The sequence below is a fragment of the Frieseomelitta varia genome, unplaced genomic scaffold (assembly GCF_011392965.1).
Source record: "Frieseomelitta varia isolate USP_RPSP 00005682 unplaced genomic scaffold, Fvar_1.2 scaffold_428, whole genome shotgun sequence".
NCBI lineage: Eukaryota > Metazoa > Arthropoda > Insecta > Hymenoptera > Apidae > Frieseomelitta > Frieseomelitta varia.
Window position 1 is genome coordinate 59,629 of NW_025110177.1, and position 141,665 is coordinate 201,293.

A 141,665-nucleotide genomic window follows, 5' to 3' on the forward strand; every position below is an offset into this window, starting at 1 on the left:
GACGGCGGGGGCGGGCTGTTTCGGTGGGTGCGTCCGAGATTTCCTGTGTGGACTCTGGATGCTAGGAAGGATGACTTCCTACCTAGCGCACAGGGCGCGTCCATCGTGCACGCTGGCGTCATCGAGCTAGATTTATTCGATACGAAGGGGGGAACGCGTAACAGGAATCCTCGTGCTGGCCCCTCTTCTTCTTACAACGCGCGCGATCCATTCCTTCTTTTCAACATCGATCCCAGCTTCCGGAAATTGCGTACAATCGGATTAGCCTCCGAGATAGGACGAGATATATTCGTGGTCAGAAGAGATTAATAGTTTTTACGTTTGAAATGTTTATTCTGGCTAGTATGCATATTAGCTTTCATATTTCAATATTTCACGTTCGTAGAATAAGACAATGAAATTTCTACTAATTTTTGTAAAGTTCATTGCAAATTGTTTGCCTTTATGAAAAATGTGCGTGACTCGGTAAAAATATGCAGCTGTTGTATAATTGGATATCGATATAACGAATGAGACATTATCTTTGAATAATATCCTGTAGTTGTTACTATTTTTATTATTATTATTATTATTATTCTAATAGTAAATTCAATCATAACTAAGATAGATATATCTTATACCTTGTATAAAATACTATAACTTAAAGTACTACACCTTAGTATGTTATTAGTTTTAGAGAAATATTCTTCGATAACTTTTGATGCAGAATTTTATTCAATGAAGTTAATCATTCAAAATACAGTCTCAACATCTCCAGTCACAATTAACTCGAGTTAATCGAGCTCAAGCGATCAAATTTGTCGAGAAAATAGAAAAGAACAGACATCCGCGATGGTGTGATCGCGCGAGTCAGTAGAATCGGACGATCCGTGTCAGACCGCGCTGCTAATGCCTGTACACGTTCCATGACACGTGTTCGATACCATCAACATTCATAAGACACGTCTATTCTCGATGACGCCTTGCATACATGTTTCTCTCTCTTTCTCTCTCTCTCTCTCTCTCTCTCTTTTTCATTTTTCTTCGTTTTTCTATCTAAGTCCGATCGCAATATCACGATATCTAAACAACTTTATCATTAATGCAGCAGTAGCAGCGCATTACTAGGAATTTGTATATAATGGTGCTATGTACATATGTAATGCACCGGCCCACACATAATGGCGATATCATAAGATACGAACCAATAGCGGCAATTGTATGGAAATATGTATCTATGAATGAAGACACTTTCATTTATGAAACCAGATACTTATGTACCGGACACGGGCGTTGTAACATCCTGCTATTATGTGTCCTTACCTACTGCCACCCCTCTCCTCCACGCCTCTCCTCCTTCGCTTTACTATCGCCTTCCTCGTCTCCTCCCTTCGTCCAGCCACTTTTTGCTACCGTCATACGCTTTTATAAATTGGCGTTCCTTCGATGCTCGGGTTTATGCGCATTATCGATGAACTCGTTGCCTGCTTTTTTTTCCTCGAGCAACGTCGAACTTTGATCGATAAATTGGCTGCAACTGTTATTGTAAATAATTGTTTCTCAATCGATTTGGACAAAACGTCTCGACGAGGAATTCGAGAGGAATTTAAAAAATGATTTAAACGTTAGTAAACAATTAGAAAATTATGGAGGAGATACAAAAGATTTAACTTGATAAAAATTTGACAAGAATCTTGGAAAAGAAATATAGAACAAATATTTGAGGAAAGGATTTCCAAAGATAGACGATGATTAGAAAATTTCGCCAGTCAACGATTTACGAGGAATATTGTCAGAGAGATACAGGGAAAATACTTGAAGAAAGAAATTCACAGAAAGACGATTTTTCTATGCGTCAGTTCATTCATACATGATACGGTCGCGAGAGGCGAGGGATTCCGTCGGTTTGTGCAGTGACAAGCAAGAAGGGACGAACAAGCAACCCTTCATCGAAGGAGGTGGCGGAGGAGGAAGAAGGTTGAGCGAAAGAGGCGAAGCTAACAGGGGGAAGGGAAAGGAAAGAACGAGGCTGAATGCGGTGACTGTGACGCTTTCCGGTCAGGTGCCGCCCTGACGATCCTTCTCCTTCCAACTTCCATTTAGATCCACTCATTCACTTACTTTTACCCTCCTTCCTCCCGAATCGCCCTCCTCGCCGTAAGAAGGAAAACAGAGTGCACGCAGAAGAAAACAGGAAATTAATCCTTTCTAAATCGAGATCACGAGACTCGAAAAAAAAAAAAAGAAAAAAAGGAAAGAAGTGAACTGAATCGTTCAAGATGTATGATTATTCTTGAGAAGTTCTAATTTTTCGTAGAAAGATCTGAGAAAGTTATACAAAATTTTTAACTCTCCAAGTTTCTTGTAAAATGTATTTTTTCGCGTAACTTTAATACGAGTACGAATTTTTACATTCTAGTAATTTTAATATTTAATAATATTTTAATAATAATTTTTATAATAATATTTTAATAATAATTTTAATAATAATATTTTAATAGTAATTTTAATAATATTTTAATAATATTTTAATAATAATTTCAAGTGGATTTTAATATTCCTTATTACTCGAAAATCTTACAATCTTCATTTATATGTAATTAAATATCCTTCGCATTGGATTCACATATTATTTCTTCGATCTTCAGTCATCTTCAGTTAAAGTTTTAATATTTTTAAATATTTTCGTAACAATAAATTCGCGTTTTGTTGCTGGTTTTCAGTGTTTAGGAATCGTGGACGACGGACAGCAGGAAACAAACGAATTTCGCTGGTCAGTAACGTCCGACAGTTCGCATCAGAAAAGAAAATACCGAGCGTTTCTTTCTATTTACCGGGTTATTACCGGTGTAATTATCGCGCTGCCTCGGGAGGCCATTGTCACAATGGGCGTCCGGAGTTTCCCTACGATTATCGTACCGAAAATCTCTCGCTGGCCAACCAACTCTTCGTCAGCTTCCTGCCAGTGACGGACAACGATTATTTGTCGCAGCAGCAACACCGTAAATTCTGTTAGAGAGGAAGGAAAACGGAAAATTAGTTGAAAAAGAATGACAGCTTTCCATCCTTATTGTTTGTTGAATGTCCAGATTGAAATTATTTTCTTCTGGATAATGTAGAATTTTTATTGGTTTAAAATATAACTGTTAACTTGAGCTCTGTACTGATTTGATATATTATACTTTATTTTTTGGTTTTTAGAAATCTTCTTGTTGTTTCTATAGTTATTTTTTTATTTTATGTTATTTTTCCAAAGTTTATGTTAGATACTCATTGTAACATCCTGTATCAATTTCCCAGTCAATGTGTTTCTCACTCACTTGATGAAATATCTCAATTTTATATCTTTATAATTTTTAATTTTGTAGCTTCAGCATTCTTTAGTGATCTTAGTGAATTTTACGTTTAAAATATTCATTCTTTGTATTTTTTTCAATGAATTTAAATAACCTAGACTTTCCATCTACATTAATTCTCAACCTCGTGTTCCTGCCATATATTTTAGATGAAACATTTAAACACCATCTATTTTTCCAATTAATTTAAACTCGTCCTTTAACCAAGGAATTAACTTACCCAACCCTCGAACAAAACTTTGTCCACCTAAATCCCTCGGACGAGAACGGAGAATCTTTGAAACTTCGCACATTAACGTCCTTCAGTTATTCGCGAACCCTTGTCTCCAGATAAAAAACAAAAAAAAAAAAAAAAAATACTTGCACCACCCTCCATTAGTAAGGATACGTGCAAGCTTTCGTAAAAGCTACGCGCGATGATCTTGCACCTCGTGTCGTAGTTTCTCCGCGAGGTATCCTACCGAAAAATCTCGTTCTCTCGTCTGTGTGCAGAGTGGTCGCAGTCGGCGTGGACTTCCTGTGCCCGCCGGGTGGACAATGACCAGCACTTGCCGCAATGGTAACGGGGCAGACGCGCTCCTAATATCTGCTCGGCCGATCTAGTTCGCGGAAGCCGACGATACGCCGTGCATAAACGCATACGTGCTTACACGTGTGTACGTGTGTGTGTACATACGTGTATGGTGCATGCACGCGCTCCAACGTTCTCCGATGTACACATGCAACACGCGACGTATAAGCACGATGTGTATGTGTGTGCGTGTGCGTATGTGTATGTGCATGCGCTCCACTGTTCTTTCTCTTCTCTCCTTCCTGCTCCCTTCGATTCGCCCGCGTTCCGGGAATACTACGTCCTCGCTTTCCTCGCTCGAATTTCTTTTCTTCTTCAGCGCCATTCAGGAATTTCCATTCTTCGGCTATTTTTTAGGCTATCGGTGCCAAGAGCATTTCTTGAATTTATGAGTAATATACGAGGGACAATGCTGGCGAAACAGTTTATTCATACGTTGGAGTGTGAAATATTATGGCCAAGTATTACACGGATGGATCGAGTCTGCCTGCGAATATCGCGGTCTTACATAGACTGGACGTTTCTACCCACGTTCTGACGAATGTAAGCGTTAAGAGGTTGTTACGAGAAACGGTTATTACTACCGTTTCAAGTAATTTTTCATGGGACAGGGGTAGATTTATATAGAACCTTCTTTGAAGATTAAGTATTCAAACTTTCGAAGATTTGTTGTTCTCGGTTTCAAACTGAAATTTCTATTTTCTGTCTATCTGTAGATAATCTGACGAGTTTCCAAACTATCCACATTCATCGAGGCAATTTGCAAATTCAAGATTTAGTATACACTGTGACAATCAAAATCATTGCAACAATATCCAACGATCTTTGGAAAACATCGAAACCTATTCCAAAAATCACCTGTTTGATTGGTCGGAGTCTCGGCCAGGTTTGCATGCGTCTCTTCCACTTCCTAGAGCGTGCATCCCCACGCGGCTACGGACACGCGTGACGCGTACACTCGCCAGGAGGACTCGTGCTCTCTGAGGACGATCGTGGGGAGCACCGATTTCATCGTGGACGAGGGGTAGACGAGGAGGAGGCAGAGGTGGAACACCTCCGGAGAGGGTTTCTGGAAGGAGGATATGATGGCTCGTGGCGTTATGCTCCGCGAGCTGTTATGCTCCTCGAGCACCACCGGACCATAAGCGAGGCTACTTCGCTCCCGTACGCTCGGCGCAACAGCCGCCACGTTTCTTGTTATATTAGCGCATCGGCGTCGCCCGACTAAAGCCAACGAATCTCTTCGTAGATCCTTTCCCGTTTCTTGAGTCCTCTCCTCAAGTCTTTCTTCGTTCTTCTAAAATTCGTCTTCTCCTCTTCGTTTTTCTTCTGTCATTCTCTTCGAGATTGGAGACTTTTGACATCGGGGATGATTGAAAGTCTCCTGGCCTTCAAGATTACTTACTTTTACTACTTCAAGCTTGCGCTTGTTTCTCTTTCCAATTTTCGAAATTATTCTTTTCCCATCTTTCTTCGATCTTTGTCGGAGATTTTCAATTTTGGGGATGATCGGAGGGGGGACGATTAAAATTTCGAGTCCTCAAGTTTCTTTACTGTGACGATTGTTGCATAATGTTTCGCTGCTTACTCTTTGTGATGCTGTTTAGAAAACTTTTTCCGATGTTAATATATCGCGTATTGACAATTCAATGTAACGAATGGAATATTTCAGCTGACAGAATTTAGACTTTGTATAATATTAGCTTGTAACGTACGAAATGTCTGATGATCAAAGCGAAAGAAAATTCTCAACTCGATGTACATTTACAGTGTACATTTACAAAAAGAACTATATTCATTCACAATCAACACTTTATTACCTGATGATAAAATTCCAGTCATTCTAACTCGATCTCAATCAATAAATCAGACATTATATATATATCTACCTACATAATTATCTCCATACAACTTCTTAAACAATATGATATAACGTCTCAAACTGCTTGTACAAAAATATTGCTATCCAAATATATCCAAACAGGAATTCATATCCCAAGTCCATTAGAGTCGCAAGTAGAGTAAGCCACCGCACCAGCCGAAGTAGAATATTCAGTAGAGTCAGACGCCAATGGATCTAGGCACGAGCCACGAGTCTGCGTCGAATATGCCTCGCAGTCTCTGACCCGCAGTTCCTCTCTGGGGTATAGTGTTCCGGGGAGGCGGAGGTGGACGAGTAGCGCACGATGAAGAGGTGGAGGAGGACGGCGACGATGGAGGATGATGGTACGAGGTGGTGAAGCGGAGGGAGAGGAGCGTGTGTTGGTCGTTCAGCATGCGTAAGGAGCGTTGTGTGGCATTATGCACGAGCCTGTAAGGCTGGCCTGAAACGAGCGAATAAGAAAGTAGTTAAGGCCTCAACTGGCGGAGGTGGTTGCACGGATCGAGGCATTAGTTATACCGGGAGGAGGAGAGGGTCGACAGGGGGAGAGGCCTGCTGCCACGCGCTGCCTGTCTCTCCTCTCTCTTCTGATGCGTCTCTTCCCTTCTCCTCTATCTCGTCGCTTCCTCCTCTCTTCTCTATCTGAACTTCGTTTATTTTTTGTTCCACTCCTTCTATATATATATATATATATATATATATATATATATATATATATATATATATATATATATATTTTTTTTTTAATTCTTTGTCATCGAATCAGAAAACGCTGATCTTTAACTTTTTCGTTTCGTTTTGTTCGATTTTCCTTTGTGAATTTCTTCCGTGGTTGATGTTCCACTTTTATGTATATATGTATATTTATTTTTTAATTCTTTGTCGTCGAATCAGAAAACGCTGATCTTTAACTTTTTCGTTTCGTTTTGTTCGATATACTTTTCTGAATTTCTTCCGTGGTTGATGTTTTATATTTTTCTGTACCTTTCGCTTCAAACTCCACTCCAATAACGTTGATTTGAACTGTTGCGTTGTAATTAAAAAAAAAAAAAACGTGGTTTTCTCACGTGGATTTTTTTATTGTGGATGTATATAGTTATTTGTCGAAAGCGAGAAAAAAATACTGTAACAGTGTATATAATGGAAGGATTAAAAATCAACCCCTAAGTTATTATGAACATTGACTTTGGTTTACTCACGTCGTTAGTAGGACGGTGATCTCCCGTCTTATTCTACTTGCTAATGTTTTCACGACGTTTCTCTACTCGTAGTCTGTTTCTTCTTCTTCTTCCGACAAATGCTATATCTACATACAGTGGTTACAAAAAGTGTTTGCACATCGTTATATTTATGACTACTTATACAGGATGACCGGTTTTAATCTATAAATGCAAATTACTCGTAAATTAAGTGTTGTACAAAAAGTAGTTCAAATAAGAAATGAATGGGAGTTACAAATTTCGAGGGGGTAACAATACGAAACAGCATTTTGTCCACTCTAACAGTAATTTACGAAAGTGATGAATACGTAAATGATACTTTTTATAGCTGTTGTGTGTAAACATAGTATTTGTTGGAAGAAGACGAGAAGTTTCTATTATTTAATTAAGATCAGATATTTTCATATAGTACGCTTTCACTGTCTATTATCATTTATCATTATCACGTAGCTACAAAAATTATTATAAAAAAGAAATGAAGCATCTTTCGAAGGAAAGAATGTTTCATTGAAAAATAAGGTCGCGTGCAAATATTTCTCTTAGCCACTAAAAGTCTGTTACAATCCATTTAATCGTCAGTTCATTGATCATAATTGTATAGCAATCTCAAAAACCTTCTGCAAGGAGTCATTTCCAATTTCTTTCACGAAGCTTTTTCCACGTTTCTCTCTCTCTCTCTCTCTCTCTCTCTCTGTTCGGAACATCCCCTACTCCTCACGATGGCCGCTACCCTTTTTCCCCCGTTCCTCGTGCCGTTCCTTCATCTAGCTCGAGCGATCATCCTCCGTGCCATAATGTGTAACAACGAGTCGTCACACTCTGCTTGCCGGCGCACACGATAATTGCCCTCATTATAGTTATTTAAAAAGCGCTGCCGCCTCCTTCGTCGCGATATAAGGACGCGAGCACGATAGCTAGAAAAGAAGGGGCAAAGGAAGAAAAAAAGAAAAAAAAAGAAGAAGAAAGAAGGAGAGAGAACGACGAGTGTAATAAAACAAAAAAAAAAAAAAAAGAAAAAAAGAAAGAAACGAGAAAGAAGAAAACTGACCATGTACGGTGTTGCATCCACCTTAGCACAGCCTGTCACGTTACCATAGGCAGTTTCAGTTAGTTTCTTTCCTTTTTCCCTTTCCTTCCGCCATCTTCCTTCTCTCGACTACCTCCTCTGTCCTCCTCAATCGTTCTTCTTCTTCTTCTTTTTTTCTTCTTCTTCTTCTTCGTCCTCTTCTTTTATTATCCATCCAGTCAGGCCATTGTTCCGGTTTGAAGGTTTCAAAACGAATACACGCTCGGCTCTCGGTTGTCGGCCGTTCAAGAAAACCAGATAAGAACGTGATTCTTTTATTAATTTATAGCCGTACCCCCTTTTCCCCTCTCTCCTCTCCCTCCCCTCCTTCTGTCTTCTCTCTTGTCTATCGTTCTCTTCCTCGTCCGGTTCGTTGTGTAAAACGGGGATGATTCAACGGCAGCTCCGTAATAAGAGATTAATGGGGTTTAATTAGCAAGCGGGATCGCAATTATCATGTGCAATGAAAGTTTCCCGTAATTGGGGAATTAAATGCGCCGCGGTAGATAAATTGACGGAGATTGTGTACTCGGGGGGTTGAGGCTGGACGCGCGCGCGAGCGCGAGCCACACCGCTTGTTAAATCGCGCGAGTCTTCCCCTGCCTGTTTGCTCTCGTTCTTTTTTAATCGTTGTTGTTAATGGCGTTTAATCGAATCGTTGCGTCGCCGATCGGGAAACTTTTCGAATGTTCGCTCGATTTCACAGATTGAAAAGTAGAAGAACGATGACGATATCGCGAACACTGTGTTTTCTAAGTAACTGTTTGTGCCATCCTCTTGTCCCAAATTGTTAATTTATTTTCTGACCACCGAACATTAACCGTGTACTTATTATTAGTTGCTTCGGGAATGTTGTTATCAAAAATTGAACGCAAACATGTTACACTGGAAATCTACGTCAAATTCCTCTCCGTGAATCAAATCTCTTTGATTTATCTGTATATATATATACTTAAGTGTTTATATAATAATACGTTTATGATAGCTAGTAACGGAATATTAGATTTTTAATTTTGATCGAAGATTGAAGATTCGTTCGCTTATAAAAATATATTGAAAAATATCCAAATTTTCTAAAATCTCCAATTTTTCAATCTAACTTCTCTATCTCAATTTTTTCCTATTCATAAAAGTAAAGATCGGCGCGTGAAGGTACATCGTTCATTACACAGTTGTACTGTGTAAGTAAATGCAACAAATCCTTATTTTTATTGTATTGTGCCATTAAGTGGCAAGCAAATTGGCACGAGAGCTGACTCGATTAGACAAGATATGAATTTTAAGAGGCCGCCAGAGGCGTTGGAGTGTCGCGTGGTGGACATTGCTTGTTAATCCAGCCGAGGATGGATTGAGGGAAACGCGGCTGACCCGAGACGATATACGGCGTTTAATTATCGTCCACCTTAGGATTTGCTCGGCCGTTTACCGTTAGAGGCAGCCGTTCCATGCACACATATACACACAAATATAGCACGACTCGTGATTCGCGGCAAACCGTTAATAACGCGCAAAGTGTCTAAAAGCTCCAACATTCGCAACGCTGTGGCAACCGTCGCGTTCCAACCGAACCATAAAATCAGGAGCATCTCGCGAGCAGGTTCTACCTGTCTCTGATACGAGCCACGTAGATGTTGAAAACGATGGCAGACATCGGTTTCGTTCTGGATTAGCGTCTAATATTTTATCCATGGATGATTTCGCACCAGTCGCATGCTATTTAGTCGAACCACTCTGGTATTTTCATTTCGATTGAAACGTGGATCCGATAGTTTAGAAACGTAAACACTGAAGAAGTATTTGTTGGAATATTTGCGTTCCAAAATGCAAAAGTGTTTGTGCAAGTTTATAATTTTTTAAGAAATATCTAACTTAAAGAAAATTACTTTGCCTTTACGTCTGTTTTTCGTTATGATACGCTTATGCTTATTAGATTCGCCCAAGAGTCTTTCTTGTTTGATTTTAATCCTACGGGACTGTTCGTAAATGGCATAGTACACCAACATAGATCACAGGTCATAATAATGTTAAAACTCTTTTACCGATAATTCTTAAAGTAAAACACACGAAGTATCACGCGTAAACTGCTATATTCAATCTACTAACTTTCCAAACATGGAAGGTTAAAGCTTACTAAATAAACCGAAGAGATTCTTCGATTTTCAATCTCTATGTTAATCTTTCATTTTAACACGTCCTTCTCTACAACGTTGCATTCAACGGAATTGTATGATATTTTTGAAACGGTAGATAGGTGTAAATTGAACGCTCGATGAATGTCAATTGAACACACAGGCATGGAACACGAGTTGGCTGCAATAATCCAAGAGGAGGTTCCACGAGGATCTTCGATATGTCGATGTTTTCAACGTTACTCAATACTCTATCCACCAACATACGCCTCGCATAAATTATTCACGAAGTTTGTGAAGCGAATCTTCCATTCGACTCTAATTTATAATATAACCGCTGGCTGGTTGTACCGTTGCTCCGTCGAATATTAGCAAGCTTTGCCTCGCCTTTGGCAAGCGTTTCTTTCCACTCTCTCTCTCTCTTTCTCTCTCTTTCTCTCCTTGTCTCGACTTTGAGAACGAATTCTGGTCGGTAATAACGAAAATTTCTCTCATCAGCCACTTTACACAGTTTCGTTTAGTACGCGATGAACGGATATATGCGAATATTTGTGGAAATTTACATCTTCATTTAATTAATTTATTTATCTATATCTTTGTGTACTTATATTAAAAAAAATTTATATTTTTATGTAGTTAAAAGTATAGAACTTGTCTTGTAGATTGAATAAGGCAAGTTCATTTGTTATTGGTGGCCTTATAAACAGTGAAATATACATGATACTTAACAACTCGATGATTATAATTTTTGTCGAGATAATGATATTATGATCATAAATTATAATGATAAATTCTTATATTAATAGATTTGATTATTTTGTACAAAGTTCAGGACTTGACTTTTCAAAATTCGAAGCTTTCGCGACTCAAACAATCCTACCTTACTTTGAATATTTTATTGAACATTCTTCTGTACGGTTTTTGAATGTTTTTTGTCATACTCAAATTTTCTGTAAGCCTACAAACATTCGCAATCTGACAACAAGTTCAGAGTTTCGCAATATTCATTAACATACAACAACAGGACGAATTCTTTTTCAACTCATTAGCCTGAACTAAACTTTTTCTACAATATCACAGATCTGAATTGCCTCAGGATAGATCTCGTCGAGATTCACTTTGAATATCTGTCAGATGCAAATAATTTTCAATTGAAGAGAATTGATTCGAGCAACCGATTTCCTATTATTTCCGTAATACTCGATCGAGAACATTCGTACGCCAAAAATTCGTGACCCTTTCTTTCTGACAGATAATCGTAATTTCGAGCGTCCCCAGTCGCTGCCTTCTCAAAAGAAACCGTAAAAATGCATCGCGTCGCGTCCGTCGGAATCGTGAGGACGATGTCGACCAGATAAGACCCTCCTTTTATAGCCAGAGACGCGGAAGTCGTGAACGCGGAAATATTCCCTTTGATAGCACGCGGGTGATCTGGATCCAGAATATTCGTTTTACCCTTATCTTCGTGAGAAACCTCTCTCTTGAACGATCTTAATTAAGACTAATACCCCAGATAAGTTTTAAGCATCGCTCACCGCGGAACATCCCTGGTGATGCACGAATTGTAACAGTTGTTTTGAAATTGTATCGTTATCAGTGAGAGAGAAAAAAAAAAAAATATATATATATATATATATATATACAGTGAGCAACGAAAGTATTCGAACGACATGATAGAAAATAATTGATTATACAAAAATTGTATAATAAAATTGCAATTTATTGAAACAAATTTTTCTCCAACTTTGCATATATTTAGCAATTGTTTTATAGAATAGTATAAAAACAATTTGGTTTAATAAATTGCAATTTTATTATACAATTTTTGTATAATCAATTATTTTCTATCATGCCATTCGGATACTTTCGTTGCTCGCTGTATAATATTATACACAGTTTCTGATGACGAAGGCAATTAATGTCTAATCTTTCGTTTGAAAAGTGACAAAATTGTGACATCTCTCATGTTTCAAAGAAATTGTCTTTCCGTCAGATTTTTTATAGTTCATTCTCGAAGTCTAGAAAAATCTACTAGTAAAACTAAAATGTTTAAAATTACCTTGGAAACGTATGTGCGTGCGATAAATTGATAAATGCGTTCGTCTTTATCCGCCTTTATCTAAACCTTTTCTATTCTCTTGTCATGAACATTATCTCTGTTACCGATTGCAAGATTATCCGCACAATTCTCTGGCACCTCGATGTAATCCCAATTCCATCCCCATAATTCCCACGACGAGCTTTTTTTCCACCAAGTAGAAGTCGACGCGAGGTTCACGATGTGTGTGTGTGTGTCGTTCCTCTCGAAACCCAGAGCACGTTCGCGTGCAGCAGTTCTCCAGGAAAGGAAGAAGAGCGTTCTATGCGCCGCTTTACAAATAATTCGAAACTGGCCGGCTCTGGAGTAGGACTGGGAGGAGGAGGAGAAGGATTCCTTCGGGACGGGGGATTTTTCCGGTAGGGCAGGCGGCTCTGCTCGATTGTTCGCCGCGTTGTTCACGGCGCAATGAAAGCTCTGGCCGATGGTACGAACAAAAAGCCGTGAGGTAGACATAAATAAATAGGTGGTGGGTGTGGTTGGTAGGCCGCACACATGGCGTCGTGACCCGTCTCTTCTCTTCGTGAGCTCAGGGCTCGCTTAAGTTATGCCCTGCGGAATGCCGCTGCTCCCGCTTCTTTCGGTGTCGTGGCTAAACGCAGTTTCACCGTGCGCCGGGCTTAGTTTCACCTCCTTTTTGCTCCGATTGGTGCACAACCGCCTCGTTTCTCTAACGAACAAATTCATCCTATCGATGTTGATTGGAGATCTTTATTTGGAACTTGTCGAAGCGATTGTTTGTTTACTCAACTTTTAGTTTTTCAGTGGCTTGACGGAGGATTCGGGAAATGAAAAGCTGCAGAATGTAAACGGTGTCACGTGCAACATTCAGGGTATCGGGATTTCTTATATCGTAAATAATTTTCGATCGCGAGAAACACAAAATTTTCGTAATTGATCACCGTTTACATTGAATCCAAGAATATACGAATGTTGTCAAGTTACTATATCTATTAACGCTGGGATTGGAAAAAGATTGCGTTGTAAAAATTAATCTTACAACATGAAGATGAAAATTACCCTCGAAATCGTCGTCGTCGTCCCGTTCAACGTGATCGTGAGTAAATTTTCAATTGTTCACTCCCTGAGGCAAGAGATGAGGGACAACGATCGAGAAGGACAACGTAGCCGGATTTTCCAAGTAATTCCGTTCCGAAGCTATTTGGCGCTGGACGAGCACCAAGGACACCCTGAAGGGAGCAAAGGCTGCTGGCTGGCTGGCTGACGTCGTGGCCAGCTGGAAGTTACGACGGGAGTCCGCGGGCGTCTTACGTGGGATTTTATATGGGAAACTGATTCGACCACGAACCGGAGGATAATATAACACCGGGGGCATTTTGTTTTGTTGCGCAAGAGGATAATAAACATCGTTCGGTGCCCGCTACCGTGCCGACTAGATAGCTACGACGATGAAACAATGCGGCATTGTCCCGGCAGGCTAAACCGCCAAAGCACAGCGCCGAACCCAAGCACCGTGTTAAGTCATGAACGGCGTTGCACACGGCCTTAGAAACGTCCAGCCGCGTAACTCCCCGATAGAACCGAGGGACCTGACCCCGGTCAAGCATGCCCCGCGATGGAAAAATCGCGGCAATGGCCTCGGTGTTCGCCGGAAACGGAAGATCGGCTTTATGGCCGCGAGAGAGATCTCTCTGAACCAAATATTGCAGTTGTAACATTGTTCCTTTCATACATTTTTTTTTTTTTTTTTTTTGTAGAGGATGAAGGGGTAGTTTATGGCGAAGTTGGTTTTATCTTGTATTTTTTGGCGAATTTCAATTGTTAGAGTAGTGACTAAGAGCAGTGATTATATACTGTTTTGTTAGTTTTATTTTTCGGGATAAGTTTTGTCTTAATTAAGATATATACTTAATTAATAAGATATATATATATATATATATATATATATATATATATATATATATATATTCTTTTTTGTAGAAGAGAAAGTTTTATGATCAACACCTTTTTGTTAATTTATCCTTTAATCCCTTCGAGATCTACTAAAACCTACTAGAATCAAAGAAAATAATTTCTTCTTTTTTTAGGAAAACTAATATCCACTTATACGAACATTTATCATTTATTTATTTAATTAATGTTTGTTCAATAGCGTTCATTATATCGTGACTGATCTAATGAGAAGCGAACCATTCGAAAGACCAAGTATTCTAAAAGTATCAGCAAAAAAAAAAGACACTAGAAATCTAATGCCTATGATGTATGTACATATATACACATATGTCATAATCACTTCCTTATAATCGATCCCTCCGCACACAATTTTTCATAATCAACTCGCGAGGATCAATACTTTCAAGTACACAATCCTTGAAGAACATGGAACCGTCGGGCGAAAACTACGCTTTGCAAGAGGAGATTTCCATCTGCAGATCCTAAGAACCCTCGCTAACGTGTCGGACGTTGGAAAACCCAACGTGCACAATCGACGATCACCATCGTCGACTCGCGATAAACAATTGTTAATAAACAATTTCTAATTAGCCAGTTGCGCGTTTTCGCGATTAGCATGCCGGTTAATTAATTGAGGAAACTCCTCTATATCTCACGCACACTAGCTCGCTAGCTTTTATCTTGCAGAAGATAAAAAGACGAGGAAGGAAGAAGAAGAAAAAAAAAAAATAAAAATAAAAAAGAAGAGACAGATAAGAGGAGAGAAAAGGAAACGCGAAACGAATTAGAAAAGTTTCAGGTGGCCATTGTCCGAGCCGGTGAAAGCGAGCCGTTTCCAGATTTCATCTCCGATTAGCCTTGGCACGATTCGATGGAAATCGCGCTCGTGTGCCATCCTGCCATTTTATCTCTCATCTTGTTTTTCTTCTTTTGTTTTTTTGTCTTTTTTTTCTTTTTTGAAGAGAAAAATCGATCTCGTAGCATTTCTATTGGTTCCTTTTTTCAAGCTACATTTATTATTATTAGCTGAGTGAATTCTCTTCTGAAGAGATTAAAGAATAATACGCAAATGTTTCAGTTTAAGAAGATGATTAAATTCCTTCCATAATAAAAAGGAAGCAACGTGATAATTAGTGCGATCGATCATCGTCAGTTGAAAAATTGCGTATTGTGTAAACATCAATCAATCAATAATATAAAAATACATATATATATATAAAATTAGCAGATACATAATAATCACAATTAATATATGCAACGCTCAACAAGAAAACTGAGAAAGAGCTCAACAAAGATTGACAAAAGTTAATCCCTAAAAATCAAAAGGAAATAAAACTAAAGTATAAAATAATCTAGAGGCTGAAACAGAGCGAAATGTATAAAAGGACTACCATTTTATCTCTCCGTGAAGAGGAGAAGGAAAAACACCACCAGCACGTTGGTGGTACACGAGAGGAGTGAAAAGAGTGGTAGGAAACGACGTAGAGGTTTGGCCCCCGGCGGTTTTCTTATTTCCATGAAAATCGCTCGCGCCGATCCCGACGACACAATGCCATTCCGGTGTTTTAAATGCAAATCCGCGAAAGGAAAAACCGTAAGGGCATTATAATTTATATTACTACATGTGGCAGCGGCACTTCCGGCGAGAGAGCATAGGCGCAGTTCCGGTCAGCTCGGCCTGGAGATCCTACCTCGCCAGATTATGAGCCCATGCCGCTTTTACAATGGATCGTCTGCCCTGACTCATACGTCAGCCGGAATAATTTTCGTTGCCATACGCGCGTGTACATACGCGTGTAAATCCAGGCAACGTCGTCGTCGTCGTCGAACGGACTGAAATGAAGGAGAAAAAAAAAAAAAAAAAGGAAAAAGAAAAAGATGGAGGACTGTGTATCTCGTTACGATCTATTACCGGAGTAGAAGTACTCGTGGCACGTGTTCGATGCTCCCGATAGATTCGGAGGAACGTCTTCGATGATTGATACGTGCAAGAAGGTTTTTTCTATGGTTTCTATGTGATCGTGGTGCAGATTGTTGGATTCTCAGGAGAGAACGCCATTTTGAATGTCTTTGTGCGAATTGAGGATTGGAGATATTCTTCTAATTATCATCCCAGGTTTCATTAAATCGACAAAATGGTCCTTGTTTCGAAAATTTCTGAAAGCTTTGGGCTTATCGGAGAAAGAACTATAACAGGATTTTTGGAATCTGATTCGATTGATGGAAATTTGATTTCTGTAATGTACAGTTGTACACTTGTACACTTGTGCTGGATGGTGTAAAGATATTTTTGTGGACTGAAAATTGACAATTTTATCTTCTGTTTGATCGGTTTATTTAGAAACTGATTTGATACATGGAGATGCTTGGTGTAAGAAAATGATTAAAACTGTCCATTATAGACCATTCTTCTGAAATTTTATTATTCTTTAAATCTTCCAAGTGATAAATTAAGAAACGAGATCCATGTTTGCACGATTCTTCGAAAGCATCCAGCTTAGTATTTTTAAGTTTAACTTGATCAAAATTTCTATTTGACAATCATTCTGCAATTAATCGTTTTAAGATTTGGAACCTATATTTAAGGATCAATCGAAATTCTTGAAACGAATTATTCTTTCCATTTTCATTCTTTCTACTTTGTCGTTTTTAAACGTTTTACTCGTCATTTTTGGTCAACTTTATTACACAACTTGACGTTTATCATTCTAACAATCTTAAATATAACAGAAAATCGCATTTAGACGACAAATTGGCCATTCTTTATAAAGTCAACGATTTTCTGCACGGTGTTCCGGAACCTAGCAAAATTCACTTTCGCCTCCTCGGAGGATTTCGACTTGTAAATGGCGGTGGTGTAGGCGGCTGTCAATTCTGTGACCAATCTTTGCGCTCTTCTGGCAGCAGCTTCGATCGAACCTGATGGCGTTTTCACACGATACGCGGTTCTTATGATTTCTTCTTTGATCAGCTTCACCAATTGTTCGTCGTCCTTCTCGCTCGACGTCTCCGTCGAGATAACATGGAAAATCTCTCTGATGGCCTCGTCTGCTGTAACTGCAACAACAACAAAAAGCTTCTGATATTTGCAAGATAAAGGTCAATGAAGAAATGTTCCTTTATCAATCTTTTCTATGTCGTACATTTTTCAAATTCGTCGAAATGATCTTCGATCTTTGCATTTTATTCCTTTCAAGTTACTTTATTGACTCGTTGCTTAAAAAGTTCGTTCTTTATTCGCGTCGTATCGCTGTCAGAAGATGCGTCATTTCGAATAAATTAATTTCGACAAGATTTGGTCAACAAATTTTGCCAGGTTTTACTTGCTTGTCTTTGAATCATTGTTTCAATAGAATTCCACGATTTAAAAAGAAAATTTTACAACTCTGACAAAGTAAGAGATGCTTCTGTCGAACAAACTCGAGTTCAATCTTTTCAACATTATAAACATTCCAAAAAGAAAAAAAAAAAAAAAAATAATAGAAGCAAATTCTTCGGATTAGCGAAACTCGTTTCATATATGGCATAAAAAATATTTCGTCCATCTTTAACGCTGAAAGAACATTTCCCAAAACGTTCAACCTTGCCAAAAAAATTACCGATGTTCCAAAAATAAGAGGACAAGAAGGAAAGAAAAGAAGTTTTTTTTCTCAAGAAAGAATCTCGTCGAACAAAAGAATATTTCACCTGGTGCCGTTAGCCTGTCCTCGATCGATCCACGTGGATCGATCCCGCTGGATCGCGGCGCGCAACAAGCTGCAAGAACGATCGTGGCGATCGTCGCGAGCTTCGCCATTCTTGAACGTTCGATCGGTCAAAACTGCCGGTCGTGTGACATTCGATTTTCTCTTTTTATACTTGGCAGCCACGTTGGTGGTTCGTGTTTCGTAGTTTGTAGTCGTATGATGTAAATTGTAATTTCTCGCTGGTTGCCGGGACCGATTATTACGAACGATCCCGATGAGTGTCATTAAAAGGAAAAGACAGAAGGGAAAGTGGAGCAACGTGACGTACGAAAGTATATTGTTTCGCGGTTTACTTTGATTTTCACGTTGATTCATCATGGAGGGGAAAATTGCAGCTACGTGAAAGCGCCGATGCAGTGCAGAGGAGCTCGGAGCGCGTTTTTGTTGAAATTTCGCTATAAATTAGACATTTTATGTGAGAATATTATTTTTATCGTTAAAAATTATAATTAATTTAATTGTCGCATAAAAATATAATAATAACAATATAATAATTATATATTTAATTACTTTAATTAATCTCTAATTAATTTGTATTAATTTTATAATTAATTTGATTTATTATACTAAAAATAATATTGTATATTATTTTGTTGTTAAAAATAATCATATAATTAACTCACTTTTGGATGCAGCAATTACAAAATTCTGAATGGAAACTAAAATTAAAAGAGAGAATTCTACACGTGGAAACAACTTTTGTAGTAGTAGAATTTCGAGTAATTCGATAAAAAATAATTTTACTCGAATCAAGTCGATCGAAAATACTAGAATTTCCAATCCCGTACTTTGTGGTTTTGCAATTAGTAAATATTTATTCGCTTTTACTTCGTATATTTACTTATTTTTGTTATTACTAGTTTAATTATAATTAACACCTGCATTCATGACCGGTAGTTCAACCAACGTCAATTTTATATTAATCGTAGAAAAAAAATTGTAACTTAAACTTTCTCTGTCACGTGTCATTTTCTTCTATCGAACTACGAAACAAAGAATAATACAGATCGAAGATTTAGTACTGTTTCGAGCGAGTCAGGCTCAGTCAGACTTTTCTCGGTTAGGACAGCCGAGGGGCTCAACAGGTCGACGCGTCGGTTCCCCCTTGAAAAACGCCAGAACCAGCGCCGATGCTAGCCGGCGGTAAAAGTGCGTGAACATAGGGAGGGAGTGCATCCAGCCATGATTCCTCTTCACCGATTTTTACCCCCTTCCTGTCCCCTGTATGCCATACTCCCTCATTGAAACGGCGGCTCGATGGCTCGCGATTAAAGTCCACAGTGGTTTCCAGAATTCGTGTTTCGCAAAGGACGTCCACTTTCACCGACAATATACTTTGGACTGTATAACCCGAAACCGCTGCGTAAACCTCTCGTTTACTCGTTTCGCTGTTGACGCCGTGATATAATAATATTACAGACATCGAATCGTTCTAACTCGAAAATTTCTTTTTGAACAACGTTTGGAGTGTTTGGGAAAATTCACTCTTCTCAAGAAAAGAAGTTTCCCACGTAAGAACATAGATAAGAATTTCTTGTCAGTCTCAAATTTAATCAATTTCTTCAAAGACTTATTATATAGAACATACCAGCTTCGCTTTATTGGTTGTATTAATACTTGTTGTAAATTGTCGATTCCTCTAGCAATTCTGTAAAATTGATTACAGGTATAGAAAGTCTCTGAACAAGTACCATCCTTCTACTAAAAAATAATTACCACTTGTAAAATTCGAAGGACAATCATAAAAAAATACTTTCACCTCATTTGTTTTTTTAACAGATAGGAATATTATAATTTAGAACTTGTATCTTTAAATATAATCAGCCATAATTTAAGTGCATATGTATACAAGAGAATACTATTACAAAAAAAAAAAAAAATCTATTTATCATAGTTGTATCTTGTAACATTTCCCTTTCTTCTCACTCCTCCAATATTCACTTACATAATTTCTTCTCTCTAATAATTACTTCTAGAATTTTCACGTGCACCAAATTTCTGGACAACACTACTCACTGTCATTCACACAAGAATTATCAACGACTGAAGCATAAAATTTCACACAACAGAATTATAAAACATAAGCTTTTATTTGTATACTTGAAAAATATCTCCAAAAGATATATTGTTTTAATTTATACAAGTTGTTTTAGAAATTTTTAATAAAAAAAAAAAAAAAAAAACTGCAAACTGGTTATTCTGACTACGTTGACAGTTCCAGTTAAATTTTGAAAGACTTATCTTTCGAACGACGTTCCACGTGCAATTTTTCACATTTCAAGTATTTTCCTCGATAGAGTCATCGGGAATGTCGAGGAAATTTCGACCTGACGGTAATTTCCAACTGTTCCCAACTCGGCTTTGCGCAACTGTCCGACTCGAAGGATGCGCGAGAGTGTCCGCTGGGAAAACGCGAAAACATCGTCGTCCGATTATCGTCGGCTGTCGCAACGTCCGAGCCTAGGAAAAGCCTGCACGCGAAAGGAGACGCCGCAGGATGTCGGGATAATACACATTATGGTCCGGCCATTATTACGCAGGAGCACACTCCGGGGCTCTTTCTACGTGCGCAACGCCGAGCCGGAAGGCCGACTCCCGCGTGTCTGCTTTTCCTGCATGAATGAAATGTAATTTAAGCTTACTCAAGTACCCGTATTTCCATTCATCCCACATTCGCGTGTCGAAGATTCTCCTACGACATGATCGCCATGGGGGACGCGCTCGCTCACTCAGAGATCTGTCCGGGGTTTCGTTTGAAGGGTTACCTACGCTACGACTCGGAAATGACTCCTTTCCGTTTTAACGGTTTGGTGGACGAAGGTTCGTCGAAGATTGAAGAGGGCTCGGTGTTTTCTTGATTTTGCATTTTAGAATTCTCGGTTTCCGGTAATATTTATTTTTTTTTTTTAATTGAAATTAATCCATAGCTTTGGATGACTTCTGGTCTTTAACAATATAACGAGTGCTTATCCCTAAAAGTAACGTTTAATGTCTAGCTTGCAACACCTTAACCTACCTAATATTTTATATATATAATATTATATATACATTATATATATAATATATTTACTAATATTATATACATTACATACATTACTAATATTTTATATATATGTTTTGTTAACTTTGGCTTGCAACTTTGGTTAGTATATATGATCTGAGATATCTCTCTTGATCCGAATATACGTGAAAAATTCAGTATCCCAACTTCCTGTTTTATAATTTTCGATTGGTTTATGATTACGTTTTTTAATCAAGCTTCTGACGCTTTTTAGATCTTTCGTTTTAAGGGGAGGAAAAAAAAAACTCTCCCTAAAAGGGAGGAAATAACCCGACAACTCGAGTCATCCACGAAAGAAAGAAAGAAAGAAAAAAAAAGAAGAAAAACAAAAAAGAAACCTGCCACGATCCTCGAGAGAGAACTGAACTTCCGGGACCCAATCCGGATTCGTCGGTTCGTGCTGCTCGCGAGGAGCAGAGTTTAAACAAAGAAAGAAAGCAAGCCAGCAAGCAAGCAGCTCCGACGAGGTGAAGAAAGGAGGAAGGGAAACGAAAAAATCACGGGCGCACGGGGTACCTCGATCGACGGGGTCAAGCCGGCAAAGAGCAGGGAAAGAATGGCAGCGTTTAAAGGAGGCTTAAAGTCATCTCGCGGACGTAATCGGCCCTGTCGATCTTCGGTGGTCCTCGCCGGTGCCATAATCCCGCGTCTCCATTCAGCGGCTCTCCGCACAGCTCCGATTGGCATTGATCATTGTGTCTCACACGATCGGCTCATAATAGACCACGTCGTTTCCATCGTTCCCCGTTGCTGATACGAGAATAAAGAGTCCCTCACGGCAAGAGTCTTTTCGGCCTCGTTTCTTCTCTCTCGCTCGCTCGTCTTTTTGTACCTTTCAGTGCGTGAAGTATTTATCGAGTGTGATCGTGTTGGATGAGAGAGAGAGAGAGAGAGAGAGAGAGAGAGAGGATATTCTGAGAGAGGAGCGTCATCCTGAGAGAGTTTCAACGAGAGTGTCGCTGATAAGATCGTGATCGATGGTACAAGGAAGATATTTTCGATATTTCGTCTCGTTCGGTTTTTGGACAGAGAGGCGAGAGATTTTCGTGTCTGTTCGTGGATCTGTTCGTACTTTCTGGTATGATAATTGAAAGGCTTCGGTATGAGAAATTATCATTATTACGCGCGCCCCTGCTCAAAAATCTAGGACATGTGTTTATTTTAAAAGAAAAAGGAAAGAATTTGATAATATTTTATTTTAACAGGCAATCTTTAAAGCATCGGTTCAAATATCAACATATTTTAATTATAAAATACACGTACAATTTAAAAATTGTATTATTTATGATATATATATTGAATGTTAGAAATAATAAAAAGTACTCTACGATTTTTGAGTGGTGTAAGTGACTTTACCTTGGATCGGTGTAAATAACTTTCATGCAAAAATGAAATAATAAAATAAGTTTCATTTCAAACAGTTTATTGTAATATGACTGATCGTGATATATCGGTATGATTCGAGTCATTTAGTGTGAATCATGAAATTTTACAACTATCGCTTTTACCGTCACATTACTCTAATATTATACGTTTCTTTCAAAAACATATATTTTGCAACGTGAACTTCAGAGCGCTGTAATACAGAATACAATTTTATCAATTAATTATTAAAGAGACTTTTGGTGTTGAAAATTGAAGAAAATTGCAGTCTCTCGAGGAAAATTGAAAAAAAAAAAGGAAGTCTCTCGGAGTATCGCTCCGATAGCTTTTCTTTTTCTTTCGAGTCCAAGGAATCTGAGAATGTTGGTCAAGTTTTTTTTCTCGAGTTAATTAATTGATTTTCGTCCACAAAGATCTGACGGCGGGAGCTCGATCTCCGTAGGAGAACAAAGATTTCTATATCTAGGTAATCCCAGCTGCTTTCGATTCACCGTGAAGCGAGCAAAAAAAGGCCAGTGACTCAGCTCCGCAAAGAGAAATCAGGTGACAAATCGATCGACGGACTTAATCCTACGACGTTTCGTCCACCTGCCTCTCAGTTCCGTTTTTTCTGTCATCTTCACATCAGCCTGAGTCTATCTAATCATTGCAGTAATCAAAGATCAATATTAGACATGTAGTGGCAGAAATTTTTCACAATGAATTTCATTTCCGCAAAAGTATAACAATACCTAGATGATATAGAATTGTCGTCACATTTTTGATTTCTGTTTTCTACATTCCAATTTTTTTCTTCTTTTAATAAGATATTCATCATTCTGCGATTCTATTCATTACTTCGCAGGAGGATTGTATTCAATTAAATCTTGCAGATCTCACGATAAAAGTTTTTATAAAATCAGTCACTTTTCGTTCGACAATGAGTTACAATGTACATAAATGTTACGAATTCTGATTTGCATTATTATCCAAAATTTTGAAAAAAACTTGATCGTTGACGCATATACGTCGTAGTTAAATAAAATGTACAATTTCAAACGTAAAAGTTCGAGTCGAGCAGAATCGAAAAGGTTCCACGAGTGCAGGAAGCAAATGAAAAAAAAAAAGAAAATATAGAGGACGAATTCACGGCGAAGATATCAATTTTCAGAGATAGCCGTCTATTTAGTGAGAGATCACAATGGCCACGTAGGTGGGCAGAGCAGCGAAATAATTTCACAAATTTCACGCCTGCTTCTTCTAGTGGGAGGTCCTGCTGGATTTTTTGCGTCGATTAAGCAGAACCGTTGAAACCCATGCCGAATCTCGTCTTCCTGTGCCACCTATTTCGAATTAACTCGGCAAAAGCCTGTTTCTGTCAGCCCTGCACAACGCTAGTGCCGTTCTAATGCCTCCCTTTCACTTCTAGATCTTGTTCGTTCTCTCTCTCTCTCTCTCTCTCTCTCTCTCTCTCTCTTTCTTTCTCATACTGCACGACTGTGTATCGTTATGTAATGTATATTGTATAACCAGTTATCCAACGTGCGCAAATTATGAATATTAATCGTGGACGGATCATTTGCGAAATTAAATTGCCCGCCAAAATGTTCATCCTATAATTAAATAGCCGTGCAGCTCGAGCGAACAAATTGCTGCTGGATCGAAATAAGCGATCCTCTGTCAAATTTTGTCGAAGAATTTATCCCTCGAGAATGTATTTTAACAGTCTAGATATCTAAGCTCGTTGGGTCTAAGCTCGTTAACTCTAGAAATATTTCATGTTCACGTAATTTTGAAACGAGAGACATTTATTGATGATAATATTGATTACCTAATTGATATTGAAATCAATGTAAATTTACTTTAAAATTATGCAACACGGTCACTAATGACGGAGCATAATTTGAAAGTGTCTCACACTCGCTGTAGCATTAGAAATTTCTTTCAATTTAATTACACTTAAATCTTAACTTTTTAAGATTATACTTATAATCTTAATTTTTCTGTTTCCTTGAATTTACATTAGAATTATACCATGAATCATACGTTTAATTTGCTACAGAATTATCGACAAATAGTTCTTTTACTTCGTAATGGGAGAACAGTTTGAAAAATCAAAGAGACAACATTTCGCGCAACGCCATAATTTTTCCTTCGCTTTACAATTAATAGGTGTCAATTAATAATAAATTCTTCCATTTCCTTTTTCCGACTATTTTAAATTATTAATTTTAACGACGAAATAAGTCGAAATTAGAAATTTCCCAAGAGATCGAGAGCAAGAAATTAATTTCAAAATCGCCAGCCTCACGGTGAAAGGCTAATAAGAAGGTTAAAACGTTCGTTAAAGAGGCTGGTTTGCTTATGAAACGAAATTTAATAGCTGTACATCGTCGCCCAAGGGACTCGTTAACGTGGTTTAATGGGGTTGGGGCGGTTCGTTCTCCATGGATTACGCTGTTTGCATCTTCACGAACGAATTTATAAAATCACGTCGAGTGTGGTCTCGGTCTTCCTCGGCGAGCATCGTTGCGGCCATGCTCCATTTTCGTTAGCCACGCTGACGAAATTTGAAAGTCATCGACGAGTTCATGAATTTCGCGTAGAAGATGATCGAACGATAAACTTAGTCAGTTGTTTTATATCTATCTATCAGCAGTGGACTATCCACGAGTTAGAAATTTTTAAATCATTCATTTAAAGAATAATTAATGTAAAAATTTGTTTACAAGATTCGAGACTCTATTAAATAGTTTCATTTTGAACGAACAGATTCTTTTTATCATATCAAAATACTCTCTGTAAAGCGACATAAAATTTAGGAAATTATTATATTTTTTCCAGACGATCTTCATGATTAAACGATAGTAACTAAAACATTTTTTTTTTACCTGTAAATATCTTTATAATATTGTAAAAATATTTGAAATATTTGTTAAAGAATATTTATTAAAGAAATATCTTTATAATATTGTAAAAATGAAAAAAATCAACGCTATCTTGGCATATTACGAACATTAGAAAATATTAGAAATAGGGAGAACGAATCAATTAATTGCTCAACGCTCGAGTATTTTATAAAAATCGTCGTTGAAAAATAAGAGAAAGAGACAAACGACGAAGTTACGTAAATTTGCTTAATGCGACAGCTGTATCTCGTCCACGGCCATTCTTCATCTCGCGTACGAGCTCGCGAGCTTCCAGAAGTCCAGTCAAACCAGTGTAACACGAAGAACGAAGGCAAAAAGTACAACCATTGTTACTAGTTCCTGTTACCGCTGTCCCGTCCACAATACCACTGCACGCTTCCTTTGCAACCGTGAAAAATAATCCGGCTTTTGTCTATGATGTGCGCCACAATGCGCCACTGGTGCCAAGCTATCGCATAGTCGCGGTTGAAATGTCTTTTCAGGGTAAAGTCTTGCGTTCTTGCAAACGTATCAGCCGACAAATCACGTATATACATACACGCGTCACGTTGCACGTTGAGTTTCGCGGAAACGTGTTATGTTTAATGAGACACTGCTGTATTTTCTTTTAATCTCAGTTCTTCTTCTTCTTTTTTTTTTTTTTTTTAATGAGTATGGTACTGTCATCTTGGTGATCTTGGATCTTTTTTTTTTTTAGCAAGCATCAAACTGTGACCTTGGATTTTTCAAGGAAATTAATTTCACTAGAATTCCGTTTGAAAATTTATTCTAAACTATATATAGACAAAACTCTTTTTCTTATTATAGACAAAACTGCTGTATTTTCTTTTAATCTCAGTTCTTCTTCTTCTTCTTTTTTTTAATGAATATGGTACTGTGATCTTGGTGATCTTGGATCTTTTTTTTTTTTTTTAACAAGCATCAAACTGTGATCTTGGATTTTTTAAGGAATTTAATTTCACTAGAATTCCGTTTGAATATTTATTCTAAACTATATATAGACAAAACTCTTTTTCTTATTATAGACAAAACTGTTGTATTTTTTTTTAATCTCAGTTCTTCTTCTTCTTCTTTTTTTTTTTTAATGAATATGGTACTGTGATCTTGGTGATCTTGGATCTTTTTTTTTTTTTAACAAGCATCAAACTATGATCTTGGATTTTTCAAGGAAATTAATTTTACTAGAATTCCGTTTGAAAATTTATTCTAAACTATATGTAGACAAAACTCTTTCCAGATCTATGAAATATTTTATCAAATTGTTAAACTGCAATCAAAACTTCAAAAAATTAGTAGATACTACAAATTCTAAATTATTACGAAGTAAATCTCCAAAATAATGAAAGAAGCTAAAAGATACGAAAATTAAATCTAAACTCTTTCAAAGCATAGAATGCCAACTAAAGTGTCAGCGACAAAAACCAACGCACGATATATATATATATATATATTGAGCCTTCGCCTGTTCATATTTCCTGCTCGCAGTGAAACGCAATAATAATAACCGCAGACAAAGAGACAAAAAAGAAGAAGAACAAGAGACACCGTGCAGGGAAATCCAGCGTGAAAAGTACGACGATTGGCAAAACCAGTTGAGCCAGCGAGGACGCTGTATACATCAATTTATGTCAGGGCTAATAACTGTCCCCGGAATCGGGGATAGATAAGACCAGAAGCCAGTATTGAAAAGCTCTTATTTAATCCGGTCGGTTCGGGTTCCGGGCGGGTTCACCAGCCGATTCAGGGGCGAATTATGGCCGTGTGCGAGGGGATTAATCACTGGACAGCACGATACACGGCGACACAGCCACGCTTGCCTGCACCTACACGCGCGATTTACACGCGTGGACACGGACCAAGGTACCAAGAGGTAGGACACGATCGTGCAATTTCGAGCCACCGAGCACTTACGCAGCTCGTACATTGATCGACCCGATTCTACGATTTGTCACGCGTCTCTTGTTCCACACCTAGCTTTCACTGCTTCGCGGATCAGAGGGGGCGTGCTACAACGTCGAGTTATTTGCCTTTAACTCGAAATCGACTTGAGAAAATCGGCAGAAAGATCCACCGTGTTTGTTCGAGTTTCTTTTAGTGAAAAATGAGATAGTTCTGGTCTCTGATTTTTTTTTTTTTTTTTTTTTTTTTTTTTTGTAGAGTTTATAAGGTTCGTGTATTGAATATTTGTTCATTGACTTTATACGCGCATGTTTTCCTGATTTTCTAGCGATTTTATTACAGAGTTTCGTAAAATGATATTCTAGAAATGTATAATTGATAGGTTTCGTAAAATGATATTCTAGAAATGTATAATTTGTGTTATTATAACATTTCCCTATGTAGATATATAACAAAGATTACTATGTAAACACGCATAACGAGCATCTCCTGGAATTTTATATTATTCCCCCAATTATTTAAATGCAATTCTTATTCAAGTGTCAGATCAATAATTTAATTCCTAATTTCAGATTCCATCCAAAACTATCTCAAACAGTTTCATTCATTTATAATCGCGAAGCCACTAGATTACAAATTTCAATTTCATTAATATAACGTTATGTCCAATCGCACTTCTATTTCTACTTGATTTTCACTTTCTTAACATGTCGTCATACCAGATTGCGTATTTCTGTTTCTACTTCATTAACACGCTAGCATGTCAGATCACACACTTCCAATTCTACTTGATCTCCACCTGAACACGTTGATTCGCATGTTTTTGATTCTGCTTGAGCTTCATTCGATTAATACACCAACATTTCAGGCCACATAATTCCGATTCTGTTTGACAGTTATTTGATTAAAACATTAAGCATCCATATTCTTTTTCTGACTGAACGGTTTAATATTCCTAACTTCTTCTTTCTCCGTGACTGTACAACTTCATCTTATCTTAACAAACAATTATTGATTCAACACCATGTCTGAGCCTGATGGCCATTGAAGATAAAACATGTTGAGGAGTGTTGCTTGATACTATTGTTTGCAACAATGAAGAAAGAATAGAACGCAGTAAAGCTGTAAAGTGGAGATCGAGATCGTGGTGTTTGAATGTTGCAACCGTTTTTCATATTGAGTCTCATTAAAGAATTGTGAAATATTGAATTTTAGTGGACGAGGAAATTAAAGGAAATTAAATCACGTTGAGACAAATCAATTAATTGTATTTTATTTGATCCCACAATCTCACAAACAATCTTCGAACTTTTTTTCTACTGATACAATCTACGATATATTTTCAGAACTGAAGTAGCATCGAATGTCGATTCTCGACTTTTCTCATTTCCAACGACAATCACTCAAATCAAAAATCCCCTGTTTCACAAACCCCCATAAAACATCATAGACAAACAATTTAACAATCGAACCGCGAAATCTCTCCCGTGTCGCGAAAACAAAAAAAAAAAAAAAAAAAAAAAAAGAGAAAAAGTATCGCCGAGAGATAGCGATCGATCGCCTGAATTCATAGATCGTGGAATAGAGACGTAAATCTTCGACGGAGAAAAGAGAAACAAAACCATAACCTCTGCATTAATACGAGTCGAAACGATTCGAGGCGAAAGATCCGCGTGTTTCAGCAATTTGTGTTCAGCCTGCTCGATCGATATCCCCGCCCGGTCGTTTTTAACAATGGGCGTTAATAGCGATCAGTCGTAGAGACAGTGCGCTTGATAAACCCGTTGAATTATCGCCTTTACGACACCTTAACGGCCTGTCGCCGTTGTTTTACTGCTGCTGTTTCCCTCGTGTTATACAGACACGTTCCTGTCATTATCGTGTGCACCAGGAACGATCAGGATTACTTCCTTTTATACAGGGTGGCCGCTGAAGGGTTTGAAAAAGTCATAAAACTTGTTCACTTTCAATCTTTCTTACTTTCTTTTTTTCGTAGGTTATTTTTTTTTTTATTATTATGTAGATTATTTTATTATTATTATTCTGTTATAGTAGGTTATTTTATTATTATTATGTTATAGTAGGTTATTTTATTATCATTATGTAATAGTAGGTTATTTTTTATTTTTCACACATAACGCTGAAAAAAATCCATTAATTATATTTCTAAATAAAATAGTAAAAAATTTTAAAAAACGTGTGTTTGTAAAAGTTATTTTTGTTTTATAAAATTCAATCTTTCAGTGACCACTCTGTACTCCTCTCGTGATTCCTACGGATCAATCGCAATTTTCAATTTTCTAACTTGTATTTTGGATTATCTGTATTTCTTATTTTTTTTTTAATTAGTGGAGAAATCATACGACGAATTTTAAAGCGACAATTCGAAAGTTCTGCGAGGATAAAATTATCGTTACGATTAGGAAATATGACACGCTCTTGAAACCGAAAAGAAATGCGCTAAATATTCAAATTAGGGAACGTTTAACTTTTCATCACGATTATTGTGCCACGATAAATTGTTGCAATATTGTAATAACTTTGCATCTCCAAAGATTCGTTAAAAGCCTTAAGGACACGAGTAAAGTGATTTAGTTATATTATAGTACACAGTACACAATACTCACGTAGAGATTCCAAGAAACAGAGACACCTACATATTACTATGCTACGCCATCGCGTTCTATTCTCTCAGTTCCATAAACCTTGCTCTATAAACTCAATCGTAACAATCTTTTTCTTCTACTTTCCCTCTTTATCCAACCTCAGCTCTCCCAGTTTACAAGAAACTTCGCATTTGCTTTTCTTTCTTCTCCAACTGGATCTTTGGATCCGAATACTCGGAACTTACACTCTGACAGAAAGAAAGGCATGAATGACACGAACCTCGTTCAGGGCCAACAATCCGTGCCAACAACTCGAAGCTCTCGAGCATTGATACAGGCAGATAGTTCAGCTCTGATTCGTCGTCGACTGGCGATGCAGTGGGCCAGTGGGTGGCTGTGATACTTTCTCTTAATTTACGATACGGTGATAAGAGCGCGACGATAGAAACGCCGCGTTTCCAGTCCGAGAGTAAGAGTCGACAGGCTGCCCATTCATATCGATTTTCGTTCGGTTAGCTCGCGTTCGATTCACTGGAAACATCTGTGTTTGTTACTATCAGAGAGGACTCTTACAAAACCAGACTGTTGATAAATATTGGCAAATTAGAAATTATTTCATTTAAAACAACTTGGAATATTTTTGTCAGAGAATATTTTTTGTAAAGTTTGCAAGAATTGAAATGAAAATTCCAATTATTTTAGAATTCAATCGAAATTGGGTGGAATATAGAAATGCGTGGAAACGTAGACGAACTAAGACAAATTCTAAATAAAAGTTTTAAAAGACGAGCAGAGAAAGACAAGCGTAAGACAGCACGACGTACAAATGATAAATGTATAATACATCTCAGCCTAAATTCAAAGGCTTGTCAGGCAAAATTTCTGAATGCAACTACGGAAACGGATATTAAAATTCCAAAGCGTCGAGCCGAGAATCGGGCAGGAAGCGGCGGCGGTGGAAAAAAGCTCGTAGCTTCTTTTCAATCCTGTCCACCGTTGTTTGCTCGCGACGCCCTCGGAACTTCCGCAGAAGAAGCTGATCCCGATAATTCCTTTGGAATCCGGTTAATTTTTCCGCCGCCGGAGAGAAACACCGTACGTACCAACGTCCACGTAATCCCGTGGCCGTGGTTCTTCCCATCGTGGCCATCGGAGTCGAGCCAACTCCTCGCCTTTCATCCCGCCACTTTCTTACGCGGATTCCATCGGACGCGAGCACCAGATTTATTTTACCGATCGGCAAAACCGATTGTCAGCCTAACAACCTGTCTGTCATCTTGTCGGCCCACAATGTTATTATTTTAATGTCACCTTCGGCTGTGGAAACGAATCTGGCGCCCCAGTTTTCAAAAATTTTGCTTTTATTATAAATATATCTATATATAATATATATTTTATTATCCTACTATTTTATTTATTAATTCAGAACCGCAAATCCAAAACTTTTTGCCTAAAAGTTACGTGTACGTTTCTGCACGTTGTTCCCTAATTTTTCCAATTCACTTGTCCGCAGGTTTCCTTCGTAATTATTTATTTCGCGTGTACGTCGTTTCTTAATTTTTTAAATTGAGTTTGTTCTTCGTAGGTTTCGTTCCTCCAAGTGAATAGAAAACCTCAGGGTCGTTCGTCGTCCAAACAAATAAATCAACAGCGAACATCGGAATGAATAAATAGACAAAGGATTAGAAATAGAAAATAAGTGCCGAAAGATCCGCGTGGGGTCATCGTCATATCGTGAGGAGAAGATGAGAAGCACGAGAGTAGAAGCTGCTATCGGTGTTGCGGCTGCTACAGTAGAATCCCTGAATCCTTTATACCATGTTTCCGGTGGCGCGGAGGCCGCACGTGACTTCGATACTCTTCGCTTCATCTCTGCCTGGCTACCAGTCCCAATTTAATCTATCCACCGCGTCCCAACCAACGGCCGATTACCCGCTGGCTGCAACCAGCCGACGACCGCAGCTTCGCCTCGTCTACACGTGTAAATAATACACCGGAGAGAATGCTAATATCGACATTACCACGGCGTCATAGTAGCACACTGAATGATGGCCTCGTTCAGAACATCGATCAAGATCTCACACCTGAAATCATTTTCGGTTAGCAGATCCTGCGACTCGTGATTCGATCGTGATTTCATCCTCCCCTTTTGATCACCCCATTGCACCCTTTGATCTTCCACCTCGGCTGGAATACATCGAATTTCTTTCACCTTGTTTTTATATTACGTGTTGGTAGAGGACCGGCGTTTGTGGAGGGATCGAGCGAGGTTAAAGTGAATTAAAAGAGAAGATTTTTTAGTGGATTTTTGGTGTCAATCATTTTGGTTTCAAGTGAAAAAAGAATTATGATTGTAAAGCTTAATAATTAATAATTATATAGCTCGACAACAAAATCTTCATATATATAAATATCAATTATTGTTAGACCAATTATAATTAAGAGAGATCCGGCTTTAGATCCCAATTTGTAGGAATTTTGATAAAAGAATGGTTGTTTATTTTAGGTTAAATAAAGGAAATTTGTTTAATGATGATTATAAATGACGTTTTACAGTATTTTCTTAATTGCTAAACTCGCCAGACTCGCAACTCTCAACTCACTGTCTTCTCCCTTTCACGGCATTCTTGCTTGGAAGATTTAAAAGATCTATTTTTAATAAAATATCAGTATTCGATAGAAATTACGAATGTATATCGATGTATATTTCATTATTTTATTACATGCCTATGTATTAATTTAAATAGAAATAGTTTCCCCTATTGAAGTTGATCTATTATTTTCGATTTAAACAAATAAATCGCGCACGTTCCATTTCTTATAACCACAAGTTGAAACGTAAAACTATCTCACAAAATAGTCGGCCTCCTTGCTTCCATCAATCAACAAGGAAGCAGAAAACGACGAACGAGGCGCGCAAACGATCCGTCGTACTTCGTCCATCGCCAACTTCATTAATCGCGGTCGCGCGAAAACACGTTTCATCGATCGGCTCGAGATCCTCTTGATCCTCTCAAGAGGATGCTCGATGCCACTTTCATAAATCATCCGTCAACGTCTTGCAGCGTGCCTGATAAAAGGAGCTCGAACGGAACGAAATTAGGAAGCACACTTTTCACCAGCAAACGAGCAGTGATGATTTCGTTCCCTTCGAGAATATCTTTCATTTCTTTTCTTCTTTTTTTATCTTCGGTACGTTGGACCAAAAGGCGAAGCTCACAAGTTTCCGTACCAATCGAACGCGACCTGTTAAAGTCATGATTATGCAACTTGAAACAGGGCAATTTACATCGGGAAGCCATTTAGCCGGTGGCAAGGCAACGAGGATAACGGGTTAGGGGAGGACGCGCGATGTCGCTGCGGATCGTGACTATGCTAATGACGGATCACTGGGCTCATTCATAACGGAAGAAACTCGCTGAATGGACGCCGTAGAGTGTGTGTGTGTGTGTGTGTGGGGCTTGAAAATACTTGTCATTTGATAATACTTGTCACAAAAATTTGTTTCGAAACACGATCGCGATTCAACGCGCTTTCTATATTTTCACGGCCATGATTAAAGAAATAAAAGCTACATACTGCAACGAAAACTCTGACTTTGGATATTTTGATCGTGATTTAAAGCATCTTTTTTATATTTTCACAACCATGATTAAGGAAATGGAAGCTACGCTAGAAATTTATTTCATCTATTGTATATACTTTGACGAAAATTTTACTTTGGATATTTTAATTGCGATTTAATACATTTCTTTTATATTTTCACGACCGATGATTGAAAGAAATGGAAGCTACATGGAAATTTATTTCATTTACTATATATTAACGTGACGAAAACTTTAGTTTGAATGTATTATACATTTTTGGATATTCTACGCATAGCATGTATTCAAATTTCTCAGAATGTTTGGAATCAGTTGAAAAATTACAACATTTCAAGACAATCTAAAGAAAATTAAATACAGAGAAACTTAATTGATTTGTGACTGAACATTCTACTTTCCAAAATTAGTGAAAAATGTACAAAGAATTGTCATTTGAAGTTTCCAATAAATTAAACTTGAAAATTTCTGGTCAATTCCCTTTTCTCAAAATTAAATTTTATTTCACACGTTTTTGCTTAATTTTATTATACGTAAAAACAGTTTTCTTTCTGACCAATTAGTCAAGTTGTTTTTCTTAAAATTTCTGAAATTTTATTTCATACTTTTTGCTCAGTTTTCATTAAGTAAAAATAATCTATTTTCTGATTGTTCGGTACTAACCAACCTCAGGTATATTTAAATTACAAACTGTCTCTTTTATTTGGCTCGTATCACGTATATTTTCGGGACAAAGTTGTACAAAATAAAATTGACGTCCGCGAGAAATTGCTCGGACGAAGGTGTGGTTGTTATAATTGATTGCGTTGTAACTGTAAAATTAATTCTCCGTTCAAGCAAAACATGTAGCAATAACCAATAAGTAGCGCAATATATTACGATCTTTGGTATGCAATGGTTTTGTTACTTGCTATGTTGCCACTCGTCAAACAGTTACGTTCGCGACTAAGAAATTGACAAGATCATTTTTCCTGCCTGAAACAAAAATCTAACAATATTCTAAAAAATAAAATATTAATTAATAAAAACCGAATGAAACAACGTGTAATAGATTTTTCGCTACACTCCGATCCGAACGAAAAGTCCAGCTACGTACAAAAAAAAAAAAAAAAAAAAAAAAGAACGACACTTCAATTAAAAAATTAAATTCTAATTTCCACGTTTTTCTAAAAGAACAACGAACGAAACTCATTTATCCAACATTTCACAAAAATTCGTTCGCTACTAACGTAGGAACATCAGAGTCACAATGTGAGCCGTCTAAACTCTAATTGAACGTACTGCGACGATTATTCTTTGTAAGGGACGTTCGTTTTATACGCTTCACACGACGCAGCGTTCTCTTTTGTAGCGAGACGGGATCGAAGGTTTCATTGAATAGATCGTTTCAGCGAAAGAGCAGGGTGGATCGTGCGGTCGCGATTCAACAGGTGTTTCAAGCCTCGGTAATCGATCGTCTTGTCGACGACGCTTTACTTGCCTCTTTCTCTTTCTCTCTCTCTCTCTCTGCGTGTTCAGAGCAGGCTGAGCCTCTCGTAAAAAAAGCAGCGTGTAATGAATCGGCGGCCGATAATTAAAGCGACCGATCAAAAGGAATCGCTTTTCCAGCCGTGACATACCGGCGATTGGCCGGCAGGTGATTAAACGATCTCGTGTCACAAGATCCGTCGTGCTGTTCGTGCTCATCCACGATTTCTTCATCGGTACCGAATAACTGCTCGCGCGAAAAATTACACACGCCGGGTCACGCTTTGTGGTATTTCGCTGCTCCCTCTTTGGACATTAATCGGTGGCGAACAACGGTTTTAATGAGATTTCTCCTCGAGTTCGTCGGCGAGCACAGCGTGGAGTATCTGTGGAGAAGAAGCAAGGTAGAAAAATAGAAATCGCGGCGTTTCGATTCTTTAATTGCCACCTCGTGTGCGAGTGGCTCTTAAAATCGGTGTTCTGGCCGAACAGACAGACGGACCGTGGGATTTCCAAATAATTTCACGGTAACGTGGAGACGTTAATGAGCGATCGCTGAGAATGGAAACTGGGGGGTAGCGAGGTCGACGGAAGTTCACCTTCGAGTCGATATGACGATGGAACATGGATCTTTGAAGAGGCGCAAGTTGAAGTTTGATAAAACGCAACGATCCCAAGATCGATATGTTTATTATGTGACAAAAAAAAAAAAAAAAAAATGTTAAATAAATCCTAGGAATGTATTTTCGTAGCAAAAATAGGCAAAGAAGGATCGGATTAAAAAAATTTTACGAACCCTAATCATATCAAAAACAAGATTCGACTAACCTGTCAGAAACAAGATTTATCATCTAGAACCTATGAAAAATAATTTCTAGTAAAATTAAAATCTACTATCTGGAGGGAAAATCCCAACAAAAATAAAATTTATCATAAAGAAAATTCCAATAAGACTCGCTGCACAAATTCCAAAATTGACTAAATCCACTTGGTGGCCATCAACGACGAATTTACCAAATTATAACAGCAACCATATCCGTCCACTTGTTCCAACTAAACGATATCACGACCGTACATTGTTCGCCGACAGCCGAGCAGTTTAAAGAAAGATCGGGTTAAAAAAATTTTACGAACCCTAATCATGTCAAAAACAAAATTCGACTAACCTGAAACAAGATTCGACTAACCAGAAACAAGATTTATCATCTAGAACCTATGAAAAATAATTTCTAGTAAAATTAAAATCTACTATCTGGAGGGAAAATCCCAACAAAAATAAAATTTATCATAAAGAAAATTCCAATAGGACTCGCTGCACAAATTCCAAAATTGACTAAATCCACTTGGTCGCCATCAACGACAAATTTATCAAATCGCTCAAATTACAACAGTAACCATATCCGTCCACTTGTCCCAACTAAACGATATCACGAGCGTGCATTGTTCGCCGACAGCCGAGCAGCAAAAACGATCGGATCCACGCGATCGATCGCAGGGTAGAATCACGGAATGACGTTTACCTAGAAGCATGCGGAGAGCTGTCCGTCACGGTCCAGGGATCACAACCCTCGGCTCGCTCGCGCCAGCAAACTGAACCGAACCGAACCGAACCGAGCTGAACTCGGACTCGGACTTTGTCGAGCCGACGCGAGACAGGTGCGATCGAACACCCTCGTTTCAGCCTTTATCGCCGCTCCGTGCCACTGGAAACGATACACTCTATTCAGGTTGCCACCTGCGGACAAATCGCTGCCCTTTTCCATCGATTTCCTCTCTCTCCCTGCATCGTGAGCGACGCTTGAGAACCTGTTGAGACTCTCGTCTCTCTCTCTCTCGTTTCGAAAGAGGTGCTGCTCTCTCTCCTTTTTGCTCGCAGTCCGGTGAATTGCGACTTTGTTGCAGCGGGATGAGTCGAAGAATGAGCCGAGTACGTTCGTATAAAAATGTGTTTGTAGTTTGCGGCGAGGAAGATCGTTGACTGAGATGCTTCTTCACGTCTCGGGAGTTGGTTTCTTCCTGCCCCGGTGTTGTTTGCTGCGATCGATCAATTCGTTTCTTCTCACCTGTAATTCTTAAGCGGCACGGTCGGCTGGTTTGAATTCGGCGAAATTCTGCCGAAAATCGGTGTACTTGACGATTGGATGCTTGTTGGATCAGTGCAGCAATAAAAGTTAAATAAATACTTTAATAAATTTGGTAAAAAGTGAAGTTCAATAGTTGAGACTTCCTTTCTGACAGTTCAATTAGATCGATTGACTGGAATCGATAGTTGAAGTAATTTAATAAAACAGATCCCGATTGCAAAACAAGCTTCAGGATCTCGCGAGATAAAATCAACACTAGAACCACCAAGGACTAGAGCATAGAATTTTCATCAGTGATATTAAATTGAGAGAAATGGAAATACAATGGAATGCACGAACTTTTATTCATGTATTTTATAAAAAAAAAAAAAAATCATTTAAACCACTGTAAAAATACACTGTTTTGCATCTGTAATGTATCTAAAAAAAAAAATTATGAATCAGTCATTTTCATCGTTTCGGTAGTTCTAGCGCTAACGAACAAACGAGTGAACAGAAAAAACAAATAAACTGGAGATATAATTAAAAAGGAACAGAGGAGAATTCTCAATTAAGGAACAAAAACAAGAGATCGGCTTGTAAATTGCACGCGTGCTACTTCGATCGTTTGGCAACCGGACGACAAACGATCATGTTGGAAGATTGTGACATCGTCAACTCGAAAAATCCAACAGCCTCGTCACCGAACGGCTACACGAACGGTGAATTCTGTCACGACGACGATCTATCAGCAAGGATCGCGACAGAAGATATCATCACGAACGAATTATCGCAATAAATTTAGATAGGAATCGGAGGGGCTGATCGTGTCCCTCTCCCGTTTCAACTGACCGGGTTCAACCGGGGAACAACCAGATGAAATTTAGAACGAGCCGGTAGCCGGCACGCTTCTGAAAACGCCTCTACCTTTGCACCTGGACGCACCTGTCCATCGATAGGATCGTCGACGACGCGTGTCCCGCGATCCTCCGCGGGGGGAGAGCAATTTTACCGGACGTCGAAGGTATTTGTTCAGCGAGATGAGAGATATCGTCGCAGAATTCGATGATTTAGGCGAGCGGAAGTGGAGGATAGACGCGTCGGTGGCCGCCATTGTGTGGAGATTGCATGGAACACGTGTTATACGCCGACGTTGGTTTAGTTTTTGGTTCCGTTTCTAGAAACGTTTTTAGAGAACGAAAAGTTTTGGAAAGTTTTTTAAAACGGAGAATTTAATATCATAAAATGCGATATTTTACCATTTTGTAAATACGAAAATCGATAGCTTGTAATATTTGGAGAATAAAAGAGTGACAAATGATCGAAGTATAAAGATAATAATGTATAGTAAAATATTTAAAAAAAAAAAAGGTAAAATACACTGTAAAATGTGTAGTGAAATATGCAAAAAAGTCATCAATCTATCATAAAAATTACTAATGTAATCAATAGACTGTTATAAATACATATTATAGTAAATAAAGGTACTTTTAGAATAAAATATTCTATCTTCATTTTCCTCATCTTCCTTATTTTATCCTAATTTCCTTTCAATTGTAAAGATAATAGATCCAATTACAATTCAAAGTTAAAAAGCATAATTTTCAAACTCTTTTTTTTAAACTACATTTCGCACAATTTATCACTCAAATCTCACTGAAAAGAATGAACGAATTAAAGAACAAATAAAATAAATAAACGAGAAATAAAGAGCAGAATTGAATTGAATTAAATTAAATTTTTCCTTATATTGTCATCATTTTGATTCTCACAGATTCCTCTCCTCCCACTAACAAGATGATCGCCAGTGAATCTTCGTTGGCAATCAGCTCAAGCGTTAGATAATTTTCTTTCGACACGGCAATAACGTCGACGACTGAGAGCATTTCCCAGTACGATCTTGGTGGTGCGATTCTCGGTTGGTTTTGCATCGTTGTTTGCACCGTTTGTCGCGGTCAAACGCCCGTTAGAAAGAATTACAATTCGCCAAGATTCCCGCCGTGGGAGAGTCGTTCGATCTGGATCACCACGAGATGAATCGCTTCGGGTAAAGACGACTATGGCGGCGTGTACCATCGAGTTTGCAAGGTGTGTCACGGTCACCTGGCCAAGAAAGCGTTCAACGCTCGACGAAATCGATAAAAATAAAGTTTAAGACTTCACAGGCGAATTTTCAATCTTGCTCGATCGAGCTTAGTCGAGCAACGATACACTCATGATGATCACTGATTATGATTTTATTCGTGACCACATGATTCTTTGAATCTGTTAACTGGATGGTTTCCTAATTCCATCGTTAAAGAATAAGTGCTGCAAAAACATTTGTTTTTTATGGATTGTGTTGAATTACCTAAAGTGTAATAATATTTAAATGTTGTTTTATATCTCGTTATATATCATTTTAATTAATTATTATCCTTTTGCTTCTCTCAACGAATTCTGTGTGATTTATGTTACTTCTGCCTTTCATTTTATAATGTTATATTCCGGCATTTTAAGTTTAATTTCACTAGACTGTTACTGCCTTTTATTATAACCTCTACCGTTGTACCTTTTCACTGAATTTTCACATTGGATTGTCCTTCCATCTTTCATCACATTTTCTTAAATACACGTATCATAAAATTTCTACGTTCAATTATTTTCTCGTTCCGTCATCGCTACCTATCAATCTTCAAACCTAAACTTCGATAAAACTAACAACAGAGTGTTTAATAAAGAAAACAATCGGATAAGTTGCAATTTTTTTCGTTTCTGAAGGAAACATTTTCTCAAAATATTTCGCGTAAATCTCTCCTTCCTCTCTCTGTTACGAAATTTAAATAATAATAATAATTTCGCGTTTTCATTACAGATATTACTCAACCAATCAACGAAAGGACTAACCAGCATAGAAAAGAAAAAAAAAGGAAGATTCAAGTGACCGTATTGTTCGTCGAACAATTTTGGCTCGGTAGCTTCCGCCTGAAACGAAAGTAGGGTGATGCGTCTAACGGTGGGCCGAGAACAGAGAACCGAGGCGGCCGTGCACAATTTTCACTTCGTTACGGGAGTGAAATTCCTTTTGCATGCCGCGCGCCATTCCGCGGGGAATCGCGTGCAAACGGCCGCGATGCGACCCGATAAATTCGCTCGGGATGATTCGCGCGTGTGCGCTGCAACACCAGCGCACGCGAGTCTGCCCACCGGACGTAATTTCGCGTTGGAACGTCTTCGGACGCTAGCCTCTCCGTAAATAAATCCGATGAATCGAATCGCGCGCGCACTCGACAAATTTGAGAAGAGCCTGCTGAGCTCCTCCAAATTTTGTAGCAACAACAGTGAGCTGATCGCATAGCAGAGCGTTTTCTTTTCTGAAAAAAAAAAAAGAAGAAAAAAGGAAAAGAAAACGCTTTATCGTGCAATAAACTCTCTGTTCAGAAATTTAGAGATGACTTTGCAAGTTGCAAGAGAGAGTAAAATACTTTGTAGGATTGTACTGAGAGTACAATGTAGTGGAGAAAACAGAATTTTGGAATATCCCCCCCCCCATCCACCCAATCTTGATGGACTTCTTGCTTCTATCAACTGTTGAATCATGGAATTACGGAATTCCAAATCTAGATGGACTTTGCTTCTACCAATCAATTCCAAGAGTCATCAAATTAGAAAGTCTGACAAAGTCCATAAATTAAGATAGTTAGACAACGCTGTTTTGCCTTTGAAATAACTAGATTCAAACTCGAAGAAAACTGAACAGAGGATGCTCAAAAGATGGGAAGGCGAAGAAGAAGATCGAAGTATCTCAAAGAAGCCTTCTGCTTCAAAAAAAAAAACAAAGTATCAGCTCGATCGGAGAGCAAACTAGCAGCGACGATCAAAGTTCGCGACCTGGTCGGTGACCGTCTCGGCTGCGTAGGCTCTTCGGTGCCTGTGGTGGGGTCACTCTCGTGTCTCGTGTTCGTGGAGGGAGCTAAACGGGCCCGAGCCACGGACGGAGGGAGAAGGAACAGGGCCCGGAGGGGCCAGAGAGCAACGGCGAACACGGCCGCGGGTGATTACGTCGCCTGTCGGCGCGGAACTGTCTCCTCCTACCCGCGGCGCCCACCGTGCTCTCATTGGCCAAGCTCCCTGCCTTGCAAACGTATCTCTCTCTCTCTCTCTCTCTCTCTCTCTCTCTCTCTCTTTCTCTCTCTTTCTCTCTCCTTCCCCCTTTTTTTCCTCTCTTCTCTCCTCTCATTCGGGGCCCGATTCTCCGTCTCGCTTTTTCGATTCACGTCCCCCCATTTTTTTTTTTACCGTAGAATGAGCTGCCCCTCTCCTGATCGTCCGTTCTCTCTCCGTTTCTCCGAATCGAAGCTTTTTCTGCTTTCTTTCCCCGTTTCGTTCACCTTGGCTCCCTTTCGCCGCCGCCGCCGCCGCCGCCGCCATGGCCGCTTCCGCTTTCAGAGGCGAGAAATCCGCGAATGATGGCTCCGTTCCGATGGATCCGGTTCGACGCGTGAAAGAGACGAAAGACAGTTATTGAGAGGGATTTCGACACGTTTCTTTCATTTCGTCACTGAAACGTACCTGTTCGGGACGGTATATAGGGTTTCGTGATATTTCAGGTAGAAGTAGGTAAGAGTGAGACTCGAAGAAGAGGTTCGAGATTTAAACGTTGTGTGACCAATTACACAATGCACGCGTTTATCGTTTTATTCACTGATAGCTACTGTTTCACGCGATATACATTCAGTTACGTTTGAGAGAAGATTTTAGAGAATGGTGGAAGAAAGAAACGTAAAGGAGCGACTCGAAAACGATCGATGATATTATACGAAGGCGCACACGTGTGCTTGTTTACGTTGTTTTCTTTATCGTCTCCTGCAACACCCAGGATCGGTGTCCACTATGAATATAGCCGGGGGCGAGAAGCTATCAAGTGTTTGGACAGTTGAGAGGAGAGGCAGGTTGTTAAGAGGCTAACAACGTCTTCACGTTTGACACTTTTAACCGGCAGGAAACATGCAAATTGCTCGTTACTCAAAATTTAATCCGCTAGCGAGACGACTTGTGTGTTTCCTCTCACAATTACTTGTAACAAGAAGATAAAACTTATTACAGCTGAGCTACAAAATTAGTTTCACGATTATCAAATGCCTACTAAGATTCTAAAATTGTGAAAATTTTTTTAGTTTGAATATCGGAAAGCCTCGTTAAATTTCGGGGATAACGGTGCAACTTATTTCGTAATGATTCTATTATTTGTATTGTAATATCATTTAATACAAAATAATAGATCAATGGAATTAGAGTCAAATTTTGCAATACTGAATTGATTAATTCGTATCTAAACAATAATTATGCAGTGCAACGAGTTTCTAAACAATATTTCCCGAACCTTTAATGTAATTAAATTATCTAATCCCCATTTTCAGTAATTAGTAATTAGTAATTTCCTCCCAACTTCCTTAAAGTTACTCTCTGTGTCACAAAACGATCGCGAGATTCCTTGAAACTTTGGATCTCAGTAATCGCGATCCAACAAGATAATTCTCGCAACGCATCTGCAATTGTTTAACGAACAATTCAACCAATTAGTATCAACAAACTCCACGAACCGTTCTCTCAATTCGTTTCCTACTCTTATTATTCCCTCAACATTCTAAAGTCCCGCCTAACCTATAATCATGAAATGTAACGAGCTCTTAAAAAGAATATTTCCTGAAACTTGAGCAGCCCGTTTTGCCGGACGGTTAATTAAAAATTCTGGAATGTCGAATAAATTTCACGCAGCTGCCAACGAACGTCAGAACCTTCCTCAACTTCCTCTTGCTGCTCTCCTCCATATCGTTCGTTCGTTTGAACTCGAGGAGAATCGATCGGGATGCGTAATTTTCCCGAAAGTTACTTTTTCTTTTTACATTATCAGTATTGGATAAACATTGGACATGATTCGGCTGCGTAAAAGGTGACGATGAACGCGTTGAAAGGATAAATAACGTACCGTCGGATCAAAGAGTGAAACAAGACAACTTTCTTCTAACTTTTAAGCGTGAATTTGTTCGTGGATTGGATTCTTCGTCACTTTGCAAGGAATTTTTTTCTTAGTGAACACAGATTGAAACTTATTTAAAGAAGTTTCTGTAGTTTTAATTGTTGGCTCGTGATATTTAATTCTACAACGATCCTCGAATTTCTTCCTACATTTCTACATTCAGTTTAACAAAGGAAAAAGATTCCTAATGTTTTCGAAAGGCTTGATTGAAGAATATAATGCACGTCGACAAGAATTTTGTATTTTGTTTAAATTTTAGAGAAATAGCGAACGTAAGAAAGAACGTAGTAGGCTTCGTCGAATCTCTCGCGGTTTCAAATTCGAAACGTGCAAAGACAGAAAGTTTCATATTTCTTCTATATTAATATCAAACCACAAAATTCAAGTTCCGATCGTTTGGATTCGTTCTCATTAAAAATTGGCAGAAACATACACACCTATTAAAACTTTTTGGTGTTTGTTTAAAAAAGAGCAGATCTTCTGTGTCAGATGCGAGATGATAGTTATTCGCAGCGTGATAGATCTCAGTTGTGTCCAAACAATGTGTTTAACACTGGACGACACGGTTTTTCCACTACTTTCTCCGTTCAACCACGGAAGCCACAAAAAGGAGATAATGGAGCCTAATCGATTCAATTCCAGTTGGCAGGAAATTGTTTTCTCATTGGTCTGATCACACTGCATCGCGTGGCTCAGTGATTTCGTAGCGAAACTGTTATTCTACGCTCTGAATTCACCGATCTTCTCATCGATACTTTCTCGTCGTCGCTGTGCTTATTTATCGGTGGCCATGGTTCGATACTCAGTCTCGTCGACAGAGAGTATAACACCGCTTTGTTCGCAGTTAAAGATGTAAATCTTCAAAAAACATTTCAATTCCAACGATCAATACTTAGGTTCGAAGATTGCGCGCTCTTGAGAGACTGTCTCGCGTAAGAGACAATCACTGTCAAATCTTTTATCACGAATCTTGAACAATTATTTTGCCTCAGTACAAAATTATATTTTGATAATATAACACAACACGGTTAATGCGGCGGCTGTTTTAACGGAGCATCTTCAACGTCAATAAAATATATATATATATATATATATATATATATAATAATGTATTATTCGCTAGTGAGATTACTCGATTTTAACCTTCAACGTCAATAAAAAAAAATATATATATATACTTATGCATCTTCAACGTCAATAAAAAAATATATATATATATTATTCGCTAGTGAGATTACTCGATTTTAACCTAATAAAAATTACTTCCACCAGAATTACTCGATTTTACTTGAAACGAAAATCTCAATACTACCAAAAGTCTCAATTAAACTCTGTCGTTCATCGTCGATTTACGAGCTACCGATTATCGAGAACTAGCCGCATTAACGCCGTGAAACAGGCGTAATTAATAAAACTCGGAGAGAGAGAGATCCGCGAGATAAGAGTTCTCGCGAGCAGGCTAGACGATAATGAATTCGCGTGGTAAGGAGACTGCAAAAGGAGAGAAAAGGGGGGAGGAAGAACGCGAGAGGAAGAACGAAGAGATAAAGCAAGGAAAAAAGGGGGAGGAAGAGGGGGGGGGGGAAGGGGGAAACGCGTGTAGTTGGATACGCGGGTCTCTGAAAGACATTACCTACCCTACGTCCGGCAGTAGGGCTGAAAGAAAGAAACAGGGGAAAAAAGAGAGAAAAGAGAGAAAGAAGGAAAGGCGCACCTGCTGGCGGTGCTACATTTGCTGACCTACGATTACATCGACATTTGCTCGGGGAATCGTTTTCCCGGCCAGATATCCATCTAACCGGCTCGCTCTTAGCCAGCGACGATCCATTTTCAGCTAATCTGCGATCGAGAATTTTCACGTAATTCGACACCGCTTCGCGCGGCTATATCACGTTGTGAGCAACGTGAATATCAGACATCTTGGTCGCTGGTTAAGTTGCGCCGGTTAGAATGGCGGCCTGCCTCCGCCAGAGATTCTAGTTCGAAGGACTAACTCGAACGTTGGTGGTTTTGGGGAGTTTTGAAACGAAACGATGGCAGGTTCGAGAGTAGGTTCTGCATGTATTATTGAATTAAAATTAAGCGTGAGGTTGGTGTAACTTTTTCTTTTTCTTTTTTTTTACAAACGGAGCACTTCGAAAAAGCTCGAGCTAAAATTAGATTCCGGATGTGAAGTTGAAACTTTTAAGTTTGCCTCTTTCAAGTTCCTCGATGATCATCCTGCTGTGAAAGTTTTAACAACCGTTTTGTCTTTTGCAGTTCGATTCAATGTTTCATTTCAAGTGATTTATGCTCGAAAAGCTACTTGCGAGATCTGTTTCTGCTTCAAATGAATTTTTGCACTTTTATAACAAAAAATTATATTATAATAATATATTATATTATTAGAATATAATAATAAGTAATATATTATATTTTAATAATAGTTATACTAGTTATATTATATTTTATATTAATATATTAATAAATTATATTAATATATTAATATATTATATTTTAATAATAGTTATACTCGTTTATAACACAGAGAGATATTTTGCGTATTTAAAATCCTCATTGATTCTTCACTAACTGGTGAACTTCTAATAAAGTGAATAACCACGCACAGTTACGTTTCTGTCTCAATAAAAATCCATATTAATTACATCAAAAGTGCATGCATGTCTGTAATCCGCTTTGACAGATTTGGTAGTGTCAAAGACACTACCAAAAAAAAAAAAGTCACGAAACTAAATTACTTTTCGTTCTTATCACATCTAATCACCAATTCGAGAAGCTATAATTTCGTTCTAACTATCCAATCCTATTCACATCGACGCGTCGAAACATCCGCTCCATTCGCAAACGAAACGGCCTGCTTTCACTCCACAGAGGTTCTTCCATTTTCTATTTTCTGTTCCACGAACACGACGTACCACTGCTTGCCACTCCGCGTAATTGACATTCACGGGGCACATCATCTACCGGCCATCACGCCCCATCACGAGCCGAGGGAACGATTCTCTTATCTCTAACTGAGACGGCAACAATCAGAATCCGCACTCACGGGGATTTTTCATTTTTCTATCTGGCTGAGCACTTCATTTACACTATCAACCGGCCAATTGGCACGTTCAGGGGCGAAACAACACGTTACACACCCCTGCGAGCAGCAGCTCTCATCGAGCGTGATGCTTTTATCTCGTCCAGTTGCAGGACCCCTCATCCTCTCAGGTGGCAATTCACTCGTTCACATCTCGCGCCCCCCGGCCGTTTATTTCGATCCTCCAGACTATAAACGATATCTTTATACTTGTACTACCGAGCCACTGGAATTATCTCCGTCCCGCGAATTATCCCCGTGTTCCGATGCTTAATAGCCGCGTCCGACTGCCTAATTTGCTGCACGGCGTCGATCCGATCCATTACCGACCGAGTACGAGGCGATCCACGGGCTTGTCGGGAATCGGATAGCCCGTGATCGAGAAGATATCGCCGGTTTGTTGGTGGGTATTGATTAATTGCGATGCCAGAGACTGGTGGAACTTCTTCTTCGTTTCTGGTCACTGAGGACTTTGCTTTCGGCATCCAGTGTACAATAAATTAGAGTATAGAGTATATTCGAAAGTATTATAAACGTGCTTCGAAGATAGATTTGATCTGACGATATTAAATATCATCGAAATCATTTCGACCGGTTTTCCTAGATTTAATGAGATATTTTAAAGAACGTCAATCAACCAAGATCACCGTGGCGGTCAACGTATTGATAAACGCACAGAACGTTAATATATAGAATTTGCACAGATTTGCAACATTTCTGCAAAGATTTTGTCAACAGTCTATTGACAAAATTCGTGCTTTTAATTTGGAAATTGCGAGGATTCTCGACACAATTCTCGACACAATTTTATAGTTCTACAATTCTACACAAATAGACGATAGATACTAAAATCCTGCTTAGCCTCTTGCGCTGGAATGACGTGCCACGCACATCGAGAACTTTTTGTCCAAAAATTGCAATATTTTCTCAGTTTTAAGTATATTTAAGTATAGTAAACAATAGACAAACGCATAATAAATTTATCATTTCTCAATAATTTCTATCCAATCATATCGTACCGACGTGTTGAAGAAGAAAGCGACGAATTATTGTAATGCGGTGTTGGTCACTCGTTATGGTCCGCAATCAGTTGCCAGCGCAAGTGGTTAAGCGGCTTCTAATTTCTACGAATGACCGCTTATCGCGATGAAGAGAGAGAGAGAGAGAGAGAGAGAGAGAGAGAGAGAGAGAGAGAGAGAGAGAGGACTCGGGGCGACAAGAAAAGGCCGCGGCTACCGGAATTGCGTGGAACGAGCTGGCGACGTGATCGTGACGAAAAGGGACGAAAAGGGCCCCGCCCATGGCCGGGGCCCAACTCGTTACAAGGCGTCAGGTGTCTGGGACCGTTGACGCGGCCGTTACTATCCATCCCCGTAATAATGCATGCCGTTAATAAGAGCGCACACCGGCGAATGAGAAACGTGCGTGTCTTGCAAGGAGCCCTTCGGTATCGGAGCCATGTGCGCTCACCTTCGCGAACGGTGAAGGGCGTTTAACGGTCGAACGTGTCTCGATATTCCACGGCGAACACCAGCTGATCCTCCCCACGATACTTTTCGACCATGTGTTTCCCGCGCTTCTTTCCACCCCCGGAAATTCTACACTCCTTTCTCTTCTTTCCCTTCTTTTTTTTTTCTTTTTCCTTTCGTGTAATTTCGTGCAAGTTGGCGGATGGGAGGGTCTATTAACCACTTGCCCTGGCAACTGATTGCGGACCATAACGAGTGACCAAACCGTAGACAATAATTCGTCGCTCTCTTCTCCTTTTGAACTCGAAATTATCGAGAAGGAATAAATTTCTTATATGTTTCGCCTAGGTTGTGCTTAAATATACTTGAAACTGAGAAAATATTGCAATTTTGGGACAAAAAGTTCTCGACGTGCGTGGCACATTATTCAAGCGCAAGGTGTTAAAGGTTAGAGGTTAAGTCAGGTTATATTAGGTTATTTATAATTTGATTGAACTTTGGACAGAAACTCAAAGGTGTCCAACAGTTTTGTCAGACAGCGTCTAAAATATTTTATACTTTTGGAAACAGTTTGCTTCGTTAAGGGAGCAAGAGCGCAGGACACGAACGTCTAATAAATCTATACTGCGACATACAAAACATCTAAGTTACAGACAATTCCAAAAAATTCTTCGTTTACGTTGCGCAACATTTCTGAACGCCGCCGCACAAACACTATTTACCTCTACGTTCCTCTCCGTTAAAATGCCACGCAGCGCTAAATCGAACAGACGGATAGACTAACCGTACATCGCTGAAATTTCTACAATCAATCAACATTAACAGCGATCAACGATTTCACCGGAGGTCGGGTTCAACAATCTCCGATGGTCATCAATTTCTTCACGCCATTCGGCAAATAGGTTCGACGGCTAGTGAAAAAGCCATTAGAGCGGCGGAGCAGGGCAGAAGAACACGGTTGAGAGCGGAGGTTGGCATTAACGCCAAGACCAATCGTCTATTCCAGGATATTGCAGGGTCGAACGAGTGTGGAAACGCGAGGGAACGTTGCACCTTAACGCCGGCACCACCAGCCAAGGTGGAGGAACAGGTGCCACAGCTGTTTCAGCAAGTGCAACGAACACCGAGTGGATGATAGAACGCGCCGCGCCGCTATTAGAAGCTGTTGCAAACGGGCTGGCGCTGGCCTGAACGAAAGGGGTGCATAACTATCCACCATCGAGAAGGTGTTGCGAGTATATACGCGTTCTTTTTTTTTTTTTTTTTTACCCCGGGACGACCGTTGAACCAGCCGGACAGGATACGCGCGCTCGACTTTTCATCTGGTACATACATATACACGCGCGCATCGTTAAATAGCCGGCTTTAACATTCTACGGGCCTGCCGGATCGGAGTTTTGGGGCCAAAACGAGGCCAATGTTTCCGTGAATATGTTAAGAGTTAATTGCGCCGGCTTTTCCCGAAAGATTCGTTGCACGACGTTCCAGATATATACAGGGTGTTTCGTAACTTGTGGGACCCACTTCGGGAGCTGATTGTACGCCTAAAAATAATGAAAAAAAGTCATANGAATTTTCTGTTTTAATTACTTTTACAAAAGATGCTCGAAATGACCACGTTGCATTTGAAGACAAGCCTGCACGCGTCTTGCCATTGATCTGATTACTCTCTCTATCGTTCCTGGTGTTTCTCGAATTTGTCGCAAGCCTTGCTCTATTCTATTTCGTAGTATTTCAGCATGTTCAATCGATGTTGCGTATACAATAGATTTTAAACGTCTCCACAAATGAAAATCTAATGGATTCAAAGCCGGGGAACGAGCAGGCCATGCAATAGGACCTCCACGACCAATCCATTTATTTGCAAAGTGTTGATTTAAAAATTGTCTAGCCACTCGGCTAAAATGCGGCGGAGCTCCATCATGCATAAACCGCATACCAAGTCTAATATCGACTGAAACTTCCTCCAATATTTCGTGTAAACGCGTGCTCAAAAAAATCAACGTACTTTGCGCCTGTTTGTTTCCCATCAGGAAAAAAAGGTCCAATTAAAAATTTATCAATTATTCCTGCCCATACGTTTAAACTAAACTGGTGAGGTGGTAAACTTGAAGTGTGAGTTTTCTTCATGATTATTATGAAAATTGATACCATCCCTGGTAAAACTAGCTTACTAGAGTTTGCTCTGTTTATAAAATTCATTATATCTCATAAACGAAGACAGATAAGACTTTTTTTCATTATTTTTAGGCGTACAATCAGCTCCCGAAGTGGGTCCCACAAGTTACGAAACACCCTGTATATTCCGCAACGCTGCATTTATGGAAAATATGTTCTTCAAGAACGTAATTCACGCGACAGCTCTTTTTTTTCTTTCGTTTTCGTAGACAACGTTCTGCGGGACGGAGATTTCGCGTACTTTCGATGCGGTTTGCGTGTACGTAGATTGAGAGCTACTCTTTTTTAAAGGATATTCATATTTAAAAAGTATTTTGTCACGCTACGAATATTTATGGAATATTTTCTTTATGTTGGGTGGAAAATTTTCTCGCGTAAACGTAACTCAAATCTCTCGTCTTCCACGTGATTGCGAAATTCAGGATATTCGTTTTTCGTTACGAATATTTGTGGAATATTTTCTATTATATTTATATTCTGGGAAATATTCTGCGCGAGAAAATTTTCTTTTAGCAGATTTCTTACATCTTCTGCCGTGATTTTGGAGCGTGGTATTGAAAGCTTTCTTTTCCTTGGCGTTCGAGTTTCTTCGTAGCTCGGTCTCCTGTCTTTATTAAAGAAGATTTAATTATACCCTTTCTTTATATAATTTGATTCCATTAAACAAGTGTTTTCTTTCTGAAAATTAACCTCTCTTTATAATATCGCGTCACAGTCTAATTGCAACACGAATTATAATTACCAGTCAAAGATAGATTGTATGAATAATATATATACTTTAGTTAAAAGTTCGAAATTAAAAGATATATATATATATATATATATCGTGTTTTAATATTCATTAGCTGACAAAGTGTTACAATAAAATATAGTTGTTAAGTTGAAACATTTGTTTTCGTTTTATAAAACAAAGATTATAAAATTATCTCGATAATTTTACCCAAGAAAATATAAACAAAACAAATCCTTCTTTCAATTTAATCTTTCAAAGTATTTTAAAAAATTTCTCTTCCTCTTAAAACGAGAGCAAGATTGAAGTGCAAAAATTCAAAGGATGTTCATAGGTCAGAAAAAATTGATGTTGGCGACACGAAGAGGCGAATTTGAATTTGCGATAATTAATTAGAACGTACGACGAATCCCGCAGACTGTTCCGAAAATTAAGATGTTTTATTCGCGTGTCTCGTGTACGAAGAAGAAACGAGACTGGGATCGTAGAATGATCCCAGGGATCGAATTGCCACTGGTCATGTTCTGGCGCGTCGCAGAAATTTTCTACAAAAATTCAATGGCCTTCCGTTCGATCCGTTTCACACGCCCACGCGCTTCGTCAGGCCCAATGGGCCGAGCGCGTTGATTTACTAGCCAGGAATTATAGTATAGGAAAGAGAGACGCGAGCGACTTTGGCCAAAGTCCAATTTAAATTGAGAAGGGAGGGAAGTTTTGTTCTGTGCATCGAGCGTGGTTCCGCTTGGTTCCGCCCATAACGGTGACGATGTGAAAAACTCCGAGTGGACCTCCGGATCCACGTCGAATTTCGGACGTGAGCGTCTTCTTACATGAACTTGGAATGGTCAAATATTCGCGTTCTTCCTATCCTCGGTAACATTCCACACATATTTTTTATCATTTTTACGTATAAAGTGTACATTTTTCTATATGAGGAATATTTTATTCCATTAATTTTATTCGATCATTGGTCTTTAAATCTGAAGTATTAAATTCGATTCTATTCACTGATCACAGAATATTCTTGTAATGTGTATATATGTATATAATATCTTCTTTAATTCAATGACTTCTATATATGCTTGCAACACATCATCACAACCCAATTCAACTCTCCAAAATCTATACTAGTCTTGCAACTAATCCTTGTCGTTGATACTCTCAAATGAATGATTTTCAATGAATGAATCAATTTCAAGACAGATGTACAAAAGATAAAAATAAATATGAGATCAATTATCCTATTTCATCTCAGTATCACCAGATCAATTCCAACCCACTACGAGAGTGAATCAACAAGCACATCGAGTATTGTCGAAGGAAAAAAAAGAAAAAAAGAAACTAGGACAATCCTTCATTTTACCCTTTAATCATATTCCAACCTGGCGTCGGTGGACTAACTTTAAATCGTCAGAAAACAGGAGAATCCTTGCAACTAATCCTTGTCGTTGACACTCCCAAATGAATGATTTTCAATGAATGATTTTCAATGAATGAATCAATTTCAAGAGGGATGTACAGACGATTAAAATAAATATGAGCTCAATTATCCTATTTCATCTCAGTATCACCAGATCAATTCCAATCCACTACGAGAGTGAATCAACAAGCCCAACCTATCGAGTATTGTCAAAGAAAAGAAAAAAAGAAAAAAAGAAACTAGGACAATCCTCCATTTTATTCTTTAATCATATTCCAACGTGGCGTCGCTGGACTAACTTTAAATCGTCAGAAAACAGGAGAATCCTTCAGTTTGTCCTTCAGCCACCCTCACCTTTGCTGGCATCGCGAAACCTGGCTCCAAAGCGTCCACCAAACAGCTCTCGGGAATAGAACTATAGCTCTCGACACCTCGCGCGGCAACGTGTGGGGGCGTTGTGGTACGAGCGTCCACCAAAGGACTTTAAGAAAGTTACAAGAGAGGGGCCCGTTTTCATCATTACCTCTCCCCTCTCACTCTCTTTCTCTCTCTATCATTCCACCACCAGTGTGTGTGTCCCCCTCGACTATCCTATCGTTCTCTCTCTCTTTGTTCCACACAATCCCCCGTCGCGGTGGAGCTGTTTCCCTGTCGGTGCCTAGTGATATCGGCGGCGGCGGCGAGGTCGGCGGTAGAAGGGAAGGCAGAGAGACAGGTAAGCCTCGATGCGTTCCCCGTTCTCGCGGAGGCATACGGCGAACGAAGCCAGCCGGTCGCCAGGGGGAAAGAGAACAAGAGAGCAAGAGAGCAAGAGAGCGAGGCAGCAGAGCCGACGTCCAAGTGGAGGGAGGCCGGTGAAGCGGAGGTGAAGCGCGACCGGCCCTCTCTACTCCAGGGGCCCAGGCTAGTCCAGTCCGGGACAGCACGCCTCCTGCTGCACGCTCCACGAGGTAGAACGGCGAACGTAGACACGAACACGTAGGACGTAAGCGCGGGACCAGGCGACCCGATCTCCTCTCTGCTACCACGCTGGCTGCTCGTCCTCGCGCTTCACCCAGGATAACCACGTCATTCCGGATCGTTTGCCATCATCTGGCACCTTCTTATTAAATCTCGAGTAAATCTAGATGACGCAAGTCTGGAAGGACGAAAGGAGCGGGAAACTCTTTTTTGAAACAACCTCGTCGAGCAGAGCCTGCGTTCGTGGTTCGACATGATTCGTGAATCTCGTTCGGGCACGCCGATCTGTGGACTGTTGTTGTGAAACGCGGGTTTCGAGTTCGAGTCCGAGGATACGACACGACACGACACGACACGACACGACACGACAAGATACGATACGATACGATACGTTATTTGGTTATATCCGGAGAAGAGTACATCCGAGACACTCTGTCTGTCTCTGTGTCAGCTGTTGGCGCCGTTTGCCGGCCGAAGAGCCGCGACAGGAATCTGTCAGTGGATTTTATCACCATCCCCAACGATTGGCGATCGTCGCCGAACGCTTCCTCTTCTTCCAACCACCAACCGCCCCCACCCCGTGTGCTGACATCACACGCGTCCAGCCACGCGATCACCGGGGCCAGCGATCCGGAAGGTTTCGCGCAACGGTGACCAACGAGCCGGTCACTCTTAATGAACACCTGATCCACGGTGATTGAACATCTCTCTGTTTGGATGCGTTTCGCCGAGCTTCGTCACCGGCGCCTCGTTCCTCGTCGACGTTCCTATCCGACCGATACCGAGTCGAACGAATGCCGAATTTCGTTCAACTTCATCTCTCGATGAAATCAACTGATCATCCGTGAATCGTCGAAAGAGAACAATTCGAGGATCTGGGGGAAGATTTTGCAGAAAGACGAGCAATAACATATTCCGCGGATGAAGTTGTACATTGCTTAGACGAAGAGGAAGAGTTGAATGGTTCGATCGACGGTGCGTTCGTTTCGTTCGTTCGAAACTCGAGCGTGAACGATTTAACGAGAAACTTGGCTGATCGTTGACGAGAGGAGGAGATCGTGTTCTCTGTGGCCGAGGGTTCTCTGTGCGGGTATGACAGACGACTGTGCACGGTGCGACGGGCGGCGCGAACGGTGAAGTGTTGCCGCGGTGTTTCAGTGAATACTCAGAGACTTCGACGCGCGGTCAGAAGATAACCGAGGGATACAGGCAGACGGCGAACACGACCACGACGACGAAGCGATTCGAATTCGGGTGAGTTTCTCAGTCGTTGTCTCCTCCTGTGAGAAATGTTTTCGCTTTGGGGCACGCTGTTGGTTGCTCGCTGTTCGAGCAAATTCTCTTCGTATCGATTGATCTTTCTGAGAAATTTCTTCAGACGAACATTACGGAATAGTTTGTTAAGTTTAAGAGATTATGGGAACTGGACCAAGTTTCTTTACAAAAGTAGAGCCTCTTTTATGGAAATCAATTTAGAGATTAATTAAAGGATAGAATTTCTTCCCTTTGATTGAACTTTCTGATAAGTTTTGAGATTTGAAGTATCTTTGATAAACGTTCACAGTGGTAAATATAAAATTAAATCGTACATATTTTGATAGCAGATGATTGTTAGTTCAATATTAAGATTCTAATTCTGATCATATTCGAACGCTCAGACAATTTTTCAATCCAACAACAAGATTAGATTTAGAATTTTTTCTAGAATATTTTACAGCCATTTGCAATGTAATAGCGCAAATAAATTATTCTAGAGTTTAAAGGACAGTTTAACGTAGAAATTTCAGAGAGTATTAAAGGCAGGAATGCAATATATCTGCCTGCGTAAGAATACGCGGAATGGGGCAACGATAGCTGCATGCACGCAATTCACACGCATAAACGGGCACACACAGGCCAGCACACTCTATGTTTACATTCGACAATTATAGACTGTTCGCCTACGTAATAATGATAGATCTGTCGACGCGGTTAATGACTGACGAGCTTCGACAAGCGGCGGGGACGAGATCTTCGAGAAACAGACACTTAAAACGAAATTCAAACGATCATCGACGTGATTGAAAACTTCAGCCGAGATCAACTAAAATTAACTAATGTTTGAGTATGAAGTTTAACCACGAAGATGAGAGTGTCAGGTCAGAAACAGAATTGAAGGAGTTTCGTATCGCAGCGTGAAATTAAATTCATTTTCGATTCGACGTACAGTTGTCAACAGAAGCTGCAAGCTTGTATCACAAGAACGAAAAAGAAAAAAAAAAAAAAAGAAAGAAAAGCCTTGTTAAGACGTTTTTCTTAATCTTGATTGGATTTATAAATTTTCAGACGCGAGCTTCTCTTTTCGTTTCACTGTTATCTCGACAGTCGGATATTCAGCGCGGCAAATAAGTATCAAGACAACGTTTCTGAGCGCCATAAACGATCCTGTTCCGCGAGAGAACGCAGGCCTGCTGAATTGTAACCCAAAACACACGCGCTTCTGTTTTCAATCTCTTGGATCTTTCCTTGGGACGGAAAGTCTTCGATTTGAAAAAATTCTGTCACTGAAATTACTGACAACAAAATTATTGAACAAAAACAATAATGTGGTCAGTGGTGAACTTCTGGTTCCAATGCGTTGGACGTTTCTACTTGTTTGTCTCCGAATTAAACTTCTCTTGCCAAAGTTGAACAGTCAACGATAAACGCGCAATTCTGTTTCAATCTTCAGGTTCAAATTGCTGATGTTATTAGAGGGAACCAGAAATAAAACAATTTCTTTCTTTAATACACAAAGTCTCTATTACATCTATATAAAATGAATTATATATATATATATTTATGAATTAATATGGTAAAAATGGACACGAAATCATCGTTCCGTCAGTTTATCAGGCGCAATTACAAACACAGTTTCAAAAACCCTGCCGGGAACTTGTTATCGTCTCGATATTAATTTTTCACCTTGGAAACAAATCACGAAGCCGTTCAACTTTCCAAAACGGAATTTTCATCGCGCGACGGCCTCCGGCGCCGGTTTACTCTTCGACCACGGCCAGAGAATCGTTCTCCGATGAAATTACACGAAACAAAATTAATCAGACTGCGCGCGCGAGCTTTTCGCCCGACGACAGCCATACCGGATTCAATTTACCGAGTGTGCGGTATACACACTGGCCTCTAACGATTCTCTCCAATCGTCGATTTATCAAATGAATATTCATGTAACTAGGCGCAGAGTACGTGCTTGCAAGAAACTCTTACCGATCGGCTCCTCGGTAACATCCTCGATTTCCTGCATCCTCTCTGGTCGATTATATCTCGCCCCGTCGTCGAAAATTCGCCACAGAGATAGATAACGATCGTGGCGATTCCGGTGAAATTCGTTTCTAATTGCCACCTTCTTTTTTTTTTAAGTCAGAACTTACGGTTTTCGAGACAACCTGCTGTTTCTCCAATTATCGTAGAATTTTCTCTGTCTTGACGCATGAAATTTGACGCATTTCCAATGATTTATTTGACAAATCTTGACAGAAGATCCTTTTGGAATTTTCGTTTTCCTTCCAAAGAGAAAAAAATCGAGATTACTTGACAAATTGGAAGAACGTTTGACAAAGGAATTTCCCTAATGCCCCGAGTGAAAAATGAAAATTTCGATGAATAAAAACGACATGGCGTCGTTTCCTTCAACTGGCTCCTATTATTCCGGTAAAAATTCGTTTCTAATCGCGAGCCACCCGAAAGGGGCATCTGCCCTTTTTCCACCCTTACCGAGGCTCTCCAAGACAACTGCCGATCTCCGAGTGAGGCAGTTGCGGCGTCAGGTGGCGATCGTTAAAGACGGCGATCGTTCGTTGCAGTTAAGGGAACAAGGGTTGACAGAGAATAGGGCTCCGAAGGGTTCCTCTGCCCTGGCTTCCGTTTGAATTGATAACAGACATTACGGCCGACGATTAAAATGATTAGTCTGCGATGGGGATGATCGATGCATCGTGCTCTTTTGTTGTAATGAACGTTGGAAGTATCTTTTTGGAAGTATTAATAGGTTTCCTACTTTTTTTTTTTTTTTGTTTCTTTCCTTAAAAACTGTTGTGACCAGGTTATGTCAAAGAACAATCTGTTGTTCGCAAATACGTGACATTCGTATTATTTTAGAAAATTTAAGCGCAATGAATCGAGCGAGTTGATTCTCTGAAATTTCAGAAGTTTTTATTAGTCGTACGCTGAATTGGTTTTTGAAGAACAATATAGGTAATTTGTTATCCGTGTGTGACATTGTCAAATTCCTGTCATTTTAAAGAATCTAAATATCAATTTCTTCATTGAAATCAGAGGGTTGCAATGTTTCATTTTACGCATTTATCAAAAGTATTTCAGTTGATTTTACTTTGCATCAAGTCACTATACAATTTTTCACTGTATTATTTTTGAAAATGACTTCGTCACATTATTCACTGTCGCAACTTTTTCATCTCGTTGTTCAGCTCGACTTTATGCACAACCTGGTGTATCATTCCAGAGTTGCTACAATTTTTCGCCACATTATTCAAGAGCGTTATTTGTTGTTTCAGTTGTTTCACTTTACTCGTATAGTACAGCAGTCACTGCAATTTTTCTCTATTTCCTTAGCTTCTCTTCTGCACGCAACTGATTCATAAAAAAATTGTTGCAATTTCTCTTCGTACTATAGTTGCTACAAACTATAACTAATTTACTATATTAATCAACGTTTCACATTATGTACAATGTCTCGTTGCAAGTAAGTGTGTACAATGCTGTAGGATGTTACGAGCCAATTGAATTTGCTGATCATTCACGATCCTTTATTAATCCCATTCGATTCAGTTTCTCTCTTCTTATGGTCTTATCGATCGCTGCTGCATCTCAACGATTAATAGGCTTCGCCGATCGTGCCGATCGTGCCGATCGTCATCGCTCGTTGCACAGCTCTTTCGTCAGCGACACCGTAGCGATTCCACCGTTGGGATTTTTTCCCACACGTCAATGATATTCGTCTCGCTGTCCATCTTTCCTGTGCTCCATAATCTCGACTTTCCAATCGATGCCTACACCCGACGCACCTAGTTCCGCGTTACTTTCCGTTTCTTCTCGCCTCGTACATTTCCCCGCTCTTATCTTATGCAAATAGGAAGCTGCGAGGAGATGAAAGAGAAAAACGACGAATCACCAGTGGAACGGAAGAAATGAAACGTAAATCTTTAACCGTCTGTGTATGTTCTCGTTCCAAAAGCCAGAAAGCTTCGAGTGGATTGTTAAAAACGAAGAAACTCTGACTTCTCATTCGTAGAGAGAACTTATTTATTCTATAAAAAGAAATTGAAGAGGTCGTCGATGAAAGCCGAGATACAAATTTTTAAATCCATCTTTTCGTAATTCCCTATTTTTTTTCCCCCCCCTTTGAATTTTAAATTTCAAGCGACTGAATATCACAGATAGAGAGAGAGAGAGAGAGACAGAAACATTGAAGCTACTTTTCAAGAGAGGAATTTCGAGTCGAGAAGAGACCGTGAAAATTAAAAAAAAAAAAGAATAAAACACGCAGTGCAAGTTTTTAGGAATTTTCCTCGCCCGCTAAGTGAAAAATCGACGGCTGGCAGGCCGCGGAATTTCGGATTATTCCGATTGTTCCGTTTGTCTCGCTCGGCGAGGCGTTCGAGCGCCCGTGATAAATAATGCCCGTCAGCACGGCGGTGCGCGGCAAGTCGCTGGAAACTTTAACCAATCGCACGGCAAAACGTTCGCCTGACTCGAAGACCATTATCTCAGCTGGACATCCGAGTAATTTTCTACTGTCATTTCGCATCGAACTATACAAATTCCTCTCGTTGCGAGCCCGCGACGCCGCGCAATCCGTCAAACAACGCTCGTTAATCGATCGATCGCACCTGTTTATCTTACCGCGACCCGATCGTCTAATTGGATTTCACAATGATTTTTATCCTCCTGTTGTTTGTCCTATCCGTTCCCTTCGTGCGTACAGTTGCTCGTGAAGGTATTCGAATAATTGTGAAAATTTGTTTACGAATATATCTTGTACGTGTTACGGAAAATATGAAATTTTGACTTAATTAATTAATGTGACTGTAATCCAAACATGTGTATTTAACAGCTAATTATGCCAATATTTTTTTAACATTCTTCGATATTTATTGGGATTATTATGACTATTCGTGCTATTTACTAATTTTTTTATTAAATATACGTATGTATACTGTCAGATTAATTTCAAACAATAATAATAGATTTAGAAATTTCAAAATGTTCCGTGCAACATACGTAAAATATTCATAAATTACATACTCGCTGTATGTATCCGTATAGAACAGAGAGAGAGAGAGAGAGAGAGTAAGAGACATCGTTTAATAATAATAAACATACATTACATATCGTAGACTCGATTCAAAATAACGAGTTCACGTACTTTTCAGCAGCGCGTTCACACCTAACGAAAGATTCCACACCAGAGAAAAAATGCAAAACACAGCCGTTTTTCATCTTCCTATCTGCTAATTTCAAACAGAAGCCTGCCCGACAAGAGACTCGCGAATGAAAGCCCTTGAAAACTATTCCCGATTATTAACGACACGTATCAGCTTGCTCTGTGAACGAGTTTCCTCCGCTCGTATCTTTCCCTTTCGCTGAATTGTACCAGTCTCGTTCGACCATTCCCGATAACACCCGTGTTTCAGTATTTTCTAAATTCTCCTGCCTTCTCGTTCAATAAAACTTTGCAAAGGAAAAAGAAGAAGAAAAAAAAAAGGTTAAAAATACCGAAGCTTCGCTACATTCGCGAGGCGATATGTACGTAAATTTTCGTGAAGAGAGGAGAAAAGGAGAAGAAATCGTTCGGGTAACACGGTGCACGAGGATCGGCGTAGGGCAGTCAATGTTCGAGGCTAATCACGCGGTATTTTTTTTTGATGGACACCGGCGATACTGGGCGAGACGGACCCAGAAACTTTAATGCGCCGTTTCATCGCGGCGACGCGGCTCGTTATTGGAAAATTTACGCGCGTCCCGTCCGCGTCTAACGATCGCCGTGAGGCCGCGTTCACAGCTCGAGGTTTTCACGCGAAAGAGATCTCTTCTTCCTGAAAATCCTCCTCCCTTCCACTTCGCTCGCGGAGAAATTACACGGAATGGCGAACCGTGGTATTACGCGCCTATTACGTGTCATGCACGCGAACCGGAATGCGGCCCCGCCAGTAAAACCGTCTCGAAAACTTCGTCCAGATCTAATCTGACGTCCATCAGCCCCATCCCCTCGTACGCTCATTCATCGGCCACTGAGTGATATTAGCAGTATTCCTGGTATGCGGCTGAGGATGAACAACGACCGCCATTCCTTCCGTAGATTTTGCCATCTTCTCCACTCTGAGATCGGCGAGTCTGAGAAACGCGAGCGTTCAGAACTGCGTGATTGCTGTATCAAACAGGGTTCAAGGTGATGAAATTGCGCTTTAAGTTTATGGATACTCAGGGGATGTCTGAGGATTCTTTTTCTCCTGTTCAGTGTGATGGTTATCGAGTTTGCAGACAATTCGAAAGTGATTCTCGTCTTGTTTCGCCTCGTTGAGACGCGAGTGCGATAACTTTGAATTTTTCAGCCAAAGAGGAAGGTTGGGAAGAACAGATGGTTAAAGTATCTTGTTCTCTTTCTAGGTTCTATAAATTTCATATCGGTTTTTGTTTTTGTTTCCTTTTTTTTTTCTTTAACCTCCGGTCTTTATGTTTATTAAGGTTATTACTTGCTGTTGCGGATTCTGCACGTCGACATTAATCATCGTCAGTCTCAACCGTGTCTACTTGAAATTACAAATGTGTTTCTTCTCTTGTTTCTTGCGTCGGTTGCGATTGTAGATTTAATGACAACAATTAGCATTACCTTTTTTTTTTAAAATGCCTCGACTCTTGTCCATGTGTCAAAGAGTCATGATGCGAAGTTAATCGGAATATTGCATAATTCTACTATTGATCCCCAGTCGTTGAGACGTCTTCTTCAAATTTCAAGCAGTTCTCAAATTTTCAACAAATCTTCACAGAAACTTTGCGGAGAAAAGAATTACCTCCCCCAAGTATTGTACTTCTAACTTTTCACCTTTCAAATTCACTACCTTTCAAACAAAAATCTGTCGTATATCACGTTCTCCGAGTTTTCCAAATACTTTTAAATTTCCATTAAAAGTTCCATCTGACGACCAACTTCAACCTTCGAAGAAAAAAAAAAAAGAAAAAAGAAAGAATTCTCGAAAGCCACAGCGACTTTCCCAAAAAAATTTCAGGCACGTTCGTCCCATCGTAATCACGCGCGGTGACATAATCGCGAGCGGAGGATCGTCAGACGGCGAACTCTCGGGGAATGTCGGCCGGTTGTCACGACGCAGGCAGGAATGCAGTCTAGGTGGTGGTCGATCCGATCCGCGGTCATGTCAAGGATGCGGCGCGGGTGCATCTCCTTCGCCTCGTGGCCCGTGCTTCTCTTATTTCGTTTATTAGCCGCTCGACCGGCCAGTTGTCCGCTGGTTAATTGCGCCGGCTCGCGCGGCGTCGCGCGGTTATACAGTTAACCGCGTGTACTCGCCGCATGTGGCACGCCACACCGTCGCCCAGCCTCCGAGACTCTCTGCTCGACCGAGAACGTCCACAGGTAGCTCGGATCTATTTATAGTCGCAGCTAGTACTCGCACACACACACACACACACACACACTCGTGCATCTTATTCGCAGATTTTTACAATTTTTTTTTTTTTCCAGAAAAGAACAGCATTCCGCCTTTCCATTTTGTTAACCTGTTAATTTGTTACGTTGCGTTTTTTGGAGTATCGAGTGGCGACAAATCTGTATAAAATGTGACATTTTATCTATGTGGAGAATTAGAGACTTTTTTTTAGGTATATTTTATAAAATATAGAGTAGAAAATTTTGAGATCTCGCGATCTTCTTCAAAATAGAGTGGTTAATGATTTCTGTAATGATGGTAGAGATGAATTTTCAGTTGTTGGTTGTCTTTGGAAATGGAATGGTCGAGGGATGGTCCTTGTATTTTGTCATCGAGCTTCGACTACCGATGAAGATTTAAACGCGAACTCTTTAAAATTAGGAGGTTGTGAGGCCTCTCATATTGTTACCAAGAAGAAGATGCAAACCACGTATTAAATTGGACTTATGATTCACCTATGGTTTTTCGCAACATTTTTTACTTTGTCCTCGCAAGCATATTTCCACTCTTAGAATATTAACCCGTAGCCTCTGACGTGAATCGAGACATCAACCTGTTTCACAGAAACAATAAATTTTTCGATCCGTCCGATCTTGCCCACATCTCGATAGAACGATAAACATATTCCACGGATCGTAATCATTCTTTTAACACTCGCGAATGCTATTTGTTTGCAAAAAAAAAAAAAAAAGGAGAAAAACGATAATTTTCCACTTACGCGTAGGGGCGTTTAACTCGTAGCTGCTCGTCTAATTGCAAGGTGTAAATGCTCCATTAAAGTTGTACAACGATAAACGTATTTACGAGTCATAACACTCGTGCCAGATGCTGCTACGCAGTGTTCAAGTACAGTATCTGTTGCTCTATTTATGGAAGCAACAGGTCGTTAACTCCACGAAATCACCATTATCTAAGCTAAGAATTCTACGTAACACATATCAGGGCTACATATCGTGCATCCAACAGATCATCCTCTGTTGCACGAGCACCAACGTTGCCTCCGTTGAGAAAGGGCGGGCGAGAGGGAAAAAGAAAATTCACCAAGAAGAAAGTAAATACCTCGGCAAGATCGAACAGAACCAACAACAAACGCTCCGCTTTATCTCTGGAGCCCTGCCGGCTTCCAGCATCAGGCCGAGCCACACCTGGCACCGATCGCGTCCCACCTATACATATCTATTCTACTTGCAAACCTCCTCAACTATGCGCCCGTGCTGCCTGGCCTAAGCCTATCTGACCGCGCGTACTCGTACCGAGCTACTTCGCCGCGGCTAACACGTCGCCGCGTCTGGATGGATTTACTACGGGCAACAATCGGTTTTATTGCTGCTCCATGACGCTGGACTACCTTTAAATTATCCCCTTCCTGGTTCTCGTTAACCTCTACCTGTCAACGACAGTTCGCTGATATCAGAAAATCTAAAGCATCGGTCTCTGTAACAGTTTTACGTCTACGTACGTAGACTGAGAGGTTAAAGTGTTTGCATTCGTTCTTTTATTTCTTGGTTATTTCTTTTTTTTTTTTTATGTAGGTATCGTAGTATGATCTTTATTTTCTCCACTTTTTTTTTTTTGGATGCAGTTTACTTGACTGTTAGGGCTCGTTTTACGTAAGTATCGTAGTATGATCTTTATTTTTTCTACGTTTTTTTGGATGCAGTTTACATGTCTGTCAGTGTTAGGGATTTTGCATTTTTCATTCACTTAATCGATCGATTTTTTTTTTATCGTTGATACCTCATTCGTAGATGTACGTTTCGTAGATATGTACAATTATAGAACCATCGATTTTTTTTCAAAGTCGTTGTTTTGAAAATCTCGTCTATTCTTCTACTTTCAATGCCTCTGAAAATGAAACTCCCTTTCAATCTAATAAAATAATTGCCAATACTTCCACGATATTGTACTCTGTAAGTTTTGTTTCTTCCTCGCGAAACAGTTTCAATCTCAATACAGTATCCTTTATATACCATAACACATAGAAACTCTCGGCAAGTCTCACTATCTATCTGTCAGTATTCTCTTCCTCTCACAATTTCTTTCAAACCTCACCCTTTTCCCCTCCAAGTCCCAGTTTCACAAAATTTCGAGATCCTTTCCAATCCGAAAATAGGCGGTCCAACCTCGTTCTCGTATCGAAACACGGTTCTTACGTTCTGCTCGTTTTCCTCGCACCTAATTAGCCGTTCGGCCAGCTCGCCGTTTCTTATGCATTCCTCTATCTCTAGCTGTTTGACCAGACTGCTTTTTCTTCTCGCGTTTTCATTCGGAATTACTGTTCTTACCGTTCCAAGAGCGAGATAAATGCCGCTTGATGGACGAATCATGAGGTTTTAATGGCACCCCGCTGGTCATTTCGGATCACCGCGTGGTTATTGCTCTCGCCTCCGACCTGGCCGGCCTAGAACTTTATCTACCTTCGCAACAGACGTTATTTTGTATCGATGATTATTGTTCTTTAAAAGGGATCGCTCTCTTCCTGACAAATCGCCGATAAACGTTATCGTATGCAGATAATTTTCAATCCAACGATCAAGATTCAAAGCAAGAAGCTGACGAATAAATAATTGTGCAAATGTCGTTTCGATAAAGTTTATTGAATCGTCTACGTAACATCGATTTTCCAACGATTAAATATCCTGACGTAACCTGCAATCTTCGATCTTACTTAATTAATAAATTCTTAAACGTTGATAGTTTACAATTCCAAAATTCAATTCCATTCAAAGTTATAGCAGTGAGCCGACGAATAAAAATTGTGCGAATGATGCGTCATGGAAGAACAATGGAAATTTACTAGTTACTCAAAACGATTCAATCTTATTATGTAAAAAATAATATCGGTATTTGCGGCGATTAAATATTCTCACGTAGCTAATAAATAATAATAAATCGAACTAACAAATAAACTCTTGAACATTGATACGTCAAAATTCCTTCACGGTTCCCTTTCTTTCTCCGAAATTATTCTCCGCTCGTACAACTCTTCCCAGTTCTACATTCGCGAAACTGAGACAATCCTCCAAAATAAATTGACAACCGCAAGACAGCCGAAACGCTGTTGCACTTTGCAACGTGTACGGCACAGTTTTATCGCGCAAGCCACAAGCACGAGGACAGAGCCGATAGAGTCGGGACGGCTGTACGCTCGCGATCCGTACGGTCGCGAATTAGAAATTAGCTGCCGCGCATTTACATACTGCGCAGGTGGCCGCTCCAAGACCGGCTCACTGTTTTCAGGGTAAAACGAGTTTCCGCCGCGGAAGAGAAAAAAAAAAAAAAAAAAGAAAATGAGAAAGGTTCTCGGCCGACGCTACGAAACCGGTGCAATAAAGATTCGTGATCTATAAATGTGCGCGACGCTAGACCAGCGCAACGAAAAGCGTCGGCCTCGTGAAAAATCGCCGCCTTTATAAAAGCCACCTGTCGCGTTTCCAGCCTCCACGGTTTGATAAGTATCGGGTGAGCCGATAAGCAAGTGGGCTGATTTCTGACGATGCATTAACGCGTTGAAAACGCGACCGGCCGATAAATAAAGCCGCGACGAGGTGGCTTTCGAATAATTATGATTTATCAATTGCCATTCGAGCGTTATTAGAGGAATTACGAATGCTTAATGGCGCGACGATGTTTGATAAAGGAGCTTGTAACTTTCGAAATTTTACAAAGTGTTCTTCCGCTCCGTGGAAAATTGCTTCAGTACTACGCCAGGTCGAGATCAATTGATGAACTCTGCTCTTACGCGACAAATTTCATTGGTGTTAATGTATTAAATATTAAATATTAAATTGCAGTCATATGTTCTAGAATACTCGAGAGAGAGGAAATGAGATTATTTTGAAGTTTCAGAAGAGGAATGGTCTCGTCTTATTCGAAATTCTTGGAGGGGCAATAAATGCAAGAGCATGTACTCGTCAATTTATGGAAAGATATGACAATTTATGAGAGAAATATCCGACCGTGTTAAATATCGAGAAAATAGTCTCGGTCGATAAACGAGAAAATAACTGGAAAACTACCTGTCAGCAAACGTTTCGCTCCATGCTAGCAACTCAATAATTTGAAAATAAAATACGATATATATATCTATAGACGCATGTTGTAAGAAATTACGTTTATGACTTCAGATAACTAAAAAAATATATTATAACATTGTACACGCGTTCTGTATTTTTACATTCTCCAATAAATTAAACAAAAATTCACAGTCTATTGATCGTTAATCGAACTTCATAACGCATATGAACAACATATAAATACAACAATAGAATAAATCCTACTCGTAGAAACTATAGAGTGGGCCAAAAATCGCTTTCTACCAAGATAAACGAGTAATTTCTTTATTATATATATATTTTTTTTAACATTTGAAAGAAATAATTTTTGAAACGCAATGGAAAACGCATGTCCAAACTTAAATCTAATTTAAAATTAACAAAATTAATAATTATACATTTTCTTTTATTTTGATATTTTTGCGAAAAGAACAATAAATTCCTACTTCCGCGTATCAAACATTTCAATATCACGCTCTTCGTAAAAATCTCACCTGTATCGTTCGACTAACAACAATGATTCGAAATACCAAATGAAAGGATGGAAGGACAGATATTTCGAAGAACCAGGAAACACACCATTACAACGTTTCACAATCGCCAACAGCGTCGTATCGATCGAAATGAACTCCTCGAACCCACTGTGTCAGGCTACTCCATAAACCATTCATCTATCCCCATGCGTAATTCCCCTTACAAAATCAATTCCCCCACGTTTGCTATCGCGTTTCACGATATCACGACACCGCTGTGGCACAGCCTTCGACACAGACTGTGACTGGAAACGTTCCAGGCAGCGTGACAGCCGTATGAGTAGCATCAACGGCGCGGAGGGCTCGTTTTTCTGTTCGGCAGGCATTCGCGGGGATGCGCGAACCTGTTCTCCGGGCGCCTCTTTCCGCGCATCAGCCGGATGTAGTCATCTGTATCAATCAGGCAGCAGCTCGGCACTCAGATTGTACACACTTTCTTGTACACAGGTGGAGTTCAACGTGCAAGGCACCGCTCACGCACACACCACGCGAGCAGTTAACTCCAATCAGGCTCGATTGCGCCGGACAAGTGGAATAATTATTGGTCAGCGTCGCGTTATTGAATTATTGGCTCGTTTCGTACATAAACCGCGCCGATTTCTTTCGACGAGCTCGGCGATGCTCGCAACTCGTTCGCGGGGGAAGAAATCGACGTTGGAAACGATAAATAAGGCAGAGGAACGAGGCGACGATTCGCCCGATTGGATGATTGGCCGCTGGATGATTTATTTTCGGGGTCCTTGATGCGAGCCGAGGTCAATTATCGACGTTCAATCGGGGTCAATTACAGCGTTTCGCGGATTCGTGATTCCCTTTCGTGAATTTTATTCTATCCTTCAAGTTTTAAGCTCGCAGAATTTTCAGGTCACGAGGGATTTGTATTAAAACTTAGCGAGTGAAAATAATATTTCAAGACAGGGGAATAGGGTTCGGCCTTGAGGCGTGCCAATTTAGACAATTTCAAATTGATGAGAAACATTAGAAAGTAGAATTTTTGAGGAAGTAAAACAGGATTGAAAGTGATCCAACAAGTAGAATCGAAACTTAAACAATACAATTAAAAAAAGATTTTGAAAAAGAGGATTGATTTAAGAATTTTTTTTCTTGATTGTGACTGTTTTATCGAGCATTGTACGAGCAAGAAATACCGTAAGTACAGTCATTATCCAATCTCGCCACTGATTGCCAGCCATCTTCCTAATCGCGACACTTTCCGCGTTAACCGTGAAAATCAAGCTTTCTTACTTTCGCGAGTGTAACACGTTCTTATCTAGAAATCGTTAGATCGTCTTTAGATCAACGACTGTATCGTCGAATCTAACATTAGTAATTGAGTAATAAAATTACGGCTAATCACGGGACACCGATATCACGCAACGATCTACGTGACTATGGATCTGCCCGCTAATTTCTCGCGGATTTAATTAGACACGGCTCATTGAACGGGAAGAGGGGGAGCGGAGAGATATTCTCGTTATCCTTATACGTATTTCATCTGTTCCTTCGTCAGAATATTATGCACGAAAATTTAAATAAATAGACGAACTTTTACGCATTTGTGCGTTTAATATAAATTCAAAGGTGTAAAATTGCAGAAAATGATATATGATATCAATCTAGAAAATATCCAAATGTATATAAATGTCTTTTGTGACATTTGCGTAAAAACATTCACAGACAAACAAGATTTAGATTTGAAAATGATCGGTGCGGATTTTTATGCGAAATCATATCAAGTATTCTATCACATAGTGTTCCCATCGGGTGATTAAAACACGCGAACTATATGAAAATACGCAGTTCAGTGATCGTCGCTTTTGTAAATTAAATCTATAGGCAAGCGTTTTTACCAGAAAGCTATACGGAACAGAATAGACATTGTGTGTTGTTTATGCTCGCCACTGTACAAAACAAAGGAACGTAAATATTCGTTTTTAGACGTCGATTTTATTTGCGCGCTCACGCGGCCGCCTAAGCGAACACCACGGCCAATTGAATCTCGTAAATCACTCGGGCAGACGTTATGAAAGCGAGGATGACTTAATGCGCTGTTACGGTAATGAGAGACGTGTTCTCGTGCCGCTAAACAGCTCCCATGATGTGCCACTTTGTGCACGCTTTTGGCAAAAGGAATCACCTTTCTCCACGATCTTGCTTGCGAATCTTATTAAATTCTGCACGTTATTCGAAAAATGATCGGTACAATCCTCAAAACAATCTTTAGAATCTTAAAGAACTTCCACTTGCAAGGTGAAAACTATTACTTGATCTTTTATGGTAAAAAATTTTAAATGCAAAATGTGGAATATACACTTTTGAATTAGAAATTGCCCATAATATATATTACCGATAGAAACGTATTTTCTTGAAACGTTGAAATGTCTTCATTGACGTTAAATATGTAGGAGAGTTTAAATAATTATTTACTTTCAGATACTTGTTGCTTTCGGTAAAAAGTTTCCTTTTGTCTATTACACATATACATATATAATTGAATCAAAAACTTAATCAATTTAAATCTGTAATTTTAGAAAATAGTAATCGTACTCTACCAAGCCATAAAACTTTCTTAATTATTCAATTTTTCAAATGAAATGCACGTCAAAGTTTCATTTCCGATCTACTTTCGTCTCTCAATCTCTTCTATTTTTAAACTTCTTTCATCGAGCACGTCGAAATTTGCGAAAAAATTCTTCACGTACGCGCGAGATACAAAAATCGCGTTAATTCTTCAGTCGATTTTAATTCACAGCGATGGATCACGCAGCATGGAATGCAAACCGTGATGCTTCGATTTAAAATTATTTACAAGCGACCTCCTCTCGTTGCACCGTTGCAATGCGTCGATCCATCGGTCCATTAGGGATCATAAAAGCGTGTCAATCACACGCTGCGAGAGGTTAGAAATCGACTTCCTGTTGCGTTCGAATCGCGCGCCGCGCCGCCTGGTAATGAACACGTTACTCTCCTATCCATGCGTCGAAGTCACCGAGAACGCCGTTACTTCTGCTCTGTGTATGATTCTCCGCGTTCTTCCGATTTAATCGCCAGATCCTTTACTTCTCCAACGACGTGTATCGATATTCACGGTCTCTAACAGAGAGATTTCGTTTGGAGATTTTGTTAAAAAAAGTTATATGTCTCAACAAGTTGAATTTGAAACTTATTTTCAGGATTATTGGTAAGGAATGCTGGTCCGATTTAGAATTCATAATTAATTATAATGAATTTTCTCATCAGTGAAAGTTTTATCGATTTAACATCTTCTCTCTCATTAATAAATAAGAGAATGTTTAACGGATGAATATGAATAAATGAATAACAGTTTACAGCTCTATTTAATAGTAATTAGTGTCTCTGTATAAATCATATAATACCTTTCTCCTTGCACTAGGTGAAGCCATTTTATCCTCATTTGAATAAACAATAAATCAATTTCAACAAATCCAACTCCTGACTTCTAAGGAAATCTCGGGCGATGAAACAACTTTTGGGAAATTCTTTTTATCAAAAGTTTCCGTATAAAATCTGTATAATTCTCTGGTAATGTAAAGTTTCAACCTGTTCGTACCTCGTGCAGCCGACTTGGACGGCTTGTTAGAAGGAACTTGGAGAGAAGCGGCGCGTTTCGAGAAAGTGTTACGGCGCGCTGTGCGGCGCGACCTTGGCACGGCGCGGAGACGCGCGTCGGAACGTTTCGCAAATTGCCGGAAATTTCCGTGGGAAAACTGCGTGTATTCTGCCTGCGAGTGTGGCGACGTACGCGTAACAAGCAGGCTGTGGCATCGGCTTAGGCGTATCCTCCGACATGGTCCTGCACTTACTATAAACAGCTCTTTCGCCGAGGACGAAGAGTACTTTATTCGTAATTGTTTCTCCCAACGCTTTACTCGTCGAACGCTCCTGATAATTTTCCACAATAATCTTGCAATCTTTCTTCATTTAACCTTTTGCTTCTTGTTACTCGAAGGTTTGACAAGATTTTTGATTTTATAGAAATAGAAGTTCCTTCGTTTCAATTCTCCTCAGAATCAATTCTTTTTAAATTTTTCTTTTACGAAGATTTGAAAATTAAGATGCTGTTGTTGTTTGTGTAAAAGTTTGTGTCTTTTGGAACCAAGTTACGAGTTGCTACACATTTTTCTATTAGATATCTTTGTCTCGAGAGACATAAAAATAATCTCCGGTGGAAAACTGATTTGACAAGACCACATTCTCTCAGAACTTAAAAATGCTACGAAAGAATAACCATGCTACGAAAATAATTCCGTGGAAGAACGAAGAATTTTCAACGCAAAGTCTCTTTCATCTTGTTCGAAATGCTCACGTCACATCGCGAAGCTTCACATCCAACGCAAATATAAAACGGTCGTTAAATCCCACACTATTACGAAAATTTCAACTGTAACAAAACATCCTGAACGAAACTCACCTGTTCGTGAACCGACAATGGAATTTAAATGCAGTGTTCGTGTAATTTCCATTCTGTGTCGTTGAAAGGAAGCGACGAGTTCAAAAGGTAACAACCGTCGCTCGATTCAATTACCCTCGTCAGATTTCACCTAACGAACTGTCCCTCATTGACACCAGAAAAAAAAAAGAAAAAAGGGGAAATGAAGGGAGTGAGAAAAAGGGAACGTTCAAAGGGGAGAAAGGACGTAATTATTCGTCGACAGGAAGTGACAATTTACATTCCTGGTCGCACGTCACCGTCTGAAACCCCTATTTGTTGGCTGGCAGCAGGTGTAACGCTCACCCCCATAAATGACCGGATATTTTCCGTGTCGGTACGTGCGTCACCGTAGGAAACCGTCACAGTACGAATTAGTATAGCGTAATGGCAGGTCGTGCAACAAGTGCGACTCGTAGGTATCAGGTGCATGCACCATTGGACGAGTGGTTGAACCGTGGCACGTTGAACGCGGCCGTTAGAGGATCGACTTAGCACGTGACTGAGACGATCAATTTGACATACTACGTATGATATACACGTGTATCAGGGAGGATCTCTCAATCGTGTCATATGAAACCATTTCGAATACAGACGAAGCAAAGTATCGTAGTGGTTGAATTTTACAAACTGTGCAAACCAGTTTAGAATTTTCGAAGCCTCGAATTTTTTAAAGTTTCGAAACATGGGCAAAGTTTCTGAAACCTTGGAGTCTTTTTTTTTCAATTTCCGTAGTTTCGACGCATTGAATGTCTAAAATTTAGAAATCTCGACGCGCCGAATTTTCGATGCTTCGTTAACGTTAAATTTTCCTAAAATTCTTAACTTTCGTAGCCTCGAATCATCAAAGTGTCAAGTTCTCGACGAACTTCCAAGTCTTGGATTCTCAACGCGTTGAATTTCCAACACTCGGAAATCTCAAAATCTCAAATTCTCCACTCGCGGAATTTTTATAGATTCTATAGTGCTCTCGATGTGGGAAAAATTTCTAAAATTTTCTTGAAATTTTCTTGAAATTTCCGTAGTTCTATGCCTCAGAGTTTCGACGTACTGAATTTCTAAAATTTAGAAATCTCGAAGCTTCGAAGCGTCAAATTTTCAAACTCTCAACTACCGAGGCGTCGAATTCTCAACGCGTTGAGTGTCCAACAAAATTCACAAAATTCTCAGACTCCCTGCTCGATTTCCGAAGGTCTTCGAGATCTCAAAACTTTCCGCGGCATCTTCGACATTGCTGTTCGTTGCCAAAACTCAATCAGTTACTTACAAAAAGATAAAAGAAAAAAAAAAAAAAACAGAGAAAATTCTCCCCAGAAACCCTCGATATATCGCGACGAATAGATAGATATCGATAGAGAGAACGAGAAGTCGACGAAAACGAGCGAGTATTTAGAAACGATAGCGCGATATCGGATCGTAGAAACGGGGCTGCAGGCTACTATCTGACTCGTAATTATCGGCGTAACAGTATTAGCCGGTTGGGAACGTAGGGGGGAGGGGGAGTAGATAAGGGCGAAGCGCGGAAACGATGATCGGCGTTAAAGGAAAGCGAGTTCGAGGCGTAGAACGAGCGAGGCGAACGGTTCGATGTATCGAACAACGCCGTGCCGGTGTCTGTCGGTATCAGGTGCAGGGCGTAGGATAGGCGCACACTGGTGAACGCAGCCGTTGCTCTGACCAGGCACGTGAATGAGGTCTATTCTTTCTCTCTCTCTCTCTCTCTCTCTCTCTCTCTCTCTCTCTCTTTCTCTCTCTCTCTCTGAGCGTATATACACGATCGGTCGAACGTCGATCGGGTATCGCGCGGCATGCAAGGAGGCGGGTCAAGATTTATCTAGCAAATAACCTCCTGTTGCTCGCACGTACCATGTGTGGCAAAAGTTTCCAACCGTTTCCAACTCGCTTCTTTTGTATCATTCCTGTAAACTTTCAATCTGTTTCTGTTTCTTCTTTCTCTCTTTCTTGCCTTCTTTCTTTTCACGTTACTGCCGGAGTCTCGAGACCGAGCCAAGCGGAATTGGTGAATTACGTTCAAGCGAGTAACAGTTTCAGACTGTGTAGATCGTAGATAGGCCGTGGATCTCGGCAAATCGTTCGAGATGCGAAAATTCTTGTATAGTCGAAATTTGCAATCTTCGAAGGAATATTTGAAATTTTGACTTTTGGAATCCTCGAAGGAACTTTCGGTGGCTTCGTCGAGGCTTCGTTGCTGAAAATTCAGTGCTCGAAGAGTTCGGCTCGTTGAGAATCCGAAGCTCCGTATCTCGAAAAGCTCGAATAATTCCACGTGCTTCGATGAACGTAATTTCCGCTCCGGGTTCTATTTTTAAATCAGCTAATTTACATTCCTATAACGTCTCTGATAAATATTAATGTTCCTTCTTTTTTTTTTTTTTTCTTTTCGCCGCGATCGCGTTTGAATATTCATAAATTTTGGCGAAAGAATTTGTCGGAGGGACGAGGGGGTTAAACGCGTGTAGAAAAGATTGTTACCGTTTCAAGGATGGTAATTAAACAGGCTGTCGCGAGCCGTTTCAGTTGGAAAATGTTCCCACGTGCACACACGAGGTTCCTTGACTTCGCGGACGGGATCCTGGGGTCTTTTAATTGCACAGTCCTTACTTGCACTTTCGTTTCGCGACGATCCTAGAATGCATTCGCGCGGACGCGAGTTATTGCTCGAGTTACTGCCGTTCTAGAAAATGGAATTCGCTGGAAAGCGAGCCGGCTCGGGCAACCCTGCTAATGGCGTGTTCGGTTTTATTGATTGTTTGCTTCTCTTCTTCCTTCACGCGTCAAACGTGGAATAATTATGGTCGTGGGGTTCCTCTATAATAGAATGTAATAACACGGCTTGATTCGAAGGAGGTACGAACGGATTTATAGAAAAATCGGTATTCAGAACTGTAGGTCAATCGTCGGCTAAGAAAGTAGGTTGAGTTTAAAAGTATGTCTAAAAGGATAATCAATAGGTAATTGACATTTTCAAAATGACGCGATTAAGGTTGCAAGCTTAAGATGAAAAAATATAGACGATTCGAGATTTTAATATTTTAATATTTTAATATTTCAAGTGCCGAGAAATTGAAATCCAAACGGATTGGAATTTTTTATATTTCGTGGAATCGAAAGAAGAAGAATTTAAATAGCTTTTTTAATTTAAATAGATTTTGTACATCCTCCAGTTCGAGTTTGTATTCTTAAATCTTCGTTGAATTGTCGAGCCTTCAATTGCCTGAGGGCTTAAGTTTTCAAAGGCTTTTTGAATTCCTTGAGCGTCGAGTTCCAGAAATATTTGAATTTTCATTAGATTAGATTCTTAGACTCGTTAGATTTAGAAAGCATCGGATCTTTGGAGTTTCGCATCGAGTTTCTGAAGCGTCAAAGTTTTTTTTTAACTCTGCGCGTTCCGAAATCTCCGAAATTTGATATCGATCGAACTTGATTCTCATCTGATTTTCAACGTCTAATGATAAATGCCTAAATTCTCAAACTCGTTTAGTTATCCAGAGGTAGAGCGTGAAAAGGTTGAGTGTGAAATATCAGGTGATGAAACACACGGCAATAGACGATGAAAAATTCTCACGGCGATTTAAGCGCGGCTAATTGGAAGTGCACGCCGCGACAATACGATCGATCGATATGAAGGCACGGGCCTCGAATAAAGATCCCAATAATGACTCACGGAACCTCGAACGTTCTACAAACGTTCGATTTCATCTGCTACAACGTCTCTTACGAGATTGAGAACAACTTTGTTGCTTGACAACAGGCATTCACAGCAGCCTTATCTTTCCTTGCTATATTAATTAAGATCCTTTGTTCGCGATCCGTAAGTCTTTCCTTTGAGATGATCGACGAGGAGCGATCGAAACTGAGGTTACGTATTGGGAGTGGTTTGAAGTGGAGAAAGCCAATTCGAAGAAACGTTCAGAAACGTTTTACGCTTCTTCGTTCCGATTATTAACTGTGTTTAATGAAATAGAATTCTGCTGTAAAATGACACATTTTTCTCTATTGATTGTCGATTAAGTCGATTATTAATTTTATAAAATTCATGCCCGTAGAATGTCTGTACCATTCATTTGTCCGAAGAATATAACGTGATATTCATACGAAGTGAATATTCGTAGAATTTCATAAATAATGATGCATTCGTAGAATTTTATACCAATAACCTTTCATACAGAAAGTTAGTCCAAAGGAGGGCATTTTAACATTTTATATCCATTGTTAGATGAAATTATTTTACATACTAGTTACGTGCACTTACGTCGCATGCCAAAAGGAAAAGAAAAAAAAAAAGAAATAAAGAACATTCAGTTGCAATTTTAATATATCTACACTCTCGATATCGCAGAAAGGAGAGATTTCAATTTCCAACGGTGAGTCGCGGCAGAATCGATTAATTCGAGCAAATGCTTGATTTCAAGAGCGGGGAAACGCGACCTCCTAGCATAAAGCTAGCGTCATAGTTATTAAGATTTCTGTAATTCGACGGAGCCGTGGGTGATCTTCTGAAGCGGCTCTAACGAGGCGCTGGTCTTAACACGGTTGAAATGAAATTTAGTGCTCGCAGCACACACGGCATGCAAACTATGGCCGTGCAGGCAGGCAATCCTGCGAGATACAGGCCTCCGCCACGATTGCCATCATTAGAAGGTAACTCGTTTTGCAAACTCGTCGCACTCATTTTTCGTTCCCTCTCTTAAATACTGGGCTACGGTGATTGGAAACTCCTCGTTACTGAAATCTACAAAAAACTCGAGGAGGGGAGACTCGGAAGGAAGAAATTTTAAGGCTCGAAAGGGGAACTATAAACTTGGAATTCTCGAAGAAATCCTTGACTGAGAAAATAAAATGGAGATTCACGATTAAATAGCAATTGGATATTGGCTCAAGAAAATAGGAATTTACAATCATCTTAATTCCAAAAAAGCAAACTCTAGAAAAAATTTTATTTCTAGAAATGATCGTAGAAATTACTGTTGAGAGATTCTCCCGTCTACTATTTTCGTTCCTGTGTTTTGACGATCGAGTTGAAACGGAATTGGCGAAATTGTTTCTTACACTGGAAATTTTCAATTACAGACTCGTAAATTACTCGAGATGCAAATTTTAAGAGACACAGCGTCCGCCATTATGGTCGCCATCATCAGAGACCAACTCGTTTCGCAGCTTCTCTATCCTTTTGCTTCAGTCGTCTCAGCATTTCGAGTCTTTATGTTGTTTGATCATTGCACGATCGAGCAATTCGTTATCAGTTCCCCTTTGGCGTACATAATATAATCTCAAACTTCCTCTCGCGGGTTCCGCCTCGCGATCAGACTTCCGTCATCCACTGCTTTCTTTTCTCTCTCGTTTCTTTTCTGTGTTTTTTCTTTTTTCTTCAGCTAAGTGGTTACTCGTTTCTAACGGTTTGAAGAAACGGGATCTTTCTTGGCTTTCATCTTCCGCAAACAAACTCGATTTTATCACTCGAACTACTTCTGGCGTTTCGTAAGACGTTACGCACAATTTGTTTGGTTTCTTTTTTTCTTGTAATTTACAGTCTTGAGCATTGATTGATAGCGTAACGAACGAACTAGAAGACGTCCGAATTTTACTTTCCTTCGACTTTCTCTCGAAAACTTTCCCGTTTGTTATCAGCGAGTTTTTCCTTTTTTTCTTTTTTTTTTTAATAACAGGATTTTTTATCGCAACTTTCATCTCGAATCGAATAGTATATCATTAGTAATTAATTAATGATTAAAATAGTATATCTCTATTTAGTTAATTCTTGAATATTTTGGGTTTCGATGTTGGATAGAAATGAAAATTAGTTACAAGGAAGATAAAATTCGTGCTTTTCGAAGAAAATCGTGGGATTGGAGAGCAGTAAGGATTCCGCGAATTTTGTAAAATTTGAAAAAGAAGGGCAATAAGAGTTTCATGGAACTTAAACGTACTGTGGAATTCAATTCTCAAAGCTCTGAATTTCTAAAGTTCTTCAGATTCAATTTCCTAATTCCCTCAGTTTCCTAAATTTCTTTTAATTTTCCAAGCTGCGAATCTCTGAATCTCTGAATCTTCATAGTGTTGAATCTTCAGTGCTCAATATTTTCAACTGTAAATCTCTAAATCCTGAGGAAACTCCAATCCTCCGAATTTCCAGACCAATTTGAAATTTCCAATTCTCTAAATTCTCTAGATTCCAATAAATCCTCGAAACTTCAACTTTCCAAACATTTCCAAGAATTCTCAGTATCGCAGATCTCCCGACCCTAATTCTCAAAATCTCAGAAATCCCTGCTGCATCAAATTCCATAGTCACAAAGTCCGAAGTCGCCAATGTTCAACGTCAGGGAAACTTTGATAGTTGAATGAAACGAGAAAGATAAGAAAATAGAAGGAAGATATTTCCCTCGTTAGATCTTGCTCTGCGAGCAAGTATGCCGTAGTAGTGGGAGTCCGCGAGGGATGGGGGAGAGGAAGGGAAGTTAAAGCCGCCACGGGGGTTGTATATCTCCACTTGGAAATTCTGCGGCGCTCTTAACGAGGTGCCGGACGACGGGAGCTTAGCGCTCGTGGCACGCACCATTGCGCCAAACGGCTCCCCTATATAACCGACCGCTTGTTTAACAATCATTATTTGCGAGATATCCGACACACACACGCACACACGCACACCGGTATCGGGGACAGATCAGATCGAATCTCTTTGCGGCTCGAGTCCACCGTATTGTGTTCCTAACCGCGATCGATTCTCACGGGCGACAGCGCCACGATTCTGAGAGATCGCCCCCCATAAACCACCCTGCGCCTCGTTTTTCGGACCATGGCTTTCGGTTACCTTGCCTTACGATAGTGACGATAAACGCAAGAGAGTGATAATTTTTATTAGCTGGGAAATTTAAATAAATCTTAAGATCGTTGACTTGAGGTGACGACGGATTACGGGAATGTGATTATAATTTTCTTCTTAGAATACTTACGACTTAGAGGGTGGAAATTTTCCGATGAAAAGTTACGCTATTAATCTGCTAGATAAGTGTTAATGGATCGAATTACAAACACACTGATTATTGATAGATTTAATATAAATTATGAAACATATATTAATGTTTAACTCTCATTGATTCACTCTCTATCTCGTCTCTCATGCTTTGCGTCTGGGGATCTTCCCAATCACAACTGTTTCTCGTCATTATGCCCGCTCTCAATTGTTCTCGCATACATCTCTCTCATTTGTTCTTTCTTTTGCCATGAAATATATCAAACACTCAGATTACATCACACCATAATTATACGCACACTCGCTCATCCTTCCATACAAACATTATGTATATTCACTACCACATAAGAACACATCCTTTTTTTCTTTAAATATTGAACACACAATTTGCCACGAGTATTCTTTTCCCACGTAGCTTTCAAATACTTCTCTTTTGAAAAATCGCATTTCTTCGTCAAATCTTCAATGGTTCTTAACCATTTATTGTTAAGTACAAAGATCAGACGCTTCTTCAGGATTTGTTACATCCAAAATTCCACCACGTCAAAAGTGTGTTTCTGAAATCAAAACCCTTGTTGTTGTTTCCAACTGTAAGTTTCAAATATTTCTTCAAAGTTTCTTTCGTTCTTTCACGATCTTTCGAAAGTAATTTTACTTTCTAGCAATAAAATCTGCTTCTAGTAACTAAGAAATATACTCATGATCGCGAATATATTTCGAGTTCTCCGTCGCGTTACCGTACGGCCAGTCGGTGGAAACGTACGTGCAATAGCAAGGTCTTGTTTATCCGGCGACCTTCGTTCGGTATCGTCTCCGACGACGACGACAATGGCCGACGACGAAACCGTCAAAGCGACCTGATTTTCCCTCAATTACGCCGTGACGCCGGCCGGATGTCGAGTGAGAGAGAAAAAAGGAATTTGACGTCCGTTCGGCGCATCCGGCGCGGGGAACCCGTGACGCAATCGTACTCGAGAGCGAAAGGGAAAGGCTTGAACGATGCACGATCGAATTTAACTTCGAGATCGACTTTGCTCTCTACGCATTAAACAGCAGTTCAAGCACCGATATTTTTCTGGTTTTGCTAATTAATTCCTTTTTTATGGGAACGCATTTTCGAAAGGAAGGCGGGAAGAAGCGAACCACCGTGTGACTTTACTTGAAATAAATGTAATTTTCCTTCGCCTTGTGAGGTAACCTTGTAAACCTTCATACCATCAACGAAACAAAACGATCATCCGTACCTGTCACGGATTAAAATCGAGGATGGAACGATTCGAATGGATCAGATGGTAGTTAATTTGCCGCTCGAGTGTCTTTGTATGGTGATTTCTGTCGGAAGACACGCCCTTGATCGGAGCGTTTAATCGCAACCTTCGTGTCTCGGCACGTTATACGCGTAATCGCCGTAAGTTGTTACAATTTTCTTACCGTGATCGTTCGACCTATTTTGTCACGTGTAAATTTCAAAAGTAATACTATATGATGCTATATATGCAAAGCCCAAGTGGCGATAAAATAAATAAAATTAAATTAAACTAAAGAAAATTCAAGAGATTCAAGAGTCTCTCTGTCTATTCTCATTCGTGGTTCGAAGGAAATCTATACGGGAATTTGTTCGCCGGCTTAGCCATTTAGTCGAAGCACCAACGAGTGTACCGGACACGATAAAAACCTTGTCGACTTCCTGTGCCACCCGCCTTCGAGCAAGGTCGAAGTCTTATTACGTGTCAGATACTCCTATCTTACAGGCTAATCAACCTGCCAAGGCCATCCAAAGGGAATCGTTTTCTGTTCGATGTAAATTGCGAAACTTCTCACCATTCAGACCCCGTGGAATTCGACCGAACGAAATCACCTGTTTCATAGAATCGTTCTTATCTCGATGTCGGACGATCTTCGCGATCTTTGCTGTTAGTTGGACTCGGGTTCAAAAGTAATTCTTCTTTGATATTTCCTTCCGTCTAATTTTCTTTCGAGTTCTTCGAGTCACAATATTGCACTCTCGATTTCAATTGTGTGAAATTTTCACGCAATTGTAATTAAATGAGAATTCTCAACGTTCTGAATTTCTAGAGTCTCAAATTTTCAAATCGTCGAATTCATCGATTCGTTAATTTTCTAAAGCTCTGAATGTTCAAAATTCTGAGAAGCTTCAAATTCCCAAAGCTGTGAATTTCTAAATCACTGAACTTCTCAAAATCCTTAATTTTCTGAAGCTTCAGATGTACAAAATTCCGAATTCTCAAAGTTTTAAATACCCTGAATTCGTAAATCATTGACTCGCGGAGATTCGAATTCCCTGAAGCTCCGAATTTTCAATCGTCTGAATTTCTTAAAAGAGTTTCAAATGTTCAAATCGTCGAATTCCAAAGTCTTCAATTTTCTAGAGCTCTGAATTCTTAAAATCCTGAGCCTCTGAAGCTTTGAACTTCCAAAGCTGTGAATTTCCTGGAGTTCCAAATTTACAAAATTCCGAACTCTTGAAGTTCTTTAAATTCTCAAAATTCCTTCGCCCCCCAAAAATCTTGAATGTTCAAAATTCTAATCTCGTCCAATATTCAGACATTCAAATTTTAAAATCTTCGAGACACTTAACTTCTGAATCGTCGTACTCTTCTAAAAAATTTCTAATTGCCCAAAGCTACGAATTTTGAACTTTCGAATCTCCATGTTTATTGAGCTTTTCAATTTCTCGATTTCAAACCACCTCAACCAGATTCATCTGAGCACAATTCTCTCTGTCAGAAAAATCATTCTTATCTCGACCTTTGAACAATCTTCGCCATTTTATTTATCGGTGGTCTCGAGTTTGGAGCAACTTTTCATTTGAAAATAGTTGGCTGTTGAGTCACGGCACTCGCCCGTTGCGTCGAGCTGTTCCTCTAGTAATTACAACGACCTAAGGCAGTGCTATAGTCGAGGAACTTAATTGATCATAAAGGTGATACGGAGCAGCGTGATAATATGCGCTAGCAGCAGAGTTTGTTTTCTCGAGGATAATTCCTCTTCGCAATTATGTGCCGGGATTATGCAAAGAAAAGTTGTATTAATAGTTTTAGCTGTTTCTTGCGTTTTAGCCGAGGCTCTAACGTACAGTTTACCGCAAGAAATATTTAATTAGAGAGCTCGGCGAATTCTAGTCACCCATTACAACGCATAAATAATTTATCATGAGAGCTTGCAAGGCTTCTCCTTTCTTTGAAAACGTATGAGTTGGAATTTTTACTTTACCGAGGTATAAACTTCTTATGCAATATTTGCTACCGATTTTACACGTTTATGTACCTTCCAGTCTTTGTAATGTCCCTGCACTTTCACAGAAAACTTGCTCATTTGATAAACAATAATGATTTCGAATAGCTTCAAAATTATATGGAACATTTTCTTTCTCAATGTTCAAAACACTTTTCCATACATATCGATTTTACTGTGTCAAATTTTAAATTCTTTATGAGCGTCCTTTTCTTTATTAATTATTATTATTTATTTATTATTTTACTCTATTTATTATTAATATTAATATTAATTCATTAAAAGACAAAAAAAAATTCCTTCGCACGCTATAAAATCTCTACTTTCTCTTTACCTCGAAACCACCCTCATCTGCAAACACAAACCTTCCAAAAATTAAAAAAAAGCAGACAAATTTATTTCTCCACATCTTACAAAATACATGTGCCAATATTTGACCCAAATGCAAACCCTCCGAGATTTAAAAAGTAGAAAAACTTCTTTCATACACTACAGAATCTCTACTTCCTCTTCACCTCAAAACCACCCTCATCTGCGAACACAAACCCTCAAAAAATAGAAAAAAGCAGACAAATTTTTTTCTCCACATCTTACAAAATTCACGTGCCAATATTTGATCCACCTGCAAACCCTTCGAGATTTAAAAAATAGAAAAAATTCTTTCACACACTATAGAATCTTTATTTCCTCTTTACCTCGAAACCACTCTTATCTGCAAACACAAACCCTCCAAAAAAATAAAAAAAAGCAGACAAATTTATTTCTCCACATCTTACAAAAGATTCACGTGTCAATATTTGACCCACCCTCAACTGCAAACCCTCCGAGATTCAAAAAACCACCCTCATCTGCAAACACAAACCTTCCAAAAATAAAACAAAAAGGAAAAAAAAAAATAAAGAAAAAATGATTTATCCACGCTCTACGAAATCTATGAAATTTCAACCTGTAGCTCTCAATTTATAAATACGAACTCTTCGAAGCTACAAAAAAAAAAAAATTCCTCCATGGAGTAATAGAATCTTCTGGTTATTTGGTGCGCGGTTGTCCGCGTTGGATCGCGACAACTGCACGCGACCAACGAACCAGCCTAGTGGAATAGTAATTGCCGGCGGGACGAACGGTAATCGCGCGGAGTAACAGCCGGCCGTATTGTCAGGAAGACGAGACGAGATCTCCGGTATCGATGGCCCACGACTCTTCCTGGTATCGAGCGGCGACCGCCACAGGCGTACATAGAGGCCATGAGAGAACGCGCGTTAACGTACATACGCGAGGAGCGAATCGGTGGCGTGGCTGATACTTGCGCACGTTTGTTACCGATACTTTACGATACATACATACATACATAAATGCATCCGTGTCCTTAACGTCCACGTGTGCATTAACCTGTTCGTGCGTGTGTGAGACTACTTGCTCAACGGTGTGTCGTGTGTTACAGTACACGTATATCAGTTACGTACGATATATAATCGTAATTGGCGAATTGATAAACAGAGGATGTTAATCATGAACGATGGTTAAATAAGTCGTCGTTCTTTTCGATAGATTGGAATATTTATGGACACCGAGGTGATTAACGCGAGGAGCTTTATGTGGCTGTTCGTTAGACGATTAAAGCAGACGTAGGCATTATATGCGGATTTTTATTTCATTCGGTCACGACTGGGATTTTCGTTCGAGGTTAGGCAAGAATTTAGAATAGGAGAGCGTGAGATTTGTACGAAATACATGTATGTATGTGTGTGTGTGTGTGTGTATTGGGAATATGTAAAGCTTTCATCTTCTAAATTAAGATTCATCTCTTTCAATTTCTTTATTTATCAAACTCAACTAGACTCCAATTGTCTAAGCTATTTTTTGAGATCGTAATATTTGTTGATTCAAATACATGTTAAAAAGTTTGTCTCTAATTCTCTGAAGCTCTAAGTTCTAGAGACATTCAGTTGTTTGAATTCCTCTGAGTTTTAAGTTTTTGAACCTCTAATTACCCCGATGAAATCTTCAATTTACGAAGTTTTGAGTTTTGAAGTTTGAGAAAGTCTATAACCTTCGATTTTCTCGACCCAGAAGCTGTGGAATACCCTAATCTTGAGTCTGAAGTCTTCAATTTTCACCTTGAAATTTTTGAACCTCAGAACATCCTAACATATAATACTTTGAAGTCTTCAATTTTCAATCTTCTCAATCCTGAAATTTTTGAATCTCTGAACATCCTAATTTTAAATTACTTTCAATTATCGAAGCTTTGAATTTTCCAACCTTCCATCATTTCAATCCAAAAACTTTTCGAGTCTTTGAATCTTATCCCAATCTTTGAAATTTTCAATTTTCAAAACTTCAAGTTCCTAAATCTAACTTATGAATTGTCCAGATCTCCGACTCATTGATCGACGTTTGTATTATAATCGACAAGGAAGACACTGTTTCACGTGAAATTAATTGCACAGAATGGAGGAACTGAATCTCATAATGGGCGAATCGATGAATCCGATCGGTTGGTAAACGACTGGTCGTTCGCGTGTCGTGAAATAAAGATATCGATCTGCTAAACCGCGCCTCGCGATTAGGGAATCTGCGAACGAAACAACCTGCTCGCGCGGTATAATATCGTCGTATAAAATCGATCCCCTTATGCGTCTTTTTGCTACGTGTCGCACGTGTTCATTACGTGGTTGAATGATCAGTATAGAAAAGTTACGAGCGGCGTTACTTCGTTTTAATCGCACGATTAAAAGGGGGAATGAGTGATGGGCAGTTCAGGTATAGGAAGAAGCAAGCTGACGTAAGGATATTTTACCTGCAAGGTTGATGAGAATCTTTCGTCAAGTCTGTGTATTTTTCTATTCTCCGTATTTTTTTCGACTAAACGGTCGACGCAAACACGTAGGATTTATGGAAATTTAAGAAAAAGAAGAAACAACAAAAACGTGAAAGATCTTTAATTAATCTCTCTATTGTGCAATCTTTCCGATATTATTCACAAAATTTAGAGGCAATTGATCAAGCTTGGAAATATATTACAGAGATAAAAAAATGTACGACTTATAAAAATTGAAACAATACTAAGAAAAGAGGAGAAATGAATGAGAAAGATTTCTGATTAATTTCTATGGCCTTTGAAAGAGCATGATTCTGAGAAAGCTGTATTTTAAATATCTCAAATTCGAAAATGAAACACTGTGCAATACATTCAAATATATTGCAAATACAATATATTCAAACATATATTAAGTAAATTAATATAGTTAATATTGTACAATATATTCAAATACATATTAAATGGAATATTGTACAGTATATTCATAACACGAATACTCTGAGACACGCGGCATAACTTGACCAAAAAAAAAAAAAAACAGAATTTCTCGCTAAAAAAGAATGCACAAAAGAGAAAAAAAATAATAATTTACACGAAAGACAGAGCTAATGATTTACGCAAAAAATTCCAACAAGTTGGTACATTGAATTTTTTTTCCAAATTCGTACAAATCAGCAAGTGTGACACTGCGTGTTGCGTGTACAAATTGGAGCGGATTGGTATCCTCGCAGCGGATAGAAACACTTATTTCAGTTGCGAGCCGAGCTTCGGTACGAAGAAACGAAGCGCGATCGAGCGGACGAAGAGGAGGAGAAGGAGAAGAACGAAGGCGGAGGCGGTGTGTGTCCGGCACACCAGGTTGGAACTAGGCTCCGAGTTGAGTGAACGGACAGAGGCGGATGGATCACAAAACACATCCATTATTTTTACGCTTTGGAGCAATCGACCGCGTCTTGTCTTGCGCGAGATTCCGATCCAGGGACGTGTCTGCCACGCCACGTACGAAATCTCTGATTTTACACGCCTCTTCCGGTGTAATTAATCGCGACACAGCTCCCCTCCCTCCCCCTCGACGATCCTTCGATTTACTTCGTTCTACTGTAAACCTTGAGGCAGCATCTTTAATAGCGTGATTTTTTTTTTCTTTCCTTTTCTTGTTTCGTTGCATCTCTTCTCGACGAATATCTTCGAAGGTATACGAAACGCGACCCGCGGCTTTTTATCGTTTCTGGAAATGAGACTTTTTCTGAAAATACTTTGCGCCTGACTCGAAAAGACAATGACGTGTCAAACGTTTGATTTTTCCTCGCAAACGAGGAAGAAAGAAAACAAAAAATTTAGCGATCTATGCCATCCGATATATTTCGTTCGATGGCGATTCCAAGTAGAAAAGAATTCGAATGAGAACACTGGCTGAAGAATGAAAGGGGAGAAAGAAAAGAAAAATAAAAAAAAAAGAGGGACAGAAATCTCGATCAAACAGATAGATAGCCAGCGATCTATGCAACACCTATGCAACAAACAATCGCAGCTGGGCTGGGGGAGAAATAGGCACAGTGACAGCTTTCTTCGCGTGACAAATTTACGAGAGGCGTATAACGCGTCGGAATGGCCGGCTAACTGCGCGTATGTATCTCAGCCGCGGATTCGAAGCTTCGCAAAAGCTTGCTTGGGAACTCGACACCTTTGTCAGATCCCCTCTTCACTGTGCAAACGTCTCTTTAGAACGTCCGAGGTCTCCGTGAATCGCGGTTTCCGAGCCGCGATTATCAACGCTCGCGCGTCGTCGCTGTTACGTCACTCGCGCGGCCTGTTTTCTAATTTGAACGCGTAATCGCGGAATCGCGTCGCGCAAGACAGGTTAGAGCGACGCTGGAATATTTTTGCAGGCACGTCGACGCGGATTTTTTTTTCTTTTATCCGTTTCTACGCGGAAATTAATCGCATTGTGACGAAAGTGCAAATTTCGTTTTCGAGAAACGATAACTCGCAGGAGTTTACGAATCTTTTGCGCAACGACGCGATGAGGAATGTTGTGGTAGGTCGAGAGAGTAGAATAATAAAATGAACAAAGCTCTTAGGGAGTTAAAATTTGAGAAAAAAGAGAAACGCGCGAGATGCGAAATTATTATTGCATCTGTTAGATTTTATTTTGGTGGGAGTCTTCTTTATAGTTGTTATTAGAGTTAGTGTTAGTATTTTATCCTTTAATAGCACATAATAAGATAATAATAATAAAAATAAGATTATGATATATAAATATATAATATAAATATATATAAAATAATCGTTAGATTTTCAATTGTTTCCTTTGGCTTCTTTACTGATCAAACCCTAACAGAGTCAACTGTTTAAACGCTCCCTCTCCCATACATTCACTCATACCAATAGCTTACTAAAACTAAAGTTTCCAGAGTTAATATCAAACAGTATACCTATAAATTCGTAAACTTTAACAAATTCGTAAATTTAACAAGTTTTTCAATTATAGAAAAATACGATCCGTTCGGGCTTAAGCATATACGTCGCGATTTCTGATTGAAAAAACCCTGAAATCATAAACTTTTAGAAACCAAATCACTCACGATCCTATCCCTATAAGGGTGAAACGAAGGGCGTGGAATAAAATTGCTTAAAACGAAAAGCAAAGTGAAAGCAAATTCGCTATTTCGTACGTGGCGAGAGAATAAAGAAAATAGAAAAATTGGAAAAATGAAAATCCATCTAAGAGATTGGAGAGATGTGGAACGAGAGTAGATCACGAGACAATCGCGAACGAAGCGAATATCAAAAGACGCCGACGTTACGCCGTAGGGAGGAGACGACCAGGTGTGCACGCAGGTGAAACGTTCACGAATGTGTCTAAACGCAGGAGAGACCGATATATCGAGGGATCGGTTATGCCCGACGGAGACGAATCGATTGGTGGCCGGCGCGCGAGAAGTAACTGGATTCGCCGGCCGATGATGACCGACTTCGAGGGCAGGCCGACGGTCCACGGATCGTTTCCTGCGGCACCAGGAAGGATATCGACTCCGCTCTATCGACCGTTTCTATTATTCTGGGATTTATTGGAACGCCGGATGCTGTGTCGCGCTCATGGGAACGGGAACGCCGGCGATCGGTGCGTTTCTCTCGCGTCTCTCGTGCACACCGTTCCTCATCAATCGAATGGCTTCTGCGTGAAATAATCGACGAATCGGTCGAACACCGCGAGGATCGGTCGCTGGAATTTTCATCGAGAGTTTCTTCAGAGATGGATAAAGGAATACTGGCGACGGGAATTTTGTCCGTTTCGATCGTGAATCGTTCAATTCTCGATTGGGGGATTGGTCAATTTGTTACAATGAAACAGTAATTATAGGTATTGTTACTAAATTGGCCGAAAAGTAAATGTGTAAATTTTTTGTGTGTAAATGAAAAGCGAGTTTTTTAGAGAATTATTTTTCGCTAACTTCGTGACTCCGAAAAAGTTCAATAAAAAAAGAAAAAGAGAAAAATGTTCCAGGGACCTCCATCAGCAATGCAATTTAACAAACTAATTCTAGACGCTACCGCAGTTTTAAAAACTTTTTCACTGTACATGTTGGATGATTTTTTTATGAGCTTGTTTTTTTACAGCGTGTTTATCCTCTTAAGAGATAACACGGCGAAACATGACGAAAATGTTCCCTTTCGATTTTTCATTTTGAACGCTAATCAAACAATTGTCAACTTTTCTTTCTCTAAAACAAGCTCGAATTTTAGTTTCAAACTGAAGTTAGCTATATTTTAAGATATACATATATGTCCATTTATTGCAAGAAAGCACAATTACTTTCTGGTCCACTCAATCAATTATTAAACAATAATTACAGATGAAAGATCTTCTATTGTGAACAGCGTTAATGATTCTTTTAACGAAAAATGTAAATTTGCAAGCACAAGTCCTACCAAATCTACAGATATAGGTTTTTGATCCCGAGCTTTACGATTAATCGCCGAACATTTTTATTTTCATTTTTTTTTTTTTTTTCTCAAAAGATCAGTTATAGCAGAGTTAAAAGAAAATAATCTCACTCCATCGAATTCCACTCGCAAATTGAAGATTTTCCCACGGAAGAGAAATCACCGATCTTTCATGATATAATCGATTAAAATAGTTTTATTCAGAAATACAGTTGTTTAGTACTTTGTACTCGATCGCGTAGGTTTAGTCACGGCCTGACATGATTTACTTAATCGTCACGCAGAGCTACTGGCAGTTTCATGGGAAAGAAGTTTTTAGGATTTATCTGTGACAGATACTGTTACTCCACCTCTGGCTATCTGCCATTTCTCTGTCGCGGATCGTTCTGGTTCGTTTCTAATTACGTCTTACACGGCTTGCCCAATTCGCTCCATTTTTAAATTGAATCGTCACGATTCGACGCAGTTCGCCTTCAAAAGAAATTTCCAGCTGCGATTTGTACGAATATATATCTGATTAATCGTTCAATCTTATCTTCGTTGTTTATGCCGGGCGATTTTGTGAAACTACGAAGCTGTATCAAATTCTAAAATTTTGAGAGAATTCTCTGCAATAAAGAGATGGATTTCAAACTTGTAATCATCTATATTGAAGAAAATTCTCTGTCAAAATATATTTATTGATTCATAATTATTACAACTATAACCATCACTGAGAAACAATTTTTTAATACAATTTTAATTATATAATATTATATAATTATATTTAATTATATTATATTATATTTAATTATATTATTATAGTTTTGTATAATTTTTTTAATACATATCTTTGTAAGGAAATTTTAATTTTTAATTTTATAATTTTAATTCTAGTATACTTTTAAAAGTAAAAAAAAAAATCTAATTCACTTTCAAAAGTAAATTTCAGGGACTTGCCTAATATTTCTTTAAACTCGTTCGATTTAAATAATTTCACCAAACACAGAGAGATACAAATTATCGTTTGATCCTCAAAGACTGAAACCTCTCTCTGAAATTCTATCTACAATTTTCCATTTTAATTCCATTCTTATGACTATTATTTCAACGCTTCAATCGTTTCCAATCACCAAATCGATCGACAGTCAACGTAAGAAATAACAAACGAAAGATCTTAGGAGATTCGGTTCCCTAATTGATGCCCGTTCAACGAATTGTCGATCTCTCGCGCAAGGGAAACGGCGTCTTGGAATCGATCGATCGACATTGGTTTCCAATCCACGAGACAGGGGACGATCGAACGAAGCGGAGAAGAGAGAAGGGGGACGAATACAAAAAGTAAGAGGAGGCCTGCGGTGGACGACTTTCCCATGAAGCCAGGGTGGAGGACGCGGGGGCAGGATGTGCCAGGACCAATCAATTGTACACGCCGGTCTCCTTCTTCTTTCTCTCTTCACCTCGATTTCCTATTTTCTTTTTTTTTTCCCCCCCTTCTTCTTTCTTTCGAGTCTTTTTCTCGCGGCTTCTTTCATCGACAAACGTCAAGCTGTCCACGACGACGCTTTTTTTTCTTTCCTTCTTCCACTCTTGGTTATCCGTTATCGCTTGCAGCCAGTAAGCGTTGCAAGAAATCGCGAGTTTTCAGAATTTTCACGACAGTCTTGTGAAATTTCAGACATGCCCCTTCTTTCTGATCTTCACTCCAACGATACTCGTTACTGTTACTCGTCGCGGAAGGAAACGTTTGCAAATTAAAAACGGCCGAATGGGATGGGAAGTGATCGTTCCGCGAATTATACGGTGGGTTTCGGTTTCCGAGGTTTCGATTCAACGGCGTTGGACGTGGGTGGATGGAAACGAAAGGATCTTGATGCGTAGGCACAGGTGTTTTAATGCTTTCAAAATGTGACCTTGCGCACTCGAGATTTGCGAGCCAGAGGGAAATTGCTGTAACGTGTATCCTGCGCGGTTATATTTATACATAGACACATTGGAAGGCGCACGTTGTGGAAGAACAAAATACGTTCCACGAGCTTGTAATAAACGAGATCGTAATACTTGAACTTCTGCCAATACTTGCTTGAAATATCCAGAATCCTCGTCTCATCTTTTCCTTAATTCTCAATCTTAATCTCGGGCGAGGAGAAAAATTTTTACAAGCTTGGATGAATTTGTTACTGAATCACAAATATACCAAGTCTGAAGTACTTTAGTCATCGCGCGACTAGTTGAACAGAACTAGTTTTCAGCCTATGTTTCCTAACCATAATTATTTCACCTTTCAACCTTCTCTCAGCAATTCTCGACGATACGATTTAGGAAAATCAAAATCTTCGAATCACAAGCCTGATAAATAGAGCTCTAAATTCTGTTCAATCAGAAAAAAGAAACCTCTGCAAGATTCTCCACGTTCTAAATTAAGGAAAAAAAAAAAAAAAGAAAAAGAAGGTCTCGACGCAACGTTGTGTTTTTCTTGCATCATCGACGACAACAGCGATCCAGGAGGATTAACAGAGGCGTTCCCAATCGAAAGTGTTTCGCGTGGCAAGCGTGTTCACGGACGAAACGCAACGATTTTCCCGGTTTTCCCGAAGGATCGTGAAAGTGTGAAGGAAACCGCGGATCCACCGCGCAGTTTATCGGCCAGGCATCGATAAAAATGCGAGGTGGCACGCGGCCTGGACCTTCACTGGCTGTGCAAGCGACGCGGTGGGCGGACTAGCAACGAACCAAGGCGACTGAACTGAACTGGACTGGACTAGCGAGATATGTATAATACAACGGAGTGCCGATTCCTTCAGGCGCCACGCAACCAACCGATTCACCGTTCCCTTCCTACAGTGTTTCCTCCAGCGATCCTCGTCGATCGTCACTTGATCGACTCTCAACGAGCTGATCTCGGCGCTGTCTCTTTGGAAATTTGCGAGTTTAGAATAAGGAGAGAGTCTCCCCTCGTTGGAGTAATGGCCAGAGCTGGTTCGCTTTCACTGACATGCAAGAGAAAAATATTAGGTCGCTGCGCGCACCGTGGCCGATTTCACGAGCGTGCGTTTGATTATTCAGATTTCAGTGACTGAAAATTTACTGCTGCTCAGGTAAAATAAATAATTGATCGGTGTTTCGTCGATTGTTTCGATATTAGAAGATCAGCCTCTGGTGTCTGTAGGAAATGTAGTCAATAAATATTGGATTCCAGTTTATTATGAACTTGGAACATTGATCTAATAAAATGAAAATTAATTCCGAGAAGCTTCATTGAGAGACAAGTCCTTTTCCGTTAGCGTGCATTTTTACACACAATAGAAACTTTATGTTCGAACCTTACGAGTTTCTCGGGAAGAGAAAAATACTCCATTTCATCCCAAAAGTAAAATTATTATATCACTTGGTGTATTTTTTTCTTGAAAAAAAAAAAGACATATATTTTTACTTTAGATGAGCAAATGTCGCAACGATCAAAACAAGACACTGGTCCTTCGAGTTAAAGAGATAAAGTCTGTCGCGGCTTCGACTTCAAAAGCGAATGAATCGATTAACGACGATTTAATTAGACAAACTTGAGGACAGTCGATTCTCGTTTAGAGACCTTCTATCTAATCGAACGTAACGGAGGAGGGGACGTCGCGCGTATTGAATGTCTTTTCGCTGGCGAGAAACTGGTATTCAAAGTGGACAGGATGGAAAATAAAGGAGGAAGAAACCGGTCCTTTTTCCAGACGAGGGAAAAAGGAAAAAATTCCAGTAGGAAGTCGACGATGTTACAGTTAGTTGCGTGTATAATCTACCGATTATCCACCTGATGACAAGCGATCGGGCCATTCTATTCTCTCTTGGTCGAAATCTCATCTCGACTACAATGAATTTCTGCCTTTGTAGGCTGGAATCGCTAATGTAAGAAATCGTTTCGAAGCATAGCTAGTAGAAATAACATTATTTCACAATACTAAAATAATATTCGTAAAACAACATTATAATCATTCCTGCGATCAAAGCAGCGTCTGTGTTTTCATTTCTCAGCCTTAGAAGTTCACAAATAAAACCCTTGAGAACAAAATTACTCTCTGCCATTGTGAAATTTTATTTCTTCGAAAATATAAAAAATTCTTTGTAAACACGAAATTGAAATAAATGTTGGAAGTACAAGAAACTGCTTGAAGAAAGAAATTACGTGATTTTACTATCGATAATACGTGTGTAAGTGTTCTCAACTTTCATCAAAGTGGAAAATGTAAAATCCGTGTATTCGACAAAAAAAAAAAAAAAAAAAATGTACCTAAATGACAATTTAACGAAATGCAAAGTTTAAACCACGCTTACTGTGTTTAACCTAGAAAGAAAAAAAAAAAAACAATATTCGTGAAATTCTGCACAACATCCCCGTAAATTTCACACGCAGCACACTTTGTCAATCTTATTAATATTCATCGTCTCTCGATACTTCGATACGTAGCCACACTTTCCATTCCTCTTTTTCTTCTTCTTCTTCTTCTTCTTCTTCTTCTTCTCCAGATGAACGATATCTGCGGCCGTTATGAAAATTACTAAATAGCACACGGCGTAGCCCACGCGTTCGCAGCAACCCATACGGCTCGATACAGATTGGAATACGTATTCGTAATGCAGCCGAGACCGTTCCAGCACGCAACGAATCGCGAACCGTTCGCCGTGTCTCTCCCCGACCAGCTTTGCAACTTTTCTATCTTCACGCACGACCGTCGCATCTGCGGCGCTCGCCTTGGCGATACCGTGGCCACGTATTTATTTATCCGCCGCGAGACGGAAATGAAAGAGCCGTGGGGCGGCGCGATTCGTTTCGATACCCTCGTCGCAAAATCGCGCTTTCCAATTCGTTCGCAACACGTACGAGAGCGAGTTTCCATTCCGCGAATCTTCTGCCCCGAAGATCGATCGTAGCCCGAAGATCATAGCGTTGCGAGCTGGAATTTTTACCACCGATCGAACTCCATTTGTTCCGAGCCTGTTGCCGGACAAATGGTTTCGTGCAAGTACACGCGGATCGAAAGTTAGTACAACTTTGAGGATTGTTGTAACTTTGAGAAAGAGAGTTATGTAAGAATAATCTTTAAAATTATACAAAGTCTCACTTTAAAGCTTCTCCCTTGACCGTCCCAAGTTCGTCCTTTGCAAAGATATATTTACGTTGCGCAGCGAACGAGACTTTTATTCCCAAAAATTGCAAATATATTCAAAAGATAGGAAGATGTTACATTCTGACTACATCCTCATGTTTCATCATTATGGTCGTCGTCGTCTGTCAAAAAGAAAGGAAACGATATAATTAATTTATTAATATTTAAAACTAAACACTGTACTAAATTTCCTTCGCGTTATTATTAGAGAATGTTTATACATTAAAAAGAAAAAAGAAAAAAATGATAAAGTTCCAAAGTTTGTGTAAAGTGAATGTAAAGAGTCTGTAAAAATATTAAGTATCCCCGAAAAAATTATGATAGATAATATTCAGAAAAATATAAAAGTCTAATCGTTATATACATGTTAGAAAAGAAGTTCCTCCACTCACTATATACTTGTATGAAATGTTGAAAACTTTAATAAGAAAAGCATGAATTTTTCACGCCGACAAATGATCGTTATATACACAATGCTGTCTCGATCAATCAAAACACACATAAAAAGAAAAGAAAAAAAAAAGAGAACAGATTTCCACGAGAACGGAGGCGTGGAACACGAGATTTCAAGGTCGCCGCCAGAGTTTTTAATGGAATGGTACAGTTTTTCATCGACAACTGCACAGTGATTGTTTAGACGATTTTAACAAGCCGTAATGAAAGGTCGTTCAAGGCGAACTCGCGGAACTCCACGAGTTGCAGCCTACTCGCTGTCATTTCACGCAATTGTGTATCGCCGTATCTCTCTTGCGAGCCTCGATGAAACTGTAATGCCTTCCATCGAACGCAACGTCTTCCCCGACGATCTCTAAAAAGCGTCCTGACGTGAAATTAACCCGGTGGAAAAACACGCAATGACAACCGGACATTATCTCTCTACGCCGCTTGCCAGTCGTTTCATGCACCCGATATCGGATATTCTTCGCACATAATTCCAACGCGAGCGAGAAATTCAATGGCTCGTATTGAAAACACTCTGCCCGATTCTTTTCATTTTTCCATTACGGCTGTTATCCGATTATTACGTATTCTTCCATCGTTGACTCATTAACCAGTTCGCGGCGCAAGAACGGGCTTCGTTTACCCTCGTCACTCGAGAGGATGAACAAGAAAAGAGATGAAGAAGTAACGTGTTGCGTTTTACGAAGAATTTCATCCACGGATGACTTATAGTTCCAGTAAAATGATTTAGTTAGAAGTGTAAAAATCTGTGGGAAATTTATTTACAACGGAAGCATCATTATGTATTGGAAATAATTTATACTAGGACAAAAATATTCTGCAGATCTAAACGAAATTGAATATTAAAAACTGTTTTTTTTTTTTTTTTTGAGAATTTTTCACAAGAAACGAAAACTTCGAGAAAGTTGGACAAAAAGATGTTCCAAGAACGATTTGATATTCTCGTCAATGATGAAATTTAGCAAGCCAATTCTGACACTATACTATACAGATAATTTTTTACATAGAGAGCTTGCATAGCTTTTCTTTCCTTTTCGAAAGTACAACGAAAATATTCCATTTGCTTTTTTCCATTCTGAAATCGGCGCCGAACAACTGCTGACGAGATCGTGCATTTTCTTTTCCTTAAACAACTACACGATGAACCTGCGATTTAAAATGAAGTTGATTACGATCTGAAGATACAATACATGTCCATCTATTAGAAAAAAAACGTAGTTACTTTTTAGTAACAACCAAATGCATTTAACTATCTTTATTTTCGAGTTGATTCGTTAGAAATCTATTATTCTACTCTCGGAACGTATTTGTATTTCGCTGAGAAAATAAAAGAAGAATAATTTCGATAGATTATTTATATATTATTTATATTTGTATAATATATATTATTTATATTTGTATAATATATATTATTTATATTTGTATAATATATTATTTATATTTGTATAATATATATTATTTATATTTATATAATATATATTATTTATATTTATATAATTACTATATAAAGTACCGTGACAAATTCGTTCCTAATTATTTCTATATTCCGTGTCGTCCTACGTCCTGATTTTTTTAACACACCTTGTAGACATTTCGGTTCACCTCGGACCGGCGGAAGAGAGAGAAATTCGCGGTCGAATCTCGTTGCGTGACGCGTCTCGCGGTTTCGAGGGACTTCCACTCTGGTTCACTGAGCAAAAAGTCAATATTAATTTCCGGTAGCTCCGATGGATTTGTCATAGTTCCACCTCTGGTCACGAACGCCTCGTAAACGGCTCCGGCGTCCCTCCTCTATTCGATAAATGGGCGATTGGACCGGCCATTACCGAGCGAGATCGTTTGCCCCGATCTGCCATCAATTTTGTAATTATTTAGATAGATAGCTTGATCGATTCACTACTAGCCAGTCTTTTGATAACGTTTCTCTTCTTCAATCGTGCTTCATCTAGCTCGAAACAGATATCCGTGGGATTTCTTCTTGGGATATTTGGGTCAGATGATCGAGATCGGTGAACGTTCTTGAGCCCGCAAAAGGTTCGGAGAGAATCTGATTTTCAAAGGAGAGGAAATTTTCTTCGAAGGAAATATTACTATTTAATTATAAATTATTATTTATTAATAATAAATTAAGTACACTCTCTGTGCAGCATGCAGAAAGTTCGTTGATTTGAAGAGAAAATTGATTCGATATTAAAAAATTTTAATTTATTAAAATATGATTTAAAACAAATATTCTCGTTTGATAAATTGATATCTTACTATAAAATTGATTAATAATAGATGAGATACTTGAACAAATCTTTTCAAACTACATAATTTCTCTTCAAATTCTAGCTGAGCAAATAAGTTATCGTTATCTTAATATACATGCACGGCGCAGAATCACTTAACCAGATTGTATATAACACATGATAATCGCTCGACAGACTGCGAAGAAGTAAAAGAATCCGTGGAACAAGCTGATTCAAGGATATTCGTGAGGTTTCTGGTCGAAGATGTAGTTCAGAACGATCGAAATCAGATCGAGCGATACAGCACGGTTTGAAAATAATTGTGGCTTAGGTTGGGGGGGGGGGGGGAGAAGCAGGATCGAGATCGAACGACTAATCGAGCGTATCAAGCTGCATTAGTTATTGTTCCATTAGACGGAACTCGTTCCACCGGCAAGCGTTTGCTTTTCGTAACGATAAGTGACATGTCAAGAACGACGTTGGTTTTGCTAATTTGACTTTCGCTTCGGCACCCGCGTTACGTGCCGGTTCAACGGATTATTAAACCACTGCAACGGTTTGTCTGGTGAATTCTCGAAGATTCTAGTTTAGAATAGAGGATTCTAAAAATTGTATATTCAGAGAAAGATTCAAAAGAAGAGGGTACAGAACGGCAATTTTATAATAAAACTGTTTGATCGAGTAAGAAATAAATTATCCTTTGGATAAAAATGGTCGAAGACATTGTGTGTATAATTTCGGTCTATTTTCCAATGGAGAAATAAGGAAGAGTAAATCATTCTGTAGATAAAATGATAAAATTACAGTCAAAATCTTTTGTGCATCGAACAATAAGAAACAAAGAGTGAAGAAGAAATATTTAATAATTAATATTTAAATATTAATAATAATATAGAAATAAGTAATAATAGTAAATATTTAAATATTATATTATATCAAATATAACATTTATAATTAATAGTAAATTTATTATTAATAATTTATAATTAATAGTAAATTTATAATTAATATATTATATATTAAATATTATATTTATATATATAATAATTAATATTTAAATATTAATAATAATATAGAAATAAGTAATAGTAAATATTTAAATATTATATTTATAATTAATAGTAAATTTATTATTAATAATTTATAATTAATATATTATATATTAAATATTATATTTATATATATATAATTAATAGTAAATATTTAAATATCATATAATTAACAATTCACAATAATTCGACGGACAAAATTTCTATGCAACATAAATTAGTCGAAGTGATCACTCAGATAACGGGAAGAAAAATGAAATTATAAATAAAACTATCATTCAAACCAAGAAGTCAGAATCAGATTGTCTTTCAGATACAAAAAAATCTCGTACGCCGTAAGTTACTCTGATCAATAATTAATCAAATCGATGATTGGGAAAAGGAATCGTTCGCGATAATGAATCAACAAAGGGACGAATTATGCGCGCCAAGAAGCCAACGAATTTCCCCGTGTGATTTAAAATTACTACCAATTAGTCGAAATAATTTATGAAACAACTCGAGGGTAATTACCCGTTTGTCAGCACAATGACAAACGACAGCCGAAGTGATACAATCCTAACCTATAATCTAACGAAACCTATAAATCTTCGCGGAATCGCTGGTGAGACAATCACCTCGAGCGAAGCGTTTTAAAATTCAAAAATGATTTCAACAATCTCAACGAGTTCGACCAGTCTGTTCCACCCTTCCGTGGGTACTTAGAAGGCCATTACTCAAGGGAATACCGAGCAAATTCAACCGGTCCACGGCGGTTCGATCCTATCCTCGCTCGATCATCCTAGCTACCGTAAATCTCCCTCCGCTCCGCGAGGAAAACGTCGAACAAAACGCCGAGCTGCTCACCCTTCGGATGAAGATAGAAACGTTGAGGGGAGGTCAGGGAATCGGCAGATGAACCAGCAGATAATCACGGAACCGGCGTTTATATAGAATGTAGATGTAATCACCGGCTCGCAGGACCTCTCGGAAGAGTGGTGACTCTCTCTCGAACGCGTCCCTCGTGTACACGGTGTGTGTCTCTCTCTCTCTCTCTCTCTTTCTTTCTTTCTCTCTCTTTCTCGTTCGGAGAACGAGAGGCCAGATGTTGATCGTTGCGAACGTCGATGGTGGGACGCAGCTTGGTAGCTGTTACCTGTTAGGTAGCGTTACATCACGCAGGGCCCATTCTTCGGGGGATTCGAGCCATTCGTGCCACGTGCCGCGCCGCTCTTCCACAGGTGGCTCTTTAAAACTCACTTTGTCCGCCCCCTTCTCTCGCGTCACTCCCTCGCACGCGTGTTTCTGCGCGAAGATTACGAGGAGAATTGATTTTGAAGGATCGAACGAAAGGCCCAATTGCTCGAAGGTGAAGCTGGATCGGGGGTGAAATTAGAGATTGAGCTTTGAAACGGAGAGATTCAAAAATTAAAGGTTTTCTGCCGAACATTTAAAACGAGTCTTTACTGTTCTCACGATTTTTTTTTGGAAAATTGAATGTTACGAAATTGGAAAATTCGTTTGAGGATGTTGGATTGAAGGAGATTGGAGATTAGAAAGCTCTTGAGTTTCGAAGCGGAGAGAGTCAAAAATTAAAAGATTTCTGTCTAAATATTTAAAATGAGTCTTTACTGTTCTCACGATTTTTTTGGAAAATTGAATGTTACGAAATTGGAAAATTCGTTTGAGGATGTTGGATTGAAGGAGATTGGAGATTAGAAAGCTCTTGAGTTTCGAAGCGGAGAGAGTCAAAAATTAAAAGATTTCTGTCTAAATATTTAAAATGAGTCTTTACTGTTCTCACGATTTTTTTGGAAAATTGAATGTTACGAAATTGGAAAATTCGTTTGAGGATGTTGGATTGAAGGAGATTGGAGATTAGAAAGCTTTTGAGTTTTGAAGCGGAGAGATTCAAAAAGGACTTTTGTCTAATATTTAAAATGAGTCTTTACTGTTCTCACGATTTTTGATAAATTGAACATTACGAAATTGGAAAATTGTTTGAGGGTGGTAAGAGATTTCTTCGTGGAGATCAAGAAATTCGATTAGGTTTCATTTTATTGGAAATTGCTGCCTGACTAAGTACAGTAGAATTTCATTTATACGAGGTGTAATTATTTAAATTACATGAGATTTTGAACTCTAAAATATTTTAAAAATACTTCTAATATCAGAAAGATATTCTGACCACCCTGAAATATTCGAAATATTTACAAACTCTGCTTCTTAAAATAAATATCACCGTCTAATTTATAATCTCTGTTTCCTAAAATAATCATTTCTCAGACGCTTGTATATTCGAAATATACAGACTCTGCTTCTTAAAGAGCAAATATCACCGTCTAATTTATAAACCTTGTTTCCTAAAATTTCCAGAAAAAACAACTCCGTAATAATTTTACGATTCTACACCATTTTCTATTTCCTGAATATTCAAAGTGCCTCCAACGCAACTCTGCATCGTTCGCTGTCTGATCGGTAGATAGAACGGGGCACGAGATTCTCGATGAAACGAGATTCTCCTCGGGGGGACTCGATCGTGCAAGAACGGCCGTGAACGGCACGTGCCACAGGTGGCTCATCCGAGTGATTCGCGAAAGCAGGCTCGTCTTTTCCCTTTCAGCTTGGTCCACCGACCGGACAGGAAGCCGCGGAAACCGGAATCGCGGCTCGAATCATGCCACGTCGCAACAGACGACCACGACGTCTTATGCATGCACTTACATCACGTATATACGTACGTATGTATCTCTCACGTGGGCTGCCGCCTCTCTCGCCATGCTCCAGTACGCTCGCGGATTTTTGTTCATTAACAGGACACCACGCGCCGCTGGATTGTCGAGTGGACTGAATATAGCGCGCGATAACGATGCTTGGGATTTACGAGCCGATTCCCGATAAATCGCGAGACTGTTCGATTGGCGCGCGATGTATCGCTTTCACGGTGGATCGGTGATTTATGGCGTACTCTGGCATTAAGGTCTGGAACAGGTATATGCTGGTTCTGATGCAATATTTCCAAGATTCAATGGGATTTTATCGATACATACATTGCGCGCCAATAGATAGAACGAAATATTCACGAATATCTTTCGAAGTGTATCCAAATTTTTGACCAATGAAAATTTAAAATTGAAAAATTCGAAGAAAACGAGACGTGTAATCTGTCTGTAACAATGAATAACTAATTGCACTTCTAACGACGTACACCCGACACACAAAATGATTTGTAATAATAAATTGTGACCGAATATTTTATGATTCCAACGAAACGATTCAAACAAACAAGTACTTCATTTTATCTATCCAATGGATCTTGTAATGGAACCTCGTAATTATTAATCAACGCAAAACGAGTTTCCACAAACACAGTAATTCCGCAGAATTACTTTCTAATGGCAGAGATTCTCAAACTTTCGATCTCGAGGAGGAACGGTCGACGGGAACAGATTCCAGGTCCGCTTTACCTTCGCCACGTTCCACGTATTAATGTAGATATATGCGTTCGTGAATTGCTGTTCTATCGTGGTGGCCAAGTACGGGTAATGGGGTTAATGAGCAGTCACGGTGATCTTTTTGTCGGATGAAAGCTCGATCGAGCGATCGATGCTAATCCCCGGCGCGCACGATAGATTGCGTCGACCGGCAGGCTACGCCTCGACTGAATATTCATGCGGGCCATCGAGTATCGCGTGATCATCGTCACCACGATTTGCCCACGATCGTCACTCTAACTGCCGAAACATCGATGAAAAATCGCACGACCTCGTAAATCCATCCATTTATGTAACATTGAAATTTTTACCAACACGACGAAAGAGAATGCCAAGCTAAATAGAAACATTTATTGACAGAAATACGTTATTGCTTTTCAATTATATATATTTTACTGTACTTTTTTTTAGCATAACTGTCTGCATCGATAACAACGAATGAAAAATTGTCGATAATTTAAACTGATATGACTTCGTAGAGATCCACAAGCTTGTACCTTCAGACAGTCCTGGATTTGTTCTATTCGAAAATGATTTTACATTATATAACTGAAGACACGTTATTCTCGAAAATTGTAAAAATTCCAACGCGTGCAAAAACATTGAAAAATTTTTCTTACAACTAAATTTACAATGTATGTTGAAGATTGAAATTTTTTTCTTTTCAACGACTCGCTGTGCGATTCTTTTTTTCATCATTTTATTGATCGTTTAATTAAAGCTTCATCAAGAGGTAATTGAAAGGTTATGGCACGTGAATTTGCAGTTGTACTCGACTGTTTTTTGATAGGATTGATCGTAAATATTTATACCCATCATTTTTCAATAAATTAGTTCAACTATTCGAACGATTCATCGCATTGCATTTTTCGCAACACGAGTGATACTATCTATTTGAAATAAAAGAAGTCTGAAAATTATTTAAGTGGTCAATTTTATTTAAGGGTATTATCTGTGGTACACAACCACAATGCTTATTAATTTTAATTAATTAATTTTAAAATATTATTAACTCATATTAATTTTGGTTTATTAATTGTATATTACATTAGTTGATATTAATTTTAATTTTAATAATTGGAGGCAATATTATAATTAATTAAAATAAAAGTATAAAAGAAAAAATTTTAATGAACCCTACGAGATTATGGAGAAATATGATAAATATGATAAAATAAAAGAAATGTGATAAAATAAAAGAATTATTTTAAATAAAAAGATTTAGAAAATTACTTGAGGTGTGGGCGCCTCAGTAACATTTTCGTTTAACGTATCATTGTCGTTAAGTTCATCATCACTTATCTGCATATCGTTGTCTTCAGAACACTTCTGATAGTGCGACCATGAACAACTCATCATTTAAATTTTCATTGTTGCTTCTAGACATTTTTAACAGTATTTTTTTTAACTTTATTTTTTTTAACAATTATATATTGTGCTTTATAGAAACAGTTCGCAAGTAATTGCGAACAATTTCAGATCAAGTAACTGATAATAACAGAAAAAGAGAAAGGCGTCGCTAAAGTCAAAGTGAGAGATCTCCCCGATCGGTCGGCTAAGCGTTAAGAACACAGACACAAAATTTACGTACAAATTCGAATCGAGAGATGCAAGAAAACGAAACACGTTTTCGCAATTTCTCTTCGTCTCTTCTCTCAAGTTCCGAAGAACGACCAAAATACGCCTCGGAACCAAAAGAGGATAAAGGGAAGCCAAAGGAGTTACACGTTCTCTCGAAATTTCCCGGAGTGCGGCGACGATCGCTGCGGTACACGTAAACAGTAAATAATGGAAGTGGATGCTGGCAGTTCAACTAGTCAGCCACCAGGTAATCTGAGCCGCCGGTAGCCGCTGGAACGCTACCTTTCCTCGTGCTCATCTTTCTCCCGCGGCGGCGATCCTCCTTGACTGGCGGTAATGGCGGTACTCTCGGTGCTTAACAACGCGTGACAATATGCATCGAAGAAATATGCTCGAGCAGCCTGAACGGATCTCTATCCCTGCGTCCAACATGGAAATCTGAAGCTTTAAAAGCCGATTCCTTGGCAAAAGCTGAGGAGTCGAGAGGGAGGATCTCTCACGCGAAACACGCCTGTACATTATGCAACCCGGTCGAGGCAGTAATAGTTCCGAAGGGACTCTGGAAATCTCATGGACAGTCGCCTATGATCATGTTTTATTAATTTATTCGAATCGGGCGATGGAACGCGCGGCATTTCAGCGATGATCTATATGGCGAGGCGCGTACTGCGAAGATTCTCAGCTTCCGTGTTGCATTCTTTCTCACGTTAGCCGGTTCGATCGTAAAACCGGAAATCGAGCGTTAATGGCGGCCATCTTTCGCCGCCGGAGACCCCTGCACGCCGGGTCGAGATCTGTTTTTAATATTGTTTATAGCGAGAGCGCGTTGCAACGTTTCCACGCTGTTGGCTGCTCTCGTTGGATAGGATAGGCCGGTAGGTATGTGCTGCTTCTTGTTCCTCGGCCGTGGAATTCGACGGTTTATTAAGTACGTTGAACATCGACCGGCCCTACTGGCGTATGAGAAATTCTTTCGCTTTACGACGCGGCTCGCAGTCGACGCGAACAGGTCGAGCCTCTGTGGCTCGTAATACGATTACGCGCCTCGATATTTGTAATTGCGAGGGATTTTGTAAGTGATCAGGAGTTACGAGATACTTGGGATTTAACAGAGGAGTACAATTACTTGGAGTGCCGTCTTTTAAATGTACAAACGTATCGATATGGTATCTCTTTGTAGAATTTTCAAGCTCTACCTGCGAATATGTATGTAAATTCATTTTTCCCCCCGACGATAATTAGCACGATAATTACTGAAACTTGTTATGCTGTTATTTCGAATTTTCACTTCTTATTTTCACTCGTAGAATCTACTGGCGAAAAAGTAGGAAAACGCGAAAATTGCCCACGAAACCTGCATTTCAGAGACTTTTTCAGATACTGACTAGTCGCTGAGATCTTTTTCTCGAGAACAAAGAGAACGGCGAAACATTCGTCGTTCTCTCGCGATGAAACCATTCTCTACAGAGAATGGACCCTAGAAAATCTTCTTCCAGATAGTGACCACACGCGAAGCTGGACTTCCCTGCGCAAACACGATCCTACGGTTGTTAGCTGGTAGGAGTCCCGACAGTTAGAGGCTCGCTGTCTAAAGAGAGTGGCTAGTTAGCGAGGTACGCTGCCGGTTCGGGGCTGCCATAAACAATGGTTTTAGCGAGTGCGTATGTACGTACAGCTGGACTCCCACGGTCCTCGCAACTGGCGAAACGGGAACGTCTCTCCTCCAGACTTTACGCGCGCGCTTTGCTCCTTTCGACTTTCGTTCGCCCACTTGGACTCAACTTGAGGCCGTTTCTGAACCGTCGGACCACCCTCCCTCCCCATTTTCTCTTCCACTCACGGAGGATCGTTTTCAACGATCGTTTACCCGACGTTTACCCGGCGTTCTAGCTACGTTCCAGCGTCCATTAAGCGGCCAGCACGAGGCCACGAGGCCGCGGACCAGAAGGTTATCCCGGACTGCCTCCACCGGCTAAACAATCATCCTACTACACTCCACCGTCCTCATTTCCGATAAGTTCCTGCCCTTTTTGCCAACGCTGCTGCAAGAAGTTTCTGCGCTCCGCGCCGCGGCGGCAACGACCGTTACACTCGTCCAAATAGTTTTCTTCGGCTTCTTTTTCGGCTTAAACGACCGGATGATCGTCGGTTTTCTGAAGATTTAGAGAACCATAGTATAGATGAAGGACTGTCCGTGATGAGGGGTGTTTCTGTTTCTCCTTTGAGGTCCGAATCGGGCGTGATTGGCGGGACGTTTGAAATGAGAGTTGAGGTCTATGGTCATTGTGAATTTTTATTTTATTTTAACGCTGCAACAATTGCGTCCCGTCAATAGGTGCTCTTGTAAAAATTGATATCAATTTCTATTTGCACAGAAACGTAATCGTATAAGTCTATTTATTTCAATTGTAATTAAAATTATTATTATTATATTATTATTATAATTATTATTAAATCGGTTTTAATTACTATTTAATTAATTATTAATTAATTAATTAATTAATTAATTATTATTATAATGACTCGTACGTAGAATGTTTTGACACGATTGTTTCAGTCAACGGATATTGTCGTTTATTTATTTGTATTAACATTTTTGGGCAATCAAAACCAAGCCCGCTGTGAAAGCGTCGATATCATTAGCCATTATCAATAATTGAAGTATGAAACATGTATACGATAAAGTATAATACTAGATTTTATGGAATGTTCGAATTTTTAAAACTCGTCGCGAATTTATAAAACGTCCACATTTTTGTGACGCATATTTCAGGGATGATTCACTCGAGAAACATTATACGTTGCAAGAAACTCGTTACCGCGCGTAGAATAGTAAAACTTGGAACTTTCGAGAACTTCACAGACTATTATTTCACCATTTGCTATTGCAAATACCATTTCAAAAGCTACGTACAAAAATAAAGAGATGTCCAATCGTGATAGAGAAATAATCCTCGTACACGTTTTAGTACCGATTCGCGGAACTCTAAAGCGAATCAGGGTAGCGATACTCCGGCGTCGTATTAATAAACGTACGGTAGAATCGGTGGCAATAAAGTCGAGATGATCCTCTCGTTCCCGCGGTTAAAATTGTTTCGAAGAACGGCGCGGGATCTTCCCGAGCCTGGCCAATTGTCATTGGATGTTCGTCGGTCATCCGTGAAATTTGAAACAGCACCCGTATTCCGCCACTTTCGCGCAGATATCCACGAAGTGGAAGAAGATTCTCGCGCGTGGGAGTGAAATCTAAGAACCGTTGCGTCGCAATCACCGTAATAATCGCACGCGAAATAAATATATACGAGTGAACAAGTGTTTCATTCGACCTTCGAAACCTCTACACGGAATAATGGTACACTATCGGTATACGTGATTTGAGAAATTAATTAAATTGAATCTCTCAAGCATCCAGCCGAGTTCTAGAAATGCAGAAAAAATGTACAGCGACCCTAAACTGTATGAACATCGATCGTTGATCGTCGAATACCGATCGAAAGTTAATTGAACACAAACTCGTTGCAAATCAAATGGCAGAAGGCACGATTCCCTCGGCCACCAACGAAACGAAAAATTCAATTTACACGTTGAAACAATCGAATCATCCGTGGCGGAGGTAGTCGGTGGTTGCAAGAAGAGCGCCCACCACGCCACGGTGAAACCAAAATACCGAGCTGAGCGAGCGTCCGCGTCTGGGTCGACGATCCGTCCGAGTATCGGTCGAAACGGACACCTCCATTCATCCTTTCATTCATCCGGGGGAATCATCGGTGGCTGTGAGCGATCGCAGGCGGCGGCCTTCTCGCCCGGTAATAAGCAAAAAAGCGGAGGCCTGCCGGGCCATTACGCGGCGAACAGCGAGGAAATCGTCGACCGCGGGCGTAAAAAGCGTGGCAAAGGCGATTCGAGCGCGGTTCGACCGCCGCCGCTTCATTTTTCTCCCACTCTTTTTCTCTTTCCCTTTGATTCCTTCTTCGTCTCGTCACTCTCTCTCTCTCTCTCTCTCTCTCTCTCTCTCTTTCTTTCTCGCTTTTTCTCGTTCACTCGCTCTGCGACGATACTAGACCACGATGCACGCCATTGTCTACGCTATTCTTGTACTGGGGAAAGACCAGATCCAGATCGAAACTGTGTTACCATTTTCTTGAAATGGGGAGAGCTGGCGCACCTGTGGCGCGACTAACAGGAAGGGAAAGAAAACACGGTAGGGAGCTGATATTTCACCAAGGGGGAGAGGTCTTGATGCCTCTTACGTTCTTTGTTCGCGAATGAATTTGTTTTGTAGCTCGTCGTTTGAATGGTTTGAACCGGCAGTTGAAACGTGGGACAAAGGGAATTACACGAAGGAAGGTTCGGATGAGAAAGAAAAATGAGATTTGTACATTTTGTCTTGAGAGTTTGCAAGTGCACGTCGTGATGATGTTTAATCGTCTACTAACCTAAGTGAGGAGATATCATTGATCCTCTATGAGAGACTTGACCTTATTACAGTACTGATTCTTTTCTTTTAAGATTTATTCCGATCATTCAAGATTATGTTTGTGTTAAGAAAATGTAATGTGTAATAAATCCTATTATGTATTTATTAAATTAAATTAAATTTAATAAAATTTGCTATAAAAATCAGTGATAAATATTTGAGACACCACTTTCCTTTTCTTCTATCATTTTCGAATGCTCTTTCGAAGTATCGAGTCTTCGACGGAAATGTTCAAAGACACCTAACGAGATACTACGCAATAATTAATACGCAATAATACGTAAAAAGACTGACCATATGGAGCCACGGTGATGGCAAAAATCTCAAGAAGAATGTAACGTAACGTAATATTAATACAAGAACTCACCAGCGTAGAAAACTCCCCATCATCGTGACGTTGATGGTATTCCCCAAGGTCGTGCAGCACCACTGTCCACCTCTATTATGCATCTTCTTCAGAACGCGTCACTGAATCGAAAATTAATATAAATCAGAATCGTGCAGTTAACATTTTCCTTAACGCGTAGTTTCGCACACGCGAGCTCGATTACGACTGACCTTATCGTTCGAAAACTTCTGGAGTGGGGCGGCTAAGCCGAGAGGAACGTGTGTTTACGTTTCTTCATATTTCGACTTGCGAATATCTTCTTCTATTATGATGACGTATTCGGAACGTGCGGAGCATTCACTCTCGACTTTCCTTTCAAAATAAATTTTAAAGGACAACTCCCTGTAAGCAACAAATGCCAATTGCTGCTCCTTTATTAAAATCTTTTTTATTAAAATTATTAAATCAAGCCATACAACTTATCGTTTTGTGATATTCAACGTTCGCCAACGTTTAAAAATTTCACTTACTATTTCCTAAAAAGTCCCTTTGATAATTGGAAAATTAATTCTCAACTCCTGTTCTAATTTAAAAAAAAAAAACAGTTAAATGAAGAATGAAGATTTCTTGTTAAATGAAGAACGACACTAATTATGAAGATTTCTTGTTAAATGAAGAATGACATTAATTATTATTCTCCACAGTTACGAGGCTAAATTATAAACTTTACCAAGATCTTTTCGAAATATTTATTACATCCGTTTCTGCAGATGGAGAGATTGACGTAATTCGCGAATGAAATATGTTTACAGAAGGAGACGAGGGGTTGATCAGACACCTCGTCCAAATCGACGGGGTGTTGTCCGAGGCGGAGGAGGGTGGCGGAAGACGAGGGTCGGAAGGAGGGTGGCGTGCTATGATCAGCATGGAGCTTCCGGTACATACGACGCAGCATGGTGCTCTTCACCTTGGGGTCGGGGTCGGGGTCAACTCAGGTGACCCAGCCGGAAGTGCTCTGGCCGCCATTCATCCGCATCCTCAGGACCCCCTGGCCCTCCACCACCATAATCACGGAGCTGCAACACCCGGAGGTATGCACGAGGACTCCAAGAAAAAACGTATGTTTCTTCTTTCGAATCCATCTACCCCCATGTTTTACTTAATGTAAGAACAATGCAGGAAAGAGTCATGTTTTGATTTTGAATTTCACGGTTGAATTTCAGATATTCAGATATTCTCATTCTCTTTTGGCAGAATGTCGCTACTGCGTAGATAAAGACACTTTCCTGCAGTCGCAGTTTTTAATTAGTCTTAAGAGCACAGTCTGTTTCTCGAAAGTTCAATAAGAAAAACTTCTAATATTCCGACAAAGGAAAAAAGTAATAGAGATAAAATTCCACGAGTCCACTTTCAATTGACAAAAACAACTTTGTTAAATTCTTCTTTGGAAACTTTATTTACACTTTTTATAATCACAGTTTGACGAATTTTCTCCTTAGATCTTTAATAGAACTGTTCACCAGCTTATAGTTAACGGGAGTAATAAATATCTTCCTGCGGTGTGTTAGATATTTTAGAATAAAATCGATATCGACAAGTTGTTGACAATTTCATTCATCGATCACCGAGGCACAAACGAGTTTCGGCACGACGTGCAAATCGCGAGGTTAATGTTTCATCACGGTAATTGGTCTTCTTTTTGTCCGCGTTGTCGAGTCCGACATCCACTCTACAAAAACGAGCCACGAGCGATGCCGACACTTGTATACTGGTTCTTCGCTTGCCACCGTGTATCAGCACGCTTCTGGACATTCCTCAGATTCTCTCCCCACCGACGTGGTCTTTCTTCTATTCTACCTTGCAATCTAAATTTCTTCTGCTCTTTTTTTTTATCATATTTACAAGACTATTTTGTCCGAGAATCTTTCCATTTACTGGTAAACTCATTTCAGGATCATCTTAAAACGTTCGATACTCTTTTATTGTATCGGTATTTATTTACTCTGATAACTCTGAGAGCATTCGGAAATTTCACTTTTAATTGCAATCCTCCAATTATTTCTCCAATTATCCAACAACGTTGCATTAATTAAGAAACTTTTTCAATTTTCAAAATGAATGTTTCTTCGCACTGCAGTTTGTTACACAGTAAGTTAAACGTAGCTGTTTTAAAAAATATCGTCGCATCAACGAAAGGAATAATTGAATGATATTTGACGATTTAACGTAATGTGACACGGACATCAATAAAAAATCTAATCAATCCAATAAATATAAAACTACCCTTTTTAAAAATTCACACAAAAGACGAGGAAAATTATCCCTTTGAAATAATCACTCCTCTCTAAAATTTCCATGGAAACAATAATAAAAAAATCTATTCAACCCTTCTCGCACATGACAGAAGTCAGAAAAGCAATATTACTTATTGATTCAAATTTTTGCCAAATTTAATAAGCCCAATAAATATAAAACTACTCCTTCCTAAAATTTAAAACACGATAAGAGTTATCTCATTAAAAATTATTATCGTTTGACTAAAATTTTTCAAATCTAATTTAAAATTCTCGCGAAATCGACAAATAAAATCTATTTAACAGAAATCAGAATGGCAACACGACTGACTAAATTTCCTCAGAATCTAATAAATATAAAACCCTTTCTAAAATCTACGTAAACCATGCCAGAGATTATCACTTTAAAAGTTATTGCCGCTTGACTAACATTTTTCAAACCGAAAGCAAACAAACAATCAATGCAATCAACTTTTAAAGTTCCCGTCAAAAGAATAAAGCAAAGAAAATTTATTTAACTGTCTCGCGTATAGCAGAAGAATCGAAACAACGAGCAAGTGTCGTTGAACAAACGTTCGCAGTCACACGTATCGCAGGCATCGCTACTCGATCGACAAACTTTTGAAGCTTTTACCTTTCATATCGCGACGTAGCGACGCGGCCATATTTTTACCCTCCTGGATCTCGAGGCCAATAGGAATGTTGTATACTGTGCGGCAAGAAGCTCGCGGCACGTGCTTCGCGGAAAGCCGCGATAAATCTTCGTCGAGCGTTTGCTCTTGCAGCACGATCTCTCGCGATGACGGTGCACCGTCGTGTTCGCTGAGTCAACCTGGAATTCAGGAATACGTTCGATCGTGCGCGCCACGGGAATAACTCTTTTCCCTCTCCCCCTCTTCCCCCCCCCCTCGTCCCCGCAGAAAATCGACCTTGTTTCCAGTTTACGTGGACCGAGTCCCGTGCTCGAGCAGCTCGCCAGCGAACGGCTTGTAAGAGGAGAGGAGAGGAGATTTTACGATCGACGTTGCACGTCTTCGGCGAAGACGAATGGATCCACTTTCGGACGCGATTTATTTGTCAATTAGCCCGATAGCAGAGATGATTTACGGCGCAATTGTCCGCTCAGACAGCGTCTCCGTCCGAGAGAAAATTGCCCCGTTCGGGTTTATGGATTTATTAATTTCGCGGCTGGGGAAGGAACGAATTTTTGATACGCGTTTCTTTCCCCCAGCCCCCATTTTCTTTTTGCTCGTTCGACACTGAAGATTTGCTCTCCGAACGAGAGATTTGCTCGTAACACTGGGTCAAGAAACGCGTTTCTCCTCTCCATGTTCGGCTAATTGTAAAATTTCAGGGACAAACGAACGTTCTCGTTTCGTTTCTCGATATATCTCGATATAGCTCGGAACGTTGATCATTGTATAAAGTGAACGTTCATCAATTGTATAAAGTGAATTGTACAGAGATGTGTGCTGATTTTAAGAATATTGTTGTTTATTGGGCAGTGTGTTCTCAAAAAAAAAAAAAAAGATTTGAGTGTAGGTGTGAGCCATTTTAATATTGAAGTTTCGAGAACTTCGATATTGATGAATTGAGACGAATAAATTAAAATATTGATCAATTGAGTTGATCTTTAAATGTTCATTGATAATTCAATGAGGCAGGTTAGCTTCTTTCGAAAATGTTGTAATTATATAATTGCACATATATCAATATATTTATTACATATATGCAACATAATTGTATAACGTAATATTACACAATTATAAAATTATAATCAATTACTAGAAGTCAAGAAGAAAAAGAGCAATTTCCCATCAACGACGTTTGGTACGCTCGCAGTGAAAGATATCTCGTTTTCGCGAGAAGAGATTCCTCTGAAAATCTCTTCATTAAACCGTAATGACACACCGGTATGTAAAGGAGCCTGTTATCTGCGGTTGCTTATCACCGCATCGATATCGACTTAATTGAATCTTATCCTCGCGGGACATCAAGCCGGGGCGATACGTGCCGATCCTTCATCAAAGGCCGCCAGAACAAGAGCCGCGTGAAAGGCCTCCTTGTTCCGTACGGAACAATCGAGTTAGCTCAAGTTGCCCGGAGTTCCACGGCAACGATCTTTTCAGGCACACGTATATATATACACGTATACACGGTGTGCTTGGCCGTGTCTGGTTCACCTACTTCGGCTTTGGGAAAAATTCGACTCCATAACGTGACTCACGGGAACGGTCGTCGAGAGGCTGCCCTAGGGGTTGTTTGTAATTCGGGACGAGCGAAACGACTGCTTTCGCTGCTCTTGACGTCCGTATACATCCTGTTTTCACGATCTATCAATTGTATCAACCGATTGTATGTATCAATCTTCCAATTTCTAATACTTTCAAATATTTTTTAACAGTCTGTTCTGGAGTTTTACTGCCATCGATATATTTCCTCGTTTGTTCCAAGTCGAAGAAGGAAGAATCTTGTGTCACTGATATCATCTGTTCTCAACCAGAATCTACGCGTCATGTTTCAAACTTCATAAATTAACGTATATGTTTATTCCTCCCTCGTCTAATCTCTTGCGCCGGAATAACGTGCCACGCACGTCGAGAATATATAATATATATTATACATATGATATGCAAATACAGATAATAAATTTATTACTTCACAGTAATTTCTATCCAGCGACACATCGATGAATTCACAAAGAGGGCGAATTATCGTGTACGGTTTGGTCGCTCGTTATGGTCCGCGAGCCAGTTACCAGCGCGAGAGGTTAAAAAACGGGCCAACTACCTGTCTGATCGTCAGCCGTTTGAAGACAGACAGTCTCTCCGGCTGACGAAGTTTCTCACCGTGGGACGACAGATTCTGAAGAAACCACCCTGTATAGACGCGCAAACGCGCTCACAAAGGCCCCCGGTGAGGCGGTAGTTCCCCCCGGAACCAGACGTCGCTCGGTGGACGTTCTCGGTCGTGGTCGAGTCGCGTACTACAGGTATATATATAGTCGTTCCGGACGCTGAAGAGAGTGGCGCGCTGGTTAAGGAAGATGAAAGGCTGCCGCCGTGGCAGCAGCCGCTAACGCGGCGTGGCCCGTTGGTGAACGACGGAGGAACAGAGGCATTCAGGAGGGGTCGTTAAATCTAATGATATCAAGTATTTGACAGAGAGGGCCGCGATCAGTTCGGAGACCACACGCGCGTGTGCCGCTCGCGCGTCCAACAGCGATCAACGCTCCTTCTCAATCGTCATTTCGACGAGGGATCTATAATCGCTTCGTCGATGTGAGAATCGATGTGCCTCCATGAACGACTCTTGACGAGGTTCGCGAGGCTCTCGATCGGCTCCAATTTATTTGGAGACTTGTAGAAATTTACAAGTGACTCTTGGGTACGTTGGAGAGTTTCTGATAATTTCGTGGATCGTAAGAAACAGTTTTGTGAATTTGTAAGAAATTTTCGGTTCAGATGTTTTCATCTTGGCGGAGATTTCTTTGGTGAATTCTTTTCGAGAATTACGAAACATTCAAATGAACGTCGATGTTGTAATTTATTCGAAGATTTGTACAATCTGTTAGGAATAACTGTAAATTATGTATAATGTATGGATGGATGCGCGACATCTACATTGTCTTGCAATTAGTATTAAACTACTTGCCTCGTGTGTATATTTGTACATGGACTGTATTAAGAAGAAGGTCTAGAAAAAACAGTCGAAAGAAGTTGTATCGTATAGATATATCAGAGGAAAGTGATTGTAAGCTATAGAAACCTTAGAAAACCGGATACCTGTGTTTTATAAAATAATACCAAATTGCAGCAATTTGGTATCATCTTGGCAAATTTTTGATACCACTGGATCGAAGATCAGAATTAAAATACTTTATCACAAAATACGTGTCTGCTAAACTCCATATTTATCCGATGTAATTGAATCGAAAATTAGAGTGATTCCCCAGATCGCAAGATGAATAATTCTCAAAACGAAGTAGCTATATCTATTTTCAGTTTAAAAACCCTCCCTTTTCTCCTCTTTAATTCACTCGTATTTACACACGAATAACGTGACTCGAACGACTTAATTTTTTTCATGTATGCTGCCTCTCATTTCGTCGATCCAATCGTACGATTCCATTGAAACGAAAATCGCTATATATTATAATAAATACCCCAATGATAAATGCTTTCAAATGTGCGTTTCATATATATTTTCGCAGCTTCCGCGTTTAAATTAGTTACTCTGGATCGAATGGTATGATCGATCGGTTACGTGTTTAATGACAATAAGCGCCGTTCGCGATCCATTCTCATCAGCGGATCGATCTATCAGGCAATCGTATCGCTGCCTATACTACTAATTACAGACGTTTGCCGACGTTAACGTTAATCAAATGCTCGAGCAGCGTTCGTCGATGCAACTCTAAATATTTGTCGTCTCACGCTGAGCGACGTCCACGGCTGTTCGAATTAAATTGATCACGCGGGACCACCTTCGGCCATTGTAGGTACCCGTATCTCGGACGATGGTCAGAGATCGATATCGAGTCCGTCTTTTGCGGCGAATGACGAGCGCCATGTTGGAAGATCGTCTCGATAGTGACGGACAAAGACCATAATTCAATGTCTCGTTCGGGAATCCGCCGATTTCCTCATTTTATCTGGTGGCCCTTCCCACAGTTTCCCCATGGTGAAAGTTTACTTCGGAGGTGGCTGCAGAGACCGAGCAGTTGTTTTTATTATTTACATTGCGGCGCATTATACAGTATCGTGACTTGACAAATCGTCATCTTGAATTATCCGAGCCAAGTGTGTCACTTTACTTGGTAAATTACAATATAACGTTCCACAATAGCAGAGGATTTATTGTAATATAATTTCAGACAGAAAAGAGGAATTATTATAAAATAAATATTTACATACATCATTGGAATAGTTTTATACTTGCAATTTCCTTGGTCCGTAGTAATTGAAAAACGAGACACTTATATTGCTCACCGAGAGTTGATCCTCAAATACATTGAACATCAGAACCACGGGGTTAAAGACCAAATTCACTTGTTCACCCTTTGCACATTAATACCAAACAATTCCCAGCGAACCCATCGAAAGCTGCAATATAAGCGACGCACAGGCACCAAAAGAAAAAAAAAAAAAAAAAAAAAAAAAAATGTCGAGAATAAGCGAAACTCAAGAGTGACGACACACACTGTTCGAGAGTTGACCCACGCTCACTCGCTTGAAAGAACAACGTGAAACAGACGAGAGTTGGTTGAAAAACGCAGGAACCGAAGGACAGAACGAGAAGCACGAGCAGAATTTTCCATTTGTGCGTTTTCTTTCGAAGCAATTAGTATCAATAGGCACAGCCCGGGATACTACACCCTTAACGAGAAGACACCGCGCTTAATTAGCCGCGCACGAAAGGGGGGAAGGGGGGAGGGAGGGGAGAATCCGGTGGTTCGCCGCGGAGCATAAATTGGGTTCCCCCGGTCGTGTATTTTTCTCCGTGTTTCACGATCCGCTCGCATCGACCACCGCCGCGACAATGTTTTAATTGCGAATCGACCGGTCGCAGCACCGATCCTGGCCTCGATTATCTCTAATGGCGGCTCGGCTATCTAGTTGCATTAATTTGTAATTAATAGGGGAGCGTACGGCGATCATCGCCGTACACATGGAATTATACTGCAAGTTAGAGATCGTATCGTATCGTGATTTTGCTCTCGCGACTTTGTAATCTTCATCGATCAAATCGCGGGCTGGAAAATTGCGAGTCGGTTGACAGGGAATTTCTATGGCGATCGGATAAACAGGGAAAGCATAGCTCTTGTTTTATTACGGTGGCTTTACATCGTGCGTTGTACGAGTAGCGAAGATGGAATTGGAAGGAAAAACGAATTTTCGATAAATGGCTAAAGAAAAATGTGTCATTTCATCATGTGTGATTTGATTAATTTAAGTCTCGTCGCAAAGAAAATGAATTTCAAGGAAATGAGAAAGTGTTTACACGCATGTAGAATCAAGATCACGAGTAAGTGTAATTATCCTGTCTTTCACGGGCAAGTAATTCTATAATTAGCTAAATGAGGGAAATTAATATGAGATATTTACAATGAATCTTTTCACTTTATCTCGACGCTGAGTTTCAACTTCATCGTCGTAGAAGTTCGTAGATAGATCGTAGTACCAAAGTTATCGCGGAGGATACTCGTGCCTCAGAATGACTATTACGCAAGCGTAATTAACGTACGTCGATTAGAAAGAATTCGCGATTTCTTCGAGCACAAGATAAGTTACTCTCTCCGCCGAAACTCGTTCTGTCGGGACTCGTTCGAAACAAGATCTACTCGCTTCGCACTCTAAAAACGCGAAATACTCTCTCACGTAAAGCTGCTCACAGTTATTAATATTCACTCTTACTCCGCACACTTCTTCATGTACAGGGTGTCGTATAATTGCTGATTCTACGTTCGGAAGCAAGTCGTAAAAGAAAACGAGGAATAACGAATTTTGTTCGAAAGAATTTAGTTTGAAAATTCATCAAGCCACACTTTAATTAAATATTTGCCTGAACGCGAGGTCTTGCGAAAAAATTTTTGAAACTATTTTATTTGTAGTAACCTCCTGTCGATTGTTAATTTTCAGCTAATCCACAAGTGGCCAAATTCGAGACGAATCTCTCAAACTGCATTTTCTCTCGAGAACGAGGCCTTAAACTCTTTCTTTTCACTTTCGGCTTTTCACGATTGTCGCCGGACACCCTGTACATAAAGTTGTCAATTTTTAGAGAATAAAATTCACACCTGACTCCGAGAAAAGGAAAAATCTTTCCACTCCTACGAGTATCCGCGTCGATTCGTTGCAACCGCATTCTAAGCCGGCGTAATGTGTCGCCAAGTGCCGGAGACACTCGACGCCCGTCACGAGATATTAAATCTCACGTACGAACATTAATTTCGTATGCATCGAAACTGTCCGCCTCTCCGAAGGCACACAACGACGAATGCAAGAACCTGCCTCTGGAACTCGTCGTCCGCTGAAATTAACAAGTTCATTTCGCAACTCGCGCCAACTTAGGAAGCCATACCAATGGTGTCGTTCAAAACCATCGACTTTTTTTCGTTACGTTGCGAATTCTTATCAATTTACGATTCACACGGATCATTTATTGGTTGGGTGTCACATTCGACTTGTTTCTATCTAAACGTCTGTTTTCTTTTTCAACGGGGCTGAGTGCTACTGACGAGGGATGAAAGTTGGTCCCTTTTAGTGTTGTTGAATAATTTATTTGATTAAAATGAATAGTATTTTTGTGCAAACAAAATTTTAAAGAAACAAAATTTTATCTATCAAGTCGTTTGAGTGGCCATTGAAGGAGAATAATTACTAACATACGTTAGTAAAAATCGTGCTTTAAACTATACTAAAATAACAAAATACAATAAAATATGCACTAAAATAATTTCAAAAGCTGAAAGAATTATTATAAAAATCAGAAGAGACCTACTATCATTACTACAAGATTATAATCATACACATTCTACATTCTATATTTTTACATTCCTAGATTTCACATAACAATCTGCTATCTAACATCTGTTATTATATTATATTATATTATATTATATTTTCTCGGTATCAACAATTAAACCAAACTCATACAAAAAACAAAACAAAAAAAAAAAAAGAACGTCTTGAACGTCTTGACTGACGTTCATCCAACACCGCAATGCAACAAATAAACTCCAATGAACTCGTTCGAATTCATCATCATCCACAATCTCCGAACGCAACCTCCAATCAAAATTTATCCCGTCGTCACGCTAAACTATCCATCTCCCTTCTAAGACAGTTACACTTACACACGAAGGTGGAACGTCTCGGCTAACTTCATCGGGTCGGATGGTGTTCTCCTAACACGGTGGATATTGAAAAAAGGAAGAAGGAAAGGGGAGGGAGAGGAGAAGCGTGGCGTGGAATTCTTCGAGGCTGGTGAGATGCCCTCGCGGGGATTCCCATCGTGGCAACCCCATCGTAACAGAGCGGAGTGACTGGCAGCAGCGTAATATTTCGCCGGCCGCGTCTCTGTGTTCGTATTTAGCGTGGGGAAACGGTTCGGGGTTGAGATAGCAGCCGGTTATTTATGGGGTTAAATAAAGGAACACAGCGCGATGCCGCGATACCAGCCGCCAGTACAAATAGGCGCTGCAGTTCTGCTGTGCAACGTCTGCTATCGTTGCAACGTCCTCGTGATCGTGCAACCTTAGAACTATCTCTCTCTCTCTCTCTCTCTCTCGTCTTTTTCCCTAAGGGACTCGCGTCGAACTTCTCTCGGGGCAACCTTGAATTGCCTCGCATCGACCCTGCTCGATGGGAGAATATCTCGGATTCTGTGAGCAAGAGGGGGGGAACTTTGGAGATTTTGAACTTTTTGGGAATGTCCGGTGAAATTTGCAGCGTTAATTAAATATAACATTTAGTTTATGATATTGGTTATTATATGTGATTACTGGTTATTATGCATTGTACAATGAGCAAAATTTATGACTTGATTGCTCGAAAGTGTATGAGTCACAATTGAATTGCTTACTTGTTTGCCTGGAAAGAATGTACGTGTATAATAGTATATAAAATATAGTATGTACTTGATGCAAATGTATGTACAGTGAAGTTTATATTGAATGTATAAAATACTGAAAATGTTGAAAGATTATGTCTTTAGCTGTGTTCATGAAACTATGAATTCGAACACGATGAAGGAATTAAAAAAAAGTTTCGTTTATCTTTCTCTACGGTGGACAGTTGAATAAAGAAACTTGACAAGACCCAGTGAAAAAGAATTAAACGAATTAAGACCCCCACTTCTCTATTCCAATAGCTAATTCCTTTGTTTTCTTTCTTTTGAACAGATGACAGCGGCCACGGGATGAACCAGGACGGTGAGTTCCACATTTTTTTAAATATGCGAGTCTTTAATATATCAACTGTATGTTAACTGTATGTTAATTGTAAATTAAATATGCAGAATTACATTTAAATTGAAACGCGAAATCCTTAATTGAACTCTAAACGACCCTGCAGGAACGCTGAATTAGGAGATTGAAATTTTCAAAAATCAATCTTGTCAAAAAGGCAAGTTCTCGAGGCAAAATGCGACAACATGTTCTTAACTTTAGACGAACGACGTGGATCAACACCCAAGTTCAACGTTGACACGCCCGTACCGCTATCGCCGGTCCCGTTATAATTAAATGCGCGGCGAATCGCTTATCGAACGCGTCTGCCGCGCGTTTATCGTGTCGGCGATCGATCCAGAGAAATAACCAATTATCCTAACACTCGTCTTTATCTACTGAAACGCGTAGCTTCCGCTGGCGCGATATCTAATTGGCGAACAACGCCGACAACCTTAATTCCACTATCGATAAATTATCGCGGCCGATTCGATACGACCGAGTGAGCCGAGTTCGGTGGCTGAGTATTATTAATCGTATGCCTTGATTTCGATTATTTTTAATCGTGTTTCCACTCGTTCGTGATCGTGCGCTCGCTACTGGATTGGCGTAACCTGGTTTTGTCGCGAGTATATATATATGCGTATGCTTATCGCACGATCGGAATCGACGTAACGCTTTAATATTGAAATACTTAGTTGGAATTTTACAGGGACTGAATATTGATAGTTGTAGAATTTTCTCAAGGGAGAAAATATCATTTAAATTGATAAAAAGGGGAAGAAGAGATAGAATTGAAGCTGGACGGATAATTCTTTATGAAGATGGTGGTTAGAATTGGGGGAAATTTTCTTAAGAATTAATTGTTGCAACTGATTGAAATACAACTTTGATCTGTCTTTAACAACGGAGTTAGAACTAACTCAGTCTTTTTTTTCCCAATTTATCAGCCAAATTGTTCAATATATCTTTCTATTTCAACGAATGGTTAGAATTAGCATTAAATCAGATTTTTTGAAATAGAATTGTTCGATGAATTATATGATCAAAATTAGGGCTTGCGTTCAACGAAATAGCTCTGTCCAACGCTGAAAAATCCATTCGAAAAGCACGAAAACTTCCACCGTAGAAATCCTCTGGTGTGTGCCTCCCTCCCCCCTGCCCCACCATCGGAGAATGATCGCGCAGCTCGTAATTTCACGAAGCGACCCAGCGAAGCCTAACGCCCCCCGGTACCACCGTCCTCTTTCGTTTCGTCTCGCGTACGAGGGTTCTCGCGCGTTTATCGAGCCCCTCGATCGCGCCTGCGAATCGCGCGATCCGGACGGATAGGTCCGCGATCCACGTCGAGCGCCGCGGATCCACCGTGGCAGCACAATGTTCGCGCATAATTTATGCCGATGACGTGGAAACGATTCCATGTACCTACGTACCGCTGCACGCACACACACACGTACAGTACCGGCCAAAAGTTCGGCCACACTTTTTCCCAATATTCCGTTTAATATCCTGTTGATTCCTGAATATTCTTCGACAGACGTGTTCGTTTCATTTTTCATACTCTTTGGCAAGGAAATCTTTTCACAACAATCTGTAGATTACTTTATAATATTTCTATCGAATGTTCTACCTGATAATTCTTCTTCAACCCTGCTGTTCTTTGTATAGTTCGACGTGCATTTACAAATGCAATTTATTTATTACATTTATTACAATATTATTTATTAAATATGTGACAGACGTGTTCGTTTCATTTTTCATACTCTTTGGCAAGGAAATCTTTTCACAACAATCTGTAGATTACTTTATAATATTTCTATCGAATGTTCTACCTGATAATTCTTCTTCAACCCTGCCGTTCTCTGTATAGTTCGACGTGCATTTATAAATGCAATTTATTTATTACATTTATTACAATATTATTTATTAAATATGTGACAGACGTGTTCGTTTCATTTTTCATACTCTTTGGCAAGGAAATCTTTTCACAACAATCTGTAAATTATTTTATAATATTTCTATCGAATGTTCTACCTGATAATTCTTCTTCAACCCTGCTGTTCTCTGTATAGTTCGACGTGCATTTACAAATGCAATCTATTTATTACATTTATTACAATATTATTTATTAAATATATGCATTCGTTTATACAATTTGATTCGTTGTTACGTTCATCACAACAAATATGATATAACACAGTTCAATAAATATTATTAAAATACACGCAGCGTTTAAATATCTTGACGTTGGTGTTCAAAGTAATTTTGTTACAACGTTGCAAGCAAGAAAAACAATTGAAGAACGGAATTAAAAATCACTTCTGTAAATCCGATCTATTAGCTTCCAGCTAACAATTCTTTTGACCAGTAGTGTACGTCCGAGGCGTGTACGGTGTGTGTGCGGTGACGGTAGGTGGAGGAGGATGAAGGTGGTGGAGGTAATCACAAGTTTAAAAGGTAAACTGGCGGTAAGGTGTGAGGCCCCTCGAGCTCTCACTCGTCGGAGCCCTCACGCGCTCAATATTCAACAGGTATTTACATTCGCAAATTGTTTACGTCAGCCCACGATGAAATCTGTCAGGATTTCGTTGGCTCGGCAGCTTAACAGCCTCCTCCACCTTCTACCGCCCTCGTCTGCCTCTTCTTTTCTTCCTCCTCTCCCCTCTTTTAGTCTCACCTTTGCTCCGTTACGTCTGCTTGCTCTTCGTCTACGTTTCTCTCCTCTCTTTCACTCTTTCTCTCTCTCTCTCACTCTCTCTTTCTGAGTGTGTTCGAGACGTGGTCGTTGGCGTGAGCCTGGCTCTTTCTCTTTGGCTCGCGTGTGCACCCTTCCTCCCGCCCGAGTAATTACATCTGGGTATTAATCAAGCGTACGTCGGGAACGAGAACCAGCGAGATCTTGATTTTCGCGGCGCGCGCGCGCCCAGCCCGACGTAACCCCAAGGTTCGCGCGAGGTTATTAATTTATTGGAGACGCCTGGTTAGGGACCTCTTCGCCTCGTCTTTGATTTATGGCGTTACGATTGTGCTGCACACTGCCACACTGTGAATCGGTGGAGGTTTTTCAATCGGACCGGGGATAGTGCAGGAGTTGATTAGTCCAATATTTGACGTTTAAAAGACTGTTGAGAGTTTTATTTTTTTTTTTTTTTTTTTTTTTTGAGAAAACTCGACGACAGTCGCGAGTCACGAACGATCGTGTTTGAATTTGAACGCGATTTCGTCGCCTAAGCCGATCGAGGGACGAAACGCGACTGGTTGTGCCGCTTGCCTGGCATGTACGCTGCCCGATAAGCTCGCTATCTTCTCCGCGGATGTTAATTTTTCTTCGCTTTTTTTCTTCTCCCTCTCTGTCTCTCTCTCTTTCTCTTCGCCTCCATTCGTGCGCACCGAGAGACATTGCACGCGATCTCGTGCAAACGGAACGTCTCCCTATCTTCCACTTACGTATGTGCAAGTACACCCCCGTTCGCAAGTATTGGGACACATGCTGATTCCGCGTGAGATTGTCAGTGGAAGAGCGATTAGGTGAGGAGAGAAGTTATGCACGAATATGAAGTAATTACGCCGAATTGTTCTGATAGGTCGCGTAAAGTGATTGCAGGATCGAAAGAAGCGGATTAATCGATGGACAGTTATTCGATTGGCCTTTGCCACTGTGATTTAAACCTGAAAAAATTTCTCGTTTTATATGACAGACAGTAATTTCCAATGGAAGATCATTAAGGAAGAATTTTAATCGGACAACAACTCAGGTGACAAATTGAAACGAACGTCGAATAGCAGATAAAATTTTGTTTGGACTTTGGAACTTCGGAGAGATTCGACGAAACTTGGATCTGACGTCAGTTTTGCGAACGAATAATAATAAATAAAATTTCGCCTAGATTTTGGAACTTGGTAATTTTCGACGAGATTCAGATTTGACGTGAATCTGGAATATGTAATCTGGAACGTAAATTTAAATTGATGTATTGTGAGAAACATTGTAAAAAGATAATAAAGAGATAGAGTTTTTATACAGAGATCTGAATTTAAACATTTACTCTGTCGTTTCTTATATCGTATTCGTAGAAATGAAATTCAAACGCGACATTTTAACATTAGAGCTATCAAAGTGGTCAAAATGACCAACTTATAATTTTTTGTCAGGAATTTTATAGACACAAAGTGACGTGTTAAAGATTTAAAAATGATTTTATAAAGGAACGTGCAAATAAAAGCGTTGTGTAATGTTTTATTTTATTTTAACGTTTCTGACGAAAATTTTATGCCTTAGTCGTCGGTAGTTCTAATGTTAACAAGATTTTTCTCAGTTTACCACGTTTCCAACGAACGATCTAAATACTTGCGAGCGAGTGTGTACCTCGGTGCAGCCAAATGTCAACCGCAAGAAGCTCGAGAGCGACTTAAAATACCAAGCCTTGCGAGCCTGTCGAATCCGACCGCCGTAGAAAAGTTTCGGATTCGATTTCGGCCTGTTTGAAAGTTGGAACACCGACGTTCCATTTGCGGGGAATCGCGTAACGTGCCCGTTTCGTGGTTGAGCTACTTAGTTGGCTGACATTGCCAACGAAATCCTCGGGGAGAGGTTCAAGACAGAGGCAGAGTTTTAGAATAATCGAACGATGCTTCGGGATTGGACATTTGGCGGATATCGATAAACTTCCCGAGGGATGCGCGAAAGAAATTTCGGGTGAAAGATGTTGCAGAAAGGTAAATGTCGCAACGTCGTTGCATTCTGTGGAAATATTTATGGAGAAAATTTCGAAGCAAAGTTTCTCGAAGACGAAATAGTGGCGACGAGGATCTCGAGAATTTCTGAGAATAAAACTGACATGAATTTCAACACCGATGGCAAAGTAATTTCGACGAAATTTCGAAAACAGACAAATGTTAATTTTGATATCGATGGAAATTGTCTGTCAAGTGAAAAAAAAAAACATCGATAAAAAGAATTTTCTATAAACTACTCAACAGAGCAACGTGGAGAGTTTCTTTTAAATTTTGAAATCGTTATTAATCATTTTTAAAATTCTCTCGAGTGCAAAAGAACAGAAATTGCGTCAGAGGCTTTTTAATCGATCCAATTATCTTCGATCGTTCAAGTTCATTGTTCGTAGATCAATCTGTTGATCGACGTTCCTCGCGAATGGTAGAAAATTTCTCTCGCGATTACGGTGTCATTAACTTTGTCGCAGGAAAGCAAAGAAACGATGCTAGGAAACAGCAAGACAAAGAGAAGAGGAGTAACATTTTTATTATTTGCAAACCGTGTAATTTCCTGTCCTCGATCACTCTTAATAAAACGGCAACAATTATCCAAGCCTCTCGTTCGTGTACGTACGATGGCCACGTTGGTTACACATCATACTACGTGTGACCGTAAGGTATGAATGGAAAGTTGAGAATTTGACGCACACAACTCTACCTATCCGTGTACGTGATACTTCGGAGAATTGATAGAGCATCGGAATACGTTTACAAGCAGCACATTACACGGTTCACACGTTCCTCTGTTATTTCTTTCGTTTTCTATAGATCGAATTCTTTTACCGCCATTAACACTTAGATTCCAGACTGAAACATTAGTTTCAATAATTAATACTAGACTCTAGATTGAAATATGAATTGTTTGCCACTATTAATAGATTCTAGACTGAAATATGAATTTTAATAATTAATACTAGATTCCAGACTAAAATATCAAATTAAATAATTAATAGCGGATTCTAAAATTAAAATATGAATTCTTCGCCAATATTAGTAGGCTGAAAATATTAATTTTAATAATTAATACTAGATTCCAGACTAGAATATTATTAATTTAAATAGTTAATAGATTTTGGACTAAAATATTAATTTTAATAATTAACATTGAATTCTAGACTGAAATATGAATTCGTTTCCACTATTAATGAATTCTAAACTAAAATATGAATTTTAATAATTCACAATACTAGATTCCAGATTAAAAATATTAATTTTATAATAATACTGGATTCTAGACTGAAACATGAATTCGAATAATTGATCATTAACTCGGAATAATTGACATGGATCTCGATCATGATTGTCACATCGTTTCGCGACGAGTTCTCGTAACAATTTCTGCACTCTGGTTAGTGTTTAACAATTTACTAGTTAGACCCGATGCTTTTGACGACGAACACACATCTTTGTGATAACACAGTTTTCAGTAAAAACGCTCGTGAATTCGTTTGGAGGAACGAAATTCGCGTGGAAGTAAGAGTCGTAAAAGGAGTCGTATACGTAGATAGTGTTACGTTCTCACAGAACAGAAACGATCGCGCGTCTACTAGCTTTCTAGATCTCAGGAAGTCCTTCATGGTTGAATGGTCGAGTGTTCGTAGAACAAGGATCAACGATCGATTCAATTTCATAAAAAAATAGCCGGAAGAGTGTCACCACGGTTATGTTTATTTTACACAATCTTATTGCATCCTAGTAGAATTCCTACGCCAGAGAGATCTACACGCGTGATTATGAAATTCACTCGTCTCCACTTCACAAAATATTTGAATAAGAACTCATGGAACTCGGCTGAAGTCTCTAACGTCCTCCAATGACGAATATATATCGAAGAATATCGAAAATATGAAAATTTTTCTAGTGATGTTTCTTTATTCGATACAGAGTGCCTTGATGAGTGATCTAATTCCAGACATCGAATAATAATCGTATTTCATTTTCTAACGTATTTGCTTTGCCACGAGTATCACCACAGAACGACTGTTATAAACCTGTGCCTATTAAAACTACAACCGCACTTAACAAAACATCAAAGAACTGGCGATGAAATGTCCCAAACATAAATTTCAGTCGTCGTCGGTCCGTTATTCGTTAAAGGACGTTACTGTCTCCGTTTACAACCATACGCGAAAGTAAAAAATGCGGGAAGATGTTCTGACATCACTGATATATTCGTTTCGATAATAATTCATTCGAGTTTCACTTTCAAAGTCAGCACCGTCCATAAATCTTCGCTTTTTTGTAACAATTAAAATTTTCTACTAGAACAATCAAACGCGATTTTATTTAAAGCAATTGTTTAAAGCAACTTGCTTGCAAAATATATATTAATAAAATAATTTATTAAAGTCTATTACAAATTTTTCAAAAAATTGTTTCGTGAATACTTCAAAGTTTCTCTAAAAAAAGAAAAAATACACAATAATAAATATTATCTTATTTTTTACTTTATTATATATTAATTATATATTAATGAGTAATCAAAGTTTCTCTAAAAAAAAAAAAAACACATTAATAAATATTATCAAAGAGAATCTGCTATAAATTCCTCAAAAAATTGTACCACCGATAGCTCAGAGTTTCTTCAGAAACATACCTCGAAGCATACGTATTAATAAAATAATTTTTCAGACAATTTTTCTGCTATAAATTCTGCACGGATGCCTCGGGGTTCCTCAGCAAAAATACACACTACAGAATATGTTAATGAAACAATTTAAAACAATTTGAAATAATTTAAAATTATAAAATAATCAAAGGTACTATTACAAATCCTTCAAAAAATTGTTCCACGGATACCTCCGAGTTTCTCCAAAATTGCACATCAACAAAAATAATTTTTCAAATGAACAATCTACTATAAATCCTCCAAAAAACTGTTTCACGGATATCTCATAGCTCCTCCAAAAAAAAAAAAAAGAAGAAAAAAAACCACATCAATAAAATAATTTATCAAAGAGAAATACAGCCAACCGTAAATTCCTCGAGCGAAATACATCCTCGAGAGACTCGAAAAGGGCAGACGTTTCGAAATTTCGCCAAAATTGCTCGGACGTATAAATCGACGTTTCCAAGTAGCCCGGATTCAAGTTCCGCGGAGCGGAATGGCGTGAAATTCGCGATAAAATGGGACAGTGACCCCAAAGCGGTGTGGCGCGGCGTGGCGCGGCGCGGCGCGCAATGGCGTGCGAACGCCAACGCGACACGACGCGATGCGACGCGACGCGACGCGACGCGACGCGACCGTGTCGTCTAACGCTTGTGCATCATCCTGTTCCACGGCGACGTCTCTCCGATAGGAGAGATGCACACGCCGATCTGCATGGCCGATCTTTAATGCGCATTGTCCGCCAGCCAAAGCGTAGCCTATAATCAGTGGAGCGTGTTGGCGATAGTATTGGCTTCATACCTATCCGGACGCGAGCGACAGATACAGCATCAGCGAGCGTGGTCAGGAAGGTTGCAGGTGCATCGCGAGAGAGTCGCGTTAGTCGAGGAAAAAGATCTGGGTCGACCTGTGTTCCTGTTATCGTCGTTGGAATGTTAAATTACTTGATTCGTTTCTGTTTATTATTATTATTATTATTATTAACTCTTTGCCCTCGGAAGTATTTTTTTTTTTTTTTTGTATCGTCAGCAATTTATTTATATCGCAAAATAGCGAGTGAAGTGTAACACTTCGAATAAAATGATACGGCATTGGATAAATATAGAAAATATAATTATAATATTAGAAAATGTTATTTCATAAAAAATTTTGTTCATAAGTTGTTTCATATTTATTTAAAAATCTATCAAAATAATAAATTATAAATTTACATATATATTGATTATATAAATAAAATTTTTTAAAAAAATTAATATTGTTTTTATTAGAATTAAATTTACAATAAAACTTAATATAAATATTTTTATAACAAAATTTTTAATAAATTTAAATTAAAAGTTATAAAATTAAAATTAAAAATAATTTCGCTTAATATTAATATTATTATAAATTATTATATGTAATTATTATATATAATCGTTCTGTTTAAATGGCATTTAGCATGAAATTTTCGTTGATTGTATTATTCTAACATGTGACCGAGTCAATGATACGTAATTTCAGTTTTCTGAAAAATTTTCCAAGAAAATTTTATAAACTTTCGTAAGAAGCAACAAGAAGTTTAGTTTATGTGAATTATCCCAAAATATTCGAATAATAATTCGAGTCAACTGACTGCCTCTATCTTCAAGAATTTCTTTTCATCACACAATACAACATGGCAAAATGTTTGCCAATGTCTCTTTATTTCTTTCTTATATTATTTCTTTATGCCCTTCTTACCGTGTCCCATTTGGTCTGGTAAATTTTGTAAGATTTTGTAAAACTGAACTCTCTCAACTTCGAGCGAAATTGCCTTCGTCGATGTTTCGAGAAAAAGATCGTCTTTTGTCTAATTCTCAATACGTGAACAGAGTGTAACATCGCCGAAATGTTTGCTACTCTTCGTTTATTTTTCATTGCGTCCCGTTATTTTGTGAATCCCATAGAATTTGTAGATTCGTTGGCGTTTCTTGTCAGGTCAATTTTTCCTCCCCGCTATGTCGTTACATCTGAGGTTTCCAAAGTCTAAACGAAACTCGTTCGACCTTTGCAAAACGCATGTGGAACGCAGGTGAAACGCGACCATTTATATTCCGGACGTACACACATACGTATTTCCTTCGATCAAAGTTTCAGTATCAGCATCGAACATGGAGAATCGTAAAGTGTACTCGCAAAATTGTTCGGGCAACGCTTCTCGGGATGTACTCGCAGCCATTCAGCAGGAACGTCACGTATGAAATCCAATAGAAGTATCGAAACGGTATATCGAACGAAATACAGTATGTTAATCCCGTTTGTTCCGCGATTGTTTGGCATAAAGTATCATAACAAAGTATCAGTTTCATCGACACTAAATTCTAATAACATTAATATAATAAAGCAATGTTTAATGAAATGCAATGTTTAATGAAAATACCCAAGACTTGGTATAATAAAAGTAATATTGGCTTAACTTAATTACATCACGTCAATCGCCCGAGTCATCAATTCGAACAAAAGTTAAAGATTTATCGGAACAGCGTGTGGTTCCCTCGCACGCCCGCACAGTTCCGGTGTTTCCGGCGAGTAACGAGAGAAATATCAGGGAAATCTTGCGGCACATGTTCCGCATGGTAATTAATCCCATCGTTCATTTGCCGGTGTAATTATTCATCTCGGTATTTCAAATGTTCAGGTAGCAGGTTGATAAAGGCGCGTGCACTTTCGCTTTGAAACAAAAGTGAGAGAAAGAAAAAAATCATTGTTCCTCCGCCAGAGGAGAAAGAGAGGAGAATATGCTTCCACTGGGTAATAAATATCAAAGTTCAATTTATATTCCATTGTGTTTCAAATAATCCAATGTTTAAGTAATCCGATTAAGCAGCGAAACTCCCCTTTGAACAGTAGCGAGCTTTCGATATTGAAACACGTTTCTCCTCTTATGTAATTTTCCGTGGAAACTTTTTCTTTTTTTTTTTTCTTTTTTTTTTTTTGACATCGAACGAACAAATTTTTCGTTTCCGTTAATGTCGAAGTTATCCGATCCTGCTGTCAACACTGCGATATTTTAGAATCGAGGCTTTTCATTTAAACCCCTTGCGCTGGCAACTCGCGGACCATAACGAGTGACCGAACTGTACACAATAATTCGTCGCTTTCATCTTCGTTCGAACTCGTCGGTGTGACATCACTGGATAGAAATGATCAAAAAGTAACAAGCTTATCAATTGTTTTGCCTGTGTTACATTTAAATATGACTTAAAACTGAGAAAATGTTGCAAAAATTGGGACAAACAAGTTTTCGACGTGCGTGGCAACGTCATTCCAGCGCAAGAGGTTAAACAATTCACTGCATTGTATCGCAATATATTGTACTTTACAACTATGTTTTACGTTACTAAAGCGTATCACCGGCGAAAGTGTCTCGATAAATAGAAACCGATCTACCGGCAGCTCAACAAAGACCGTACGTGTCGTTTTAATTGGATCCCGAATGAGTAAAGACTTTCTGCGAATGCGGTCGTGCGCGAGCGAGTTCAAAGAGTTAGAGTGACAAAGTGACAAACACGAGTCCGACACAAGTCCGAAAGAAATTTCGAGAGAAATTTCGTTTCTCGCGCGAGCACGAAACGTTGGATGGTAGCGGCAGGAAGCGGAGGATGCGTTGGATTCGAATGGTGGCCTGGCCGGAAGTGAATCGTCTTGGAACGTGGATTTAAAAAGAAAGGGAAATGGAACGTCGGCCGCTCCGATTTAAAACTGCAAAAGTAAACCGGGTCGCGAATGAACTTGATACCCTCTCCTCCATCGTGATAATTAACTCCGAGTCTTTTTTCTACTTCTTTCTTTCTTTCTTTCTTTTTTTTTTTTTTTTTCGTTAAATAAGAACGTCGGCGTTGCAAAACCACCGACTTTAGACTTATTTTTGACTTCAGTTGATTCGTCTTCGGAAGAGATTGTTTGCAAAATTTAATTGATCATTCGGTTTAATTTTCTCTCGGTGATAATTACGAAGACGCGACTTCGTTTACTTTCAAAGAAATTAGTTCCTTTAACCACTTGCGCTGGCAACTGATTGTGGACCATAACGAGCGACCAATAACCGTATACAATAATTCGTCGTTTTCATTTCATTGAACTCGTCGGTATATTATCACTGGATAAAAATTATTGAGAAGTAATGAATTTATTATTTGTTTGCCTATTATTTATTGTACTTAAATATACTGAAAACTGAGGCAGTATCGCAATTTTGGGGCAAAACATTCTCGACGTGCGTAGCAAGAGATTGAAATTAGATTATATAAATTAGTTTGTTTAAGGACAACGAAGACTGACGTGAATTATTCTTTTTGAAAGAGCATTCAAGTGTTTTTCTTTCTTTTTTTTTTTCGTCAGCTGACGATTTACTTCCGAGGAATAAGAGCAAAGGTGAACATCTGTGACGTCAATGTTCTACGCCCGTAGAATCGTAGAAGGCGAGTTGAAACAAAGTCAACTCTAGCTCTGTCCAACGAAATATGTATTATATTATATATATGTTACGTTCTCGTGATACATCATCGTTGGTTGTTTTGTTGAGCGTTTAATATTTAATCAACGAGACAATGAATTCTACGGAAGCGTAATCATATCTGTTTCAAGTTACGCGCTTTCAGTTCCGTTCGGAAACGTGCAATTTTTACAACCAGATAAAAAAATAATACTCTTTCCATTCATTGCGCGCCATGTTGTCCATATCTTGCACCAGAAGATTTTAATTATGGAAAAATTCATCGGCATATTTGTAATAGTATATTCCAAAAAAAAAAAAAAAAAAAAATAAATTTGCATTTTTAAAAATAAAGAATTACGAATTGAATGAATAATGGTGTTATATTTTGCAGGTATTTTATACGCGGCATTGTCAATTAATTAATATTAATATCTTTTCGTTGTACGCAATTTTGTCAATATTTTGTACCAGAAGGTTTTAATTTAAAATAAACGAGACTATGGAGAAATTCATCGGTATACATATTTGTAACAGTATATTCAGAAAAACTATCGTATTTGCACGAATGAAATAAATAATCGTAAATTGAATGAACAATGCTATTAAACTTTACAGTTACCTTATACACATTAAAATAAATTAATATCAACGTATAACTCTTTTCATTCATTACACGCAATTTTATCAATATTTTACCAGAAGGTTTTAATTAATAAACGAGACTGGAATATCTGTAACAATATATTCAAAAAAAAACCTCGTCGTATTTGCACCTTTAAGAATAAAAAAAAAAAAAAAGACCACAAACTGAATGAATAATATTCGTTACAGCTATTTTATACGAGGCAACGTTGATGAATTCATATTAACTAACGTTGGTCAAAAGATACGAAAGAATTACAAAAAGAAAGAGAAAGAGAGAGAGAGAGAAAACAAAATCACACGAAACAACCGACTGACGATAGTCGTAGACATTTTTGTCTGGGCGACGATTTATTTTAAGAAACGAAAACCTCCGGCTCTTTAACTTCTTTCTTCCTCCACTTCTTGTCGAGTGGATCCTCTAAAGCGAAGTCGTTCTCGCCATGGTCCATTAATCGCAAGGAATTGCCAGCCGTGCCCGCGTTTTCGTGTAATAAGTCTCTTTGTGGGGCCGGGTTAAATCAACCCCGGTGCATCACGCGCAATCGACACCCAACAACGCACGAGAGATACCACTTTCCTTTAACTTTCGACGACGATTTGCTCGGCACCGACTTGTCGAGAATGCTGTCGTCTCCTCGCTTTCCAAACGGCTCGCAAGCGTCCCGTATTTTTCACGAAACTGAACGAAAACCAGTTCAGAAACTGCTCGCGATGTTTCATTTTAGTCTTGAAACCAGCGCGATTTCGCGATTTCTCGCGGCGCAAAAGTATTTAGTCGATACGCATTTGTCGTTTCGATTGCGAAGATTCTTCTGAATCTGAGAGCTGACTGAGACAGATGGAAAGAGAGACGTGAGATTGTCTCGTGGATTAATTTGAACGAAGCTAATTTAATTTTATCTATCTGGTCGTTCGATAGAAAATATTGAACGACTTGAGATTTTCGATTCGTTGTTAGATTTTTGTGTTTCACAAAGAAAATGATAAGGAAATAATTAACAGGGTAACTCAGTGTTTACAAAAATTAAATATACACCTACTGGAGTATTTTAATACGCTGAACCAGCAAAATCTGTTTCTCTACGTCGATTTTATAATATTTCTTGCTTGGTGAAATCCGATAATATGTTATACACTTTATCAACTCTCTAGCGTAATACAATTTGTTTCTAAAAATCTTTTATCAATATCTTCTTTCGATGTTAAGGATAAACAATTGAAAGAACAGGAACAATTCGTTTCAATCAACAATTTCAACTTTCAACTTTCAGTGAAATTATCTCAGAAACAATTTTTAGTACTTTATATCCGCAAATTAACATAGTTTCAAGTTCGACTAACCACCATTAAAATTCACACGAAAATTTATATTACAGTTGCTGCGGATAATACAACTTGAAAATTTATTATTTCGGAAACGTTGTAAAGTAATATTAAAATTCCGGCGATATTCATATTAGAAATGTTCAGAAATTAATAATTCCAACGCATTCTCTAACGAAAGTAATCAATGAAAACAGCATAAATTCCACCGATTTCGATATTCCACACGTTCTGCGTGGGGAACATTTTACGAAAAAAGGTATCAATTCTTACTCAAGTCACAAACAACTCGCGAGGCTCAATTAAAATTCTATCAACCCTCCGCGTACCCTCCCCCCTCCACCCATCAGTGGAAAACTTCGATTCCACTTTCAATCAAGTCCTATTGAAAACGCGGAACTTGCGCTTAAAGCGTCTGAAAAAAATCTCTGTTGAAATTCTCCGTCACCGACTATCACTTTCCAAATTCAATCAGGACTTCCAGCCCAATCAATCTCACTTAATACCCTTTCTCTCCACCGGACAAATTTTTCACGTTACTCTCACGCTGCGCGACAATCAAGCTTTATAAAAGGAAAAAGGAAGAACGAAAGAAAGGAAAAAAGGATCGAGAGCACGTGGCTCTCGACGAACGAATCTGTACAGGGTGGAAAGAAAGTTTATCCGCGATGATATCGTGGACGAGATTGTGGCAAATTGACCGCTACCTTAAATTTTCTGTCATCTGTTCTGCTGTATCCTACTTGTCGCGAAGGTGAAACTTTTTCAAGGAACCTAATAGTTCTCTTGGAAAAACTTACACTGCGGACGCATGGGTTCTAACAGCGACTTTATAGTTCTGGATGAAGTTTGACTACGTTTGACTTATCACAGTTATAGCATCAGCGTGTGACTAAATAATCAAATGATAAAACTCTATGAAACTGTTAACGTTATTCGACGTACGAAACTTAAAACCACGCGTTCGGAATCATAAAGTCGCTGTTAGAACCCACGCGTCCTCAGTGTAAATTTTTTTTCAAGAGAATTATTAGGTTCCTCGATAAAGGTTTACCCTCGTGATTAGTAGAATACAATAGCACGATGCAAGAAAAAAATTTTTGACTTTGAAATTAGACCTATCGCACAAACTTTTCTTTCCACCCTGTATGCCGAAATTTCCAACGCGTCGAGGGATCGAAAATTAAACACGTTTGACGTCGATCGAGCGATCGGGTCGATTTTATGCGAGTTTCGTGCACGTGCACGCGTGTCATTCTGAATTCTTGTCCGTAATCGGTCGCGAGTTACGCGACACCGGATGTGACGGTGTTCATTTAGCCCGTCCCTTTCGCAAACTCGCGTTAACATCCTCCAGACGGATGCGAAACCCCGCCATTGACGTCTACGGAATGAACCCAGCTCGCCTTTCGTCGACGTGAATACCCACCGTGCGCTATTAATTAAGGCCTTCGCCCTTCCCCGGACCATTTTCATTCACGTTTCTGAAACACTGCTCTGCGATCGCGATCTCTCGCGATCCAACCTTTTCAACAACCATGAATCTCCGTGTTTCTCCGTGGAGTGTAGTTTGATGGATCGTTGCGACCGTGATTATTGGACGATACATTGGGCGAGTGACGAGCCGTGGACTCGTTAATTGAATGAAATTAAATTTTATTGATTGACTCGTAAAAATCAAATAAATCGGTGCGTCCGTGCGAGAAATCCAAAGCACGTATCCAAAGTGCAGTGATTTTTACAACATGCATATTTATGCATGTCAATAACGTCAAATAATTTTGAATTTTCAATTTGTCAAAAATACGAATATATCCATATCACTGTGGACAGAATTATTTAAACATAGGAGAAAATTAGAAGACGTCGATAGTTTCCTTATCGTAATATTATATTTATTCGTATAACTATATTAATATTCAACTAATTAACACAGTTTTATTTGTGTGAACGCAAATTACATGGATATTAATAATCGCATTGCAAAATGAATTAGAAACTGTTTTGAACATACTCTAGTTTGCAAAGTGAAATCAACCGATACAACGTGTGAGCTGTTACACGTAACGCTATTTAACCTACTAATACACACGACCTAAATGTGAAAATTACGAGTAGAATTACATTCTGCGATAGTTGTTTCGCATTGACATGTAATTGAGCGTTTTGGTAGAAATTTAATGGTAAAAGGAAAAGAGAAAATATACTATTTTTTTTTTTAATGATTGTAATAATTATGGTCAAATATTTCCTTCGTAATTTTTTCGTGAGAATGAACGGCAAGTTATCTAACGATTAACTCGATATTGCGGAAGAAACTGAAAGCTAATAGTACACGTTATTTTCTGTAAATAATATTACAGTATTTCTTCTTTTTTTCTTTTTTTTTTTTTTTAATAATTTGTCTAGTATCATACATATACGATTGTTAATATAGTATTTTATGTTCGTTTAAACAACTGTAACTTGGATTAATTACTTGCAATTGTTAAGCGAATATAACTTGAATTGATTACACATTTCCAACAATCACAGGATAATCAATGTAATTTGCAAAATCGCTCGAAACTCGGTGATTCAAGTAATTAAACAAACCAATCACGAATTTATTAATAAGAGGAATTTACTTAACCGACAATTGTACTTCGATAATAATCAACAACGAGAAAAACATGAATTCACAACATTTATTAACACCAACAATATTTCGAAAATCCCAGTTTCAGAAGTGAAACAGAAAAATTTCACTTTATAGAATTTCTTTTCATAATAAGAACAATGAGTAAAAGTTTCCCTTTCGGAATAAGGTTAATAAAAAAAAAGTAAAACACTGAAAAAAGTCTGGTAAAAAGAAAACTCGTAAAATCGCTTCAAAGAGATATTGTTTTGAAAATGCTGCCAGAAATGCCAGGAACAAATAAATCTCGCAATAAATAAAAGCGATAAACAAAAGCAAAATATTGAGAGAAGTTCGGTAAAAAGAAGACTTGTAAAAAATTCTAAAACCTCTAAACTCTCAAGAGATTTATTTATTTCTATCACTTATTTCTCAAAAATATTGTCGTAGGAATAGAACAAATTTCACGACAAAAAAATAACAAATAAAAGAGAAGCTTGGTAAAAAGAAAAGTCGAAAAATCTCTTTAAAAAACGGACAATGAAAAATATATCTGTCACCTATTTCGAAAATACATTTACTCTCATACTAGCCCTGGCGAAAAGCAGGTATTTGAAAGCATATCAAATTATATTTAATATTAAATAATAACAATAAATAATTATATTTAATATTAAATAATAATAATAAATAATTATATTTAATACTAAATAACAATAATAAATAATTATATTTAATATTAATTTCGTGCTTAATAATAAAACTTTATTTAATATTACTGTGGAAAACTGAAACCAGTGATTTTATTTGGATTCTCTCGTCGTTAGAAACATCTCAACGTTTTTAAACACACTCGCGTTCGATCGAAAGCTTTCCAGTTTAGGGGTAGTAAAAACGAAGCGATAAAATTCGACGATAAAAAAAAAAAAAAAAATAGCAAATTAAAGTGAACCGTTGAGAGGAAGGAGGAAATTGATGAAACTCCATGAAACTTATGCCACGAGTTTCGTACGAACGAATCTCGGAACGTTTCCCGTCTCATCGGCGCGATATTTACGAGTTGAACAATTCCGGGGGATTGAAGCCAGACGGTGACGTGACGACTCGGCGCCCGACGTCGATTCATCAGTGTCGATAAGCTTCTTGAAAAAATGCGTCTATCGTCGTTGACGCCTGGTAGTATCGAAGGATGAACCATGCACGGCCAGTTACGCAATTAACGCCCGCATCCTGCACAATCATCTGCTGTTACTCGAAATCCAGTTTTCGTCACTTGTTATTGACGCCGTCGACCTCGTTGGAGAAATATAAAATTACGGGACACTTCGAAAGTCGAACATTCGACGAAAGTTTCTTCCCATCTGTCTCTCTTAATAAAACATCGAAATACAAGGGAGAACTAATTTTATTAGTTTTGAATTAAATTCAAGTTCAAGCAATTACTTCCTTCGAATGTCGCCCGAGCAATTCGCAAACTAAAAAACATTATGGATTCACTTTAGTAGGAAGTGACTTTTGGCCGATAACATCTGAAACGCAAGATATGTACTTGACAACTTGCAGAAGTTCCAATCTCTGAAAGTGACGATTTTCTCTGTTTGTCACTGCGTCTATTCCATTGTGTTCAATTGGTTTAAAAAAATTCTTTTGACTTGTTATTGACGCCGTCGACCTCTCTGGAGAAATATAAAATTACGGGACACTTCGAAAGTCGAACATTCGACGAAAGTTTCTCCCCATCTGTCTCTCTTAATAAAACATCGAAATACAAGGGAGAACTAACTTTATTAGTTTTGAATTAAATTCAAGTTCAAGCAATTATTTCCTTCGAATGTCGCCCGAGTAATTCGCAAACTAAAAAACATTACGGATTTACTTTAGTAGGAAGTGATTTCTGAAACGCAAGATATGTACTTGACAACTTGCAGAAGTTCCAATCTCTGAAAGTGACGATTTTCTCTGTTTGTCACTGCGTCCATTCCATTGTGTTCAATTGGTTTAAAAAAATTCTTTTCACAATCGTCAATTCTCTATAATTAAATCAAAGTGGAAAGATCTTACTCCTACGTAGTTAAACATTATTTCAATAACAGTGAATCAGCATCATTTTTATTATCTCATTATTTATTCATCATGTATTATGTTTATATATTAATACTCTCATCCCGTTTGTCTCTATCAGTGCTACGACGCTGTTTAATTTTTACCTTGAATTTTACATTTGCCTTTCTTTTTTCTTTTTTTGTTTGAACAGAAATTAAAAATACCAAAATCACTCGGAACAAAGTCGCAAAATATCAATCTGTCGACCGCCTTACCCCGGACAATATCGATCTCTTTAATTAAAACGAGCACGAATGAACACACTCTGCTGTCGCGAGCTTCAGCGTATCTATATACTCAACGCGAGAGGCGCTTCGCTCGAAAAAATTTCATTTCGCTTCTTCCCTATCGAAGAGAGCATTTAAAAAAGAAACGAGAGAAAAGAGGAGAAGAGAGTGAGATTAACTACCGAGGGGAGCCGAAAACTAATAACTAAACCGCGAGATCGAGAAAAACTGGAGTAGCGCACAATCGTCGACCACGAGGAATCACTTATAAATTGACGTCCACTTATCGACCCTTCGAGATACCGTGGCTTCGAGAGGCCGACAAACACGCCTTCAGTTCCTGCTTTCTTCCCAACACGCATGGATAACCACGCGCGGTATAAATAGTTCGTTGTTAATTGGAAATCGCGGTGTGTGTTTATTACATCGGCCCGTTTAATTCCGCAGCTCGCCGGACTGTTACACGCATTATTACTGTTGTTCAATCACCGTGTGAAATCACAGATTTTCGAAGCTGAGATTATAGATCTTGGCAACAATGTTGCATTCGAACGAGTCGAATTTTCGTCGATTAAAAAATTGTTAATCGTTAAGAGCCAAGAGTTAAGGAATTGTCAGGAAATTATCAAGAGTTATAAGAGGTTTCAATTTTACTGTCAGACACGTCAGCCGCTTGAAGCGCAACAATTTTTTATCAAATTTTTAACAAACCGAGAACTGTAAAAATCTCGAATATCGAGGATTAAAAACATATATTTCTCGCGATACCGGAACGATCAGAAAATACAAACGTAAATCACGTAAATGCTAAAAATACTGAAGTGATCAATTCCATCGAGGATCGGCGCGAGCAATCAAACTCACGACGTTTGAATCAAAAATTGAAAGCCGAAAATGGCGCTCGATATTTTTACTTCCGAGAATTTATATATTGAAAAGGAATTGTAAAAATAAAAATATCGAAGTTTCAAACTCGCTGACGCTTTGCTAGATAACTTTGCAGTGGGCATTCTGGTTGGTTACGTAAGGGTTGAACAGCGATCCCGCTTTCGTTTCGTTTGAACAGCCTCCCCCTCCTTCGATACGTATTCCCTTCGATCGAAGAAGAAAAAAAGAAAAAACTCGCGCGTTTTCCGCATCACAGACGGCCGTCCTTTTTAAATATGCATGTTCGAGCGAGTTTAACTTGTTTCGGGGGGAGGTCCGCTTTCATATTTCCGCTTTGAAATTTTCATTAACCCCCGCCTCTGGTTCACCGATCAACAAGTCCAATTAAACACGGTGTTTGTCGTTCGCTGCCGCGTAATCCGCAAACGCGTTTGATTTTGTTCTTTTTTACGCCGCACTCTTCGACGCTTTCAATCTTACTGTGTCCCTCAAATTTTTATGCCCTGTGTAAATACACAGTCTGAATGGGACTGAAAGCGGACGCTTAAGAGGGGTGGTGTATTCTGCGAATTGGCATCGAAAGAACGTCAACTGTTTTACCAATATCAGGCATTGTTACTTTTTTTTTTTTTAGTTGTAGTAGTTAATTTCATTTGAATTTTATTTAAATTTTATTTAAACTGAATATATTGAAACTATGTACTTTTAAAACTGAGCGCTTTTAAACTAAATAAAGAAATAAATTATGATTAAGCAATAATTATCAAACGATTGTAATTAATCTTAAATTTTTCGAAAATTTCTGGAAAAAGCAAGGGTAGTTGTTAATTAATAATTATCAATAACTGAATGAATAAAGCTCTCGTTATATTTCCATCGATATTAAATTATCAGTACACATAGTATGATTCCATAATCGTATTAATATAATATAAATTGGATACGTATTTGTGTACCATTTTTATTTATAGTGATTTGCGAAATCCAAATCCTGGTAAAATGAAAATGTAAGTTTCTGAATGTCTGAGAAAATCAAGTGTTGGTATAAATGTCGAGAAAACAAATGTTGTTCAATGGTGTAAATGTCCAGATTTCTTTCGCCTATAGGATCAAGAAAAGATGTATTAAAATTTCGAAAATAATAACAGTGTGTTTGCTCCTGCTGGTAAGGATAAAACTGACCACAGAAATAAATTAACTTGATCGTTATTTAAAGAAAAAACTTTTATCACGAAAATTGTTGCAGTGAAATTTAAAGATCCTAGGACGCATAAAATTCCCGTTATGCGAATGGAAAAAATTATTTCACTAAAAACTGTCTAAACTAGTTGTCACACTTCTACGATATGTAGAATAATTACAAAATATTATACTTTGTCGTTTCAAGAAAACAATTTAATAATTCTTTACTAATGGAGCAACGTCGGTCAAATATTGGAACATCCTGGAATGACATGAAAATCCTCTAACATTTAAAAAAAAAAAGTTAAATAATAATAATATAATATAGTTAAATATAATTAAATAATAATAATAATAAAATATAATATAGTTAAATAATAATAATAATAATAATAATTCTCTCTGAATCTTCTGGAAAAATATTCGTTTGAGAGATGTTAAAAATGTTTTGTCATTTATTTATTCGAAATTTCGAGTATCGGGCACCTGAAAATTGAACTTAAAAGCACAATTACCGGAATAACACGAGTTAAAAATATATACGTATTCTGAAATCGAGAGACAACCTCGGACAGGTTTCCGTTTCTTTCAGAGCGAAACGAAACGCTGTTCTCGTCCTCGGAATTGAGCCAGGATGAGTCAGTGGTCTCGACAAAGAACGCGAGGCGCGAGAATTTCAGAAGCTTTGTTATGAATCAACGATATCGATGTGGTGAGAAGCGTTCGGTATCCGGTAGACACGAAACCGGCGAAATATAAATCATATTATTGCTTACGTAAGACCGAAATGTGTCACCAGGGTCTTTTATATATCGTCGCGATAAGAGGAGGGAAACGACTCGTGACTAATTTCACATCAATGTAATTTGGACGTGTGTCCTGTTCGCGAGTTTGGTCAAAGAGCTTTTGATTTTTATTTGGTTAAAGAGAAAAAGAAACAATTTAATTACTTGTAATTATATCTGGTTCGTGATATTTTTAATTTTAATCCTGATTTTAAATTCGTCGAAATTTAACCAAAATTTTGTACAATACAATCTGGAAGTATAATTTGATCAAAGTTTATAATATTTAGAATTTTTAGTTTCCAGGTCTTTCGATCTAGTTTCAATTTTAAATTCATCGAGATTTAACCAAAATTTTGTACAATACAATCTGGAAATATTATCAAAGTTTGTAATATTTAGAATTTCTAGTTTCAGGTCTTTCGACCTAATCTTAATTTTAAATTCATCGAGATTTAATCAAAATTTTGTGCAACATAATCTGTCTAATATAAACGTCTAATGTAGAAATTTTTGTTCACAATCTTGTGATTTAATTGACTGCAATTTCACCGCGTTGCGTAATAAAAATTACGTAACACGGTGAAGTCTTACACAAGAAAATTGGAATTCATACCGCGTGCAAAATCAAAGACGACTGTTGGGCACTTGATAACTTCCGACTGCATAACTCAGAGCGACGGCGATTATCGAGTTTCGATTAAAAATTAATTTTCGTCAGCGTCTGCACAATTGCGATCGACAAAAGCGAGTTCAACGAAGAGCGGAGAAGGAAGAAGTGGCTCCCTTTCATTTGCATTCGCCTTTCGCAGGGCGGGCTCGTTGAAATTAAATCAACAGCCTGTTATAAACACTTTAGCAGCGAAGTGCTTTTGACGTCACGATATTAATGAGGAATAATTATAAGCGGATCTTCGTTACGCCGTGCAATTTACATGGATTTATTCGCGCACGAATTTTCCACCACTGCGGGGGGGCGCCAAACAGAGAGATCTCTCCCGAACTCTAATCAAATTTCGATCAAAGAGACAATAGCCCGGATTGCGAGCCGGTGTGTGAAATGAGCGCGCGCCACGTGTATCCACGCCACGTGGACGAGATTGAGAGTAAAGAGAGCGAACAGAAAAGGAAAAAAAATATGACTGAGTAACAGGAGTAATTGCAAAAAAAGTAGTTTTCGAAATTCGAATTTCGACCTTGATACTTTCAATCTAAAAAAAAAAAAAAAAAAAAAGAAAATGAACATATCACGAAACAAAAAGCGAAAACAAAGGTGAAAGAAAAAGAAGAGAAAGAGTTGTTACAAATTTTTTATGAGGTATTATCATTCGAAGTCAAACGACGAATTCTATACACATGCCTTGTTCTGGCGCAGAACAGAACCCGCCGAGGCAGTCACCCAGGTCAATTCCTAAGAAGCTTCGACTCTGCGGATGTTCTGTTATACTCTCATCTAGGGACATTTTCTATGGCAGGATGTGGAAAGGCTCGGTAGGGCAGAAACAAAGCACAGCCTAGAAAAAGGGATAATTGGCTGTGGCCAGAAAATCGTAGACCATTCTAGGAAGACGTTGATTCACGGAGCACGCAGCAGTGATGCAGTCACGAGGAGAGCTAGCGTGCCCTCTCCCGACTCATAACACATCCACATTTACAATCAATATTTGTATAATAGTAAAATATAAGTATTTATTCTACATCTCGTCCTCGTAAAAATATCTCTCCGGCAGCTGTAAAAGGCACGACGAGAGAACGACCAGCGAAGCGGGTAGCAACTATCGTTCGTCGTCGCGCTGCGCCGTAACAATACTCTTCATACGCTGCGCAGTGAAGTCGAAAAGCTTCGTGAAAAAGCTCGAACGAAAATTTCGGAAGGAAATTTATTATCTCGGTTGAAAGAATAACATTTGCATCTGGAAAGCACAGAACGTTGGGTTACTTGGAATTTAGCTCGTTTCATTCTGAAATCCTTTGTTTTCTTTTGAAACGTAGAGATCGAGACGAAGTCGATATTCTCGTGTAATTAACCTCTTGCGCTAGTAACTGGTTCACGAACCATAACGAGTGACCAAAATACCGTGTACAAAAATTCGTCCTCTTTTTGAATTCATCGGTATATCACTGGAGAGAAATTACTACAAAGTAATAAATTTATTATTTGTTTTGCCTGGATATTAATAATATACTATAATATATATAACACTACTTAAAATTGAGAAAATATTGCAATTTTAGGCCAAATATTGTCGACGTGCGTGGCACGTCATTCCAGCGCAAATAATAAATTTATATTATCTCTCAATAATTTCTATCCAGTGATATCATACCATTCGACGAGTTCAAAAAGAAATCGACGAATTAATTGTATACGACTCGGTTGCTCGTTACGGTCCGCAATCAGTTGCCAGCGCAAGAAGTTAACAAGACGTAAAAAAAAAAAAAAAAAAAAAAAAAAAAAAAAAAAAAAAATCACCAAAAAAAAAAAAAAAAAAA

At 39.0% G+C, this 141,665-nt stretch overlaps 2 protein-coding genes across 6 annotated transcripts in view; both read right to left on the reverse strand.

Moving 5' to 3' along the window:
- Positions 1-16,611: 16,611 nt before the first annotated feature.
- On the reverse strand, positions 16,612-106,538 carry LOC122531959. 3 transcript variants are annotated; one of them, XM_043660328.1, is made up of 2 exons: positions 17,903-18,323; positions 16,612-17,272 (listed from the first exon to the last, which is right to left on the reverse strand). In XM_043660328.1, the coding sequence occupies exons 1-2, from the start codon at positions 18,009-18,011 to the stop codon at positions 16,956-16,958; spliced, it is 426 nt and encodes a 141-aa protein (XP_043516263.1). In that variant the 5' UTR covers positions 18,012-18,323; the 3' UTR covers positions 16,612-16,955. The 3 variants fall into 3 exon arrangements, 1 of the variants encoding a protein (XP_043516263.1); XR_006307426.1 differs by lacking the exon at positions 17,903-18,323 and adding an exon at positions 106,358-106,538 and having other exon boundaries at positions 17,140-17,272; XR_006307427.1 differs by lacking the exons at positions 16,612-17,272; positions 17,903-18,323 and adding exons at positions 34,571-35,274; positions 106,358-106,538.
- Positions 106,539-131,725: 25,187 nt separating this feature from the next.
- Positions 131,726-141,665, reverse strand: part of LOC122531935 (rap guanine nucleotide exchange factor-like) — a 227,733-nt gene continuing 217,793 nt past the window's right edge. The window contains exon 3 of one of the 3 annotated variants that reach the window (XM_043660270.1): positions 131,726-131,785. In XM_043660270.1, the coding sequence (XP_043516205.1) occupies positions 131,777-131,785 (9 nt within the window). In that variant the 3' untranslated portion in view covers positions 131,726-131,776. Of the gene's footprint in view, positions 131,786-134,815; positions 135,218-141,665 lie in introns of those variants that run through there. The other 2 variants (XM_043660268.1, XM_043660266.1) reach the window with 2 other exon arrangements.

What these genes read in the sequence shown, in the direction of transcription:
- LOC122531959 (XM_043660328.1), bottom strand. Translation starts at nt 18,011, where the DNA reads ATGGCGAAGCTCGCGACGATCGCCACGATCGTTCTTGCAGCTTGTTGC. An exon ending in GGACAGGCTAACGGCACCAG is followed by an intron (nt 17,273 to 17,902) that starts GTGAAATATTCT and finishes TTGTTGTTGCAG; the next exon opens with TTACAGCAGACGAGGCCATC.